Source organism: Aspergillus fumigatus, chromosome 7 (genome assembly GCF_000002655.1).
Source record: "Aspergillus fumigatus Af293 chromosome 7, whole genome shotgun sequence".
NCBI lineage: Eukaryota > Fungi > Ascomycota > Eurotiomycetes > Eurotiales > Aspergillaceae > Aspergillus > Aspergillus fumigatus.
This window is the reverse complement of record NC_007200.1, coordinates 1,783,351-1,905,246: the sequence shown is the minus strand read 5'-3', so window position 1 is coordinate 1,905,246 and position 121,896 is coordinate 1,783,351. Positions and strand designations below refer to the sequence as shown.

The following is a 121,896-nucleotide window of genomic DNA, read 5'->3' as shown; positions in this document are numbered from 1 at the left end:
CCTCCCGGTTTCCTCCCTTCCCCTCCTAGAGCATCTCCACTGCACCAATCAATCGAGGCATAGGGATGGCTTAGGCACTTCTGCTTCAGACTTGTGCCCTAAACGCAACAAGAGGCAACAAAATAAGCTTCGCAACAGGTACACCGCAGTATTAGACCGAGCCTGCCTCTTCCTGGTGCATCTATTTTTATGGAGCGTGTTGCCCACCGTTGTCTCCATTACGCTCCCTGTTAGAGGAGGCCAATTTGAATTCATATTTATTAACACACGTCGCAATCTCCCCTTGGTTTACTCTGTCCAAATCTTACATTATGGGCACCTGTTTGCTCTCATGAAACATTGTCTTTCCGCCCATGTCTTGAATGTCTTGAACCCATTCTGTGTCTCCCCTTTGAATTATACGTATTGCGTTGTTAAGTAAGGCGGTTTTCACTAGCATGTATATACGTCGAACAATATCTGTTCTATTGTGAAATTAGGCATAGAGGCTTAATTTCACTCTACAAACAAATCGCCACTCAATCGGTACCTGTCGAGGTGTTGTTAGACTAAGGTAATGGCAAACGATTTGGGAGAGCGTAGACTGTCCACCGGCAGACAAATCTATGATGATCCAACCCGTCAGCAATTACTGTAGCTAAAAACGGTGCTGCTCGAAATTTTAAGGGTGGTATACTATCAGTAAGCAAATAGCTAAGCGTCTAGAAGCTGCATAATAATAGTGTCACCATAATGAAACTAACTGTACAAGCACATCACGCCTGGCAGGTACATTTTGGTGCCTGGGCCGGGGATACTAGCCAACGCTGCAAAAATAACCTCAGTAATACAGGGGAATTCTGCAGTGACCGGCACAACGTTATTAATGAATCGTCTTCAAAATCCTCGCGCCTGGTTTCGAGTTGCTGGACAACGAGTTGCGCGATTCTGTCTTCTCATAGCCGATCTAGGTCTAACCGATCACTGGTTATAATAGACATTCCGTGTCTGTGGACCGTACCGCTCTCCCCTAGAAGACTGAAAATTATGTTAACAGACTCCAGAAAGGCGAGAGGCTGCCAGGTATTCTCGACTGTATTCTTATAATTTTGAAAGATAATCTCTTGAAGGTTGTTCGGTAATCCCCAGGACACTGCCAGGTTGTATACCGACCCATGCAGCGCAAGCTCATTTGCTTCGTCTATGGTATTTGTTAGTATGGTTAGCGACATAGAGGAGAACAGGAACCTACTAGAAAGGTAAGATAAGGGACAGAGCTCATTTGAGTATGTTCCGAGATACATAAGTTCCAACGTTCGCCACACAGTATTGACATTTTTAATATTGAAATGCAACTCTGGTCTGCCTCTCTTCTGGAAACTCCAGCGAAATTAGCACTGAAAATATCGGCTCTCTTCCTCCAAGATCGAAGAGTGGACCGGAATTCTGAAGCCGCCAATGATAATAAATGCATCGGCACCCTCGCCTGTCTTCCAGAGCCTTTGCCTATAGCACCTTTTGGCCTGGTGGAAAGGAAGTGGCTCATCAGACATTCTGGTTTGTTCTACCAGGGTTTCCTAGGGTAACGGTGCAGATGATAGTCTCACTCTATTTAATTCTACATTCGAAAATGGTTTCGAGAAATATTATTATCTTACGAACATTGCCCACAAAGTAGGCTGACATTGTCATTGATGATATATTGACCAGATGCTACTATAGCTCCAGCATGAAATAACAACTCTAGTCAAGGAGGGCGAGCAAATGGCACATGCAAGTGTGTCGTACTATTGGGCACAGCATTCTTGAGCTTACACAAATAGCTAGGGATATCCCGAGGTCAATTGGATATCCACACGGTTGAACATCCTCGCGCGATCTTAAATAGTCCCCCGGAGTTGATCATCGGAGTAGCAGAGCGGGAGAGTTCATGTATGACAAGATTTGAGAAGACGGGCTTCCCAGCTACTGGTGCATATGTAGAGGATGGAGTTCTTTCTCTTCCCACTGAGCCTTGTAAAGACGGGTCATATACAGCGTTGACTCTTAAGGCGTAATCTTCGGAATCAAGTGCTGCTGTAACTATACATATTTTGAACTGTTTCGCCCTTTGTGGTAACATGGGTTCATTGAAACATCAGTACTAAATGCCATCTATATTCCACCTCGTAGGCTGAAACTACTTTGTGTAACAAGAAGACTATACGGATATGATGTCAAGCCGATATAAAGACACCAGGCCGTTCCGCAGTTGTGTTGGGCTAGTGCTCGTATAAATCGATAGTTATAGGATAGAAGAACATCACAATGGGAATTGCCTCCCACGAAGAGGACAAACATATCACTCAGATTGCGGGCCTGCTCTACTGCTTGTAAAGTTTCATTTGATTCTACATTTACAATGTCTCGTACAGCGTTCGGCCAAATTTCACCCAGACGAGTTCTGAGGAGGAAGAACAGGATAATACCCCGTAGTAAAAAGGAGAACGGGATAGTGGCCAGTCCATTCGCATCAGATAAATACAGAGTTCAGTGAGGATCTAATACCTCTAGCCTTTCCCTCCGTCGTGTATATTTGCTATGACTTTGACCTTTAACGGTGCAATTTCGCAGAGCTAGCTTCTGCAGGCCTTGTGATAAGCCCCAGCGCTGAGCCAAAAAGTATACTGATGCATGAAGAGATTCACCTCGCAATGTGTCTTAGATTATTTGTTAGTATAGCACTGTGGGACAAGGATATGAACGCACCTGACGTAGCAACTTTTGGGCATGGGCTTGTGGAGTAGTACCCGAGGTATATGAGCATCAGAGTTCTCCACACCGTGTGTATATCCGCTTCTTCGATGATAATCTCCCATAGCCCTGATTTGCGAAGGCTTGCCTGAAAGCGCGATTGTAGTATAGGACTTTCCGCCCCGAGAATCATGCTATGAACCCCAAACTTCACATCGGCCACAATGAGGGTGGCGTCCACCCCCTCTCTCTTCTCCCAGAGTAGTCTGCGTTTATTCTGGATCAGACGTCCGAATAATCCAGGGGGCGGCATGGCGATAATTTTTTCTCCTTCCTGTTCGAGAGCACTCTCAACGCGCGATGAAAGAGGATTTGACGCTGGAAAACGCTCCCTGATGGCAAATTGAAACCTAAATATCTGCAACCCTAATCTGTCCAGGAGTATATGTAACGGAGGAGCGCGACCTACGGAATAGAACATTTGACCACAAGTATATGGTTTTTGCGCGATCAATATTGGTAGCATATCCAGGCAGTGGTGACCCAGAAAGGGCCCTGCTCAACAGAGATGAGAAGAACTGCCCTAATCAGTGTGCCATGTGACCCACCAGTATAGGCGTCACACCACATGGCCACCACGGGTCCGTACGTGAGGCTCAGGTTCAACGTAAAAAATGAGTTTTGTACTCACCAGCTCTATTAGGATGTCTCAGGTTGTTGCATACCCAGTCAGTACTGGATTATTCGTAGCCACTATGAAGTCAGAAGGTAGTATATTCAACAGAGCCTACAGGATGCTGCCCAAGAAACAGCAGACGGCTGTAGGTAACAGCTCAGTAGGCAAGCCCCATCCCTCCAGCTATATTTGTCGTCAACATACATGATAGATTGTTACACTTGTACCTCAATTCGGCTAACCAATCAAAAGGGGTGATCAAAATCTGTAGTACCAGCGCGCATCACTAATTCAAACGTCGAGTGGAATTTCGCGACGGCTCAACTCTACTAAGGTTAGTTGCTAACGAATGTGACCTATCATAGTAATGATTTATGGATCCAGGAAAATGGAGCTGTCCAATCAGCGTCTCTGTGATCACGTGATAGACTTCCTTAATGGTTGGTCGCCGAGTTGAATCAACTAATTGGTCAAGAGTGAAGCAATAAGGCTGGAGTATGCAAATAGTACAAGGATAAATCTGCTCCAATGAAATAATATGGGTTATGAACTTCCCGAATCGTTCGGTCAGCATTGACATATGCGTGTTCCCAACGTACACCTAGCTTTTATTACTTTTTTGGTAATGTCCCTTAAAATAGTGTCTACAACCATATACTCGGGCGAAACAATGAGTATGGAAACATGGTAACTTCTTGTCAATGTGGATGAAGACTACTATGATTTTGGTGTGCATGCTTGATACCGACGTGTATGCTTCATCTTGATCACATCATTTATTGCCAGTCTGCAACAATCGAAGGACTGCATTAGTCCCGTGGGGCGCGTGGTTGAACAGGGTATATGGGCCCACCATCCTGAGGTAAGCTATAGTGGGTCGGTCATATGGTTGATCGGAGTTGATCACAGCGACTTAACGTTTTAGTCACCACTCGAAGTCATCACTTAGCCCCCCTTCAGTCGTCCGCCACCTCAGTTGTGCTTATTTGAAAATACCCACTAAGATAGTTCAACATGATTGAATGCTATAGATGAAGTTGATCAAATACTTACACCTGGCACCGCACTGCGGTTGATTGAGTTCGTCCTTCAGCTCTCAGGCCGCACCATCATTTCCGACCTCGTGGTTAAATTTGTGCGGGCGTGCCAAAGCCGCGGTACTTTTATCGCCGGTTATTCCAGAGCGGGCAGTGGACGAAGGCCCCTGGCAGATCTGGGATAGTGTGGCACCTAAACTCTGCCCTTGGGGTATGGTGTACCGTGATATTGTCCCCTTGACATTAGCCGTGTCCGCTTTTGGTCCAGAAGCCAAAAGAATTGTCTCATGACAGCCTTGGCAAAGCTTTGCATATGTTTGACTTCATACGAAAATGGCAATAACGATCCGGCTATGTTGTGTTACCGGTGGTTAAATCACATAATAACCTGTACTATGTGGGAACCCAATAAATTATACATTCTGCGAAGTAGCTTGCACTACCACGTGCGGACTTTCACAACCTATTGAGCGTTATGGTACAATGCAGTTTTTACACCATCTGTTCCCTTAAGATACCCGTCTCCGCTTTGGATATCTAGTGTATGAACCTCGGACACTCGCGCATGCGACATGATCTTCATCCATACTGGATTCTCTGCCAGAACGGGAAAACGGATCGGACACGGAAGACCGAGATACATGGTTTGAGGACTCCTTAGTCTTCTTCCTTCGTCCTTCAATACGCAAAAACCCAGCGTCATCGTCTCGTCGAAAATTAGGATTGCTGAATTCTCTGAACGGAGTCCTTTGCCATGACCTCCACGGAGAGGAGTGCTTCTTGAGATCCAACTTGTAGTACCATAGAAGGCGGCAAAATGCTCTGAAATTATCATGACTGCAAATTGTAGGGAGTAACGTCCGAGCAAATTTGTTCCTGTCTGGAATGATGAAAGAATCCCCCTTGTCGGACCATCTGATGAGATGCGAATTTCTGGGGTCGTCTATGATACTGCCGAGGATGAGCATGGGTCGCGTTTGTACAGTCAGAGTGTCCTGTAAATGATTCCTTACCGTCGTAGAGTTTGTAGGAAATACTTAGGGCGATCGCAGTCCCCAGTCCCCTCGCATTGTGGTGACGCCTGGCCCTGCAGCTCAAGGTGCGGCTGCCGGAGTCCGCTTGTTTCTTCGGCTGTACAGTACGACGCTGTCGAGCTCAGGGATGCTTGCTCGTCCGTCGCAGCAGTCAAATAAATGGCATCAGTATTCGGCGTACAGGCGGAAAATGGCGCATGGCTGACAGGTGGTGTGGATGGGCCCGTTGGACACTGACTTTGCTGCCGAGACGGGTTATCCACAGGTTCTAAGTCCTCGGACTGTACCACCGCGTTTAGTGATGCAGTGGCGTATGGTGCAGACTGGACGTGCTGGTTGGAGGAGATATTTATGAGATCTATGATCTTTAACTGCCTTGCCGCGTTTAGAGGGGATCCATAGGTGTCAGAAAGGGACTGAACATGCTGGCTTGATGAGTTATTGGGAAGCTCTATATTCTTGGATTGTTTGGTCTCATTCTGCCAGCCTGTTGACCGTATTGATGTTCCTATTGTCAGGTTGGTTGAGTACGGGTTCGCCCATCTCGGTATTCTCGTCATGTTTGCCGCAGTCTGGCATTGGTCACGAGCCCCTAACAACATTCCTACCAAGGTCTGCCATGCTGTCATCGCTGCGCTAGCATGTCTGGGCTTTCTGCACACTGTTGCCGACTTTTCCCCGGGGTTTTCACGCATCGTCAATGGCTTTTTCGATCAGCCCAGTTGTCGACGTATCACCGGCAGCTTCGATAATGTCAAGTGGTCATTCAATGCTACTGGCCAGTGCAATACGACGGCCCAGGAAAGTGCGATACAAGGTGCCGTCGCGGAGTACATTCGGATTGCGGAGAATGGGACAGTCTGCGAAATACAGTGTTTGCGTCTGGATCAAGGCGGCACTTGGAATGGGTGGTTGAAGCTGGGCAAGGTCAGCAACTTTAGCGAGGATGCTTACTGTGGTGTCGGCCTACCTTTCGATGGATGTATCTCTGATGGAAACAACGACATTTAATCGTGTCACGAAGGATTCCTGGCTACTGGGGACGTCTAAGTTGTCGGCGAGCTTTATGGCGTTTTGGGTGGTACACCTCTTGTGCCTGGTCGAGGACTAAACAAGGTGCTGCAGCACCGTCAATATCTGCATGTACGTCTGTGCTGGCTTTTGAGGATGAAGGTTGCACAAGATTGCTGGTAGCCCAATAGTTAAATAATTAAACGAGTGGAACTCATATGACTTCGACGATCCAGCACGTCCCTCCTAAAAGCATAATCTTTTGGAAAATTACGCCTGTGCTCTTCTCCTTTGGAGTAGACATTTGCTCTTGGGGAACACAGATTCCTGGTCCAAGCAAGTATGATCAGTCCGTGAGTGCCTTCAAGAATACACTGGATGTGTCGCAAGTCTGAGAACCGTCTACTGCTTGTAAGACCTCCTTCACATTGCATTAATTCTGAGCAGAGCACTGAATATATTTAGCAGCGCCTAATCTCCTGGCCATTCTCTCACCCACCTGAACGCACCGGTCCTATGCAGTCTTTTTTTGAGCTAGACATCCCTAGGTGGGAATAATGCCGCAATTGCGTTCGCCCTCTTTAACCTCTGGGGAGAGTCCTCCTGATCCGTAGTATATTGATCACGAGCGCCGTACGCCAGCTCAACTAGTGAGCAGACTGCATCGCACATGCCGCGCCCAGTTCTGGGTGAGACCTTGACAAAGAGACAGTCCCGCTGGGCTGCAAACGCCTTAGCTTCCGCGTCCATGAGGGCTTCACCTTCACCCATAGCGGCAATCATTATTGTAAGAAAGGGGTGGACCCCATCTTTGCAGCGGCTGCGCATCCCCTCATACTCGGTGACCATTTCGTCCCATGATTCCCTTGATGAAGCATCATATGTGAAGATGAGGGGGATATGCTGATAGAGGGAGAGCATCGCTGAATAAGACCCCCGACCGCTGGCCGAGGTGAAGTGGACAGTGAAGAGGTAACCATTACAAACGAAATCTGTGCCAGAGTCGTCCAATGTAACGTCGAACTCGCGCCAAGGATCCTTCTCTCTCCCCAGTAGCTAATGAACCACGTAGGGTAAGCTCAGCTGGGGGTTCTCAGAGCTTATTACACTGGGCACTTACTTCGTCAAGACGAGAGCCATCGGCGGAGCCTTTGGCATTCACGACAATAATTTCCATGCGCTGTTGACCGTGGTAGCGTTGCTCGGGGGCTGACCGCCTCCAGTCGCTGATATGGAGGGCGCGAGGGGGTGGGTCGTCCGTTTCACTCTCTGCTGTCATGGCCGGCGCTGATGGCGCGGGCTCGCTGCCACGGCTGCCACTACCACGGAGCTTGCGGAAAATGATTCTGGCGCGAGACAGCATGGGTGACGGGTGGGTAAGGTGGGCAAGGTGAGTGGATACGAGCAATACTCGGAATATATCTGGAACCGAGGCAAAACTTGTCAGAATTGACTGACCGAGATGCTCCATGATAGTCAATATTAATGGTTGAAGGGGGGCCAGGTGTCCTGCGTATCCGTGCCTCAGGCTCGCACCCACCCCGCCGGAGTGGATGCAGCCTAAGGCATGGATATCCCACGGCCCGCCGGGCCGGCAGCCTATCAGCAATCTCCACTCATTAATAATCACGTGATACCTGGCCATTAAAAAGCAAGGAAGTACACTAGCATGGTGGTGCCTTCCCAATCCAGCCTAGCGAGGAGTTGTTGCCTTACTGCCAAGAATCCAGACCCTCAGGAACACCAATCATAGATATTTCGATGATTTAGCGCTGGCCTGATCAAGGTCTTTGCATGTGCTTTTCCCTCGGTCCACCGTCCGAGGAAAACACAACAGTCAACATTATTTGGAATCTGAAACTAGTAGTTCCAGCGCGAAGGATGAATGGCGCCTTGGCCACTCACTAGTTGCGCGTGAGCTGTGAGCAGGCGAGTATCATGCGAGGTTCACAGCACCGGTCACCTACTACTACAACAAGTGAGCCCATTTGTCTAGGCCCTTTCTTGGTCCCTTTTCTTAGCGATACAACCTCACTAGTACTAATTAAACCTAGTGTGGAGGCTTAAAGAACGGTTACCTCGTAGCCTCTCATACTAGATTATATCTAGTTAGACTGCTTGGTGGTACCTGCCTGGACTTCTAGTTCAGTCCCCATCACAACTACTCAGTCCTCTTCCTCATTTTTCTCAGGACTTTCTCTAGTCTAGTCTCCAGACATCGCTAGTTACCTCTCCTTCTTCTCTAGTTTGTTTTTACTACGGTAAACAGGCCGCTCAACGTTGCACTGGGGATGTGACAACGGGGGACCATCTGCAGTAGCCTCATTTAGAGCGGCCGGGGCAGCCGCCCTCGTCGCCAATGCCATTTGCTCCCACACCGAGTCTGTTTGAAATTGCCTCGATAGTTCCTGACCAGCAGCTAAGCATCGCTTAGACACGTTTTGATAGCGTCCCACGGGTTCGACCGTTCGAGGGAACGGCCGAACGGCTCCGAATGGCTCCGAATGAGTCATGCAGAGGCTGCCAGTGCCTGGGTGTACCAACGAGGAAGGTCGCTAAACTATTGATGCCCTTCATAAGTGCCCTTCATAGCGAATGGTCAGTTTTCACAATCGGCCGGCCGGCAAGAAGCTGTGCTTTCTGTTCGTTCTAGAAAGTTACTAAATAAACTAAGTTGCGGCGCAGGAGGTGTCAGAATTCCAAATTGCCGCCACTATTTTGCCGATATTAGTTCTGTGGAAGAGGACTACTCTGTAGTCATAAGCACTGAGGAAATTGGGCTGTGGACGCCCCGGCCACTTGCGCTCTATGGTTTAGATAATCTCCGGGCGGAGCACCTCAGGCCGGAGTGTGCCCCCTGCCATGTGGGCTTTCGGGTGATGGGTAGGTAGCTTCAGGTATAAGAAGGAGGTAGGAGGTCGTTCTTTTCCCGCAGGCTCGGTTCATATGCTTGCACATCCTTCCAGCCCGGCTGCTTCCCACAGTCAGACCAAGTCACCATGAAGCTGCTGGCTGCCCTCGCTTCGGCGTTGGCATGGGGCGTGAGCCTTGTCGAAGCCAAGGCCGTGTTTGCTCACTATATGGTAAGTCACATCTCACTCCCTGTCCGCCCCAGGGGTTGACTAACGACACCGGACGCCGCGCAGGTGGGCAACACCAAGTCCCTTGGCTTGATCGACTGGAGACATGAGATGCAGGCCGCCCAAGCTGCAGGCATAGATGCCTTTGTGCTGAACATGGCCAACAAGGACCCCACCAACGACATTGCCCTGCCCATGGCCTTCACCGCGGCCGATGACATTGGCTTTCAGCTCCTCTTTTCATTCGACTACGCCGGCAATGGCCCCTGGGACAAGTCTGTCGTCATCGACATGATCAAGGGATACGGCGCCAAAGACACCTACTTCAAGACGGCCGGGAAGCCATTCGTCTCAACCTTCGAGGGTCCCAATAATGCCGACGACTGGAAGGATATCAAGAAGGAGACCAACTGTTTCTTCATGCCCGACTGGTCATCTGTCGGTGCCCAGCCAGCCGTCCACCTGGGCGACGGCATTGCCGACGGTCTCTTCAGCTGGGACGCCTGGCCGAAGGGGCCGGCCAACATGACAACCTATCCCGACGCCTCGTACTACGACTTTTTGGGTTCGAAGCCGTACATGATGCCTATCTCCCCGTGGTTCTACACCAACCTGCCCGGCTACGAGAAGAATTGGCTATGGCGCGGCGACGACATGTGGTTCCAGCGCTGGCAGCAGGCCATCTCCCTCGACCGCCAGCCCGACTTCATCGAGATCATTTCGTGGAATGACTACGGCGAGTCGCACTATATCGGCCCCCTGGACGACCGCCAGTACGAGGCTTTCGACATTGGCCGTGCTCCTTTCAACTACGTCAAGGACATGCCCCACGACGGCTGGCGCGAGACGCTCCCGTACTACATCTCCATGTACAAGTCCGGAACCGCCACCGTCACGGAAGAGCGCCTCGTGGCATGGTACCGAGTCAACAAGAACGGGGCCTGTTCCGACGGCGGCACCACCGGCAACACGGCGAACCAGCTGCAGTTCGAGTACTCGCCCAACGCCATGATGGAGGACAGGGTCTTTTACGACGTGCTCCTCACAAGCAACGCCCAGGTCCAAGTCAGCATCGGCGGCGTGGTTCAGGCCGGCGGATGGGACCAGGAACCCCACGGGGGCGTTGGTGTTTACCACGGCAGCGTCCCGATCGGGACGGCAAGCGGTCAAGTCGTGGTGACGGTGAAGAGAGGGGGCGCGACCATTGCCACCATCACGGGGGCGTCCATCACCAGCAGCTGCAATGGAGGCCTCAACAATTACAACCCTTGGGTGGGGAGTGCCAGGGGTCCCCCTATCACCCCGGTCACGACCACTGGCGACCTTTCCAAGTTGGATTGCGTCAAGGGCTTCGGTGTGCTTGAATTCATCGGCGTCTGCGACTTCGCCTGTGCGAATGGCTAGTAAGTACATTAACATGACTGCCCCGATCCGACCCTACGATTTCCGGCCCGTTTGTGTATCAGTCAACATCACTGACATTCTGACCTACCCACCCCTATCTAGCTGCCCCAGCGCCGCCTGTACTTGCCTCAAGAAGGGCGTCGCCAATGCCCCTAACGACACGGGACTGGCGGGCTATCCGCTCCCCGGGAAGAGCGGCTCCTTCGCGGGGCTCTGCAGTTTCGACTGCAACCACGGGTACTGCCCGGACTCGGTTTGCGGTCAGACTCCCAACGACGGCGTCGTCCTGGGCTACTCGCCTTTCCTGCCGCCCGCATGCACGGGGGGCACCGGCGCCGGCGCCTTCCAGGGCCTCTGCGACTTTGGATGCCATCTTGGCTTCTGCCCCATCCACGCTTGCACCTGTACCTCGACCGGCATCTTGGTTCAGACACCGCCCAAGACGAACGTGACGGGATATTACCTCGACTCGTCCACGGACGACTACGGCCTCTGCAAGTTTGCCTGCGAACACGGCTACTGCCCCGATATCTGTGGCAGCCGACCCATTGGCGACGACGGGAATCAGGACAAGTATCCCACCGTCACCCTGGATCCCGCCGTCTGGACCGCGCCGACGGCCCAGTGTGCGCCCCCCTGTGTCCTTGTCCTCCCACCCTCTTCCCTCGCCAGTCCGACCACCATCTCCTTCGACCCCTGGCAAACATCTCTCGAGTTCGGGTGGATGACAACGGATACGGTCGACGGCACCGTGACGACCCACTACACTGCTGTCACCGTCTCCACTGAGATTTCCATCCCGCCGGTGACCACGGACCTCATCAGCTTCTCGGAGGTGATCCTAACCACGACAGTCGACGGTGGCGTCCCGTCCATCATCATCCCGACGGCGAGTGTCAGCCCGCCCCCCTTTGTCATCACGCCGACTCCCGTCGCCGGCATCACAGCGGCGCCCGTAGCCCGGACCATCCGTCCGCCTCCGTGGCCATGGAGTGGCCCTAGTGCGATGCCAGATCCAAGCGGAACTTCCACGACGACCTCTACTAGCGACCCTGTCGTCGTTCCTATTGTTACCGGGCCGTTCCCCGCCACCGTTTTCCCCACGGAAACAGCAAGTTGGGTCAGGGACTGGCTCCCAGAGCCCACTGCGATCCAGGTGGATGGTGGTGATCCTGTTCCTGTCATTCCCTGCTGGGTCTGGTTCATATGGTCGTGCCCCCCCAATGTTGGTGGCATCGTCTTGCCCGGCTTCAAAAATCCGGGCATCTACCCCGAGTATGTCACTCCCCCCGGCACAAGCCGATACCTTCCTTCTTTCGGCTGCCGCCGTGCTAAACTTTTCATATAGGGGAGGCCCGCCGCCAGTCGGACCCAACCCACCCCCAGGACTCACACTGAAAATTCCCTGGCCCCAAATCACGTAAGTCGGCCGGCAACATCCCCGAGCCATGCATGGTCTTCATCTCTCCTTCACCTCCACTTCGCTGTGTCGTTGCTGACGCTTCTATTTGATCTTCCCTCTAGCATCGGCCCCGATCGCAAGCCCACGTACCCGGACAAGCCAGACCCGGAGGAGGACAGCTGCGAGACAGCGACAGCCAGCGTGTGCACCACGACCCTCTCATATGGCATTGTGGCCAAGCGGGCCGCCGAAGGGGCCGCCCCGACACGGGCGCCTCGGATCCCCTTCGAAGAGTTCCGGAAGCTCACCAAGCGGGCCGTCACCACGACGACATCCACCATCTCCTTCTGCACCCAGGTGACGGGGTGCGGCGCAAGCGACATCACGACGACGACCGCAATCGCAACCACCGCCACGGCCATTCCTCGCGTGGTTATCCCTCGCGACCCGCGGAACGTCGACGGCATCAGGACCACCCTGCAGCAGCAGCTTGGGGGCTCCGCGTTGGATCTGTTCGAGTCCAGGACGGACCAGCTGGGCACCATGTTCTTCTTTGTCCCGGCCTTCACCAGCGACCAGACCGACGCCATCCGGGGCCACGCGCAGGTCGCGGACGCCTATATCCCCAAGGGCCAACTGATGGTCAGGTTTTGGGGCGTGGCCCGTAACCCGACCTCGGAAAGCGGACCACCTGCTGGGGACGATGATTGGTTTATGGACACTTTGAACAGCACTGAAAGTGAATTACAAGAGCGGTCCATTCTTGCCAAGCGCAGCGAGATTGTCGAGCGGAATTCGCCTGACAACATGGTCTCACTTTCCTGGCCTCCTGATATCGGTCCCGTCCCAGTCCAGGGAGATTACAGGTATGCTGTTCTTTTGTTTGTTCTTTCCCCTGCTGTGTTCCTCTCCTCCTGTGTGTGTGTGTGTGTGTGTGTGTGACCGTGACTGATACAGACTGTAATAGGTTCGACTCGTCGGCGGGCGAGGGCACTTATGTGTACCACGTCGACTTTGGCGCCCAGCCTTCGCACCCAGAATTCAGCGACGTGTCGTTCCTCCACCCGTTGCTTCCGGGGCCGTACCCCGTGAGCGGCTGGATGGAAAACGACCCCAAGCGGCACGGAAGCTTGTGTCTCTCCAAGGAGGTGGGGAAGACGGTTGGCATCGCGCGCAAGGCGACCGTGGTGGCGACCGCGTGGGACTTTCAAAAGTCCATTAACGAGCACTGGCTCGACGCGCTCGCCAAGGTGCACGCCGACATATCCACCGGGGCGAGGGGGGCCAAGAGCGTCGTCAACCTCTCCATCTCGATCCCCCAAGGCGATTTGACGGCGGCATTTCTGGAGAAGATGGGTAAGTCTCTTCTTGTCCATCCCCAAGTAGGACGCCGTGCTCTTTGACTGACCATTCTTGCCTCTTGCCTAGCCTTACTGATTCGAGAGATCATCAAACTCGGCGCCGTGTTCGTCACGGGCTCCGGAAACTCCCCTGGCTCTCCCAACGGCTATCCGGCGCTTTTCGGAGACCCCGCCAACCCCAACCATATCCCAGAGCTCATCGTCGTCGGGTCGGTTCTCGGACAAGGCATTTTGGGCCAGCACGCCAATGCGGACTGGGTTACCTGCTACGCGCCTGGTTACGGTCTGCGGATGGCCGACTCTGACCCCGAGTCCGCGACAGAGTACCGCACCACCCAGGGGACGTCTTTCGCCTCCGCAACGGTCGCCGGTCTGGCAGCATATTTCCGCGGCCTCGATTCCACCTTGACCACCGCCGCCAGCGTGAAGGAGAGGATTCTGCGCCTTGCATACCGCCGGCAGCCGCAGCCCAACCACCCCGAAGGGCCCTACCAGAGGTATATCGACAATGTGGTCTGGAACGGTCAGAAGTGGGGCCGATCCATTGTCCCCGAATGCAGCGACTTCTCCAAAGCAAAACGGCAGAGCAGCGGCGGGTCCTGCCCCGTCGCGTTCCCGCCCCAGCCGTCGCCCCTGACCTTCCGCACCGGCCCGCCCCAGCCGACTTGCGCCGGCGCCGGCTGTGGCAGCAGCTGCGCGGGCTTCTTCTGCCCTGGCACCCCGCTCAAGCAGAACCCGGACTTCCTGGACCCGCGCAACCCGGACAGCGTGCAGAACCCGGACAGCCGCTACTACGAGGACTGGGACGGCACCATCACTCGCACCACCACCACCCCTACCAAAACCATCCCCACCACCACTCCAACGCCTCCCAAAAGCTCGAGCGTCCCAATCGGAGGCCCCTGCCGTCTTACTGACGAATGCGAGGATAACTGCCCCAAGCCCGGGGCCGTTCAATGCGAATCCGGAGCGTGCACCTGCTTGACCCCTCCTCCCAAAACTACCCCGCCTCATGCGGCGATGTGCTATGACGTCCAGCAGTGCTTGAATGTTTATACCTGTGCGTCTGGGGACACGATGGTGTGTGAGCCAACGGACTATTCCAATGGGAATGGGCTCTGCCAATGTATAAAAGGGAATCCCAGTTGAGATAGGTAACGCGGTATGGCATGGCGCGGAGTGCGGTGTGCATGAATGTACCTGATAGTACTGGACAGTAGGGGTGAGGAGGGCAGTGGTTTGTAGAATCTAGAAAGGTTTGATGATAATATGATGATAGTCATTACTATATAAAAGCATATAGGAGCATGTAGAATCTATTATATATATAAGGAAGCTACTAAAATTTCTCCGGGTCGCTAAGACTATATTGCTGGCTGTGAAGCAGAACAAGCCGATTTTGGCGACGCAGTAACTCTTCTTTCAGGGTGTCTATTTCCCGGGCAGCTACAGGAAATGCTGAATTAGCAGGGGCCAAAGCACTTGGTTTGTGAGGCTAACCTTTGGTTACCCGTTCGCTGACAGCGCTGAGCTCTGCCACGGTGATTTCGATTGAGTCGATTTCTTTGGCAAGGTCATTCTCATCTGGCCCTGGCTCGAGAAATTGCCATGGCCTCCCAGTGAGCAAAAGCTTGCGATCGTCTTCTGGAAGCTGAACCACAATATCTTCAATTGACAAATCAGCGTCAGGTAGGTTCGCTCCAGGATATCCTACATGGCGAACTAGCTGTGCCCAGGTTAGTGGATGTGACGATGCTGAGGTCTGTGGTTCTGGGGTCGAGAATAAGCTTCCTAGTTGCGTACATAATCGCGGAGTGAGGAGAGTCGCGCCTCGATTGCGAGCAATACTACCATTGTCTCTTATAACCCCTTTGTACCTTCCCAGTTCGGTGAGCAGGTCGGATAAGCCGAACTTGTCCGAGATGAGAGGTTGTAGGTTCTCTGGTAGTTTGGGCTTTTCAAAATCGACTACCCGCCATGCATCTGCACACCCGGTTTCTCCCGTCGATACTCGACTGTCAATGGACATTCTCTATCGTTGCTTGCCATGTAGAATGAGTGGTTGTGAGATGCCTAAGAGTCTTCACTCTATTAAAGCAAAATGGCATCTTCCATGGGGTTTGCCAGTAAGACTATACTTTTTGTTGCTCTCGCGAGCATCTGGACACGGAAGCAATACAGACCCACTCGGTATAGCATACTGCTGCTCTCGTTTTCCAGGGTTTCCATGTCGCCGTCTGATCAGTTAGTTGAACCGATGGCGAACGGTCAGAGGCCGTGGTAATCTGGGCGGCATCCACTTCTCAAGCGTTGTGGGGCTGGTCATGTAGCCAATCCACAAAACGCCGATCGGAGTGGAGAGCAAAGTTGAGCAGTAGTTGATCACAGGATCCAAAGGGACTACATCTTAGTTACCAATGGAGGTCATCGCTTAGCTCCTACGAGAGTCGATTTAGCACAATGTACGCCTGATATTTCGAAAATCTGCTCAACTTTTGGGCCCCTTCAGTCGTCCGCCCGCCACCCAGTTGAGCGTATTTTGATACCCACCAAGATAGCTCAACATGATCGAATGCTAAATAAACCAAATTAATTGATCTCAGCGATACGTATACCTAACTTCGCACCGCGGTTGATGAGTTCGTCCTTCAGCTCTCATGCAGTGCCATCATTTCCGACCTCGTTCGTGCGGGCGTGTCAAAGCCGTCGGTGCTGTTATCGCCGGTTATTCCGGAGCGGACAGTGGACGCAAGCCCTTGCCATATCCGGGATAGTGTGGCACCCAAGCTCTGCCCTTGGAGATCGTCTACCGTTGGTATTTGTCCCCTTGACATTAGCTGTTTCCCCTTTTTGGTCGTGAAACTTAAAATAAATTGTCTCACGACAGCACCTTGGCAATGCCTTACATATGTTAACTTCAGAAGAAATGCCAATGACTATGCCGCTATGATGTGTTATCGGCGTTAAAGCCACAAATCATTCTGTACTATTGGGAGCCATTAAATTGTATATTTTGCAAAGTAGCTTGCACTACCACATGCGAACTTTCACAACCTATAGAGTGTTACGGTATAATGCAGTCCTTATATTATCTGTTCCCCTAAGTTATCTGTCGCCGCTTTGGATATCTAGAGTGTGACCCTGGGACACTCTCGCATGGCTTGTCGTCTCGCCACATGTCGCTTGCGACATGATCTTCATCCATGGTGGACTCTCCGCGTGCACGTGAACACCGAGCGAACAGGGAAGACCGAGATCCAGGGTCTGAGGGCGCTTTGGTCTTCTTCCTTCGACATTCCATATGCGAAGGCCCGGTTTCATCGTCTCGCCGAAAATTAGGATTGCTGTATTCTCTGAACGGAGTGCTTTGCCATGACCTCAACGGAGAGGATTGCTTCTTGAGATCCAACTTATAGTACCATAGAAGGCGGCAAAATGCTCTGAAATTACCATGACTGCAAATTGTAGGGAGTAACGTCCGAGCAAATTTGTTCCTGTCTGGAATGATGAAAGAATCCCCCTTGTCGGACCATCTGATGAGATGCGAATTTCTGGGGTCATCTATGATACTGCCGAGGATGAGCATGGGTCGCGTTTGTACAGTCAGAGTGTCCTGCAAATGATTCCTTACCGTCATAGAGTTTGTAGGAAATATGTAGGGCGATTGCAGTCCCCAGTGCCCTCGCATTGTGGTGACGCATGGCCCTGAAGCTTAAGGTGTGGCTGCCTGAGTCTGCTTGTTTCTTCGGCTGTACAGTATGATGCTGCCGAGCTCGGGGATGCTTGCTCCTCCGTCGTATTGGGCGAATACATGGCATCGGGTACGTACTTGCTCTTCCGTCTCAGTGGGCGAATACATAGCATCAGTATTCGATGTACAAGCGGAAGATGGCGTATGGCTGACAGGTTGTGTAGACGGGCCTGTTGCAGTGACGTATGGTGTGGACTGAGCGTGCTGGGTAGAGGAGATACTCATGAGATCGATGACCTTCAACCGCCTCGCCGCATTCTGAGGGGATCCATAGGTGTCGGAAAGGGACTGAGCATGCTGACTCGATGAGCCATTGGGGAGCTGCATATTCTTTGACTGTTTCGTCGCATCCTGCCAATCTGTTGACTTTATTGCTGTTCCTATCATCGGGTTGGTTGGGAACGGGTTCATCGGGCCGCTAAGGCCATATTGCTGGCTTTGAAGGAGGACAAGCCGATTTTTGCGACGCAATAACTCTTTTTTCAAGAGGTCTATTTCCCAGGCAGCTACCGGAAATGTTGAATTAGCAGAGACAGAAGCACTTGGTTTATGAGTCTACCGTGGTCTACCCGCTCGCTGACATCACTGAGCTCTGCCACGGTGCTTTCGATTGACATGAGTTCTACGCCAAGGTCATTCTCATCTGGCCCCAGTTCAAGGAATTGCCATGGCCTCCCATTGAGCAAAAGCTTGCGATCATCTTCTGGAAGCTGAACCACGATTTCTCCAATTATTAGAACAGCATCAGGTAGTTTCGCTCCTGGATGTCCCACATGGCGAACGAGCCATGCCCAAGTTAGTGGACATGATGTAGTAGAGGTCTGTGGTTCTGGGGTCGAGAATAACCTTCCTAGTTGCGCACATAGTCACGGTGTTTGGAGAGTCGCGCCTCGATTGCAAGCGATACTACCATTGTTTCTTATCACCTCTTTGTATCTTTCCGGTTTAATGAGCAGGTCAGATACAGTAACACGCACCTACTCACCCCTTTTAGAGTCTTGGATGAGAAAACAAACTATTGATGAGAAAATAAATAAAGGCAAGAGATGACGCTCCTCGCCCGAAGCCATGAGCAAAACAAACATGTGTGTGATCATGTTGCTTGCTAGATTCCGGTTTAACTCGCTTCCCGATGCTTAAAAGTTTCAATGATAAATCTTCCCCATACTGTATGACGAGGCCTGCTTAAAAGATTTAAGCAATAATTCTTATTTTCTGGTCTATCCTGCCAGTAAGCCTCAAATGAAAAGGCTTCAGTTCCGCAGCTCCTCGGACAGCATATTGGTTTTGATCGCATCTTTACGGCTTGAGTTCGCCGCGCTGTCCACAGCACATGATATGATCTCTTTCTCTATCACGGACCATCGCGATTTCTGCAACGGTGTATTGTGGTCCCCCCTGTAGGTAACGGAGTTTGCCACATACAGTAGGTCCTGGATGAAGTCTAGCATCCCATGCAAGTTTACGATATGGATGCTTTCATCGGCGACGCTGAATGAGAGGGCCATTGCATCTTCTCCTGGACCGTGATCCCAGCGCAAAATGCTGTTAGGGATCAAGAAAGCTCCTGTTGTGCACGGATGAAGGAGTTCATTCTGATCCAGAACGGCATTGCCAAAGTCCATGGCGACACTGGCATAGATGAAGCGGAACTCAGAGTCAAAAGCGGACATGACAACAAGTTCAGGGCGGTACGAAGACCCGGATTGGCAAAACTGAACGTGTGTTCGGGGAAATCCCACGAAGAATTGGTGTCCTGACTGGCCAGTGAGTGGCACCGGCACGAAATTCGTTCCCCCATGCATTTCCCCATGAGGGTCCTGATGTGGCAGTGACGGAAAGTCCGGGCTTGATGTTGCCCTGTAGAACCAGTCGCAACTCCCAGTGTCAACTTTGCATTTGAGCACTTGAAGAGGATTAAAACTGTAAACGAAATACAAGTGCTCGCTTAGTTTTCTTTCCGAATCAGCGCGATAGAAGAATGGAGCCCAGTTCTTCTTGGTTGGTTTTCTCTCCTCACCTCGAATCCTTAAGTAGGAGATGATACGGGAGAAAGGCTTGAAGATGCACATGACGCGGGGATAGCCCGTAGCGTTTAAGATCATATTGAAAACAATGATCGGCTCGGCACCTTGAACCCCTTCTTCTAAGACGATGCGTGGATCCTCAGGGCCAAAGAAGCTTCCATCCTTCCACCACACTGTCGGTATCTCGAATAGCAGTGGAAAGGTCATCGTTTTTCCATACCAGTCAATGGTGTAATTTTCCAAGTGTCTCCAATTTTTATCAAAGACTCTCCCTCTTAAGAAACTGATTGTCGGCCAGGAGGTTCTAGGAGCTGTGTACACCACGCGCGAGGCCACAATATACACATTCAGCTGGGATAGCCAGACTCCTGATCCTGCGAATTGAGACAAACGGCTCTCTATTAGATCATGAGGCTTGAAAATCTTTACACCATGCGCAGTTTGATCCAGTATCTCCTGGATCATTGGATGGGACGAAACGCTAAGGGCGATTTGGGTGATGTTGTCGTCCAACAGAATGCTTTGTTCGATATCCAGATAGCCAGTCTGTCTGAGGTCGTCGCATCCAATTTTTTCCACGTCTCCATCGGACGAAAATCCAGAAAGATATAATTTCTCGGTTAATGTCTGTTAATTATTAGCAGTGGCTCTGTCGTTGTGCATTATGGAAGCGAACGAACGACAAATTTCTGGCTGGCGGACTTAAACGGTTGGAAATATCCATGCTTCAGCCGCCATACCGTAATCGCGATAAACATAAGGGATAACATACCGAATTTGACTGGGAGAAAGTGGGTATGTCTAAGAAAAGGTTGAAAATGCATTCTTGCTAAAAATCATAGGATTTCATGAGCACTGTAAGTCAAACCGGTCATAGTGCGTATATATTCCCATACAACAAATGATGGCCTAGGCGCTGTGTGAAGACCTACGACGTATTCGAAGTAACGCCATGTGAAGGTTGACACAGTTCTGCGGAGAATTCAGATTGTTGCTAGAGGAATCGTTGAATGATCACTCAGTCATACTGCGGTATTCACCTCGCAATGTCCATTCGTTGCACATCAAGTTGGTCAGTCGTGGTGGTTGCTCCACAACATTTACGCAAACGACCAGCAAAAGTGATGTCTAGATGAACGTATAGGCGACAAGGCTTTTCTCTCTTCCGGTGTGATTGAAAGAAGGCAACACGCAAGTCAAGGTGCATACCGTGTATGTTTCCACACTGTCCGGAGTTCCGCATATGATGTCACAGTGTCGAATACTGCCAACGGTAGAATAACATCAGTGCGGCTTGCATTATTGGAAGGAACCGCCGATAGCAGTTTCTGGCTCAAGCCTCCGCTCTTCTGGCGATTTTATCGTTGTATCAGTCGGTTGAGCACGATCCTGCTCAACACGTATTGTGACCAAATCGACCGAACTAAACTAGTTCATGCGGGTCTAACTGCCTGTGAGTTCTTTCTGCCAAAGAAAATATCCATCTGTATGAATCAAAAAGGCATTATGACCGAAAGACCGCAAAAGGGTATAAGCTGGGAAAAGAAACCGAAAAACAGCGAGACATGGAGCTGCAACAAGACCCACAAAGTACGTCGTGCAGGTCTAGCACGGCGCACGGCTGGCAATATATTATGGATGATCTGCTTGTTCGCGGATGGAGTTATGTTCGGGCTTCAGTCACCTGCATCAATTCCTCACACCGTACGCCCAATTAACTAGAACTGGTAGGATCCGAACTATAACAGCAATACTGTGCTAGCGGGGATATCAATACGACCTAATAAAGTTAATCCTGTTGCTGTTTACCACATATGCTCCCGTTGGGAGTCATTTGTTTCCTTGTGATCATTGAACCCAGAAGCAATTGAGACCCGTGCATACTGCTGCTTTCGTTTTCTGGAACCTTCGTGTCTCCGTCGGGCCATTTAGTTGAACTGGGTGTGAATAGTCAGCGGGGATGGCAATCTGGGCGGCATCCAATTCTCAAGCACTGTGGGGCTATCCATAAACGCTGTGCATCAGCCGGATCACAATCTATAACGTACACTGGTACCTTTCTGCGTGATGCATTCATCGTTCATCTGTCTGGGCGGGTCCTTGGATTCGCTAAGCCCCCCACAAAGTTAAACGCTCTGGCACCAGCGATATTAGGGCGCCTATTTCTCAAAGCACCAAGAATTGTGCTCAAAGTGCGGATTATGTGTTCTGGCGCACAAAAACGCTTAACTATAGGTAAAGGCCTCGCGTTTGGTTTATTTCGATGATTTTGGGAGTTACTTGCACCTCTTGAAACATACAGCAGCCATGAGATCCCTCATCTGCTGTTCCACTCCCTCAGTAATGTTAGCCCGACAGATGGCAAACAATGCAAATATTTGTGAATATCACGTGACGTAAGCGAGACTGTAAGTGTGTAGACCATAATTCATCTTTTAACTCCAACTTCGGGTGGTAGATCGTCTTATGCCACCCAACGAACAATAACTATCCAGGTCACTCCCACCATTATAGTCATTCCTCATCACCATTGGCACGGGTGTATCGCATGATGAAATATCGGACGCTATAGAAGCTAGCGGATGACGCTCTGAGGACGTAAGTTTGATGGCCCGAAGGAACAGACGCCAGTTGGAAATGACAAAATCCGGTAGTATACTACCTCATATTTTCTTGGGGACAGGTCAATTATATACATTTGTTTCACTTCTATCTATTGGCATTTCTGGTCTACATCCGTTTGCGCACTCGGCTGAATTCTCCTTCCTCCGTGTAGGGATAGGCTATTCTCTGCTCTCTACCACCCTGATAGTCCTGCTCAAGCACTCTCCGAGTAACCCTACTTTACCCTTGCTGGTCTGGCATTTCAGGGTTTCCAATGGCGGGGTTTCTTCAATATCCCAGGATATAAAGTGCCGGGGTCAAATAAGCCTTTTTGCCTGCGGCCCTGATTCTTTCTGCGTCGGCTCCCAGTGTGAAGAAGGACTTTCTTTGTCAGCAGCCAACATGGCAAGGCTGTCATCTGTCGTTATCTGCGTTATATAAAGTGTCTGATTTGTATGACCTCCCTCCGTCGTTCTTCCTGCTTTATGCTTCCCCCTTTGTCGCATTTTTCGAACACTATGGAGATTTTGGCCATTTACGCGATTGCCTCTGGCGGCATACTTGCTAGCTTTTTCGTCACCCAAGCTCTCTCTATACGAAACCACCTGCCAGAGTTATTTTCTTCTCCCTGTTTTCAATATCTAGCACTTTTTCCCCTTGTTCACAGGCATCGATTCTGGGGCCTATGGACCGGAGCCAGTGTCTTCCTTCACGTATCATATGCTGCAATCAACATCTTTCTTGTTTTCTTCAGAATAGAGTCGTTCACTGATGCTGGCAGCTGGGCAGGAGAACTAGCCCTAATCAACCAGATTTTCCCTTTATCCACCATCAATCTAAGCCACCTAGCTGACTCTCTAGGTATCAGGTGGAGTACTTGTCGTAGGATCCATCGGGCTACCGGCTGGATGTCCGTTGCTCTGCTATCCTTTCACATCATTGTTGTTGTTCAAACAGAGAAATTCGTATTTCCGCTTCGTGAATTGCATAACCTTTTTACCTTGATTGTAAGCCTTATCCTTGCTATCATCCTAATTCAACTGACATACGACAGGCTGGGATCTCACTGGGGGCCCTTGCAGCGATTTCCATTCCGTGGTTTCGTCAATGGTCTTATGAGCTTTTTCTCAGAGGACATCAGCTCCTCGCCGTGCTCTTTGTCTACGGCACCTGGCAGCACCTTCAAGGCCGTAGCCGCCTGTCGAATATTTATTTCTTCGTCGGATTGGGCGTGTTTGGACTTAACTTTCTCTTCCAGCTGGGGCTACTGTTATATCGAAACGGGCTATTTGCGGGTCGCGGATTTCTAAGGGCTGAGATGTCGTTCAGCACAACGAAATCCAAAGAGGATATTGTTGTGACAGCTGCCCATGTTCACGTTTCCTTGCCTCGACCTGTGCAACTCGAAGCTGGGCAGTATATCAACCTGTGGATGCCATCAGTTAGTCTATGGTCGTGGGCACAAACACACCCTTTCACAGTCACATCGTGGTCGAAAGGTCCACGGAATACCATAGAGCTTCTTGTGCAACCATGCCGTGGGATATCTGCGGATCTTGCTCGTTACGCCACCGTGGATGGAGAAACCCCGGTTTCTTTCTGTGCCCTGTTCACTGGCCCTCATGGAAGGAGTGAAGATGTTAGACACTATGAAAGTATTTTGGTGATTGCAAGTGGATTTGGGATCGCAGCAGCAATTCCATACATGAAGTCGATGATCTATGGTTATTACACCCGGACCATAAAGGCTCGCCGGTTGCATCTGGTATGGCAGGTAGGGTCGAGGGCCGAAATTACCGCCGCTGAGCATTTGTTAAACAACCTTCTCGAGGATGATCACAAGGATTATGGCTATGTTCGTATTACCATGTTGCGGGACAGCCTCTGGATAGCTGACAATGACCGTGGCTTTAGATCTTGAATATCTCCATTTACATGGGGGACCTGGCAATGGAAAGATTACTTTCCGGTCAGCACAAACGAGTCTGTTTTTACCAGGGGGCGCCTGACTATCGAAGCATAATATCCGTCGAGGCATCGGGTGCCCTAATCAAGAGGCAACCTGGGGATCCACTCAAGAGGTTAACCAACGTCCGAGATGAGCAACGGCGGACACTGGTGATGGGTAAGTGACTGTCTCATCGGGTTCTGGAGCTTGATCACTTGACGAGTTTCTTGTCTAGCTTCCACAACCGGCAAAAATCGAGACTGTATACGAGAGACGGTACGGAGCTATCTCCGTCAGCGTGTAAAACTTGCAGAACTTGAGTATCAGCCTACTGAGAGTACCCCCTGGGGGAGTAGCTAGAGCGGCTGCTTTACGTTACTATATCTCACAAACTCAAAGTACCGAAAAACTAAGCGAATGTTTGGTGGTGATAAAAGCTCTGGAGATATAGTCAGTTCTTGTCTGTCTACATAATGAGGATAGGAGATCCCCAAGCCGAGGTGCAATTCATCCAAGGCTTGGCTCGAGGCAGTTTCTTGCGTTTGCCCACTGTCGTAAGAGCTGGAGTGAACGTATGATGCTGGGTTATTCTGAAGCAGCCGCATTCTCTTGGGCAACGTCACTTTCTGTGGCGGCTGCTTTCATACTCTGGAGACGGTTTCTTTCTCTTTCCAAGATGAGTCCACCAAACCTGCACTTTAATCATCTGCTACTGAGTCCTGTCTGCCAAGCGACTCAACCCACTTTTGTCCTGCTGTAATTTGGAAAGACGTCATGCCTCAATGCTCACATGTCTTGCTGCCAGTTCCAGCGGTATGCGGTGCCTTTCGATGTATCTTGCGGAAGTTGCTCGGTGACTGGGTGCAGGGTTGTAGAGTGCTTGGCATTTGGCGTACTTTGGTATGTGGCACAGAATATCTGTGAGTCCCAAACCACTCACTGTGGCCCGGCTAAAGCAGTCGTATAGTGATAATGCCAGCTTTAGCCGTAACTGAATTGATCTGTTTACCATATTTCCCCTGTACTCTCGCCCAGTGACTGTCCCATTTCTCGTTTCTTAGATCCAGATGCAAAACGTCCTTGAGAAGATAGCTCCTACCAGCCAATGTCGGAGCATAGCTGTTAGCACAGCTGGATAAAACGCACAAAGTTGCCCGTGAATAGGCTAAAGATGCCTCTCGGAGGCTTGAGATCACGTATTCGTCGACAGCGGATGATACGAGACCAATCGCGGAGAAAATAATAATACCATTGCCTGCTTTCCTTGACTCGTATACGTAGAGATGAATCGTCTCCTCTGATAAGTTTTGGCTGTGCTGACCCAACCTCCTGTGCTTATATTTCTTACGCCCATAACTTATCTTAGGGAGTGGTCTTGAGACATTCTGGCAGCCAGCTGCTGCTGCTTTGGGAAGACTCTGCAGGCAACAATATGTGTCTTGGGTGATGTATTGGGAAACTTACTTAAGGGGATTTAGCCCGTCAAATGTGCGAAAACATTCCCAGACCGAGACCGCATTTTATACAGGGGGTGAAGTGATGAACTTCCACAATTTCTGTGGAAAACCCTTGTGGGGTACTGGCGGCCGGACGCACGGGTGATGGCTCAGCGGTTCTTTTGTCCAAGCACCCATTTGGTAGGACGTCCTGGCTGCGCATAAGGTCTGGTGATGATGCCACTGCTTGCTTGAGTATCAGGCTGAGGTTGCTTGGCAACAGGGCCTGCCGCTTATCACCAACCGGCAGCATGGTACAATACGATGATATGAGGCCTAAAAGGTGCATACATAAAAGGTACAGTAGTAGTTGCATACAATCGCACTATATTTCAACAGCTTCGGGTTCTATTCAATACCCTATTTGCTTTGACATGACAAACAAACTAATGTCCAACCCGCGAATAAAGCGACTTGAAATTGTGAAGCGGGATTGATCTCGCAAGTACGTAATTCTTGAATCCCATCCGTGATCATTTACTTGTCTGGGACCAGGGTTTTGTTATAAAAGTGCGCGTGGTGATGAGGCAGAGACAGGCAAGCCCAATCAACGTCCCTGCAGAGCAGCGGTGTTTGGTAATTAGGGGTTGCTGTAGATCTGTAAGGTACTGAGACTATTCTTAACGTGCGTAGAATGCCTGGCTGACCTTTTTTAACTCCTGGACGGTCGAGACGGACTGAGTTGCTGACAGGAACAATATGGGGTCCGCTTGCCAGCGAGTATTGTCGATTCCAACGACACCATCTGGCTTCAGATACTTCTGCATGAGAAGCATTGTTATATTAGCCAGGGCACGGCGAGTCTTTTCCTGTGATTGATTCGGTTGGCGTTTAACGCAGTGCTCCAAAGCCGCTGTCCGGACTCGTGAGTAATGAGAGGTAAGGGCGTCGCGTTGATCTGTTCACATACCGATTTGAATAACCCCATCCTGTCCCAGGAGGGTATTGGAACACGTCAATGATTCATGTTCAAAGCCACTCTCCAATAAGTGTAATATTCCGTCCAGCACCTTTCACAATTAGTGACATTCCCTGCCGTTATTTCGCACGCGTCTCCGTACCTGTACAAGTATAGAAGCCAACTGAAGCTCAGATGGAAAGACATCGCAGGCGACCAGGTGTTCTAAAGTCAGAGGTAGGTCATCAACAGTAAAGTATGTCATTCCATGGTCCTTGAAAATTTGCCTTGCAGAGATGACGTTGGGGTGTTGAGTCCGTTCCAGTACCTGCAACCATGTATCTGCCTTTTTCTTGGAGAATGCGCGGACCGCGATCACTTTGGACGGGTTCTTGTCATCAACAGCGACAGAGACGGGGCCTGCAAGATCGCAGGTGAATAGATCTTTCAGCGTTCGCCAAGGAGACTCTCTCTTAATAGAGAGCGGTTGAGCTGCCAGACACTCGCTTCGGACGCTGCTCTGATGAAGATCTTGTGCATGGTCGCGCAGGACATTCCTAGATATTTCTTGCCCTACGTCCTCTTTCGCCTTCTTAGTCGGCCTAGCGTTGATCGGTCTTGGAGACTCCTTAGGCTCGACCTTTGGCGTGGGTGCAGAAGGAGCAGATTGCTTAACCGGGAGAGAAGCGGCGAAGATCTGGGTCACAGGTCTATCCATGGTGCATGACGGTTGGAAGACTGCAACAGATGGACTGCTTATGAGCGCGACGGGAAGGCAGTGTATATATGTCGAGGGCCTCAGCTTTAGGGCGGATGTCTCATATATAAGAGGGCCCGTAGAAGGGTGCAGAGAATGGCACCTAGCTGTGCCCAGCAAACTAGCGTTGAATTTGAATTAAGTTCAACGTAAATTATAAATACCTCTATTTTCCCAAATGTAGGTTTGTCAAAGCCAAAGAAAACTTGGCAACGTCCTGGCCAGATTACGATGGACTTCATGTTGACAGATACCGAGCGGCAACTAGCCACAGAACGGCAACTAAAATACCAAGGTACAGCCAAAATCAATCTCACTGAAATCTCTCTCCACCCATCGGTTGATCGGACGATCGATCAAAAGAACGTGGAGCGACTGTGTCATATATTTCTTAAGGATGGATGTCAGCGACTAGATATCCGAAACCACGTCACCGCAATAGTCTCAAGGCGACACCTCACGAGAGCCTGCCACGACGCAGGACTAACCCCTGAAGAGTTGAAATCTCATCAACGACAGTACCCCCACCTCCGTTTCTCTGGACACCCTGTACAGTGCCTCCATGGGCAACACAGACTCAAGGCTGGCGAGGAAACTCTAGCCCCCTCAGACCAGTGGTGGATTGTCGACTTATATCTGGACGGTCTGACTCGCCCACACCTGATTTCTACTCTGACCGTAGAGTGCAGATATTAGCCAGGACCTACAGCATGCTCTCGTGGACGAATACGCGAATGAAAGACACCCGACCGACGGAGAAGTGTACCGAAAAATCCGACAGTATCAGCATGAGAGCAATGCCCTCTTTCAAAACCGCTGGTGGTCGCGGCTATCACCGAACAAAGCCAAGCGGCTACGACAGCTCTTTTCCCAAGAAAATACCTTCATTTGTGCAGGCTTCGACGCATTACTGCCCATCCCCGGGCTCTGGAAGGGAATGAGCTTGGGCTCCTTGAATAGCGTATTCGCGCTGAAGTGCGATGAAGTGCGTCTCTCCTCACAGCTAGGTCTAACTGTGTCTGCTTACCGCTCTTACTAGGAGATCGTTCACTATCTGCGAGTTATTTGGACATTCTGGGCGGCCCTTGCCAATCATGACCGCACCTGGATGGCCCGTATTGACACCCATACGGTGGACGAGCTGCAGCTATACGCCCCTCGAGCGTCCAAAGTTGATTGGACGACCGTGAAGGGTAAAATCCTCAGCGGAGAGGTCTTTTCGAACTTTAGTCGATCCGAACGCGCCTCAATATGGGAGAATCTACGGTCAAAAGAAGCTTGCGATGGCATCATCCCCTCCCTTCATACCTTTTTCCGCGACATCTCATACCTTGAACTCTGCGCCAATGCCGTGAAGCGCTTGGTCGTTCTGAACAAGCAGCGTCCAACAGTCCGGAGTGCACTAGTCCACAGCTTTCGGCCCCGTCACGGTGACGGTGACTATCTGGTCCAGACGTCGGAAACTACTTTTCGCCGACAACGGGGATCTACTACTGAATGTATAACGTCCGGATACCGTCAAATCTGGATGTATGCAATGCGACACTACCCGGACATGGCCAAAGACGTCCAGTGCGGCCATCCGAAGGCTAACCCTGCCAGAGCGAAGGCACGAGCAAAAGCAGACGAGAGCGTTATTCATGACATGGCCGCCCTTGCACAGAAGCTGGGATTTCGGACTCCGCAAATCAAGGAAATTTTGAAACAATCACCCGACCGGCAGATCGCGCGGGCCACCCTGCTCAAAGCTCGAAAGCCGGATCGCTATCATTACGATAGTGAAACGTTTGAATCCCTTGTTGACCGTATAGTCGAATGTTTTGTACTCGCGATCCCGAATGAGAGCCAACCAACCATGGCGCTCGTGACTGGCCAGGCGCCAAAGTTACACGACCGCTGTGGGACTCCGCAGGAACAAGCCCAGAAGCTGGACCGTCCACACCTCTTCATGGACCGGTTACACGCCGAAACAGTACGCCAAAAGAACCTGTCATCGCTTGAGGTGAGACGGTGCGTTTACTATGCCTTCTTCGGCAAACCAACTTCAGCAACAAGCACACAAAGCACCACGTTAGGGCATTCAACCGGAAGCGAGCCTCTCTCACCTTTGTTCCTGCCAAATGATGACTCAGCTATCGAATCTGAGTCTGGCGAAGAAATTACATCACGGCGCAGCTTGGACAGGGGCTCAGTTTACGGCCGTCGTGACCGACCGGAGCGCCACAGAGAGCGACTACGCAACCGAGAAGAGAGACGACACCGACAGCATGGATGTGAACAACGTAGTCAACAATCGGTAGTGCACACGCCATCTCCGCCCGGGGATCCTTTGCCCCGAACCTCCACCGGCGAAGGATCTGATGTGAGCGAGCCTATACGTATGGACATTTCTGAGAGCTCTGATTCGGAAGACCTCGAGCCAGAGCCAGGAATACACACGTCATCTCCACCCGGGGAGCCTTTGCCCCGAACCTCCATCTGCGAAGGGTCTGATGTGAGCGAGCCTGCAACTATAGACATTTCAGAGAGCTCTGACTCGGGAGATCCTGAACCACAGCCAGGGGCGCGCACGTCATCTCCACCCGGGGATCCTTTGCCCCGAAACTCCACCGGCGAAGGATCTGATGTGAGCGAGCCTACATGTATGGACATTTCTGAGAGCTCTGATTTGGAAGACCTTGAGCCACAACCAGGGGTACACACGTCATCTGCACCCAGGGAGCCTTCGCCCCGAACCTCCATCGGCGAAGGGTGTGATGTGAGTGAGCGTGCAACTATAGACATTTCAGAGAGCTCTGACTCGAGAGATCCTGAACCACAGCCAGGGGCACACACGTCATCTCCAACCAGGGAGCCTTCGTCCCCAGCCTCCACCGGCGAAAGATCTGACGTGAACGAGCCTATACGTATGGACATTTTTGGGAGCTCTGACTCGGAAGATCTTGGACCACAACCAGGGGTGCAGTCTGATGTTGGAATGAAAGAACGGGAGCGTACAGAGTCAGATGAAGATGAGCTGGGTCGCGAAGAGCAGAAGAGAAGAGAACGAGAACCCCTTCTGAGAGGGGCGGAGGAGCAAGTTGAAAATGAGCGGTTTGAGTGCAAAGTTGTGGAAACTGAGCAGGGGCTTTTGGTTCGCGAAGAGCTATCAGATGGAGAACGTCAAAGGGACGATGCCAAAGATGACGCTCATGTAACGCAGCAAGAAGGGAACGAAAGAGCTACTGTCGCAAAGGCATTATTGGCCGATCATGAAGGACTTAGGACAGAAGAGGACCTAATGGTGCCTGCAGCTACTGCAAAAGAGGTTGAGGAACTTCTTAATGAGATGCTCCAAGGAAAGTCAGGGTTGCGTGCTGCCAACGAAGACGCAAGTGTCCCAGAAGAACAAGTAAGTCTGGAAAGAGCCGACGCTCTCGCTCGGCTAGAAAGCAAGGCCGAATCTATCCCCTCTTCAGCTGGGTCCGGGGCAGATCATACGGCCTCTCGGCATATAACTGAACTCCCAGTCAACTTACTGAGCATGGTTGCACAATTGCGTGAGCGGAGTAGCCAGCATGATGATGAGAGTGCACCACTGTCCCGCTCTGGCTATCTGGAAACCAGTCAGCGACTGTCTAAACCAGCAGGAGTCCGAAAATCTCGGATAAAGGACAAGCCAACTCACCAAGACATCCATCGGCTTGGGGCTCGTGATGGGGCTCTTACTGTCGAATTAGAAGATATGGTTGAGGGCAGCAATGAGATCGTCTCTTCGGTCGGAGGACGTCTTAGCCCAGTACATAGTGAAGGCACGACTGAGACAGCAGGCGCTGCTGAGCTAGGACCTTCTCGACAAGTCCAAGAAAGACATGTGGCATCCCTACTGGGTCCAGAACAGGCCCACAAGGAGGCAGTTGAAAGGCGGGCAGCCGAAGAGTCACTGTTTGACGGCCCACTAACAGAAGATCAGACGATGGAAGAAGCTCAGGAGAACGAGCCTATCAGAACGGCCGCTGTCCCGTCAAAACGTAAAAAGTCTTCGTCATTAGGGCATGAGCAAGACGCACAGATCCGAGTACGGGAGATCAAAGCAGTCAGGGAATCGAAGAGAGTGAAACAAAGTCAGGTCGGAGAAAGCGGTACGCCCGGCGCATCACAAGTCGAGTTAGCTTTCCCACTCAGAGCAGTCAATCTGGAGGAACGGGTGTCGGAGGGACTAGAGTCGACCGCTTCGGGCCCTGGGAGCCACGAGCAGCCAGACAACAGGCCTGAGGTTCCCGCTCCCCTGGCCCCGGAAAGCAGGGATGGAGAACTTCCTCACGATGTGCCCCCTGGCCAGAGAGTTACGTTAACCTTCCATGCTTACGACTCAGGGAGGTGGACGAGGACAGACACCGTATCTGTGAGCCTTGATAATCCGACTGAAGCACAGATCATCGCGGACCGCTATGCGCGAGATCGGAGCAAGAACGCGCGCTTCTATGATGAGGGGTTGCGGAAGGTTGCCGCCGATGAGTGCGTCCGCGCCGCAATCGTTGATGGTAGCTTCAAAATTCTCATGAGTTTTGGCAAAGACTTAGTGGTGACCCGCTTCCTTGTTGCATCAGTGAAGCAACTGCTCCAGAAATGATGGGTAAGCCATCGAGGATGATGTGTTGTAGTTCCCTCGAGTACTAACGGTGTTCTGGAAGACCAAGGGGGGCGCAACAATGCAGCTATACGACCATCAGGGTTGTGCACCTCGTGTGGACGATAGTCGGGGGTCCTCCGCCTGTGCTGGTCGTACGACCTCCATTCTTCGACCACCTAGGTCGGACACGAAAGGGCTGAGATCTCTGATCCTTTTCCACAAGGCAGACGCACCTTGTCTTACTGCCTGGGCCGTCAGCATCTGGACATAGCGCCGTAACCCTGCGCTCTAGCCCCTTTGACCCAGGTCCTTTTTCACGAGGCATGCGCCCCCCGTCTTACTCTCGGGGTCGTCAACACCTGAACCTAGCGCCATAGCCCTGCGCTCTAGTTCGTCCGACCCTTAAGGTGTTTCGACCCTAAGCCTAAGTCCGTCCTCGACCTAGATCCTCAGATGGATCTCTGGAGGGGCCTACAGACCTTACTGATCGTTTGCCTGGCGACGTCCGTCCTATTTGCGCTTAGGATCCGGTCTATACATCCCCAGAATGCTACTTCACGGTGGTTCAGACACGAGAATGTCCACACCCATCGTAGACGGCGGCTTAGGTATGGATTTACTGCGCTTCATCAAGCCGCGTACGACGGATGTCTCTCGACAGTAAGCATACTACTTGCGCAGCCAGATATTGATATGTAACAATGCCAAAGATGACAAAACTCCATTTCCGCGGGAAAATAAGAACAGCCATTACTTCATTGTTGAACGACTTCTAGCGAAGAACAGTCTAGAGGTCGATGAAATCGTTGAAGCCAATCGCCTCTTCACTACGTCGTTGATCGCGGGAACCGGTTCACTGTGTAGTTGCTCCTGGCCGTGCATGCTCCCGACCTAAATGCTACGAATAAAGATCGATTCACATCGCTTAACTGCGCGGTACAGATCGGTGATAGGTGGATGGTGGAACTAATACTACATGGGATGACATATAGATCAACGCTGGCGGTCATAAACTGCACTTATCACCCGGCATTTCGTTTACTATATTTAATCCACATTTTGTTTCCTTACATAAGCAGAGAGATAGCGATGGATTGAGTAAGGGCATTTATTGCGGAGCAGAATCGATTTTTTTTGTAGGGAGTAAAAAGAATTGACAGTAACATGACAAGTATGACATTTGGCCCTATGCTGTACAGGAGATGATGTAGATAAGCAGGGAAACGAAGATGGATATGGCTTAGTCCTTCAATGAATCGCAACTGTAATGGTACTGTACGGAAGTTGCTGTGGTCCCCAAGCTCGCCGTTACCTTCCGTGCAAGTCCCAGTCCGCTCTCTTCCTCTTTGGTCGTTGTCCTTCAATCTCGGCGTCGGATTCTGAACCAGTATCCTCTATCCCACGCTTTTTCAGTCGTAGGTGCCTTGCTATCTGCTCTCCCAGATCAAGGATACCGTCAGTTGTCTTATAGTCACTGTTTGATCTGTCGGGTTCTCTGCGGGCAAGTAAAGCATAGAGACTCTCAAGTAAAGCGGTTTGCTTGTCGATACTTCTTGCGAGCTTTGAATAGTCGTCTCGTCGTTTCCGGAGGGATTCCACCTCCTCAATTAACCATGGTATCCGCTCTCGGAACCAAATTATAAAATCTTCCGGTGTGGCGCTGCCGCTTCTAATCTGCTCTAACCAAAGAGAACATTTCTGACGGAGTACGCTGAGCGATTGACTGTTCTTCGTCTCATCCTGAGGGAAAATACTTATATTCTCCATCACTACTGCCGAAGTCGATCTGGCGTTGTAGAGGACCAAGCTTTGTTTGCTTATAGTTCTCCAGCCGTATTATATCTCAAAGCTGAGCCATGGAAGGGTGGTGATGCCACTACTTTCCCTGCCGGTGTCCCCATCAATTTTTAACTGCCCGCTGTTCAGTCCTCGTCATAGTTCAGAGAACTCAGGGTAGCCAAGCTTCTATCACCACATATGATCTGGTGGCCATTTTATGGGAGACATGCCAAAAGGGATGGTGAGCCTACCCAAATGCATCAGTCCTGGGGGAGGCGAAAATCCTTCAGACAGGATATTGTTCCTCGCTTCTAAGTCCCTTCTTGTGATGTCCCCTATCGTATAATAATATGCCACAGCTTTTTTCCAGACTAGCTTATGCCACAAGCCTAAGTTGTCATACTCCAGTCCAGGGTAAGTCTGGTTAACCCGTCCTTAATAAAGGACAGATGTAGTATTCCCCCCGTAGAGTTGCTACCAAACCCATCATGTCCGCTAAGCTTTCTCCTTTGTGTCTGGGATTCTTCTGTTTTTTTCCTCTGGATTCTCCAGGCCGCTTGGAGAAGGCTCTACTTTCACTAACTCAGTAGCCTGCGCCTCTTGATATAAAAGCTATCAGCGCTGCTTCCGGAACAGCTTACAAAAGTCGTCTCCTGGCACGTAGGCACATCGCCTCTTTTTTCTTCTCATTTGCAATATGGCCGCCAAGCTCCAGTTTCTGAATAACCTGCCACGAGAAATCTGGCTCTCTATTAGAGATCTTGTTCTTCCATCAGCTTCTGCAAACGAACTTAAAATAGCTCCGGCATTATGGAGTAGCATATTCAAAAGCGACCGCTGGCTTAACATGGCAACGAGAGAATTCAAATGTAGCCCGATTCTTATCGGCTGTGACCTGAGTGCTTTTCGACCTCACAGGGTTTCAAATCGAATTTACCTTGCTCTTATTGCAAATGACTATTCTGGAGATCTGAGGTTTCACAAGGATGAGCTTCTGGAGAGTTTTCAAGATGGCGCCAAGTTTGACGCTGATACCTACGAGGTGAAGCTTCCGTCAGGGATTGTGGTTAATATCTACGAGGTCATTACTGGATCTGAGACCGCTGAACTACCATTAGAAAAGTTATTCTCTCGCGAGAAATCGGGTGTGCACACCGAGTATTGCTTCTATACCAAAAAGGTTATAGGATCACTTGGGCCTGCAGACATTATTGGACTTCATGGGCCCTCTCACAAATGGCGGGATTTTAAATATGGCGGTGCTATCAGGGTGCCATATGGCGGCAAGGTCAAGCAATATTTCATACAGGCAAAAGGAAAGAGGGAACTGTGGGTAGTGAAACGGGACGATGAGTCGAAATTAGTTTCGTCTTTCTCAAAAGAGCCCAGGAATGAGCAGGGATTACTGTATTAAATTATATTGTATGATACCATTAAAGTGGGTCTATCTCCTTCACGGAGCCATTGAGCAGTTGTCAATACATCCTGTAGAGCAATCTGTTGTTTGTGTGGTTCAAGATTTAATTAGTATCACTCGTACGATATTATGTCTTGATGTATATATATGGGAATAATCATAAGTTGCGCGCTTGAGCAGCCGTTCTACCTCAGAAGTCCATGTGAAATAGTGCCGTCCAAGAATCACTATCCTCCAATTTTCTCAAAACCTTCTTTGGCTTCTGCGCCGCATGTGTTCATGGCCGGCTCTAAGGACCTGATAAACCGTTATTTGATATTTTCAATTTGAAGGAAGGATAACTCTTACATCCATGAGGGCTCTCACCAAGTCTGTGATGCTAGCACTTTCATTCTTTTCCCTTGTTGCCTGAATCTCTTGGATGATGCTGTTACGGACCGCCAACATGCGATCGCATCGTAGCCCCTTGGAATTGGTTCGAATCTCTCTCAACACTATTTCAATTTGGGAGATGTTCAACGGCGGGCTGCAATGTAGCGACCTGGCAAGATATTGCGCAAATTGGTAGCGCTGGCCATCGTCGCGAAGAAGGGTTTTCTCGCGTTTAAGCCATTCTTGGAAAAGATCATCCCAGCCAACAATAGCTGCGTTGATGATGGCGTCCCGAAATGATAATCCTTCCATCCCATGGATCTGGACGATCGCTTTGCTGAGTTGCCTGAATTTGTGTTTCACGGAAAGTGTGAGCCATTCACTCGCCGCGCAGCAAAACTGATGTCGGGATTTTTCATCGCCATCTCTGGGGTTGTGCTTTTCACATAAGACATTAAACAGTTGGAGGGCGGTTTCCTGGCTAGGGGTTTCGACATTGAAGACAAGTGCCTGGAAATTACTAATGCTAACACTGTCAAGTCCAGCCATTTTTAAGAGAACCGTCTGCTTCAACGCAAAGGTGTCCGTAAGGGCAGAAAAAAGCGGTTATTATTTATAATATTTTTAGGAATCAATTTCCGTCTTTATAAAGAAAAAAGGATTCTGGGGCAAAGGAATGTCGGCATACCTTTTACAGTAATCGCGATGAGATTGTACGATTAGGCCCCATTGCTTTATTTTTTATCTCTAAATCCAAGTTCAACCAGGTATCTGGTTTTGGATTGGTGATGCTTGGCGATCGCTTGGGTAAGAAGCACCAATCAGATTTGACACATATCATGCTTAGCCTTAGCGTTGCTAGCGCGTTGAACAGAGCGTTGATCATTAAGCCCCATTCTTTTTGAGGGAGACGGAATTAATGATCTTCCAAAGCGGCCGAAAGAAGGCCAGAAAGTCTTGCATGAAGGGTGTAGAGGAAGCAACGAAGACTTGCTACTTCGCCCTGCTTGTGGATGGTGTCAACTCCACTCACGGAGCATGACCATTCTCCATCATGACAGGGATTGATTGCTCTGCTTTCCCAATCTCTACAGGCCGTGGCAGGGAAGCCCCTGTCAACAATGCCATGCGTTACCCAGCCTGGAACCTTGTATGTCCCATCGATAAGCGATTCCATATCTAACTGAACGTCATGCGAAACTACTCCTATGCCAAGCATCTTTGGCAATGATCATGTTTAGGTGCAGGAAAATATGACAGAGGATAACTCGCAGTTGCCCCACAGAGCGTCTTGAGAAAACGGCCAGGTTTTCGGCTTTCTTGCCCGCGTAAATGAACCCGAAGGACTCTGCCCCGTCCAAGCCTTGGCGTTGGCTACTGTACAATAACAACCCGGACTACACTAGCAAGCCATTGATGCCACAACTGGGTTCATACGCTTAGATATAGTATACTCTTATATTACTTAGAACAGATCGTCATAGTAGCCTCGTAAGCAATCTTTTTTCTTTTGACCAGTTTGCCATTTTTCGCAAGCAAAGACTTTTCGTTTCTAGTTATATCCAATTATTTATTATGCTTGGTTCTGCAGAAATTATCTTCAACATGCGGTCCCTTCCCAGAGCAACTGGCTAGTAGAGCAAACAATTAACAATCTAGTAATAATGGCTGTTCCGCGTTTTATTGTTGCAGCCATAGTGTGGCATTTTGTGGCTGACCCATGATTCAGTCCCGAGCGACTGGAGCACTTTTCCAAAGATTCACTAGGCACCAGGATAAATGAGGCATACCAACCAAATCTTGGATCAACTCCCCGCTGGGAGCGAAATCGACAGGGTCATGCTGCTTGACTATTTTCAGAAAATCATTGGTGTGGTTATTCTTCGTGCTGCTCCGTCCTCATTGAAGGCTCTTGCAGATCTTCTTCAAATACCAGAAGGCAATATCAGCCGCCACCTGGACTTATTTCATTCAGTTTTGACCGTACCAGTGAATCCTATCTACCCAAGCAGGCTCTGCAGTTTTCCTTTCGTAGTTACCTGGTGGACAACCCTACAAAAATCAAAGAGTTCAACATCCCAATAATAGCTTAATAGACGGGAGAAGCATGAATCCGCAGCAAGGAAGTGACTTACTATTATGGGTCGTCATGTCCAAAAGAATATTTGCGGCCTACCAATTCATGGCATAAACCGAACTAAGATTGACGACGATTGCATAGCAAGAAGTCTACCTCCTGCCCTTCAGTACGCCGCTCCGTATTTGGTATACCATCTCGACTAAAGCTCAGCACTAGTCAGGAGTCTTGACCAAGTGTCCCCCTTGCTGAAAGGGCAATTCCTTCATTGACTGGACTCGATGAGTATTCTAGGCTAATTCCCGAGACATTGCTTAAATTTTCGAAGGTGACCTCTTTAGTTTGTTGCAGCTGCCTACTAAGCTTGCTTGAAATACAAGATGCATCCAATAATGCCGTAGCTTGGATTCTCTCAGACGCTCGCAGATTTATTTCAAAAGTTGAGAACATTATTGACATGGCGCTGCTCCAGCTGTACAGCTCCGGGCTGATTTTCACACCACAAAAAGCATTGAATAGAGGGAATTTCGTGAGAAATCCTCCTGGTTGGTTATCCAAAGGCCCAAAAGTGGAAGAGAATTGGAGTCCAGAATTGCAAACCTTGGGGGGCCTTTCTCATTGGGTTTGGTCTGTTGCTTTTTCACAAGACGGCCAGCTTCTAGCATCTGGCTCCGATGACAAAACTATCAAACTCTGGGATCCCACCACTGGCGCCCTTAAGCATACTCTGGTGGGCCATTCTGATTCAATTCTATCAGTCGCCTTCTCACAAGATGGCCAGTTTCTTGCATCTGGCTCTGATGACGAAACTATCAAGCTCTGGGATCCTACCACTGGCAACCTCAAGCATACTTTGGAAGGCCATTCTGATTGGGTCCGATCAGTCGCCTTCTGGAAAGATAGCCAGCTTCTAGCATCTGGCTCCGATGACAAAACTATCAAACTCTGGGATCCCACCACTGGCGCCCTCAAGCATACTCTAGAGGGCCATTCTGATTCAATTCTGTCAGTCGCCTTCTCGCAAGATGGCCAGTTTCTAGCATCCGGCTCTCACGACAAAACTATTAAGCTCTGGGATCCCACCACTGGCAACCTCAAGCATACTTTGGAAGGCCATTCTGATTGGGTCCGATCAGTCGCCTTCTGGAAAGATAGCCAGCTTCTAGCATCTGGCTCTGATGACAAAACTACCAGGCTCTGGGATCCCACCACTGGCGCCCTCAAGCATACTCTAGAGGGCCATTCTGATTCAATTCGGTCAGTCGCCTTCTCACAAGACGGCCAGCTTCTAGCATCTGGCTCCGACGACGAAACTGTCAAGCTCTGGGATCCCACCACTAGCTTCCTCATGCAGACTCTAGAGGGCCATTCTGATTCAGTTTGGACAGTCGCCTTCTCACAAGATGGCCAGCTTCTAGCATCCGGCTCTCGTGATAGAACTATCAAGCTCTGGGATCCTGCCATTGGGGCTGTCAAGCATACTCTGGAAGGTCATTCTGATTGGGTTCGGTCAGTCGCTTTCTCGCAAAATAGCCGGTTTCTTGCATCCGGCTCTTACGACAAAACTATTAAGCTCTGGGATCCCACCACTGGCAACCTCAAGCATACTTTGGAAGGCCATTCTGATTGGGTCCAATCAGTCGCGTTCTCTCAAAATAGTTCTGGGATCTCACCACTGGCGCCTTCAACGTACTCTGGGTGTTGGCGGTATTAACACCAACATTGAATTTTCCAAGCATCTGCCGCAGCAGATTACCTACCTGGGATATTATTCTGGGTCAAAGTGAGCTATGGCTCCCTCCAGATTATCAGTCTAGCTCTTCAACAGCAGGCTGGACGCACAAATGGCAGAGTCATTGTAATAAGCCTTTAACTGTATATTTTATACTACGCGGATTATACTCTAACTCTCTCATATTTTCAAATCTCGTTTCAAGACCAGGGCTAGGGAGCACGGAGCTTTATAAAGGTATCTATAGTATTGATATAAACTTTCCCGATGTTTCGGCTTTGAGTAATAATTGGTGATAGCGCATCAATATTCCTGGTACTGTAAAAGTCACACGAAGAGCTCTGGATTTATCCCAGTGATTTTTCATGTACGGTCATTTGACCGTTCTCTACGACCAAAGACTGGCCTTTTATCAATCCATAAGGAGTGCCTTACTCTAGGTTTCGAAGACTGTGTCCGGTACGGATGATATTGAAAATAGCTCAATAGTCGACTCGCGCTAGGCCCTTGGCAGTGGGACTGGAAAACATCATCAAATGTTTGAAGGTCAGACGGATTTTGAGACCACGCTGGGCAAACGAAAGATTGATCATATGCCCATTCTCTGCAACGAGTGCCCGAGCTGCAGGAAGGTAAGCGCGAAGACTATGAGGAAATTCAAACACATGGTCAGGCACTTAGGCGCTAAGTTCATTTGCAAGCCGTGGTCACCACGGATCTGGCGCCGCCAGCCTTCCATCCACGTCTGTAACAACAACCACTGGGAGTGCTGAGTTTGTCTGCGACGCCTCCAGATACAGCTCATTTCTACTAATCTCATCCCGCCGCGTGATTGCTGGACTGGCACTTCCGTGTTTTCGGTCTTTAGTATGTCTACTTGCGGCCGACAATCTCTTCAGTCTCTGCCTCCAAGAAATCAATCTCTTAAGCAGCCGGAGAATATTCATTGACAGAGAATTTTAGATCGTATATGGAGCGACAGCTGCAGCACCCATGATGGAGGCGAGGACGGACCTTTTTCTAGGTTCGCATCCAGTTAATTTTATTAAGGGAATCGTACCAAGAGTAGGAGCCGCTACCAACTATGTTGGAAGTTCAGTGGACATATCAAACTTTAGGGCCATCAAATCTACCCCAGAAAATTGATGGCATCAACTCTATATTTATTTTCTAAAAACGGACCATGATTAGTTTGCTGCTCTGACCATTTCGATGGCTCCCACACCCTCTTAATCTCACTGGCTCGTTCAAGGGACCAAAAAATGACCGTGCCCCAAAATTGTCGCCACAGCAAAGGTAAATCATACTGCCATATACCTTGTGATTATCCATAATGCAATTCCTATGCTTAAGATGCTTAGCGTTGCTTAGAGGTGTTGAGACGTGATGAGAAATGCCGGCGCTCCATTTTAGCGTAAGATGACATCCAATTGACAGCATAAGTCTAATGCCAGGAGACCCAGGAAAACTCGATGCCCAGGTGGTGACAGAAACATATTTTTTCTAGAATCCTTTGACCTACAAACACATCATTATTGTCTTTGGGACCATCGTCACGGCCCTGAATATGCTCAGATGACGCTTTCAGGCCATCCCTAAGAGTATGATTGCGTGTCAGTCAGTTGCTCTCATTGTTTCAACGGTAAGGATTAGATATCCATTCCAGCCATTGTTGATAGAATTCCTGGTAAACTGTTATATAACGGCAGAAATAGGATAGCTAATAAAGAAAGATAAAGTCATGCTTTCAAACGACTGTTCGTGCCTATGTCCTATTTAGCAACCCTATGCTGACCGGAAATTTTACCCTTTTCCCTTTTTGCCCTTTTTCCGTTTCCCCCCTTCTCCCGTCTTTTAACCCCCCTTGCAGTCAAATTCAGGTCCTTGGCGCAGTGATGGCAGGCTGGATTACCATATTCCCGGAACACCTTCTTGACCTCCATATGGCCTCTTTGTATGGCTGCGGACAAAGAGTCATGGAAGACCGATGAGTGATGCCCCAGTGAATTCTTCAACATCACTGAGACAACATCTGCATGTCCCTTCTCGGCTGCTTCAAATAAGGCAAGGCCTGTGTGATGGATAGTCCTCACAGTCAGAATGAGCTCAACAACCTTTGCATGGCCCTTTCCTGCCGCGATGACCAAAGCACTTGGCGGACAAATTCCATGTAGTATCACCGTGCTTGATCTGTTTATTGTCGCTCCAGGGTATTGAGCCAGAACTCTCTCCAGTAGCTTAGAAGCTCCGGTCTCTGCCGCCCATAAGATGAGGAGCTGAGGTTCACGTTCAATGAGGTAGAAAACAACGGATGAGCGGAAGGTAGTAGAAGTATTGTATAGAGAGAAAAGAGTGTCCTGGTCCATGTTAAGCCAACCCAGGATTTTTAGGCGTAATTCTTCAGGTAATTTTGAGTTCCCTGCCATTGAACCGTAGACTCCGGGATGTTTAGAAACGTTGAAGTGTGAAATACTGTATCTGATGGGAAAGAAGAGAATGGAGGGATGTTCTCAAGTTAAGGAACTATCGAAGGCTGGGAATGCTGGCCCTTATAAGCACTTGTGAGGAGGCCGCACGATGCTTAAAAGGGGATAAGTCCATCACAAGATGACTTACACTCAATCATCCTATTGGCAAAACCCGGTACAGGATAATTAAGGACAATACGCCCCAGTAGGCTGGAGCGCTCCAATCAGACATGTCAACGTTAACGCACCTTTTCTGTCTCCGATTTCATAGCAAGAGGCGTAACCTCGTGATTTGCACTAGACTGTTGATGTGACAACTATCGGAGTCTTTGACCAGGAGGCTAGTGTCCAACAACAGCTATTGCATGGTAACGTGAATTCCGAGCAGGATAACGTGATCTGGCAACCCCTGAGCCACCTCTACACACTTGTGAGAAACTGCTCGTTATTTTACTCCTGCTAATACATGTTAGCTCATTTCCAGAGAGGCATACTTACTGGACTCCATAAACGTTCGAGAAGTTAGTCATTGTAGCCCAGGCTGTCTTATTTGGGTATCCACATGAGAACATAACTCCTCATAGTAGCTTAAATATGTGTATCTCTGGGCCGAGCAGCATGTTAGCGCTATCGTCTGACCGCACAGTGGGCTGAGCGATGTGAGAGAAGGGTTTTCCACTATCCAGCCCTATATCCTATTTATTTTGCTTGGAACACGTTCATTGGTTTTATAGCAGACGACATAACTGCTCGGCTCGAAGACGCCTCCTGCCCCGGTAAGACAGGTTCATTCCCAATCCTAACGCCAAGATGCTGATACGCAAAAGAACAGTTAATATTATCGGTGTATATCGTGCTGGTCTCTGAATAATGTTGTAACTTAGCGGTCGTATTAGGGATAAATATAGGTCCGCAGGCTCTTTGGTATGGACTGCTGTCAAAGCTCATTAGCTCCGAGGATAGTAAGCATGGAACTCAATCTGCCTTACGGTTCGCCTCGCATTTTTACGTAAGCAAGCCAAGGGGCGAGGATATATATCCACCTCGGCCACCTTGGGGAAATTGTCCTACCCTGCCCCTGCACTTCACGTCTTCTTTAAGCTACACCATCTTACCATATTCTTCATCACTTGCCCTTCAACATGACAGATTCTCCTGTGCAGCCGGACTTGGTGCCCGTTTGTCCATGTGAAGTATCTGTACGGGATTGCCTTGACACGCTCGCAGAGTTGAACAAAGTTGAGAATGCGAATGAGTCGACTGCTCGGGATATTTGTCACCTTCAACTACTCGGTGCGAGGCTGCATTGGTGGGCAGTGAGATGGGACACACTGGGAGCCAATCGGACCGCTTCGGTGGCTCCAGACGCCCAAATCCAGTGCTCACTAGGCATTATTTCTGATTTGGTGAATTATCTAACGCCATCCTATGAGGACAAGTACGATGAGACCGGAGCTATCATGGAACGGCAGGAGATGGCTTTGTCAGCTGAAGCAGTTCAAGAGCGTTTTACAAGACTCCGTCATCAAATAAGGGAATTAGAGGGCTTTCTTCCATCCGACTCTGCTCTGAAGGGTGCAGTCATTTTCAACCACGCTCTATCTGCTAGTTTCGAAAAACTCATCGCGTTGAGTCGCCAAGAGGGCATTGATGACTTTACCATGTCGCTTGCCCGCCTGAAGGTCGCCAGTCTATGTCACGTCAGCGAGGTCGTGGACTATTGGGGGGAAGCATCGGGGAAACTCGATGCTAATCCCGAGTATCTACGCGACAATGAAAGTAGACGGTCTTACTTCGCCAATTACAACAAAGGCTTGGTTCTTGTGAGCAGCAAATATGTCCCAAGTAGCCACATCACTCATGAGCGTACCCTCAAGAGGCTCTTCTGGCAGTTGAAAATTTCGGAGGACATCAAAGAACTACGAATCCTCCCTTGTCTGGGGTATTTCTATAAATACCATCCATCTTTGGTATACGATCATATTCGTCATAAGCTCATATATTCTATCCATGGGAAGGACGCTGTATCACTGCGAGACATGTTACGCTCGAAAAATATCAATGATTTCTGATCATTACTTTCGCCTACTGTGCGATTTGAGATTGCTCAATCTCTCGCCCGATCGATCCTTTACCTACATATAGCTGGGTGGCTTCACAAAGGAATTCGCAGCAGCCATATACTATTCTGTTCAGAAAAGCGGTTCTCTGATACTGAGCAACTTGATCTTCCGTATCTAGTTGGCTTCGATTACACTTTTATACCGCCTTACGACGCGGGAGATAGGAAGATGCAAATCGGAATTAGGGAACGCCAGCTTTACCGACACCCTGATCTCCATGGTGATCCCACCACTACATATGATGCTAGCCTCGGTGATAATGATCCATCTTTTACAAAAAACCACGATATCTATAGCTACGGAGTGATTCTTGTTGAGCTGGGTCTTCTCAAGTCAGCTGCCCGAATATGGTCAGAACGTTGCCGAGAAAAATGCAATGGCTCCGGAGAGTTCCAAGGGTATCTCATTACTGAGCTTCTTCCTACAGTCAGATCTACAATGGGCTCGATATATGCGGATGTGGCCTTATATTGTCTCAGGTCAAACAGCTATGTTCCCGGTGAGCTCGACCGTGTGGGTGCTGTAGCATTTTATAAGAATGTCATAGCTCAACTTGAGAGAGGCAAGATATCATTTTGAGATTCCACTTACTTTGCCTCTCAAATGCAAATAATTTTCCTTTGAATGTCCCCTTGCCTCTCAGCCAGACTTTCTATGCAAAAGACTACACGATACATAAGTTCAATAGAGACTCGTCCAACAAAGATTGATCGTCAATATGACAAATTTAGTTGGCTATCCTCTTTATTTGGAAATGCTAGAGTGTTGCCAAGCACATCAAAGTCAATGTTTGTTGTTTTTCCAGCACTAGATTTCGCTAACAGTGGTTAGTACATAGAATATTGTAGCAACACATCTCGTACGAAGGGGTAAAGAGTCAGGAAGATTTCACTGCATTGGCATACTATTATACGATCAAACGAATTGCGATTTGCTATTTCGCTGCCTTTTTCGGCAGCAGGTGACGCCGAAAATGGCCATCTTTCAGCAACTTTCTTCTGCCACGCTCCCGCACTTTCTGCCGACGCACCGTCTAGCGTAGTGCTTCCTGCCTGAGGCTGTCAACCTGTCTCTGTTAGCATGTCATTTGACCTTGCGGGCAGGGAATGAGACACTTGATCGATAAACTCGGGTTGGACAAACAGCCGCGGGCGAACACACCTGTCTATATCGAAGACATGGTACCATTCAACGAGACGATTCTCCAAACCCGGGAAAAACGGTTCCACTTGGGGTTTCAGCGAATTGTTCTATGTCTGTACAACAGCATCGGACTTTTCACTGTCAATCGGAAACAGGCAATCCTACACCTCCAGTTCAAGCATTTACAGATAAGTCTCCAACGGGATCCGCATGGAGGACCTCCGGTGCCGATGATCGAAATTGAACCACAGTTTGTGAAAAGTGTCCTCGGAATGTACAAGGTGTACGTGCGCCTCAGCGACATGCTTTCACCCAACCTGGTGTGTGTGGCTCGCTCATTATACTGATAAATGAGACAGCAATACCTTCGCACTACCAGAGATTATCTACGGGATATCACTTGTTTTCAGCCCACAAGTATTGCTCTTTATCGTACTATTCTTTGCAAATGCATTTGAGGCGGAAAACGGATGAGCCGTTGGATTGACACGAGGCGGCCTCGGTACCTAACCGACGCGAAAAAAGCGTCAGTGGAGAAGGATCCGGAGTTGCAATCCGCAATACGATGGCAAGTTGAACTGGAGGACCGTTGTGCTCAATCCAATGATCCGACACTGCGGGCCTTGCTGGAACAACAGGAACGCAGTGTCCACAACACGCGTCGCCGTCTCCAGGAGAGACGACGGAAAGAGATCCGCTAGGTGTTTAGCCGGAAACAAGCGGTCATTGATATTGAGAGGCAATTGACAGGCGGTGCCGTTAATGACGAGCCTGCCTGGGAGGTGTTACGACAAGACTTTGCAATGCCACCGGAGCATATCCTCCTTGTCGAGTCATTTTTTACGTGGCCCACTTCAAACTCGTTGGAGGACGAGTGGGCGAGGCGCAATAAGGCCGTGATGGCAGGGGTACAGTATTGTGGTTTCCAGGAGGGAGGCCCTCTCCGCGGGCGGCCGAAACGTCCTGCATCAGAGGATGAAGAATTGATTGCGGATCCAGCGGCTAAGAAGCAAAAGGGACCTAAGCGGCCAACTGTATCAGCATCGGAGAAGAAACTTGATACCATCAAGGAAAAGGTGGTAGCGGTCAAGCCATCTGCGTGTTTTCAATGCTAAAGGAATACTCTGATGTTTATGGTGTGAAGAGACACTCTAAGGCATCCCGTCTGCAGGATCGCAAGTGCAATTTCTGTGATCTATCGCTCCGGCATGAAATGCATCTACGCTTACACGCGGAGGAGGTACACCGGCTTCATACCTGAACATTAAGGCACTCGAAAACTATTTTCTTGTCTACTACTTCCCCTGCTAAGGCATAGATGAAATAGTTAAATTGTCTTCATTATTCACGATCTCCTTTGCAAAGCCTTGGAGAAAAGCTTCCGTACTGAGCATTCTGTACGGCTCAACTGAGTAAGGAAGGTACCCTGTTCCGGAGAGAATACCTCGAGGGCCGAAATGGTAAGAGTAAGTTCTTGAATTTCCCCAGCCCTGAATGTGCCCTACGCACTTCATCCACTGTTCATCTGGCACGATGGACCTGGGCCTTGAGAAAATTCATGGTGAAGCAAGAGAGCTCAGCAGGAACTAAGCCGCAAAGAGCGTGCCTCAGGCGGGCGTGCGGCGCTGTAGTGTCTGTGGGTGTGGCCGACAGCACAAGCGGGGCAAGGCGCCCTTGCCATCAGCCTTGCTCTTGAACTCATAAATAGAAGTCACCACCCGCTGGCAAGACAAAATGCTTTCTACTGCTACAAGCCAACCAGCTTGACTCACATGCCCCAATGGCAACTCTAAGCGACCTACCGCACGAGGTGCTGACGATTATTTTTCAGTCTCTGTCTCCCTCAGCAATTATATCTACCTGTCTTGTTTCTAAACGCCTCTATGAAGCCTGCCTTCCAGTCCTCTACGCTTCATTTAAAGCGAGCAGCAACCCAAAGCAAACTTGGAGAAGATTCCAGTCGTTCTTAAACATCATCACAAGAGACCGTTCTCTTGGTCAACGCGTCAAATCAGTTCTTATCAATGACATCAACGATGATGATATTGCAGCCTTACGAAATTCAATTGATTCATTGCTATCTCAGGCATCAAATATACAGCAATTTGCAATACGTGGACACCCAGATCTACTGCCCGCGCTGAAGCGACCGCTCTTTTCAGGCAATCTTCCCCTCCAACGCCTACGAGCCTTTCAATGCGTGAACTGTGGGCCTGAGATATGGGAAATCATACCACATTTTCCGCGGTTGTCTCGACTATCTCTAAAAAATCATTCATGCGACCCGTCTACACTGCAGCTACTGGCATCCAGTCTACCTATTGAGCATATCTTGCTTGAGGGATGTGACCTTGGTTCACAAGCTATATGTGTGATGATCCGAAGCTGCAAACGCCTAGTGAGCTTCCGATACCTTCGTCCTCTTCTTGGCCAAGGAGCTTTCATAGGCCAAATTTCCCTCAATGCTCACGATATATATGGAGCTCTGCTTCTACACAAAGGTCACCTAGAGGAACTTGTCGTGCAAGATCATGACTACTTCTTCGTACAATATGCTGAGACCCCAAAGTTTGGCTCCTTCGGCGACTTTCCTGCTCTGCAGAGGCTGGGTGTGGAGTGTAACACTCTATCTGTGCAAGCCTCATTACCGCCGTCACTTCGTTCAGTAGCAATCCGGCACTGCACATCATCCGAATCCGCAGATGTGCTGCTCTACCTAGGAAGCCATCCGGTACTGGAAGCAATCCAATTCGATGAGGCCGATGGGGGTGCTGCGACTGTCTTTCAACGGTGGCAAGCATCGGGACTTATACGGAAGGAAATAAAAGTCCATCTTGTATCTGCTTTTGCTGCCTTCGCCCAACAGCGCAACCTCCAAAACCTGGTCGACTATCCCTTACACTGGATTGATCTCCCAGTACTCAGCTAAGGCTCTCCGACAACCACTTAAGATTTATGAGTTAGATGTTCAGTTTATACGGTGTCTGTTGTCGGCCCACCACTATCTAGCCTACGCTGACACTGGCGACGCCGTTTCTTGGAATATGGGCCGACTGCTATGGAGGGCTAGGCGAGATTGTATTCAATCACACAGTTATATCTGAAAGGGCGCTTTCAGTGCGAACGTGGTTATCCACCACCGCCAGCGATTACATGATAGTTCATTAGCAGATTTGTGCGGACGTCAATTACAGCTTGAATTAAGCCAAAACCAAGGGGTTAGAGGATACGTATTGTAGAACAGGGGAAATCCTCGAGCACTACCTCGTGTGTAAAGTTCGAAAACGCAACGACATTCATACCAGAGGGAGCGTCTACCGTGGAGAGAGGTCTACGGAGGAGGGACGACTCCTGACGAGGGAAGTGTACTAGAGAGGGCGGAGGAGTATGGAGGGCAGACCCGTATGGGGGGCAGACGAGTATGGGGGGCATACCAGTACGGGGGCAGGCGACTAAGGAGGGAAGACTGCTGAAGAGGGAAGTTCACTGAGGGTCGACTCAGTATAGTCGCTTTGAACAATGAAGAGGGGTTGGAATCAACTGCAATTCACATGATTGGATACTTCCAGGTTCTTTAGTTCAAGCAAGTCTGAAACTGTCGGAGGTAACAGGAATGAGCCATCATTTCGCATCTGACCAGTCACTGTTGTTGAAAGATCACGGTCATTACCGGGCTTGAGGCCTCATCACCAGCCCTCCTCATCAGGAGGGTGACGCCCATCATAGCTGTGCTGACATAGCGGAGGATGCCAAGACCATAGGAACAGAGCTAAAAGGAGCATAAGCTGGAAGGTGTATAGCGGTAATTCTCCTGAGGCGGTAAATCCTTAAAAGTTAAGGGCATGAATATTATCACGTGACCTAATACAGCCCTCATCACCAGGTGGTGATGAAGAAGCTGAAGCTGAGCTCATCACTTAAAGAGCACAAGGACATCCATACTCAGCATGGTGCTTTTCTCTTGCCTCACATCCTCTGCTCTCAGGGAAAATCTCAGTCAATGGCGTCAAAAAACAGGACTATTAGGAAGCGGAATCTGAACACACCGCGAACAAAATGCAAACAGCGAAGCCGACGAAGAGACAGTCTGTTTCGGAAGGCGTTTGAGGACTGCTGTGAATGCGATGCGGACATCTTTCTAATGATTCGGCTGAAGCATAATGGTCAAATATTTATGTTCAACTCGGATAGCGGCTGGCCTCCGATGCAAGAAGATATGGTAGGTATCTGCTATGGAAACAAGGAAACGCAGTTCCTAATAATTCATCAGTTCTTCCATTATCCAAGACCGAAGACTATATCCTGGCAAGAACTTGCTGCAAGGTATACAAATGGAACAAATGAACCCAGGCAGCAAAAATAGACCACGCCAACAGCGGGACCAGACGTTCTGTTCCCCAACAGGGGACCAAACGTCAATACAATCTCAAATAGGTTCCTTGCGTGGTAAAATGTAGCCTGCTTTTATCCAGGTAGCCTTTCACAATGGTCGATTCGAATGTATTCATGTTGTTTTGTTTCTTACCTTCGTAGAAAGCTGTCTGCTCGTGGAAAAATACGGAAAATATTCGACTGTGCGGATAAGTAGCCCGAAGGTCAGCATACGTGTGCTAACTACTTGTGCTTAGTGCGGCCAACAGTGTTAGCTTTGTTAATGGTACATGTCAAGGCTAGGCCTAGCATAAATACACAAATCCTGGACTACACTATGGTAATCATTCCATTTCTGGCGCAGTGAATAAATTGAAAGTCACTCAAACAGTGCAATTATTTGTCAATCAGCATCTCGCCCAACCTGAACCCTCATGACAACATTTCCCATAGTGGTCTGTGAGGTCTTGCTATGGAGGTGTTAATCCCAATGAGACTTTCCCTTTAAGATCAGCGGGTGAATTTGTGATGTACCTTGCAATAGTAGCCTGGCATGCACCAACCCAGGCTTCCATCACTTGCACATTTTTCCTTGTATCCCAAGCGATACTCCACATTAGTTTCGGCCATCGGAGAGGATAAAACAGCAACAAACAGTGTCGTCGCACATGTAAGAAATACATGAAAGCGCATTTTGCCCAATTCTTTCTTCACAGGACTTCGTAGACAGAAGATGTATAAGCGTACCGTGGGACTACTCCCTGACGACTTTCCGTCGGGGACAGGCGAAGGAAGGAATGACAAGTATTTATCATTCTTAAAATCGATCTGATACATTATCCCATTATTCCCTTTCTCCTTCCAACCATCAACAATAGAAGGCGTGACGCCTAGCAGTATAAACCAACACTAGGATATGTATGTATCATCCAAAAAGTGAGGGTAAAAAGAAAAAGGGGGGGGGGGGAGGATGATAAAGCCTATTTCGCCCCTCACATAGGCACATATTTGCTCAACAAGGCCTCCAAAACCACCTAAGCATGTCTTAAACGGCCAGATTAACCAACTTCTGGTGGGTTCAGGAATGAAAACGATGAGCAGGCAAAAGATGGAAAAACATCATCATCCTTTCAGGCTTTATCAAAGCCAGATGTTAGATGCTCCCATGGCCATCTGAGATGAGCGGATGTTGCACCAACCATGGGGCTAGTTTGCCCAGTGATAAAAGACCTCTGAAGTCACTGGAGGCCTATCTCATCTATAGTCCACCAATTTCGACTAACTTCAGTTCTCCAATTTGTGGTAGACTCTGGTCTTGAAACCACCCTTCAAGTTTAACTCTCCCCTTGAAGACTATACAAGGAAGAAGCACTTGCACGTTTGTACTAATTCATTTGATTGCTGTAGCACTTTCTCAACTGCCATGCTGAATTATATGAGGCTTCCCATGCATAGAACTCAAAGAACCAGATGGAACAGACCCAGCTTACAGCGTCCCGACGCAGCCCATTTGATCATTGCGTTTGTCGGGTCAACGGCGTGCCCTGTGTTTTACACGGCCAGGTGAGAAGGTTGGCACTGAATATGAGGTCTATGATGGTTGTCTCCCTCGGCCGATAAGTGCCAATAGCTACCCACCAGCATTTGGCCGCGCCAGACGCAGCGTGACAGTGGTCCATTAAAAGGGGCTTTTTTCTCTACCACCACATATACATTACTGCACTGTGCACCAGTACTATGAAGAAGACCTGTACTCAATAGTTATCCATTCAAGTTTCAAAGACCGAAAATGAGACTAGATCGCAACCGTTCTATCTTGCGTTCCGGCGATGGCTCGTCTAGCCCGGCGAAGAGACTCTTATCCGGTACGCCATATTTATTCATTATGGCCAACTACATCTTAGAGCTTGGACCGAAAGCAACTGCCAAGGGAAAATAGCTTTCACCACCTTCAACAACATTAGTTTTGCGTATCTATCCCGCAGTTTTAAGCTATGTCGACCACTCCAAGGCCAAAAGCAGCTGGATATCTCCGTGACAGGCGAATTTGAAACCTGGTTCTCAGATAAGGATCAACTATTCTACATGTCAGTTCCAACAAAGCTATTCTGCTTTCAACGGGAGCACTGATTACCATAACACACCCGACTTTACTTGCTATCGGTTATGGATCAATCCTGGCCTCTGAACGACGCCAATCCTCTCCCACGTGGAGCACACAATTTGCAGAGTTGGGACTTGAAAAGACAAGTTTATCTTCAAACCCTAAAGCCCAGAACGCAGATGTGCAAGAGCTACTCATATACTGTACAGACCATTAGTGTCATGTAATATCATCTGTCATGCTGGTCTTTGTATAATCCTTACATTAGTAATTGTACTAATGGATAACTAGTTTAAGTAATAAGGAATTAAGGTGAGCTTAACACAGAAGAATTCCCTAACTATAAGGATGGTATAAGAGAGGGCTGATCGGATCCCCGAGGATAGCAGTATAGGAGCTTGCTTTCCTTCAACATTTGCACATTTCCTTTTACTCCTGCATCGGTCATTCCAGCCCGAACGAGGACAAAGACAGTTATGCTCTTACGGAATACTCCTTTAGAGCCTTGAGTGGTCCCCGAGCTCCATCTACTATGGTAAGACCGCTAATTGATAACAAGCTTTCATCCAAAGCACCATCGCCATCCTGGCACAGCTATATGCAACCGTGCAAGGCGTCAGGAGATGTCGGGGCTGGGGTTACTCTCAGCTAATCACTGCCACAATCAGTCTCCTAACCTTCAGTCGGGCCGCGGACTGAACCACAAACGCACAAGTCCTATCGGTATTTCCTCATAGCATTTCCCTGGATGGAGGCTTCCATGCCCTCCACTATTTCCAAAAGCATTGGTTCCGGGTTCAGTCGTTCCTCCCGTGATCCGATCGGAATCCCATAACACAATTGTCTGAAATTCCAAATAACCCTGATACCGCAACTCCAGCCGTCTTGTTGTTGCGGAGTTTCCTACAACATTTCAGTTCGTTGCAACTGAAACCGACGTTTTCAGAATACTTACGGCCTCCTCGTAGCGAAATCCAAAGCTACCGAATTCTTTCTTGACCAACCTTGATATCACCGTCTTCTTGATACCACCGACCGCCAGGGAATCATAATGGCGTATCACTCCCTCTCGCGTGTTAATTTCGAGTAGGGTAAAGTGGTTTCTATAGTTAATAGGGCGGAAGTATACCAATTTTTCTTGGACGCTTTGCTGGTCCTCCGCAATCTTCTTGGCCCATTCCGCCAGCGGCGTTGTTTTTCTGACTTCTACCAGTTCGCAGTCCGATGACTCATTGGTAACCTTTTCGATCTTTCTGTTTTTCTTGATTTTGTCCGGTTGGTACTCCAATAAGATGCTGGTGTCAAAACGAACATATGGTGGTCTGTCCGAAATCTTCATAGCCAAGTAGATAGTCCACTCATCTAGCCATTCAGTCGGACGAAGCCGATCGAATATGTCGCAGGTCAGCTCCTTGCTTCCATCCACTGCGATACTGTCGGTTGTGTCTAGCGTATCTTTCCCCAAGACCTTCGAACTGACGAGCATCTTCAGGTGCATGACCGCATCCTCCATTTTGCCCTCGGGCAATGCATCCTAATTACCAGGATAAGTTTGTGGTAGGACAATTGATTGATTACTTACACTGTCTAGGGGATAACACATCTTCATCTCGTTGATCTCCTGCTCAGTTACGAGCTGCTTCTTCCTAAGATCCTCGTAAAATGCGTGGAGATCAGGTGACCCTCTCTCCACCAGCCGGTCTAACTGTGGAGTAAGAATGTCCCATAACTCTTGCTGCTTGAAATCTTCCCTAGTCTTTTTGATCCAGTCGTCCAGTTTTTCTTCGCTCATTTTTATATAATCCCTGTCAATCATTATCAGTAGATATCAAGAGAAGGGGAATATCGAGAGCCGAGCACCCTTACCAAATCTTAGGGTGGAGCAGAATTCCCCTTCCGAGTTGTTTAACGAGCTTCGTGCTTAGCTGCTTCCCCCGATGAAGCAGCGTGCTGATGCGGCGCCTCTGCTGGCTCTTCGCCATCTCGATCACGCTGGGTGGGCCATCCTTTGGAAGAACATTGGAAGCATCCTCCTCTAGCGTCACCGTTCCAACTCTGCTGAACCACTTTTCTTGCGCTGCAGGCTGGGGTCCGGTGTCCTGTAGGCGGTTCTGCATCTCATTTAAAACTTGCGTCTTTGCCTTTTTTTCACCCATTGATCCATTTCCCCCGACGCCGAAACTTTTTTCTTTGACCTGGTGATAGAACCATTCCCAGACCCCGATATAGATCAACATGTTGGAAACAGTTACTTTATTTTGCTGGGATGAACCCATGCCGAGCATCCGCATCCATGTTGCGCCATCCGACCACTCACTGCTATGTGAACGGCCCTCCTGGAGTGACTGTAGGATGCTCCGACAGGCGGCCTCCGGGGGCCCGCCCACACAATTGCAGAGCTCGTAGATGGTCTTGACAAGCGAAAGGATTAGTTCCTTGAAGGCGGCCTCCGAGGTGGGTGAGCTGGAATTTGCAATCTCTGGTGCCCTTTTCACCTCTTCTGTCCGGAGTAAAAAACTTTCGCCCCCAAGCTTACCCGAAGTGACTTTATCGGGCTTCGCCATTGCAGTTGATGGCGAGCTTCGTCCTGGGCTCGATGCAGGTATTTCTCGAGGAGTCAAAGTTACACTGCCACTGGAGGCTGACATGGCTCCAAGTGGCTCAGTGGCTGCATTCACATTTTCAAGCGATGTAGACTCCCGGTGAACAGCCTTTCTGCCGTCCCGGGTATCATTCTGAAGGGAACTATGGTAGCTGGCTGGTGCCCACCGTACAACACGTATCTGATTACCTTCATCAAGCGGTTCCTGATCCCCTTGGCCTTGTTCCTTCGCATGTGAAGTGGCTTTCTTCTGCTCTGGGTCCAAGTCGGGCTGATGGTCGCTTCCATCTGCTGTTCCTGAACAGCAATTCTTGCGCTTGCCAACTTTCGATGGCCGATACGAAGGGTCGATCCCCAGGCTCCTCTTCCGTTTTGAGGGATAGGGAGCCTCTCTCAACTTTGGAACCTGCATTCTTGAGGAACTGGTCGTCTGCTCTTGGATTGTTCCTGCAATAGCTTGAGCAACATGAGGGGCTTCCTTGCAAAGCAGCTGCATAATCCTATTGAACTATGGTTTGTCAGTAGCATCCTTTTTAAAAAATGGTGGTACTCTACCTCTGGCGCATCTTGAAGATTGATGGCTGCGCAAGTAACAACCTTAAGGACAAAGACCCTCAACAGTTCTATCACCTCGTCCACGGTTGTCGCCAGCTTTTCGGTTGGATGGATGCTATTAGACAGCATTTCAGGTCTATCAGACAGAGTGGCACGGAAACCTGCAGGACAGGATGTACGCAACGGCGTTGGACTGATAACAACGAAGGGAATGGTGAGTGGGGGAGTGGTCGGAGTATATATAGCCACTTGAGCGCCAGCGTCTTGATATCCTGGGTGATCCAAATGTGTTTCCGTTTGGACCCCTGCAATACGCTAACCAAGAATGGCAAGACCCTTCTCTGCCCGTCAAAAAGAGTACTTCAGCGGCAAAGTATGCAGGGGTAAGAGTAGCCTATGGTTTGGCTTACTAGTCTTTTATCGGGTAAAGACCTACCTAAGCAGACTTCGACTAGCTGTTGCCATCTGAAGCTCTACAATGGCACCGACGGCGCTAGGAATTAACCGTCTCTGCCGCTCGAACTCGCTGACGCTATCCCAAAGGCTGTCCTGTCTTTATTGTACTCCGTTGATATAGAACGGCCGAGCTTATTGACTCAACTACTCAGGCGAGGGCATCTATTTTTGAATAACTGGATTTTTTCGAACGAACTTAGTGGGAATTTTGGTCTTTCCGCAGGCCATGACGAAGTAAATATATTTCGTACAGAAGCAGATTGGTTCTCAATATGGTTGTTGTTCACTCCGTATTTGAAACCCCCATTTTCAGATGACAATAATAACAATCAACATTCGTCTGAACACACCAATATTAGAGTATTGACGTCTAAACCCCGTTTAGTCGCCGGCACAGTCCCAGGTGAGACGTCGTAGCCTTCCTTGAGTCTGTTTGCGGCTTCGTAGCGGCTCGGCTATTGTTAATTTCCCGAACCTGGGGCGTTGAATCACTCTGTCCTTCATCTCCATCCCGTTGTGGAATCACTGAAGCAGCAATTTCCTGGCGTTTATTAAATAGAATGCCCTCCGCCCCCCTGGAAATGCTGATACAGCCCGTGGCTTCTCCACAGGCAACTGGCTTGCAATGTACTTTGGAGTCCCTATTATGAGGGCCAGTCATAGTGCGGTTATCCTGATGAATCTTGTCTGTTGCTCTTCGAGCCCATTGACTCGCAGGTATCGATGGCATGAGCACTAGGTTGTTACCCAGCATTCTTACGTCTTCGCCTTCTATGATCCTCGATCCCGAGGACCCATTGTTGCTTGCGGATACGAAGATTAGTCGACTTTGCTAACTCAAGCAAAAGCTACCATTCGCGCTCGCGTGCAGAAGACTAGACCCCAGTAGGGTCGGGCATCATACTTTAGCCAGGATGGCACATTTGGAATGAGGTTGCTCTGGAGTCTTCGTGGTAAATAAATATGCAGCTGGGATGGCTGATTTCTCGGTGTCCGGCTGTGCATTGCGAGCTCTGCCACTGGGTGCAGTCAAGATCGGCTGAATAACCTGGCCCACGAGAGACTGGCTCCGATTCAGGGAGTCAGTGTGATGCCCGGCTCTAATACTTTGATCGTCACGCCGCAGAGCTCTGGGATACCTGCAACTTCTATAACTCGATTCAAACATAGGGCCGTCGACGAAATCTGTGTACTGTTGACAAATTCCAAAACTATCTATCGCCATCCCGTAATTACATGGATCATATACATATACCTCGTCCTCTACTGGAGGCAGCCGATCCGGAGGACTCCAGAATGGGTCGTTTGTTGCTGTTATCTATTAGAGCTGGGCGGTGCGCCCGGATAGCCTCTAGCCGTCCCAGATCCCAGTACAATCGTGTAAAACCCGCTGTGAGGGCAGAAATAGTCTCGGGAAGGGATAGGCGCAATCCATCCATGGAACTGAGACTCACAGATATGAGCAATGCATTTGTGCGCTCCAATCATCTACGAACTTTTCTATGACTAAAAGTTGTCCGCTCGACCGCCGACGGTGTGTAAAGAGAGATGAGTATCGCCAAGAGGCAAACTGTGCAGAAATTGGCTATATATTGTTGACCAGCCTTTGGGTCGGCACCCCATCAATTAAGAAACTCGGTTCATCCACTACATATGGATGGTGAAAGCTCATTTTGGGTGACGAGATATATCTATCAGGCGACCTCGCGGAGATCTTCGCTGGGAGGATACAAAATGATTGCCCTTTGAACGCCTAGGGATGGACAGCGAGACGGGAAGGTGTATGAATCTAGCTATAGGCGGATGTAAAACTCGTGGCGGGCTCTCCGAAAATCTTCTCATAGATTTCGGTGAGTATCCGTGCATCGGCTCGAAGACTAGGGGAGATATATCGGCTCTGTAACAGGAATTTAATTGTTCGCTTAAGAAGTTTCTCAAGGACATTTCGGTCCACCAGCTCTGAGAGACAAGACATATAAGTCGCAGACAACACGAGCATGTTACCGAATTGCGCATGCGCAGTTCCGAAGATATTTGTCACGATCGGACGACCTTCGATTCCATCAAAGGCCTCTGTGCTCAGGATTGCAGAGTCGATGCATACTTTACAGGCTCGCCGTAGCTTAGGAGGTAGATCTCGGTATGCAATGATGCCCGTCGAGCTTCCTTGGACATAAGTGGAGGCTGTATGGACTGGTACGCCTATATTGCTTGACAGATGCGCCATGCTTGAAGCCTGTTGACTGTGGGGTAATAGGGACGAAACCTGCTCAGATTTCGTGCTAGGGAGAACAGACCCAGCGGGTGACCCGACTAACGCGGAGGTCGGATTAGGATAGGGGAGTCCAGCAAAATGCAGAGCCTGATACAGAAGTGGACGATGGATGATGTATCGCGCGCCGTAATATTTGGCCCGCATGCGAGCAACGTTTATGTCGTTCGAAGGCGGATCGGCGTCTTTCCATTTCATGATCTCTGGAAGACTATTTCGCCACAGTTCGAGATTCATGCTAAAAATTTCCTGCACGTCTGAGGTCCACCGGTTGTTGCTGGAGCTGGTCGTCGTCGTAGTATTACTGGAAGGATTAGCTGTGATTGCGGCGATTGCAGCCTTGACAGCGCTCGCAGAACCAGCGGCGTTGGTGGCCTTATTAGGGCCTCGGTTTCCTACAGAGGTATAATTAGTGGTTTTCCTGGTCATACTGTATAGTCTCGGTTGTCTTACTGTCTACTTTGTACAGATCGGTGTGGACGCGGTTAAGGAATTTCCGGAGGTAGATTTGGGCAGAATAGAAAAACATCATCATGGTACTGGGCGCGGAGATCTCAATTTGCAAAGGAAGTGTGAAGCGTCCCTTTGGTAGGCTTATACGTGACTCTGCACGAGAAATGCCACTCGCGGGGAGATCAAGTTCTGCAAGAATATCACTATGTTATGAGTTAGTTGGATCCACTTGGCAGTGACAATCATTACAAGCATACCTCTCAAGCTGAAGACAAGTCCAATATGCGAAATCGTAGAGTTCTTTCAGAGGGCCGTCCTTCATTTGGTCATATCGTTTCCTGGTACTGTGGTCAGCAAACAACCCTGAGGGTTCAGTTCAGCTTTGGACAAAAGCTTACGATCGAACGAGCACTTGGCAAGCGCGAGCGGCTTGGTATATCCATCCATGACTCTGGAAAGGATGTGCTAGTTGGCCAGCGTAGAGTCCTGCGAGCAAAGCCGCTTGAACATGAGGCAAACCATTAGCGCCCTGAAGTTCTCCAAGGATCTGCGTCGCATATGCATAATAAGATAAACCGGGAATGACATCGACGTTTCTGAGATGTTGATTGGCAGGTACGTCTCCGCCTAATGATGCTGACGGCCCTCTGACACTTCTCCGATCGTCAACAGGTGAGGGATACGGGATAGTGTGGGGTGCATAGAAGCCCCCGTGCACTGGAAAAATTATGTCAGATTCAGCAGGGGATAGGACGCTACGTGTGGGCGGGCCAGGGATCCACTGTTTGCGAAAATCCGGAGAATTATCAGTGACAGGACCGGGGACCGGTGCTCCCACTTCGCAGATACTTCCCAGCGCAAGAACGAGAAGGAGGACAGCATTATCGATTGACCTTTCGATGCGACGGCTCGTCGCTTCCGTCCTACCACCAGTGGGAATTGGAAAATCGCACGCTGCGCCTTGCAAAGTATCACGTGGCCTTTTTCTTTCTGCGCCTCGTAGCATGTCGCCAGTCCCTGTAGGCGTCGATCCGGCAGTCTTCGGTAAGCAATGGAGCTTAATGAACATTTCGATCTTCTTGTCCAGGTCGCCCTGGTCGAGGAAGGGATGAAGCTTGTGTATGTGCTCCAGGTAACTGCGATGATAGCGACGGATGGTGTCCGGGTCAGCACACAGAGTACCAAACTCGTCAACCCCCTTGTCTCGAAGCTTCTGCGGGAAACCGCTGGGATGAGCGCTCTGAGCCCAAGGGCTACTAGGCGCTGCTCGGTGAGCGTGACTGTCTTCCCATCCGCTGCTGGAATTTGGGTTTGATAACGGGGTTGGCGACATGCGATCCTCACCCATGTCGTCGCCCTCACCACGACCATAGATGCGAATCAAGCCACGTTGCTCTTCAAGTTTCATCACATAATCCTCGTCGTACTCGCGGGGATACAGTAAGTTCCTAATCGACGGCCAGGAGAGCAACTTGTGGGCAGCCGTTGTATGTTCCACGGGCATGGACAGCTCGCCATCCTCCCTCTCCAAATAACTCTGCCCTGGGGGTTCATCCGAATCCAACTGCTGCATTCCCGCTCCGTTCTTTGATTTTGACTCAAGCAAAAAGACAGCAGCATTTGATTCCACCAATCCATCAAGTGTCTGCTTGGGTGGCAGTGATCGGGCGGCATCTTTGACAGCCAACATTTTCGTTTCTTTCATCCCGACCTCGTTAGAAATCATACTTAGCTGCGTCCCTTGTTCCGTCTGTACTGTTTGAAAATGCGTCAGACGCTCGTCGAGCTTATCTTCCAGACATTGTATCTTGTCCAAGATCTGCTGGGTGGCCTTTTCCTGTCTAGCTTGAGGGTCAGTATCCGACAACTAACCAACTGAAGGACAGAGTCAGGCAGGTCACGCACTTATGGGGGAGGACTTCTTTGTAGACACATATCAAATTGTTCTCCTTGCAGTGGCCGCAGGAGGGCCGCCCTTTATCACACTTTGCTTTTCTTGCTCTACACCGGTCGCACGCCTTTTTATATTGTGGAAGAATGTAAAGTTAGTCCAGTTCCTTTGTGTTCAGCGCAGCTTGTTTTATGCGCCGTGGAAAAGGAGTCATTACCTGCTGAGCGCGATGTGCCTTGCTCTGATGTATACCAAAGGTTAGATGCTGGTGAGCAGGCGTGCGGGAAATATGCGAGATCGTTGTCGAAGACTGAGCTGGAGGAGAAGGAGGATTGCCATTGCTGCTGTGGTCTTGAGAGGGATATATAGTCTGAGGACGAAACTCGGGGGCCGTCAGTTGAGGAAGCGGATGAGGAGCCGGATGAGGGGGTGCCGAAGGGGGTATGGAATAATGCGGAGCTCTGTTTATATGAGGAAAAGTCGGCGGATGCGACTCTGTCAGGATGTGACTGGGACCAGGCAAATTATTTGGCCGATCGTACGGCCCTTCGTGAGGTAGCTGAGGCAACTGTCGATTGGGTATTGCAGGGTACTTGAGAGGGGGCAATGAAGGTTGGTATGGGCACCATGACTGATTGTATGCTCCCGGCGCGTTGGGTAGGCCATGCGCCGCTTCAGGGGGAACGCCATGATGCGCTTGAGAAGGAGGCAGGGGGGTGGAGTAAGGAGGAAGTGGATTTAGCTTATCATCTGTCCCCTCCATCGCGACAGTTGTAGGTCCGCAGTTTCAGCTGCTAACTCCAGCGTGCTATAGATCCAGAATAATACCATCAGTCCAATGCGACGGACATGGTTATGAAGTTTGAAGCGGGAACGTGCGCGGGGGGAGTACCTAGAGTCAGAAAAAGCTCAAGTGCTTCCTGAAAGACGATCAATTCTTGTAGCACTCAATCATCAGTGCTTCGGGCTTTGCTATCGTTCTCTCGTCCTCTTTTGTTTTCGATAACTGTTGTGACCAGCAGCCCCGAATCATCCAATAGAACAGTTAGACGAGCAGTTTCGAAAGGAGTATTGATTGCCGATGATAAGATGGTAACGAACGCGCAAACGCGGTGACGGCTTCTCAAGTGCCAGCAATCTGGTAGGTAGCTGTGAGAGAATGAAAGAAAGAGTTGAGAAACGGACAAGTGAATGATAAGAGCAAGAGAAGTAAACAATCAGAGGACGAAGGGAGGCTGATGCATGGATATCTAAGGAGCGACCGAACGAACGGTCAGCAAACTTAAAGTAGACACAGTAGCGGACTGCCCAGGGGAGCCAGAGGTGTGGGTCCATCTCAATCGTAGTACTCGACCCTTGTAAGCTGTTGTCAGGGAAAGCGTAGCATAAGATAGACCCAAACACTGTTCGGAGGCAGATAGACCAGTCAACTTGTTCAACGGCTTGTATGACCATTTTGACAAGGAGATTTCAAGTCCATAGCGAGTTCCTTTCCCACTACAAGACTTGTTTACTGAGGATGAAAAGGACAGTGGACTGCCAGCGTCAATATGCCTTGCGTGTGTGAGAAGGCCAGTACAAAGAGCATGACTAGTGGCGCCATGTTCTGGAGGTATGGATGGATATATCACTCGATCCGACACGTAGTCTGACCATTAACATTGCGCATCAAGCGGCTGGCTATCGTAGATGCATGTCCCGAAACTAGAAAGAGGAGAGTTTTGAGTTCCTGTTCATGTATGGTACAACAGGGTTCGCACTGGCTCTTGGCGGTTATTTGGGTATTACCCAAATGCTCTCACCGGCCAATGAGAGATGCCTAAGACCCACATAAAGCTTTGGCCTCTGGGCATTCCCAGTCTCATCCATACCTCACATGGTTCAGTATCTCCTGGAGCATCCTATGCACTCCATCATCACGAAGGAAATAGCGTGACATATTGTGCTTTTGTCTGAAGTGGATTAAGTACCGGCCAGAAGACTTAACTAAGTGTCTACTAGCCTAGTTAAATCAGGTCATATTATTTGAGGGGTTATCTTACGTACTTAGTATGACAACTCCGGGCAAAACATTAGCTTGGACATAACAATTTACGATGCAAGTCAGTGACTGACATAGGAAAAAGGTATTAATTAACTTAATGGTACTACTTCTGTTATTGTTGATGGTAAAGTATACTACTCTAAGGCCAAGCGGTACATAAAAGTTCAAGCTAGACTGCAACGATGATAGCCGACCTAAGCCCTGGACTAGTATAACGAGGCAATGGCTCCGTTCTTTATGATGTTGAACGGGAAGAGTAATGCTTCACTGGGTAAGCCCATTCTCGACTTAGTTCTGTTGCGCTATTAAGAGGTGAGGGAGGCCGATCTGCTGAAGCATGCTAGACACTGTATACTGGTCCTATAATCCTTTTGAGCGGAAGAAAAATTTCCCACGGCTGGGCAAGATAATGGCTATTAAGCCTGGCTGAAGGGCGGGTTGGTTGACGGGTGGTTGGCACCTTATCACTGGAAAATGTTGCTAGGGAGATGAAATATACTGATAGACAGCAAATTGCTTGTTGCAGGAGGCAATCAGTGGATGAATGGGTGCAGTAGTTAGGCTTTGATTCGGCCACTTTTTGCTACACTGTTATGGACAGTTTGTTAAGGCACCTGGAAACACCGATACTGTGAGTCTCAAAAATTCACTGCGATGGACCAAAATATTTTATACTATCGAGGACAGAGCTTGGATGGACTTGCCGACTCCTGGCAGCAGCATTCGGACGGAGGTTAACGAATATGATCAAGCTCAAAGCGAGGAAATACGTGAGATCTGCGCTTATTTATGATCGTAATGGGGTCTGTGATGCCTTGGGCGATGACGTTGTCCCTGTGGTCCTTGACCGTGAAGATCACTCCGAAACCCTTCTTCTCATCGTGGTGGTGGCAACAGCATGCGATGCGCATAGAGAAGTCCACGTGACTCGACGACACTGGGCTGTCAACATCAGCTGTGGAAACGTCCTTATGGAATTCCGACCATGACTTTGTCTTCCTTGTACTAAGCAGAACCAATCGTTTATCCTTGTTCGCTCGGAAGTAGCGGTTCCCAAATTCCGTCAGGTTTTTTCGCTTATAGCGCTTCTCTTCTCGACGTAGGCATCTTGGGCAAATTTTAACTTCTCCCCCGCCTAAAGCCTCGGCCTCTTGCAAGCGCTGTGCCCTTACAAAGGCCTTCGTCAATTGCTCTTTGTTCTGAATTTTGCTCCAGCACACAACAGAGACATATAGCTGCAGTGTATGGGCCGAAGGTATGGAAGGTGGCGGAGGTTTTACTGGTAGTTTTGCCATACAGAGGCTCGGTAATCGTATTGTCGAGCCATCCTGCGGCATCAGAAATAAGACCAGCCTGGTAGGTATTCCGGAATCCACGCGGGATTTCTTTTTCGCCATAACAATCCTAAGCGTGTACTGCTGCACCGTTTGAGTCGCCATACTGCTTCTGGGGAAGGCCAAATTGAGACCGGATGAAGAGGCGAGGCTGACATTAGTAGTGGAGGCGCCGTTCATGGAATGCTCTCCTTGTCCTTGGCTAGACAACGGCCGGCATAGACTGGATGTTCTTCCAAAAGATGATACGGACTGGTCGAACAGAAAATGTTAACAAAAGCTCCACAAGCATTTGAGCGCCAAAACACCTACTGGTAAATTACAATGCTGTCTCTGTCTCAATAATGAGCTGTGCCAGTTCGACCGTATACATTTGTCAACAGGGTGCGCTTGCTGAGGATTACCCTGGTGAAGCCTTGAGTAACTGTGAGCTCAACTCCTTAGGTCCAGTATCTTGTTGTTTTGACCTACTTGGGCATCGACTGAAGCGGCCCATGACGCGCAGTAGAGCACGCATGAATGCCGCAGTGGAACGTTCCTTCGCAAACCGCAGGGTTTTGGAGAGTCTCCTCTGGTGGCTGCCAACCTCCGTCATGAATGTAGTCATGTTTGCTTATTGTTGATATCTGGGCTGTGTATTCCGAGCTCTTTTGATTGGGCGCAATATCAAGATCAGCTAATGTGGCACGGTGCCAACCGCTTTGCTTCGTGGTTACGGAGTCCGCTGGCAGGATGTTGAAAGTGTACTGAACATGAGCAGTGCAGTCCCAAACCGGGTAGTCTCCTAACATCAGGGCACATCAGCAGATGTTTGGTTTCAAGGAAGCAAGTTAACATAATTCAAATTTCCCTTACTTCCACGCAAAAGAGTCCCTAATGATGGTAAGCTCTGTCGTGAGTGAGCTGGAAATCCCAGAGGTGGAAGCCGAATGAGGCTGCGTTCGGTGTTGTCATTAGGGGAGGCTGGTTGATGTGCAGATACTCGTCCACTCTGGGGTAATGGCAAACTTGCACGAGGACACGCATGGTTGACTCCTGGATGAATCGAAGTGGTGACTGTGTTTTGACTTGCAATGAACGGTACGGATGTAAGAGCCTCACAAACTCGCTGTACGCTCCCTTCTCGCATGCATTTGTGTTTCCCGCTTGAGTTGTGCGACTGGGCCTGGTCTCTTGTTTTGTAGATGACTGGTTCTTCTCCAAATGATTCGGAAACCGCAACTACCGAAGGTTGAATGGTGATGTCTGCTTTTACTCATTTCGAGTGTCAGTAGCACCTTAACAGTTCCGGAGAAGGAATAGCTACTTACCAGGTCCATAATTGGTATTCCTGGGATAATGGACAAGCCGTTGTCGTGAAAATGCTGGCTTACCGAGTAGATGTTCATGTATGGTGTATGGGAATAGCTTAACAGAGGACGTATATATACTGTCATGCGTGTTGCAAGATTTAATAGTTCCCTGGTGCCATTGAGGAGTCTCCTCGTCAGGAGATTGCTGACAGTTTGGCATCCTTAGCTGAGTCGTCACTGGATTGAAGGTCAGCTAGCACAGAAGGACAAATACAGGGAACGAAAGCAGACATAACGAAGTTTACTGGGGTATGGACGCTTTTAAATTTCGGATAGGGGCGCGCATTGGCACTGATTCAGTACCTATAAGCCAGCTTCGTGATATGGGCATATGACTCGCGCTGTTTGGTGATGGCTCCGCCTCTCAAATCGGGGTCATGCTGCGTGCACTCCACCCCCACGAACTAATGTAACTGTTGTACTTTTGCCCGAAGCGGCTTCTGCTGCCGTCCAGGAGACTCAGCTCTGCAAACTTTGCGTACCGCCCACGGACCAGTTAGATTTACTTCCAGCTCGCTTGGTAAGAATTTTTGCCCGCGGGAAAAAAGTCCGTAGGCAATGGATTTCCATGCTGGACGTCGCTTTTAAAAGCGATTTGATCCGGTATATAGTGCACTAGTAACGAAGTTGCAAAGGAAGCCTGCTCTGCAGCTTCAATGTTATTTTTCACAACCAGTCCTCAGAGTCCAACTCTAGAATCTAGTGTATGGGCCCAAAATTCCTTGCCCCATGATCCATCAGTGGAAAGACAGGTCAGTGAAATATTGGCGGCAACCAGAACTACCTACTGGTGTCAGTTATTTCCAGGGAAGAGAAAGGACTTCACAAGTTCTTTTTTTCATTATATAATAAAATAAGCTGGAACAACTTCCATAAATAGTACCATGGTTCCAGATTGAGCGGCCCCAGATTGACTTTCAAATGTTGATACTGTACATCTCTCCTAACATGTAGCACACAGAACGTTTCGAGGCTCGACGACCATGGTCAAGCTAGGGGGAAAGGAGAAGGGCAACAAACATGCTGCTTTGTAATGCAGCTAAGGCTTACGTCCGCACACAACGTGACTTGAGTATTCTTGTCAGCCTGTAAGTTTCTAATGGAGTAGTAAACTTAACTTACATTAGCAAATGGCCATTGACTCCCCCCAATAGACTCTTCCGAGCGGCGGCACATTCCTGTGAGATCTCATTTTTATCCATTCCGAGGTGTCTGTGCATCAACTCTAGAGCAGACGCCTCAAGTCCAGCGCTCCAATTTTCAATAATATCTTCTTGTATAGTGTCAGGGTGTGCTCGGTGGAGTGAAATAGAGTAGACATGGTGGTTGACATGGACAAAACCACGCCTTTTAAGCTCATTCCGGTATGTATACACAAGGTCAAGGTCACGGCCGTCGCGTCGGTAAGATTCCCTCAGCTTGTTGACATATCTGTGGAGTCCACTAATTCCCTGAGAATCCTGGAGGTGCGGAGTGCAGTCCCAGAGTTCGATGACTCCGCCTTGTGCACAACAGCTGCCAAATGTAAGTCGGCCGCTTCCTTAATGCTTGCGGCGGTACGTACGCGAATGCTCCATCTAGAACAGCTTGCAATAATTTCGGATCACCGCCTATTTCTCCCACGTGTATAAGGTCTTGGTTTGGGTAGTCGTTCTTCCAGGCGAGTTCTATGATATTTTCGAAGAAAAATTGGCAGTTAGGCGGCACCCTGCTCGCAACGTAAGCTTCTGAAGCATTAGGCAAATGCTTGTCATACCAGTGCGGTTGCATGAGGATCATATCAATTCCGTAAACCTAAGAAGTCAGGGATCTTGTGGAAGAATACAACCAGAATTAGGTACCTTGGCCGAAGGGTATGCATCAGCTAGAAACTATATCGTCAGAGGCAATATCTTAAAGGTGACCCAAGATGATTCAGCTGCTCTCACCACATGCAATTGCCCAACTGCCGGTGCCAGTTCGGATGTCAAGCACATACTGTGGTGAACGGACTGGGACATGGAACAGCCTGTCATTGAAAAGCATCTTGTATAATTCAAAACGAGCCACTGTAACGGTAGTCAGGTATTGGAAAGCACAGATTCCGGTGTATGGAAGGTACCTTGTCTGTTTTGCTCATCCTATACAGTTTCAGCAAAGTTCATCAGGGGAGGAAATATGCATACCTTATCAATAGGCCAGGGGTGTAGCCTCTGATACATCGCGGAATAGACCCTCCCGTATCTGTCCTCTGTTTCGCGGGATGCATCATCAAGGGAAGCAGTGGACCTGCGCCATTAATAAGCTGCATACAGCAGATAACCGCCAAGCATCACGTACTCATCATCATCGTCATCATCATCACCACCACCATTATGAAAGTCAACCTCGATAGCAGAATCATACCACTCAGGATCTTGCTCCATTGTCTGTCTAGAAATCAAGAGTGGAAACGAAGCTTCGGGGACAAAGTCGTTCAAGGCGACTGGGTGCCATTGGCTGTTGGGGAAGCCAACCATGGGAGTCGTTAAAGTAATATGTTCTGGCAGGATCCATCTAGGGATCAAAAGAACAAAAGTACTGGACCCCATTTCGTAGAATCCAAATAAGCGCACTAAAGGCTTGGCGGTTATTTGGGTATTACCCAAATATATTCGCCCGCCAATGAGGAGATGCAGAAAGACCCATAAAAAACTTGGGCCTCTGTGTTCCCGTCTCATCCAGTTTCTCACAAAAGTTCAATTTCTCCTGAAGCATAATATCGCACCTGTGCCAGAATGGCTCACTGCACAATTCCACATGATTTTATCTCCTGGGCTACGGCTACTTTGATCCACCTGACGGATGACGACATACTACGCCATGAAGAGGAGTTCCAGCGACTAGTTACGAGGATCACTCGAGTCATCGCATGTCCGTCTGGAAGTGCTGAGACTATTCTTGAAATTGCAAGAGCAAACATCGGAGCCTTCATAGAATTTTATCGCGAAGACCATACCAAGACAATACTTGAGTTCCGCTACACTGCCGGTAGTGATCCTCGGACAGCTGTCCTTTCAGGATGGGACCCCAATAAGAATCGCTTATGCAACTTGCTTCTACGCTTACTTGCCTATCGGTATCTTGCGCTCGGTCACAGACAACTAGAATCGGGGGAAGAAAGTGATGGGCCTAGTCGAAAACGCTCCAGGCCTAAACGGCATGGAAAGGGTCGATTAATGCTAAGAAGCAAAGGCATAACTACGACTCACCAGACAGTAGATGCGCTCAAGCGCGGTAAAAAGGCGCTGGCTATTGAAGATAGTCTGGGTGTGCCTGAAGTTTCGCTGCTGCTTCTCCACTCGCTGTCAAGGCTTCACCACTTGCATTCGAGAGAAGTAACAAGGGTGGGCGAGATTTTCTCCAATGGTCAATATCAAGAACTTGGAAATGCATGTCGCAGCCTCAACGGCAGCAGGCTTCTAAGCGAATACCAATCTCTTTACAATCATCATGTTGGTAAGTGCACGGAGAGACAGGAGTGTTCTTGACAGGCAAAGGCTGACGGTGACCCTAGATACATTATTCCTGGCTAGCCAGAAGGGCTCTGCTGTGGTAACCGAAAACGCCAGCGAGCCATCACACTAGTACACCGGATTCGCCTTTCACATCCTCGTCATCTGCGTCCCCTACATGGATTTTCAAGAAGGGTAGAAATAGCTCGCTGAAATTGTGTAACCCAACAATCCCAGTCGAACAACCCTTCCACATAACCAAACCCCCGCCATTCGTTGACAACTCCACCCAAAGCGAACCAAATACAATAAGGACCTGGTCTGCTGCAAGACGAACTTCTGTCGGACGGCAAGTGTCCAAGACTTCTTCTTTTGTCTGTAACGGATGGGAGCATGGATATATCCGGAACATTCCATTCTCGTAGCCCACATCGCCTCCGAAGGCCCTGAAGATAGACACGGAATTTGGATGGGGGTGGGCTTTCTTTGGGCCTAGATCCGCGCTGTTTCGTAGGAAACGGACAAGGCGCAGTGGCTGGTGGAGCACCTCGTCCTCGCCTTTCCGTAGGCAGCTCCGTAGGATACCCTCCATCTGTGCCACGCGTTAGCTTACTTCAAGAATGGGGACTTTTGCCACCCACGTTAAGCCCTTCCTCCATGAAGTTTTTGAAAATACGTTGATGATCATCTCCTCCCTCCCAGTAAATAGCGGATCTTGTGCTGGACTCTCCGATTGGCCCATAGAGCTTGTCCCGCCCGATTGCCTTCTCGATAACTTCAGTAGGACTAACTTCAAGGTGATTCCGATCAGCTGTTGGGAGAATTGACTGGATAGAGTATCCCATTATCTCCATGTTGTTGTCCGTCCAGAGAAGTTGTTGGAAAGTTACTTCTTCCATGATGGAGTGTGGTGGGGTATGCGTCAGGTGACTAGGGGAATAGACCCGGAATTGATTGAGCAGGCAACGGCAGCAACCTTCATTTCAATCGTACCCAATATGCTATATATCCTTAGGTGACGGACGGATTTTCAAGAATAAATGTCGTGTAGGTTACGTTGGAATACAGTTTGTTCGAATTCTACGCATCTTCTTAAGAGCTTATCCTAGGCTTCATCCCTTAACGGATGGGGCGCTAAAACAGCAACTTCATCGATCCTTCATTAGCTTCCTCTTCCCGGACAGAAAAATGACGAGCCAAAAAGCTGGTGCGCATACAGGCATCGATCAATAAATTACGTACGAGAAGGGAATGTCAATGTATGGTCAAATTAGTGGCTACGGAAGTGGTGCTTTACGGACTTCTCACAGCTTCAGGAAGAGCTGTACCTAACGTCCTTTCCTGGCAGCTCATACATAAGCATGTCTCGTACAGTAGTCTGTAGTCTAGCCAGCTTCGTAGACCAGGTACGGGACGACTCACAGCAGCAACCCTCGTAGACTGGACTAGCCTTGCGTGGAGCCCCTTCATTGTTGACGCAGAAGACATTATGGCTTTTGACCCCTCTACAAACGTCGTTGATCAGTCAAATTGCCAACTGGAATTCAACTGTAAAAGTAGGATACGTGTCTAATGGTTGGGTCGTCTAGCACTGACGGTGAGAATTAAGATGCAAAGCGGATATGTTCGACCGTACATGGGAATACGCTGTCCAGCATCTCTCGGGCTCGTAAACATGCAGGTTACTTTGTCCCCAACCTTCGGGTGATTCCGCCGCCTTCAGAGAGGACAATTTCTTGACCGAAGCCACCTGGGACAAAATTGGACTATCAGATACAAAAAACAACTGTACAGGGCGAGTGTCCGAGTGCCAGAACGGGAGAACCACCGCGATAGGGCTCCATTTGTGCTCTAGAGTCATCTGACTATCTGTAGCTGCGTGTGGAGCCGGTCATTCTTCGGTATCTTCCTCGATACTGACCTGAACTGACTTCTTCGGAGTCGCGTGGTCTTGCCCTGTTTTTCGTTTCCAGTCTTCCAACAGAAGCCTTCCACAGCTGGTTTGTCCCAAATCTCCTTTCGAGATCATGTATTTCTCAAACTTCATACAGGTGATTTCCTGTTCATTCTCCTCCTTCTTGTATGTCACATGTCTGGAAAGAATCACATTTTGCCCTTCTTCTCTCAATACGCAAACATCATTCTGCCGCGTGTCAATACATGAGGAACGGTTCAGGGTTTGGTTACTCACACGCATAATTTCGTATTCTTCGATTGATATCGCACGAGGCTGCAGATGGTTGCGTGAGCCGGATTTGCAAGGCGCCATAGCTTCGTTTGCCTCGGGGCCCTGAATGAGGCAGCATAAGAAATTTGAGGCCAGTGACATGGCACTATTTAGAAGGCTAATCATGTCCATCAAATTCCAATATTATTCAGAAGATAATGGTTAAGAATAGGAACTCTACACAGCTACAAATCTGGTTGTCCCATCATCTATAACTGCAAGATCAGACGTCAGTTGGTCACTCCAGCGGGATACTCCGGTCTAGTAACAGCCACTATCGTACACGGTACTTTGGTGAAGCAAACCATGCTTGACGAAGATCTGCAGGTTACTGATGAGTGAAGTTGGTATTTAGCGCAGTTGGTACAATTAGGCGCGTTGGCAGTAGTTGGAGCAGTGGCAGTAGCCAGGAGTAGTTGGTAGAAATCGGCTGTAGCGCCAATAATTCTCAATGTTTAACAGCAATTGCCAAGGTAAAATATCCGTGGCGCTCTTGCCTTCCCTCAGCTTCCCATTACACAGAGAAAATCTGATGTGCTTTTGCCAACCACTATATCCGGAAATCAGAGACAGGTTCTTCGCGCTAGCGGTGTCATGTGGTATTTTCACGATTTTTACTCTGTATTTTACCAGCACACTGAGATGCAATGATTCAATAGATCTAGAGTATAGCAAGAAGAGGGTTTTCGATAACATGACCTCTGTAACACCGATTACCGTTGTGAACGATTATTCGTACAAAGGGCACATTCTTTAGCGGGAATCCAGAATAAAAAGGTCGAACCCAAACCCAAGGAAGAGCAGGAAACTGTCTAGCTTCTTCACGAACTCTCGCTGTGGCATCTCCTGCTCCAAGAGAATATTGTAACGATCGCAGGGAGTTCCACAAAGTTGCTTAAGATTGTCTTTTTCTCGGCGGAAGAACTGTAGAAGTCCCCGAGGAGGGGGTGATGACTTTGGAGAAAATTAGAGGGATGCTTCAAAGTGCCAGGTCAGGAGAGACAACACGAGCAGACAGTTACATTTGAGCTTTTCCAAGAAAACTTCGCTGTAGCCATCGAGAACCCTGTTGTGAGCTAGGCGAATGATTTAGAAGCAATCGAGAAGGGCACATACAGAGTAAAATAATGATGCTTTAAGGAGTCACATGTCACTATGGGCTGTATAGTTCTGAGAGCCTGCTTAGCCTTAGCTTGCTAGGACTCTTAAATCATCCGCGACCAATCATGAACTGTCCAGGTTGCTGTTGGACCATGCCTAGCACAACTTTGGGTATTGTTTACGCTGGCTCTGGCGGGGGCTTTTTTCTAAAGACACTACAATCTTCTACCGCGCGGACGACTTCTGGTCCGTTTAGGAATAGCCCGCCTGACAAACGGGCCCTGTGGGGCATTCTCTGTAAGCAGTTTCCTACTTGTGGGTCCAATCAATCAGCTTACTACCCAGGCATTGTCCTCAAAACGACCAGCGAATTGCTTTTCAGGTCCTCTGGCAACATTTCCTTCAATCCTCAAAGTAGCATACGCACCTAACATATATAAGAGCACTACAGTGCCCTTCCATTGTCATTCTTGCCTTCAAACCACTCAGTCTACCAACCTCACAACCCTATAATTTTATCGCTCCCACCCCAAATGTCTGTCTTTTCCGATACGAAGTGCCACAAGATACTGATGTTAATGGTAGATGTGTCGTTGGAGGCAGATCTCGTATCAGGGAGGCAAGTGTAGAGGATGCCTTGGGCCTCCTCAAAGGGTGGAGCCTTGTACAGAAAACAACGGCAACTGCACCGTTTATACGCGGAATCCCCAACAAGAATTCGACCCCCCCGAACGACAGCTAATTCCCTGTCCCGAGCATGCGTATCTCTCGCCATCCAGCAGCGACAACTCGTTTCCAGGAGCGTAGCGACGTGCAGTTCCGGTTGACTTGAGTAAGTATACCCGCTTTGCCCCTGGACAAGGTCTGATTTCCATGATAGGTCTTTGGCTTCTCGATGACTACTTGAAGGACGGTGGATACTGTAGGGTTGTCGCAGCACGAGCTAGTTGGTATTCGTATATAACAATGTAACTGCTGGTTGAATTGTTTATTGATTGTTTTTGCAAAATCTCGTAGCTTATCCTCCATATACCGGTGGGCTGGAAGCAGATATTTCGACAGCAAGCAATTGTGGCACTTATGCTTGCTGGAAGCAGCTGCAGACAGCACTTGATCACCAGCTAACCGGTAAATCGATTATAGGGGGGTATACCACAGACAATCTAATGATTGCAGTCTGAGCGTCGGTATGAGCAATGTCATGAATAAGTGAAAGTGGGGTCTTTCTCTAATGTGGATCCCCCCTTTGACAATAAAATACGGACCCTCCTTTTTTTCCTTTTTTTTTCCAAAGACTTTTTTAACTGCACTTAGCCTTTATCCGCCACTTTGCTGGTACAGAAGGCCCCAGATAGCTGCCTCTTGTTTGCCTTCTTTTAGTTGTTGCCCCTCTACCAGATATCGTAAAGTTGCTTTTGGAGCTAGGGGACCCACTTTGGTTACTTGATGACCTGATCCTTATACTTTCTTGGCTATGTCATGTTCTCAGGTGCTATCCTTTTAGCTTTGTTTAGTGTAGTGTGTGCCTATTTTTAAGTCTTCGGCAAGTCTACTTTGTACGCTTTCTGCTTAACAGTGCCTAGCTCGCTGGTTCAGCAGCGACTGGTAACTAACTAGTTGGCTTGGGTTAACGTACGCAGTCATCTATGCCACGTACGGGGTTCCGTCCCCTAGCCGTAATACTAGACCGGCTCTATGCCCTCCTCAAGTCTTCACTACGAGCCATCACGTGATGCGCCTGCCTCTCTTCTCAACGGTCGTTCTCAGTAAGGAGAGCGAGGGGTTCCGACTTACTAATCATCATTCACCGCCGCGCTCGAAATGCCACTTCCGTTGCTACAGGGATGAACAAACAATGCAATCATTCGAACTCTTTGGAGCCTTGCCAAGTTATAAAAGACCCTATACAGTCCGCAGTTAGGGGACAACCTCATCAACTTTCTTTGCATGGTTGCATCGTGTGGTCACTATACCAGGCTTCTGATTTGGTTCGTATCCTCCCAATGCCCCTTGATGTCGTCAAGAACAATCAGGGGTCAAAGCGGCCGCGACCTACTATCAATGGACTGACTCCGGTTTTTCTTTGTCCCAGCTCCCAGCACAATGCAAAATGCTGGACGATGAGAAAAACAGTTTGCGGGATTTTCTCCTAGACCAGATCCCCAGTATATTGAAAAGTTTCCTTCAATCATCCCAGGAAGTTGATCATAACGCACCAATTCGTATCGTCGGCCATACGCCTACAGTGATCTTAGATTCTGCGGACTATCTGGCGTCAATTCAACCGTTCGTCGAGAAGGTACAGGATGCTGTGAGTAAATATCGCCGAGCCGCAGAAACTTGCTTTCCGGCTGCAGAAATACACTCGAAGCACACCTTTTTTGTGGTCGACATCAACAATCACAATTATGACTATGAAAACACTCAACGAGTCGCAACAATAATCCCTGTCTACATTCTTCGACTGTCCAAACGACCCACAATTAGCAGAAACCCGGGTTGGGATGAATACCTGGCTCGAAGACTCGCCAACATACGTCGCGGACACCAGAACGAACCATTGCCTTTACTTGAGGACTTGACAAAGCATGATGAACATCATTTTCCTGGAGGTCTCCAGTCCTAATTTCTGTGCCGTGTTTTCTCTGTAGTTATGGTTGCTTTAGCACAAGAATATGTTATAGTCTTGTTTGGCATATGAGGAGCTTCGGGCCATATTCCCAACCGCCTACGGGTGAGGATCACCTACGCAGGATAGGCCTTGATAGCACCATACTCGTGGAGGCTCAGAGATCAAAACCACTTCATCCGGTTAGTTCTCTTGGCAGAAAGGGTAATGACTCGCCGAGAAGCATGAGTAATCCTTACGGGCGAACACCTGGTGTGCCCGCCACCTTTACCTACGTATTTGAGTCCTCGTCCAACTTGACGCGTCGCTGGGTTCCGGGCAGGATCAGTCGGACTCTCAGGCAACTTGCAGCTGGCCCAAAAGTACGGCCAATATCAATTCATTCGATTTAACGAAACATATGTCTCTTTCTCGATTAGTAAACCCAAGGCTGACTAATAAGTGGGTAGGAAATAGACGGCGACCTTCTAGTCCTTCATGACTTTTCTCTTCATGACGAGCCAGAACCAAGGATCATCAACGGCTGCGTGAGCACTGAGCTAAATAGGCGATGACGGTGAAGCGAGGCTAACTTCTAGGGCAGGCGGTCCCCAAAGGCAGTATGCTCCGGTGTACAATGGCACGTGATTAGTACCCGAACGTGGCATCGCTCATTTTCCGAGCCTTAGCTCTTGCCCCTCTTGCCCCTCCTGTGAACGACACAACCATGATTTCCGGTATTTACAGTCCTCATTCGACCCTTAAAACGGTTTGTCCTTATGGAGATATTATCTGTTCATAAATAACTGTTTTACAGTTAACTAAGTTCCTACGGACGAAATTTGCCCACCGTCTCGTGTTTTGCGATGAGCCTTCCTCTAGGTGCCAAAGCCGAGAAACTTCGGAAAGAGATCAAGCAAATGATACCAGAAACAGCCATGGAAGGGAAAGCTATGTTAGAAGATACAGATCGTCTGACTAGTGCGGACGGAAGAGTACTGTACTCAGGAGCGGTGCTCCATAACAAGGTTGCTGAGTTGCGTAAGGAGTTACGGATCAGTGATGTACGATTCTCTCCCTCCATATTTAATATTACTTTCCGCTGAGACTTGTTCATCGGTAGGACGTGGGATTTTCTGTCTGGCATTTTACGGTGGGGAGACCGATTTTCAACGGACCTTCTTCGATGTACATTGTCCCACTTTCCGACAAATGCAGAATAATTCCAGGAGACCCATTAACTGAGGGAACTTGTCTGCATATCACTGATGAACCCCTGCTGTCTCCGGATTCAACATTTATTTTATTCATGAAATAGGGCAGCGGCAAACCACCTTTTATTCTCCAATACTGTCTGAATACAATGCCTGGGGCAAAGTGTGGACAATGTTTGTATCATCATATTGATCCCGATAGCGCGACGGTCCAATAACAGCTTCGCCTGGTCTATGCTTCCATCATGACCAGCTGGTGGGCAGCTGGATAAGTTTCAAGCCGATGAGGATCGTTCATTCCACTCTGTAGCGTTCTGTGATCCATTTGGTCCTGTGACTGGTTCACCCAAACTCGAATTTGGTCTTCAGGGCGATGTTGGACCTCGTTCTGGTATCCGTTACGCTCAGCCTGCCCATCGTGGATATCCTCTAACTGCCGATGAAGTACCATGTACGCCCCGCTTTCGCCTGCCGGCTTTTGGTGATTGGATAGTGCAGAAGGCTGAGCAGCTGGAATGTATGTGAGGTATGGCTGCGGGTTGAAACGATCAAATGTTATGTTCATCTGGCTCTGGCCGCATTGAGTGTCCGAAGAGGCTGATGTCATATGCAGCTGTTGGAAAGGTAGATCCCTTGTAATTCCAAAATGAGTGGGATCAGACACATCAGGAGGCCTTGAAGCTGGCGTGTATGTGAGGTATGGCTGCGGGTTGAAGCGATCAAATGTTACGTTCATCTGGCTCTGGTCGGATTGAGTGTCCGAAGAGGCTGATGTCATATGCAGCTGTTGGAAAGGTAGATCCCTTGTAATTCCAAACTGAGCGGAACCAGACATATCAGGAGGTCTGGGAGCTGGCGTGTATGTGAGGTACGGCTGCGGGTTGAAGCGATCAAATGTTATGTTCATCTGGCTCTGGTCGGACTGAGTGTCTGAACGGGCTGATGCCATATGCAGCTGTTGGAAAGGCGGATTTCCTGTAATTCTAAGCTGAGTGGGGTCAGACATATGAGGCCCGGGAACTGGCATGTACGTGGAGTGAGGTTGCAGGTTGAAGTCACCAGATACCATGCCAGCCTGACTTGGATCAGACTGGTTGCTCATAGGGGGCAGCGTCGCGTTTTCCTCAATGAGGGAGTTTCGAGTTGCTGAAGGAATACGCCGGGAGCCACCATTCTGATCTGCCATATTGACTGCAGCGACTTGCAGGTAGTCGAGAGTAAACGCTTCAGTATCTCTTTGTGACTCACACGAACCCTCAAAATCCATACCATGTGGGGTCAGTGGGTGAACGTGCTGTTGGGACCGCATGCCTCTACTTGGAAGCACAACTTCTGAGGCGCCTGACTGACCACAAACCTGCGATGCGGCCTGGCGCTGGTGTAATGGTCCCTCTGCCGGATTAGGTGAGTTAACTGTCGTCTCCGTGTCGTTCTGGGTTTGCTGCGATGGGGCTGGTAACCACTCTTGGGCACCAGGTTCGTCCATCGGAACAGCGTCGTTGGAGGTGCCATGCGCCATAGGCGGTTCTCGGATGACATTTTCATAGTGCCTTTCAGCACTGGAAACATCGGTCGGGCCCTCGTGTATGAACCTTTCACTGTTCATTGATATCTGAATAGGCTCCCATAGAGATTTGAAAATTTTGTTTGCTATATCGTCCAGATCGTTGTATTCTGCGCCGGTCCGAATGCAGTCGGACTGAATACGTCTGACTCTAGCCGTACGTTTCGAGCCGTCCAAAGGGATATCTTTCCTCAAACTACCGGCTGTCAGCCAAAATTCCGAAATACGTTGGAACTCGTAACTCACTGACGGTCCGTCACATATTCAGGGAGGCGAAATAAGAAGCCGAGGTGCATGTCTTCCCCCAGGTTATTCTCATTGTTCTCGTTTAGGTCTTTGCAGAGTGTGTCCAGTCTTCGTCCTATATCAGCCCAACTCATAAGGTTTTCTTCAATAACAGTCGCGCAGTCGCCCTTCTCAGATGAACCTTTGATAATACCCACTGCCCTTTTCACATTGGCTGATTTTAACTGCGGACTAGACACCTTCATTAATAGTCTGGCGAATAAGACGTTCAAGAATCGCATTCGGTATATATCTCTTTCTGTGCGTCCTGCCAACATCGATCGAAGCTTATACGAGTAGGGAAATGAAAATCCTGTTGACTCGAAAGAACTAACTGGTTCATTTAGAAACTTTCCAATATCTGAACCCCATTCCCTTATATCCTCGATCGAAATCTTGGAGGTCGAGGGCTTTGTCGAAACTGACGAAGTCATAGAGGGTTTAGGGTCTCTCTTTTTCCTCCTTTTAGACCTTTTTATTATTTTTCGCTGATTTTGAGGCACTTGGTTCCAGATTATATTCAAGAGTTCCACAAACTTCGAACTCGTCAGCAACTAAGCGCGCCATGAACATAGGAACTTACATGATCATCTGAGAGTAGACATCTTATATCAGAAGAACCTTTGGTAGCTGCTCTCTGGCATTCATCGGATAATCTCTGAGATATCATCTTGCTTTCGTTGACCCCCATATTGAATGTTGCTGGGCATATGAAGAGGAAGACACACTGAGATGGATTGGATGAGAAAAACAGCAACCCCGCACAAGCACGGCAAGTCACAACGATCCAATCTGTAGTTACGGGCGCACGGACCTGGTAGGTGCCGCGAACCGACCCTCGCGCCGCGTCGTGGCCAAAGCCACAAGAAGATCGGCCTGGCCAATAAACATATGATAATTATTTCCCGACCCACTGCTGACCCTTTACTCCGTAGTATTCAGTATAGCCACCGAAGGCAGCTGTGCCGCCAACTGGCGTTATATTACCGCGCAACGCCGTAACCTTCAGTTCCGCCAGCAGAAAAGTCCCCTGACCAATAAGATTGCTTTGTCTGAGGTTCGATTTGGCTTATTGTCGCTCAAGGCATATATTGCGTTCTCGAGGTGGATAGACTTTCTCCCGCTCAACGTCCCAGTATCCGCCAACTTAGATTCCGACCTCTTGGTGTCCTAGCACAGCGCACGCCAAATGCCCAACCTTCTATCTGTTCCCGTTGAGTTGCTGCTATTGATTTTTGAGAACCTTTCTGATCTCCATGACCCGGTATGCCTTGCAAAGACATGTACTGCTACGCGCAATGTGTAATCGTAACTACATTTTCCTCCACACACATATTATCCAATTGCTAATTCTATGCAGCGCAATTCTGATCATCACAAATATGATCCTGCCCTTTGTTGATTGCATGATACAATGCAGGGTACAGAACATGATACTACCTTGAAATGTCCAGCTGAGCCACTTCTGCCACCACCCTGGTTGTTTGGAGATCATTCCAAGGCTCCATTCGATGAGCAACCCCAAGCCAATAGCAAAGATAACAGGGGTAAGCACCTCAGAAATACACTTACTTGGTGGCAACAGGCTGGTTGTCTTCGGAGTATATACATGAATAACATCGACCTGTATTTGTCTTTTGTGTCTTTTGTCGACCCGGAATCCCTGGTAACGCCACAAATAGGGCAACAGTACGACCTGGCATTGTATTTCGATCGGATATTCGCAATTTCCGGCAAAATATGCCATCCTCCATGCTCGAATGGGATAGTTCGTCCGCCTTCAAAGAGAAGACTTTATCGAGCTGTCATTGGCCTCTTCATTAAGCACTCCAATTTGTCAAATTCTGCTAAGAGCACGAAAAGCGCGATACGTTAATTGCACATGTTCCGTATATGTGGTCTCAGAACCCAAACCGCACTTTAGAAGAGTCGTTCGATACGCTGGAGGCTTCTGATTTCATACCAACTTTTATGCTCCTACATATCCTCAACACACCTGATACTGTCCTGAAATGGATGTGTAATCTCAGGGATGCTGGCCTTGGAGAGGCAGCAGAACAGTTTGTGGAGAATACCGATGACACAGTACTCCTCAATTGGACGTCTTTTTTATCACGTCTCCGGTCATACCTAACGCCGTTTGGTATTCTTTCCTATTCACAAAGGATGAGCTTGACCATGATATCTTACGCTACTTCGCTGCGCTGCTTGCCTTTTTGGAGCATGAGGACGAGCCCCCAGGGATGAACGAGAGAGAAAATGACGTATCACGCAAATTGGAACGAGATTTTGATGTTGACAGTCATGGCTGGAAACTGTATCGGCATCATGGCTGGAGATGTGGCATCAGAGGCGGAATATTCAGCAAGCGTCATAATTTTGAGAATATTGCAATCCATATTGTACAGTTCAAGCACGATGGCCGCTACTGGTGGGAGTCTATGATCGAAGCAGAAAATGACCTGCTGGCAAAAATTTCCAGGCCACGATTCCGCATATCTACCTGATGGATTTGTTCACGGCCGCTGAAGATATTGACAACGACCGCAAAATTTCATTTACCATTCCTGCGGAGCATCTTACAAAAATCAACAGGCAAAGACATTGTGACTAAAAGGAGCTTGTGGCATGCATGTCGCCTTTGTCCTTGAAGCAGCGCAGATGAGCTTTACAAGAAAAAATTAGTGTTTCGCTTGGATGGTTTTGATAAGACATCAACCGCGCTATTTTTGAGCCTCTCACAGCTTTGGATTTCTCCATACCTCTGAGACTGTACACGCTGGCATCATCCGCTCGCCTATGAATCGCTTTTGTCGCCCTTCTGGTGTTCTGCAGACGTACATCCCGGCTATATTCTTCTTGGAGTATACCACAACAAGCTGTTCCATAATTTTTTAAAAAGAAAGTTGTAGTCGCGCCCGAAATTCCCTTCCATGCCATGTACGTAGAATGATGCTCCGAAGCCCTGATCATATGAGAGGCTAAACCAAATACGGATAGTGGATATACTACCTTACGACTTGCTTCAGTAAATAAACTGTTCTCTATCCAGCTGGTAACGGAGCCAGGCTTTGAATAATACCAGTATGGAAGATACAATGTTTCTTCAAGATGCGGTACAAACTTATCAAACAAGTTGATAACCCGTAGATTTGGCAATCTATCGACAGGGTACCTCTCTCGTAGCTGGTTACTACTGAGCGTCAGAGCATTCCTGAGGCTATCTGGTGTCAAGCAGGAAAGATAGGGCTCTCTAAGCGCATTTTTGCAAGGAAGATAAGAAGGCTAAGTCCATTGCTGATGGCTCTACAAGTCACGGGTATGTTGACGGTACGGGAAACGACATGCCAGATCAGTGGCTTACTCCTGCTCCTCCTGTTTGGATAGTTTGCATTTTATGGAAAGCTCATCTTCCTTAGGGTCGGTTACTATATAATGTCGCTTCATTCCATTGATCATGAGTAATATCAGAAGATTATTGATACTTGGAGCCTATTTTCGGCAAAGATTGGTGGTCTTGGCATAGGGTTCAAGAAGCAATCGAGGACGATCGTAGATTGATTCAAAGAATGCAACTAGCCCTATGGTAGTCGGCCCGACTACTAACCCGATGGTCCTTTGGGAAGGATGTGGGACCTTGATAATCACGGCATCTGACCCCACCAACTTTTGTTTTCTTCCCCCGGTGTCGCGAGTCCAATATTATACATTGCATGGATATGTTTGAGACACTAACCTGATTGCAAAGTTCGAGGTGCTTTGAATTGCATTTAATACTGTTATTTGCATCGCACATCGAGCTCTTCCTTAATTGCGGTTCGGCTCGCTGTTGTTACATACAATAGTGCAGATGGCTGAGTATTGTCGGGAGGTGTCAATGTCAAAGGAAATCGGAGACATCGAAAGCATCGAGGCTGTTTTACGTCAACCAATAATAGTCGATTCTATCGAACGCAAGGCGTATGATTTTGTACGTCTACCCAATACACTTGACGATTATCTATTAACTGGACAGCTCCATGAACACCTAAAACTGGACACTGCACCCACGATCGGAAAACCTTTTAGTTCTATCGACTCCTCAGTACGCGCAGTTCTGGTTGGAAGGAAACAAGATACAGAAGGCGCAGTTTGGGTTTTCCATCCTGATGCGAAGCCAATCACCATACAAATAGGTCCCAATCAGGAAGGTTGGAGCATGATCCCTATAAGAGCAGAAAAGGGAGAGAGCGGTCGAATACTAGAGAAGCCTCGGTTGCTCTACCTCTACAGCCGACGCGATTCTGCTGCGACTGATTGTGCCTGAGAGGATCGGAAGATGGCTTCACACAATTCCAGGGAGAATTCTAATGACCCTATCAGACCGAGAGTTTGCTGCATGTCAAAATTGATATGTGGTAAGGGTGTGCCGCTCAAAGTACAACGTAGTTGAACCATAGTGTTGCTTTCCGGCCTCGATTGAAGGAAACATAGGACATCGCGGAGGCTTATATCAAACACACCTTTTCACGTCGATTAGTCTCGATTTCCATGAAAACCGGGAGCGTTTAATGAACCCACTCTCAGTCTTCTTCGAGTTGAGCAACCTATCAAAAAAGCAGTCGCATATTTTGCGGGCCTCATTCCTCAAGCGGTCCGGAATTGTCACACTCTCCATCCAGTTTCTCAAAGCTGGTACGGTAGACTTCTCTTCCAGGAGATGCCATTGATATGTCGGTATAGAAATTATGAAAAGAACGAAAAGCACAGGAGACACATTATAAATCTTTGATAATAGGATCTTGGCCTTCTTGCGCTCGGAACGTCGCCGCTTTTCGAGAGAGTCGTCCTCTAGAAGCTGCTTCCGGCAAGTTTCCACACCGTCATTTTGTGCTAAATCTAGCTCAAGTCCATCGATTCCGTTGAGTGTATTAAGCTCTTTCTGCAAACGGTGAATCACTCTTTCAATTTTCATTGCGCTGGGCATTGTGACGCTGGCTGGAATAATGTGATGCTGGGGCAGAATGATCAGATCTTCCGGACCTCCCGGACCTAGCAGTCACCTGACTTCGTTGATTAGTAACGTACGGAATATAATCTTTCCGCTTCCGGAAATCAATCTGAGACATGAGGAGCTACATGAGCTCGCAAGGACTCCTTGCTCCGGCGATCTGATTACTAGGCTACTAAGAGATGACAAACGTTGTTGATAGTGGAGTATCTGTCTAGTGTTTAACTCCAATCGAGACATCATACATGCTACCTACACGAGTAAACATGACCCTGACCATCCACGACTGACCTCGCTAACATTTCATTAACCGACAAGACTATGGATCCATCCGTATAAGAGCCGCTCAAGGTCCACGAAGTTCAGGACATAGTTGGAGTATCTCCTTCATTACTAGCTTTAGTGCTCCGCCGGGTAGTTCCGAAGGGATACAATTGGTCGGTGTAGTAACGAGTCCGTCTGATCAGATTCTCTCGTTCTTCCACATTCTTGTACGGACTTATCGCACTGAGTAAAAAACGAACATAGATTAGCGACGCGATAGAAAGTGGGCATATTTTCACTAACATCGAGTCTTTCCTGTGGACACGGTAGATTTCATGTTCCACGGAATTGTCTATTGGTCCCTTGAACTGATCTTTGTTAAGGTCCACAATGACATGAAACCGTGTTTGGGGCTTCGACGTTTGTTGCTGGAGTGGTTCGGCGCGGTAATAATGCCTCTCGTCTCCTAATTCTTCCACTGGTCGCCCAAGGTACCTGAACAGTGACTGCACAACTTCGAATAAAAGGGGCTCAGACCAATCCCCGAACTCTCTCACACTGAGTCGCAGGATAACACGCTTTGGCGCCATATGGAAGGTGATTTTTTGGGGTTCTTGATTGTTCACTGTCGCAAACGGATGCAACGTCAAGTTCTCTACCTATATAGCTAATAGCTTTCTGAGCTCTCTAAACCATTGCGCGCTCACCGCTAAATCTTCCGGACTTTCTGGACCTCCCGGACTTTCTGGACTTTCCGGACTTTCTGGACCTCCCGGACTTTCTGGACTTTCTGGACTTTCTGGACCTCCCGGACTTTCTGGACTTTCTGGACTTTTTGGACTCGTCTACATAGAATTCAAGGTATAAATCCACACTGAGGTACAGTAGGCCATTTCCATTGCTAAGGGGGGGAAAAGAAAAATCTTCCATTACACATTAGGAACATATCTACTTTGAACAACTGAAGGTCCCTCGTACCAATGTGTGAACAACTCTGCCAACGCTACACTGGCCGTGGGGGTTGTGGCTGCACCTATGCCTTCGATTATCAAAAGTGCAATGCAGCACTAGCTCGACCTCATAAAGCTCTGTGCGTGCCTCCTACCGGGAACATTCGCGACTTGCCACGTGTTATCGATGTTCAAGATGACAATCTGCCTGGTAACTGTCCAGTGCATGGGGGCCAAACTCCTCCAAGTTCCCAGCAATCCCATCTCGGATAATATGATAAAGTATGTCTGAAGATCCAGTCCTCTTGAGTCTCATTAATATCTTTCAGTAACGTATCCTCTATAATCTCTTCAGCCATTGAGAGTATCAATTTTCCAGAATCTAAGAGACATTCGTTAGACATTTTTGTTGGGACAATCTTGAGTTGCGTCCTATACGTATCCGGTGTGACTGAAGAGGCTCAACACTTGCGAATTGACGGGTCCTTGATTATCTGAGAAGTTGACTTTGATTGATTTATATTGTACGGAGAAATGATTCTCCCTGGTTATGTAGTTCGGATGAGCAAAGCTTCTAGCCTTTCGGAATATGTAACTACACGATTTCTGCTCTCTAGATTGAATAATTGGATGCTATGGTTTACATTGACATGTCAGACAAATGCCAAGACAAACAACGGGAACGTGACCAAACACTGCCAGGACATCGAATGTTTCCCCAGTTCACAGGCCCAGAATTTTAAGGTCTTACAAAAGGTTCGTACATCACTACCGACTATATTAACTCAATCCATCCCCTAATGATTTATTCCGCTCAGCACAAGCGCTTAGTGAATTGGTAGCCGGCAGGTTTGCGCCATCAACTTAAATACTCTTAGGAGAAACGCAATGGTGACGGAAGATCATTGGTCCGACTCCGATGGGCGGAGCCGCTTGTATGCATGGGAAAGAGGCGCCTTTGGGTTGAGATGCGTGGGGTTACTTAGAAGATTTGACGTAGAATCCCGTTCTTTGGTAGAAGTTCAAATTACGTTGTACTTGAGGCACATTCTGAACGATACTTACGAGTGAGAAGCCGATTTTAAATCCTGAACAGAGGAGAAGATGTTGTCCCTTTGCCATCTATGAAGCGCGGTTAACAAGGTCTACCAATCACCAGTCAACGGATTGAATCAGCTGAAGCGACTTAGCATGCGAAACCCTGCTTCTTAGGCATCTTAAAGGATGGCGTTCAACTAGGTGTAGTTGCTTAAGAGCAGCTCCATACACAAGCGCATCCTGTTAACTTCTATTCAAATCCATTCATGGTGCCATGTATGGAGAGAGAGAGAGAGGATGAATAGATACAAAGGGCTACAATTTTGTCTAGCAATCTCTAACCTGAAGGTGTTTCCACTATAATGAGTCGATCGCTCTGTTGGTCACTCTGTTGGATGGGTACGCTGTTGAATTTTGGTTGATCATATCTGGTTATGAGCGGTGGGGGAGCGGACCCCTGCGGCGGCCCATAATGAACTGTGCCTAGCAATGTGTGCGCTCGGGGCGGCGGGTTAATTTTGGACCGGTGTAGACACTGAACTAGGTCTGTAGGTGCTAAACCAGAAGGAGCAAGTTCCGGGAGCTTCTAAACCCAAATAAGCGGGGTGGCCGAAAGCGGCAAGTTGAACTTCGTTGATCAGGTCAGGTTATGAATCATTCCTAATTCATACAATGAGAGGGAAGATGGCCTACCTATAGCGCCGTCTCCACACTAATGTGTTGATTAGTCTCTTGGCGAGCACAGGTTGAACTTCGTTGGTCAGGTCAGGTTAGGAGCTAATCCGAATTCATACTGCCAATGGACAGATGCCGGTTTCACGTGCCACATGCTAAAGCTGCCCAGGTGTAGAGATTCCGCGTCTTAGGCTAGCCCCTAGTCTTTGTTCGGCCCTTCTATCACAAAGATGACGTCAAATGAATACGCCTTAGCACTACTCCCTAACAAACAATGAAAAAGTGAGAGGTGACGTAACACAAGTGGTTAGAAGCTCATCCGTGGAGTAGACTAAGAGCAGGATGGCTTTTGGAATGGAATTGTAGGCTTTCTGTAGCCATTGTCGCCAGACAGTTCCCGAAATGACCTTATGCAGAGACACTCTAAATCTTCCTGAGTTGTCCATGGATTGCTCATGGATTGTTCATGGATTGCTCATGGATTGCTCATGGATTGCTCATGGATTGCTCATGGATTGCTCATGGATTGCTCATGGATTGCTCATGGATTGATTGATTGATTGATTTGTTCATAGACTGTCCCAGCCGCCCTTGTGGCAGCTATGCAGCGTACAACTATAAATACAGAGGTCCCATCCCTTACTTTCAGAAAATAAGCCATTCCTTCCACGAATCGCTTCCTCCTTCCGCTCCGGCTAGGTACCCCCATACTAATAGTCTCCCTAGTTGTTCCATATCTCTGTACTTGTCAGATCTTTCCTGGCCCTCCTCTACTTCTGTATACCTGTAATTACTCGTCTGCACTATGAATATTTGAGTACTGTAGATGGGACTGCCCGGAATTGTTGCAGGAGTCCCGTCCTTAGGATCATCTTGGCTGCCTGCACTGCCATTGACGAGCTACACAAGACTTGCTTGATGTCCATGCATGGTTGCTTGCCTGCCCACATTCGATGTCGTTCGTCCATCCAGTTTCTGCATTCGAGTATTATGTGTTGAACTGTCTGGCGCCCATAGCCGCATTGGCAGGCGTCAGTGTCGGCCTTGTTGATGGACTGGAGATAAGCGCGGAGGCCAATCTTGCCCGTGCGCATCTGGGTGATGGCCGAACTGATTGCCCTGTGTGTGCCGGTGTGTGCCGTGAGAACGTCCTTTCCCGGCCTGATCCCGAGCTTGTAGAGGTCTCTGCCTTGCTTGTCCTTTTCCCACGATAGCTCCCATTCGTTTCTCATTGTCCGGCGGATAATGTTCTTAGTGGTCGTCACCAGAGTTCGCGGGGGATCTAGCCTTTGGTGCGGTTCCTGGATTCTCTGGCTTCTGATCAATGTCTATTAGCCTCTCCAGTAGAGTGCCCTCATCTGAGCGAATCGTCTCTTATCTACTTACAAATGTGAAGAAGCGAAGCAGTGAGCGAGATGCCGATTCCTCAGTTGTATCCCAGAACGTAGGTGGGCACACTACTTGAACTAGCAAGTGGCACGATGGGTCGTTGTAATCATGGAGCATATAATCATAAATTTTACACTGTACCCTAAACTTAGCTCCAGGCGTTGTTCTTAATTTATCTCTTGCGTCTTGCCTTCTTCACCTAGCTGTCCTGTGCTTTGCGCTGAAGTTCATCTGCATTAATCTTTGTTCTGATCGAAGAAGATTTATACAGTACTGTCCCTGAAGATCTCAATGTAACACATGGAGAAAGAGTCGGCAGGAGGGCTGCCTCTCCACAGATTTTCTGGTCTTGCTAGCAGAAGCATACCTGAAGGGCCAGAGGGCGGCCCAGCTTCTCCTGAGAGCGGATTGCAATGACTGTTTGTCAACCTGATTGGGCGCAGGTGGAGTGAATGAGAAGAAATAAAACCCGTCTGACCCGCGAGACTCTGGCGCGCCCGAAATGTCTCGAGAATGACAGAGATGTCGACCTTTGTGTCGAGCTAATTGGCGACTCCTGGTAATGCCAGAACATGCGTGGTCACTGGCCTCTATCATGGACCGCTTACACCTTTTCTTCTTTTTGAGTGATGTTGGCACTCCGCGGAGTCTGACTACCAAGTTGGCAATTGTATCGAGTGGCTTTCCATCCTGGGAGTCATCGCCATTGCGGGGTTGTTGGGTTGTTGTCTTTCTAGACTATGAAATTTGTGGTTTGGGCCACCGCAAATGACTTCCCTTCGAGGCAGTGGCGGGACCACCACAGCCATCATGGGCAGACGTTCACGAGTAAGGTGCGCCACTTGAGTCATATTACTATCGGTAGCCTACGACGTCCTGCTTGGACAGCCACAATCTATGACCCAGTCGATCATCGAGTACCATTGATCTCTTAATATCACCCTGGTCTCCCTCACAGCCTTGTTCTTGGACGGTAGTATCGGTTATATAGAACTAAGGCGTAACATCTCACAGTTAATATGATGCAAGGAATCTCCATCCGAATGGACTCGGTCGTCGATGCTGGGGCCTTCCTGTCACATGAAAGGCTTGGAGCCATGAGTATCATCGGAGATGACATTTTTGAGAGCGTCAAGGCTGAGACACTGGTTGTTAATCTTACAGTGGGCCGGGCGTAGAGCTGCCAAACCGAATCAGGAAAGACGTACAACAACAGGAAAGCGTATATATTGTAACAAGCGCTTACTGAGTGACGGACTTGCTCTCTTGAAAGAGGAGTGATTAGAGTGGACACAACACTCTTGACCTCTGTAGGGCTTCAATGCTTGGCCGGATCACTGTATCTTTGAGGGGGTTGGCTAGGTCGATTTCCTCCCAGAAGCGAAGCGAGTTATGAATGGGGCTGGAATTTGACATTAATAAAAAGCATCTACCAACATAACACTGGGAGTGTGCAACATACAAGGAGTGACAGCCTTAGTAATCAAACAGATATCGCCAGTTCCCTCCTGTGCAAGGGCGCTGTGCGTCTCTGAGGGCTCATCTCGGCGGAGTTGGCTTCGTGAACTTGGCTGTCTCGATATCGAACACATTTGGCCCCGCCGGAGCAGTTTCAGGAGTTTGTTCGCGTGGAGGGTGAGAGATGGTGCTCTCGCGCTTCCAGGAGCGATTTCGCCGGAAGTCAGATAAGGTTACAGGAAGCAGTAGAACAGGCCGGAAAATACCTGGCGTTTCCTTTCGCAGTAGACAGTTCAGGCCGCAACGGTTTGAGAGCCGAGGCTGGTAGAACTCCATATTATCAAGATCATATAAACTTCTCCGCGCTGGTGGTCACGTTACCATGAAGGCTTGAGCAGTGGGATAACAGTGCAATCAACCGTGGTATATGAATGAGGGCCTAAAGTCTCTTCCCGAAGTAGGGGACGCAAGGACCAGCTTTACAAGAGGACCGTAGGAATACATCCAACCTAGTCTTGAGGCACCAAGCCGACAAGAGGAGTGTCTTTTTTCAGTGGATGCCTCCTTAATTAGCTATTCTAAAAGAGAATCCAACAAACTAGTGACTGCTCATACTAGAATGCCTGCCACCCGCTGGCCAATAACCCTTCCCAGCACAAGTGCTGCAAATCCGGTCTGCGCCCCGACGGACTTGGCCGGAACCAACAGTCCCACAGCCATGACGTGTGGTGCATTTGCAGCCAGTGGATGTCGCCAGAGGCAGTGTCGCATCATCAGCCTGCCAGAAATCTCGGTTGGTGGCCGGTTGGCGGGCACGATCTGAAGGGAGACAGCTCTCGCACCTATGCGCCAGCAACCACCAGGCCGATTGTAGGTATCAGATGCAAATGAGGTATTTTTGTGATTGGCCACGATAGGTGCACCAAGTGGATGCATGCCTTGGGGTCCTGACTCCGTAATAACTGCATGAATGCCCATCAGCGAAATGGCAGGCTTGACAGGATTAAGGGACGCCCTTTGTTCCTCCAGTCATGTCCAGAATGTAGAGAGCCAAACCACTGGCAAAGGAGCAGCTCGATCGAAGGACGGAATAAAGGAGTGCAAGAAATAAGTGCATGGGAGAGGCTTCAAGCCACCTAGATGAGAACCACAGATTTACTGTGTTAAGTTAGTCTGCGACAGCTGTAGCCTTTCTTGTCCTTCGTCCTCCTTTTGCATGCGTCATAGTTTAGGCAGAAATACTCCTCATGTAACATCGTTTTGTCCATGGTGCGCTGCGCACTGAGATTGGATGTTTGGAATATAGGACGGCCCGTTAGAGGACCTCCATCATGGCCGTCAGTGGAGACCTTGGGTCGGGTGATGAGAAGTATTTTCAGCTCAGACGAGGTTGGGGAGATCACTGTTAGCTAGGGAGTTAGAGCTGACTGATGTATAGCGAAAGGAGGCCGAAAAGAGGCCGGAGCGAAGGAAGAAGCGAGAAGTTGTCGTTGAGTGACGCACTGATGTTTTGTTATATAGTTCGGGCGGTCCTGGACAGCAGTTCAAATTCAGGAATAGCGTAAAGCACTAAACTAGATATGGACGCACCATATCAAAGGGAGCAGTTCTGGGCGGCAGCTAAGCCCAACAAGAAACCGGCGGCAGGCGGCGTCCCAAATAGAAACTACGCACAGCCTTCAAAAAGAACTGGTTCCCGGATAAACCGAGCCCATTCAAAATGGACAGTTTTGTTACACGATAGCCCACTCCTCGTCACTTTGCGTCTGCGCATTGGCAAATCTCATCTGCATCTGGGAGGAGAGGTGAGCGCTGTCGTGGACGTGGCTTTGGTGTTTCCTATCTAAGTATAGCATGAACTGGTCACCTGCACACCTTGACAGGGAGCCAGAATATAAATTAAACTGGTTTTCCTCCTGCCCAGCACCAGATGCTTCGCGCCTACATATTATAAAACGGCTCTGAGTGCGTTATCCGCATCGCCTAAAACGACCATGCCATCTGAGTCCAGCTTTCATAATGCAGGCATTGAGTAAGCAGGTTCAAACTCTTAGCTTTTTATTAGGCACGCCGCTGATCAAAACTAGTATTGTCATTATCCCGGACACCAGCGGGAGCGAAAGCGCCTCTCTGTACCCAACAGCTGAGCTCCAACGCGACTTTCCTACTGCTAGAATTATACGCTTTGGCTGTGTGGACAGCCAGGTATGTGCTGAAGAACTCATTCAGCTGAGGGCCGAAAATCAATCTCGGCCTATTGTTTTTCTAGCCTGCAGTTCCAACTTATATCGGTTTGAAACGATGATCCCAGTCCCAAGTCTTTGCAAACAGTGGGAAACTATACTCAAACACACTATTGGCATAGTTCTCATTTGTACGGCAAGTGATCATAACCTTACTGGATTACTGTCGGCTCTTAAAGATACGAATACTCAGCTACAAGCATTTCGCCTGCTTCCAAAGCTGCGATACGAGTCTGTCAACATGGTCTTTGGGCCATCGGGTGTAGACCTGACTGTCGATGGAGAGCCTACACGGCATCTCCTCAACGTTATTACTACCTACGACGCATACTCTGGCACCATTCGCGGAATTCTTCAACAATGGCTCAGAAACCATGAAACCCAACCATTGTGTTCAAGAGGAAATGCTCAGCGGCCTTTTCGATCAAGGCAAAATGGAAAGATGGTTTTTAACGGGACAGTATCTGGTCAAAATGTAGTTAGGGGCCTGAATGCTGAGAACATCAGTCTGGTCTTCAAATAAAAGCAAAGTCTCCGCGGTTTAGCCTAACCTGACACAGGGAACTAGCTGAGGACTGCTTGCTTAAATCCCAGAAATCGTGCTTTTTTCTCCTTCCAAAATATACCGATAATGAAAGGAACGTAATAAATGATGCTGTACATGCTAACATCGAGAGGGGCGAAAAAAATGCAGCGGTGCATCACCTTTTCAGCCTAAAGCTGTCAGCTGTAAGTAATTGAAATATAGCTGGCCATTAGTGTGAGTGACGAGTGGAATTAGTAAAGGCCACATTTATTCGAATGTGGCTGGCCCGCATTAAAGTTCTTGGCAGTAACTAATTAAAAGCCAAAGTGATTTTCATAATGAAAATACTTGTATATGCTAAGCTCGTGCAGGAAGGCACTATCGCTGCAGTCCTGGACTTTGCGGAGGCACCTCAAAACATTTCGGAGCCGCGCGCCACAAGGACCGCAGAACACAAATACTGGGAGTTAGGACAGCATAGGCTCAGCGAGGCTCCAAATTTGTCGGGATGTAATGGTACTCTGTATTGGTATTTAGAAGGATTGTTCTAGCTGTATTAGCCTGCATATCCTTCGGGAGGGGTCAGGGTATAGTTGTTTGCAATAATGGCGCCCGGGTCTTAATATTCTTTTAACTGTTTTCTGACCTGCTATTGTAGTTTTTCCGGAGACCCATGTTCCGCGACTTGGTATTGTATTCATGGTTGTATCTATAACCAATATGTTTTACAACAGCTTATATCAGGTAGACAGCTGCCCTCTCCTCTGCTCAGTTGTCCCAATCTCATCAGGTGATCCACCGGAAAGGGCCGGTTGATCATCCTCATGCAGTGACAAAGAGGGCGTTCTGTGGCCGGGGCCTCCGCTACGCGATAGAGAAACCGCAAACATCTCCCCGACCAAATAATTCTTGAGTCAGACGAGTCAGGCTCTTTTTTATTCTCCTTTACGTTATATTATTTTATAACTAAACAGTGCAGTATGAGTATGGTTGGGCTCTTATTAACGTAGATAGCATGTTGTGTACCCGGTCCTTTGGGATTCCGTATCAGCAACACAATGTACATGTTTATCCTGCAAAAGGATAGCATGGAAGATATCCCTTGAATGATGCTCGACAGATAGGACACCTCTTGGGTGTTTGAAGGCGTCCTGCGCATGATTCACAGACCATGTGCCCACACGCTGGAATCATCACCCATAGATCTGGCTGCATGTAACAGATCTTGCAGTCTAAAACATGCTTTTCTTTTTGTTGGGAAAGTTCCTCTTGCGTCTTTTTGTGACTCTCCCTCTCCTGGTGAAGTTCATCCCTAAGCCTGAGATATTCCTCTTCTAGCCATTTCAGTCTATGGCTAGTGCGGCTAACTTCCCTTCCGAGCTCCTCAAAAGCGTTATTCTAGTCCATTGTTAGTTAAGGATGAATAAGGTCTTATGAGGAACCAGTACCAAAGCTGACGACTCTGTTTCAGTTCTTTTGCGTTTGCGTGATAGTATTGCATCCACCTCATTATCAACTGCTTTAAGGACCATGCTTTCAAACTCCCGGTAACTAGGTCGTGGGCTGACTGCCTCGAGGCTTGGTAATTCCTCGTCATCGGTTATTATAATCGTGTCGGAAGGGCTTGACATCGTTATTTTGGTCGCCAGGCTCAGGGGAAGAAAGTCGATACAAGCCAGCCTTGTGAGAAGAAAAGAGAATATCAGATCATGCAACCAGCCGGGCGAAGGATGCCCTTTATATACCCGAGACCAACAGGGACGGAGTCAGCCCCTCCAGGTTATTGGACACTGCTGCGAGAGCAATAATTCCAAGCCGCATTGCATGATTGGACGTCAAGCCGTGATAGTGTGAGACAAGGACATAGCATTGCATTCGCTGCCCCGCGAGGCAGACAGTACTATGCCTATTTCTACCCGGAGAGAATAATCTCCCCGTTATCGTTCTCGTCCTGAAGTTCCTACACCGGGTCCGGGCAACGCCAGTGACTACGCACATGATGCACATCAAACGGACATGATGGCGTTTGGGCACATCCTCTGCCCCGATGCGGTGTCAGCGGGAGGCTATCGCGCCAAGTGTGAGGACAGAGGACTTCTATACCATCCAGTAACGCAGTGCCGGCAGCCGTTGTTCTCACTCATGGTGACCACCGCCTCTTCTTCCAGCAATTCATACGCCAAGTCACCCGCATCTTCTTCGTTGAAATGGGCTTACCGAGTGGGCGTGCTCACAAAAGCCCACAGACGATGACCAGAGCATGATATCCGGTAGAGACAGTAAGGAGACTTGGCTTAGCGAGATGGATGAGAAGAGTTCAGCAATAGGGAGGACTCAGGAGATACCAGTGTCATCTCAGGAGGGCAAGGTGTATTGAGTGAGAGTTGCGAATCCAGTGACCACATAGCAATAAAAGCATGTGCATGTCTGTAAGTAGTTTGCCTCCTCCGAAGCGCGACGAACGAAACACAAATTCTCGAGCGTGAAAGAAGTCCGTGCTGGGCTTAGGAGATCGAGGCATTTGATCAAAAGATCTGGCCACTGACAGTGGCTTTTCGTCACCGTGGATCCCATCTCGGTTGTCAAAAGCCCCAGTCGATGCAGGTACGCAGGCCGGCCGACCTTCCATGTATGTTCCAATGACCAGGTCGAGAGAATTAAAAGCTCAAGGATATGAGGCGGTTGTAAGGATTCCAGGACACAGTAACAAAATATTGCCAGTCTACTGTCTCGTGAAGTAAAGCCCGATTATCTCTTCTCCTTGACCTTGCAGCCTTGTAGAAAAAGAAGGCGGACGGAAATTCCTTCGAGCCAGAAAGCCCTACACGAAGTTAACGGCCTCAATGATATCTATCTTCTCCTGTAGCTCAATGTCATTTTGACTGGTTTACATAGAAGCTTCTAGTCACCTGTAATTGTCAATGTAAGCATTATATAATATTATACAGAAGCTCTATACAGCTCCATGAATTTTACACTTCAATACAGATGTTAGAATGTTTCTGGAGTGTTATTACCCCGGTGCCTTACTAAATGGAGCTTACACAGGGTACAGAAACCGGTTAAAGAGTATCAGATCCGGGCGCCATTTTTGCTGCGACAGTAAATGAATCACTCACACACACATTCTCTCTCTAACAAACTATATAGACTTGCATTTGTCTATCGCACTCCCCTTGGGCGCAGACTGTATCGCGAATATCCTACTTCATTCTCTGTTTGACACACTGTACTGACACCAGTACCAATAGTGTTCCCGCGTGTGCGAGAGAGGCCTTGGGAGCTTCGAGCGGCTGATTTTGGCCGCCCGGTATAGCGCTGGTCTCGTGAAGTAGGATTGCGGAGGTTCTTCACCTTTGCATAATAAATGGCCTGCAGCGTTCCTTTCTTTCTTCCGGGAAATTTAGCAACGATGTCATTCCATGTATGACCTTGATCCCTTAGCTCCAGCAGGTACTGCTTTTGTTCAGAGGACAGAGGAGCTGCTGCAGCTGCTGCAGCTGCAGGACGGCTAAATTTCCGCTTCTTCTTGTTGACCTTGGTGCTTGGAGCTGTCTTCTGAGAGAGAAAAGCTTCCACTGGTCCATGAACGACCGTAAGTATCTGAATAACTTGGTTTTCGAACACGTGGAAGGAGGACTTTCCAAGGCCGATAGGAAAGTCTGCATTCTGGATGTCAATGGAAAGAATTGACCCATCCAAGCACCACGTTCTACTGGTTTCCTTGGAATGACAACAACTGGAACTCGGACTGGTGACGTTTTCCAAGGTTTCAATAGAAGATGTGGTGTTCTCCAAGGGACGATGGTTTCGAATCTCAACATGAGAGAACTCAAGGTAGCCTTCAGGGCAAGGCCGAAAGCCGAGGGAATTGGGAGAATTCGGTGCGACATGGGGATCCTTTGACCGTACTCCTGTGGCATGTACGGGAACAACACTGTTGCCGTCACGATTTACCCCGAGCTCTTGCCTAGTTTGGAATTGAACATCAGGACCAAGCCCATCTGAAGGCACAGCAGCTAACAGCACTTCAAGATCTTTCGGCTCCACGCCGGGGTGCTGCAGGGGATCTTGTACGTCCATGTTAAACTCCGGCGGTGAAGATACGGGGGGACAAGACTCGAGCTCGTCGAGGTTGATGACGCAATCCATGGGCACTGTATCCGGTCCAAGAGCACCGACGCAGTCCGGTGTCTCCGGGTAATGAATGTCTGGATGACGTGGATTGTCAAGGTGCTCTTCGGCTAGGTCATGAAGAGAATGCAAAAGATGAGTTGAGCCGACCCTAGCCGGTGACGCTGCTCTAGTGCACGTATCAGGTTGCAGGTCGTGCCCTTCATTAAATGGAGGGGCAGCAGCACTTCCCAAGCACGTCGGAGTATCTGGGACAAATGATGTGCAACACGGTACGTCTGTCTTGTCATCTGTAGGGGAAGTTGATCGTTAGCTATGGACGGACCACATAGCCTGCCGCCTTAGGACTTGACTTACCTGAGTGAAAAGAGCTAAACTGCGCGTCTGGATTGCCCTTCCCCGAAAGCACCTTACCATAGCTAGAGGTATGCTTAGATGGCTTGACACCGTCCTGTGTCTTTAGGACGCTAGAGCTTCTCCCCTTTTCAAGAATAGTCGGCTGAGAAGGCGATTGGAATGGGGCACAAAATGTGGCGGAGCCTTCTAAAGGAGTATCCATTGGCTGAGGACTTGAAAAATGTGCGACATTGTCGAAGTAGACTGACTCGCATGTAAGTTCGGAAGCGTCGAAGTTTGCGCCAGGAGAGCTATCACCCTTGCTGTGCTGATGATAGCGATTCAAGTTCGGAGAGGAACGGTTTGAGCGAATTTCCTGGGAGGTGTTTTCCATGGAAGGTCTCTCGTCATCGCAAGGACCAGCTGGAGATACATCTTCAATGGAGCGTGTGAGAACTCCGGCAGAGGCCACTCCATCTGCCTCGCTGAAATCACTCTGAGAGCCTGTAGCCGGTTCGGAAAAGAGGCCGTGCAACGACTCTATGTCATCCTGAATGGATTCCCCGCAGGAGTCACTCATACCCGAGCTGAGGATTGAATCTGCTCGCATATATACTGACCGGTCTGCCGCCAACGTCAGCGAATGAATGTGCTGCACCCAGGAGATGCCTCTAGCTATGCAAACGAACCTGTGGCTGCCTGGTGAGTGTTCAGGCAATGCCTATTGTCGTCATTGGAATGCACATCTTCAGGGAGAGCCGACTCCTTCGGCGAGGGACTTCGTCGTCGATGGTTCAACGAATTGTCCGAATTTAAAACGATATGACTCTTACTAAAACGCTCGCTTCTGGAATAGCGATTAGGATTTGAATTTGGCTTATAGAAGAGAAATGTGCTCATGTTGAAATAAATATTCGTACGGGTATCAGGATGCGAACGCGAAGCAACAAGATGATGGAAAACAACAGGAGGAAGGTCCGCGGTCAAACACTTTATAGCTCCCATCAACACAGCAAGCAAAATCAGAAACACCCCCAATTGTCCGCCAATAAAGCGAAATAGTCCAAGTCTAGTGGACTCGTATAAAGGAAGACGACTAAGTTTCCAGGGAAAAATAGCAGTTGCCTTGAAATTCGATGGGCGATACCGGCTACCCTGCTTCACCCAATCGAGATCAGCTCCCTGAACGATCTCCTGGACGCCTGATCCGGCGAACAGGATGTCACAGTGACTTGGAGCCCTTCTGGCACTGAAGAGGGTAATCGCAGACTCCGTGAGCCACTGCCGGCAAAAAGTATAGTCACAAGTCTCGCCGACCATGGAACGCCGCCTGAAAGGCACTCAGCGTCACTGCCTTACCAGAAGTGGGCCTCTCGCTGGAATCGCCGTAAATGGAAAATGCTCAGCAAAATCATGACCCGGTGTAGGAGTGGCGCTGATTCGGCTTTCAACGGAATCCACAAAATGTGAAGCGGTCGCCGAAGACGGAAGGAGGAAGCGAAGGTGTCAGTTGGTCTCAAGGATCGCCAAAGTCCATCTCAAGAGTCGGAAATGGCCTTGTCTGTACGCTTGCTTCAACAATCTCAACGTTAGGCATAGTACTGACTCGCCTGAATCGCCCAATATGGAAGCTCTGGCCGCGTGCGTCTCGCATAGATTGCGATTGCCAGGTAAGCATCATGGGAGAACCGACAAAAAGGGAGAATGCAAGCAAAGAGCGCGGCCAGACCTTGGCCACTCGGGAATTAACTTTTGCTGGCTTGCCGTGCAAGTCGTCACATGCTGGCGTTCATAGACCCCTCAGCTAGCTGAGAAGGAGAGATGCAGAAAATACCGCACCGGGGGCTGAGAGCTGCAATTTCACCAAAATGGATGAAATTCAAGGGGTCGAAGCCCATCAGCGCGCCTCCTCCGTTCCACACTTCCGGTTTCTCCGGCCAATCTGCGACGTGATACGGAGGAATCGCAGCAACACGGGCAGGAGTAATGGGCCAATGTGCGTCATCGTCATCACGGAGATCACCGACGACGTCGTATCCTCTGGTCAGAGAAGTGGATACGTTTCCAGTGGGATTATCACGAGACAGGCACATTCTACCGGACAGATCTTGTGTTCCTGGGCCGAGAAAGCCCCATGGATGAAGCCAGTCAGGTAACGTTTGCCAATCATGGATTCCGGATGAGCGTGCCGAAGGCAACAACAATCCAGGCCACCCGTCCCCGGCCCCCAAATTGTCCTTTCAGCTGAATCCACGTAGCCCTCTCCAAGCCTCCCACGATTATAGTCCGCCCCTTGGCGGCAAGGCAGGCGTAGCCAGGCTCGCCACGGTATCAGAACTTGTCGTTATGCTATGATTCCAAGTGTACCGCAGACGGCACCGTACATAGCTTTTTTGTAGACATGTAGGGTGAGCGACAAGTACACCGAGAAGTCGGACGAGGATGACGGAGACGGAAGGGTTGGCCAAAGCGAGCCTGTATGGCGCGACAACAGCAGCAGCTATCTTTCGTTTAGTCGATAGTGGCGATACACGGGAGAAGCACTAGGCACAATAGTGGGCTGGACGCCATGGGAGTCCACAAGGAATGTCGCAGCGAGCGTTGGGGAGACGGGCGTAAAATTGAGGGTGATAACAGGACGTGACGGTTACGACGGCGGGAGGGGAGGCCTATATAGCGGCAAGAGATGAGGCGGTGAGGGACGGCATTTCCGCATCCGGGGAGGCAGTTTCCCGAAGCGGCGGCCCCTAAAGGCAAATTACTAAAAGTTTAATTCATGCATTTAACATGGCTAAGCACATCATTACGCACGAAGAGTCCATTGCTATCTGAGTAAATAATAGAATAAGCACTATAGTGCACTTATATAGAGATTTAAAGGCTGCAATATTCTGCTGTAAGTGATTCCTGCGTTATATCACATATTATTCACCTATTAAAATGTTCCTCTCAAGGCATCAAAGTATCTCTGCAGTCACAGCAGGGACAGACCTCACAGAGCTAACAAGACATCTACATCACGCCATATAGGTTATACTAACTGTGGGTATAATAGTAAGTACAGCCAGCTTAATACTATATTTATAGGCTAAGTATCATGCATGCAAAAAGCTCTACATTAAGGACTGTACATTTCCCATGCTTAATATATACATTACCATGCAGAGACTCTGTGGGATATACACTAAAGGGACAGTAATTTTAGTGTGCTTATTAACAGCTTAGGTACGCGACTGTCAGGCTGAGTAGAGGAACTAAAGCTAACTTCCTGATAGGTCTTATGCACTGCTACATAAACATTAATTCTATATATATTATAGAAGGCCTAAGCTTTGGTTTTATACGCAGGAAGCTAAACAGACAGATACTCTTAATTATGCTAGGCTAGGAAAACACATACGGTACCTAGCAGAAAGTACCATAAATACATACAAAAAGGTATGGTTTCCACCCCTTATCTGTGCTTAAAGCCAATGCTAAAGCAGACTAATAATCAGCTCTTTCTTGCCGCCGCATGTCTGTTTATAATAGGCCTATATCTAGCTAGGGTCAGCTACTTAATTTTCCTTAATCACCTAATGACTACAAAGAAATGGCTCCGCCATGCTCTATTTAGGGTTACCGCTCTCACTATTATTAGGTTAACTATAATAGTATGTTATTTTATTTTTGCTTACTGACTGATCTTAAAGTCATGGAATGTTACTTTAGTAGGTAAATGTATTGATTAAACAGCTATATTCATAGCAGTAGCAGTTCAAAACATTATTTTAGATATTCTTCTAATCATATTACCTGCCCTGATTATCTATAAGTTACACCTTCCTTAAGCTAAGAAGTTTAGGTTTACTATTCTTTTGGTCCTCATCTGCATGTAAGTCCCTGTTAAAGCCCTCCTAGTAAATCATGCACCCCTATTTATATAACACGCAGCACATTTATTACAAGCACCATTTGGCTCTAAGTAACTATGCCTATGCTAGGGTCTATTAACTTAATATACAAAATTGCACCTGTTGCTTTATTAGTATAAGCATATATAGGATCTCTCACTATAAGGTTACTAATAGATACTTACTATTAGCTTATAGAGGGATTGAATGCAGTCTTATTATCCTTGCTGCCAACCTTCCTACATTAAGGTAATATTACCATTTGCTGACGGTGAGTCTCAAGTCATCCCCCCACCACAGCACCAGCATTGCTTATCCTCTGGGGGTTCCTAACAGACTGATTTAGACTGAAAACCTATATCTCCCTTCGCGGCCGTGTGAAATGCTGAGGCTAAGTATACTATCACATGTTGCTTTAGGCTGAGAGGAAGTAAGACTGCTAATTAGCTATAGATGATAGTATTACTCCTAGGCACCCCACAAGGGATGGGGTACTGAACTGTATTCATACCTATCACTCTAGCATTCTAACAAACCAAGGTATCCATTGCACATACGCCTGCAGAGGTAGCCAGAAGTATAGCAACTTACCATACCCAGGGCCTACATTAAGCCTGCGCTTAACCTCTTAATCCTTTTAGGTTAGTATTAAGGATGCTTATACCATTAGAGGGGTTCAGCAAGTAAGCAGGATACCTATTCAGAATACCACCTCTGTCTTCTACCCATTAAAATAACTATAATTCAAGTTTATTATAAGCCCAACATAATTAGTGCCTAGGAAGCTGCAGCTGTCTTTTCTAATCTAAATAGTAGTTACCCTATCTAGCTAATAGCTGTGATTGTAATTCATGTTAAAGAGAGACTAATCTAATTTAGTCTTGGATGGTATCGGCACTGTTAAGTGGAGTATATTTTATAATGCGCACCTAGTGCACCTATGAGTATGTGGAATCTGCATAAGAGCTCCAATAGCAATGACAAAGAATGTCACTCTTCCTTCTCTGTTCACATTTTCTTTTGGCTGTTTATTTTTAAGCCGGTCAAAAAGCATACAGTGCTTGATTCTTGCTCACGCAGGGAAACTTAGAGATCACTACAGAATCCACTTTAGTCGCTAAGCCAAACGTAAGCTGTAGAATAGCACGCTTACTCTTGTCATGTGTTGTTGCCCAGAAGTCCAACTTTGGAAGATACATCCCAGCCAGAATCCAGCTATGCTGAGAAATATTCTTGTATATAGTAGAAATTCTATAGCCTGCACACTATTAACCAGTGTAGGAGACTTCAGCACTGTATTATGTATTTTATTTTAGAGCATACTCATTATATGTATGGTAGGCGCAGCCAGGGTGCTGGATATAGGTATAGGTTAAGACACCTGAGTGGATCCAGGACGTTGAACCGCGCTATACTAGTGTTAATGTTCAACTTACCTTCATCACATTGTGGACCCCTTACTATTTTAAAAAGGGTCTGGCTTAGCAAGCCATATTGTGCTGGCCTTAGTCCCAGTTGAATAGTTGTAAGAGCTGCGTATTTTGCATACTACTATGGTAATTGGGAGCAGAGTATAAAAGAAACGAACAGAGCGCAATTCCAAGACCTATTTCACTGAATAGTTGCTCCTTCTTTACTACAGCAAAGTTTTTATCCTTATTAATCTTTGAGATACTCTTTCAGACATTCACTAATTTCGCCTACTTATCTGCTATCCACTACCCACAAGAGTCATGTGGAGAGCCCCTTCCTGGAGTAGAGACAAAATCGCCGCCTTAGTATCATTCATAGAGGCAGAAATGGAAGGTCTTTTATAGGCCCAGAAAGCTTACCTTTAGAAGGAAAGGTTCAGTATCAGTCACTCCACAGTGAACCTATAAGCCTAATACTTGCATTTCAGAGATAGCCTATAATCACTAAGGGAGGATGATGAGGTTTGAGGGCTTACTGTTGCCCTAATAAATATTAGAGTTAGTAAGGGCAGTAAGTTCCCTACATCATATATGTAAGTCTCTATATTTATACTAATTATATATAATTTACTAAATAAATAGTAGTATTTTATAAGTGGCAAGGACTAATGTAATAGAACAGCACTGTAATGTTCCTACACAACTATTATAATCACAAAGTAGCCATGAGTATAGTACTATACATTATTGGGAATGGAGTGGGAAATTTCATAGTCAGGATCATAACAGGTGTACATTGCCTACAGGAAAATCAGCTTTATATATATTAGAATACACGATAGAAATCTTGTTATTAATTAATCAAGTTTAAACATCATGCCCTCTTATGTTTGACATCAAATTCACCCTTTATTATCCAGAGATTATTCCAAGCATTGAGAGCTTCTGATTCTTAGTTACTTAGAGTTCTTAGGATCTCCTGCATCCTAAAAGCAATGTTAGTTATAGGGCTATAATTAATCTAGGCAAAGGGTGATGGGGTGAAGTAATAGAGACTAAGAAGAATATCTGTGACTTCGCTAATAACCTCTTATAACTCTTTAAGTAGTTAGTAGTAAGCTTAGTAGAAATAATTTCTGCTACAGTGCCAGCTGATTTCTTATATCAAGTCTATCTCACACTCACTGGTAGTATATGCTTTTTGCTTATGTCTTATTATATATATATATGTTTCAGACTGCAATCTCTTTAGAAGACTGGTCCTTTCCTTCCTTAAATGCTACTTAACTCTTGGCTAGTGATGCATTCACTATTATACCTAATGTGTAGCTTTCTTGCATCTTGCCCGCTAGTATTTAATAGCATACCACTTTAAAACCCCCTAGGATTATTAAAGCTAGTCTATATTTAAAAAAGCATCGCAGGTCACTGGCATCATAGTGGTGTCATGCTCTTAGATTGTTATACATGTATTATAGTAGTCCTAGCCAGACACAAGCCGTGGGTTAGGTGCTTAAAATCGCGGTATCCAAGGGGGCAGAGGGTTAAGGGTTGGTTTTCTTAAACAGCAAATTTTAATAATAAGACCTGCTGGATTAGTAAGGTTTGGTAGTTAGTTAGTTAGAAAAATAAGATAGCAGACAGTATTATCTTGGGTAGCTAATTTATAAGGGCTATTAACAAGGCTAAATCAACAGAATAGGCTAATTAGTAACATTGGGGCTGTAATAGAAATACTAGGAGCTTACACTAGCAAACTCTTATAGATCTAGTCTATACTCTGTAGTCATTTGTCCATGCTTAAGTAGTTTATTATACTAGGTAAGCTTTGCTTAGTGATCTACCTGAGTTTTAAGACCCCTAGGAGTGATATTACAGACACTATTGCACTTTCATAGTCTGTCTAAAGAAATAATAATCTATCTATAGATAATTTTTATAGATTAGGGAATGCTGATGGGTCATGCAAATAGCTTATCTATGCAGAATTAACTTAAGCGTGCTCTGCAAACCCAAGTTCCAGGGTCTCTAGGTGTATAGTATTCTGCTTAACACATGCACTAAGTACTCTAAGCTATCTTAGGCTGTGGATGCCAGTCTAGCTTAGAGACTTTAAGTGCTTTAATCTTATAAGCCCATTAACATTCCCTTCCAGAAACATGCTATGTCTTCCCTTTTCATAAAAACCCTAACCAGGCGCTAATAATTTTAAGTTCCGTATGCCTGATTAGTAGTTTGGGATATATCTATGAATGCCTAGTATACCCCTAGGAATTTTGGCAAAACACTAACTATAAAGTTAGCTTAAATGCTATAGCCTCTAGTGAAGAATACATAAATATACACAAAGGACTCTAATTTTCCCATGCAAAGTCTGTCTAAAATAGGCTTTATGCTGAGCTCCAGGCTTTTAGAATAAAGGTATAACTTATAAGATACCATCTGAAGTTGTAAATAATAGCATTCTCCTAAGAGGCTGCTGGTAAATTCAAGCTGCTTAACTAGCTTAAGTCACTCCCCCACATTTCCCTCTACATGGTAGTAGAGAAAACTATGAATACTAAAAAGAGGATCCTATAGGGGCATTTGGATCTGCAAGTTAAAATAAAGGATTGGCAGCATAGAAGAATTCACAGCCCTTGAGACTCACGCGAGCGCCCACTAGTCTTAAATATCAAGCTAGGTCTGCATTAGCCAGGTAATAAAGCATATTATTATATACAAGGTATCTCACTTGAGTCAGTACAGTTTCAAGTATAGGAAGAGGAAGAGCCTCTAACATGGTCATTATCTGATAGTATTCTAGCAGTCTGTTACTAAAATAAAGTATAACTAGCAGGGTATTAATAGAAGAAGATCATAGCCTAAGGTCTTTTTAAAAAAGCTAGGGAAAGCACTATCTAACTATAAGGGGTTAATCAAAGATTGCATTGACTATGTTTAAAATAAATACATTGCCATCAGGAGAGTTCTAGTTGCTGTAATAGGCACACTATAGCACAGCGCCATACCCACTAGTGGTTTCCTGTTGAGCTGGTAAGCTACCTTAACAGTGTTGATTAAACAGGTGTCTGTTGAAAAAAGAGCACAGACCGTATGCTAGTAGCAATACTTTCGTTAATGGAGAAGGAACCTCTCGATATATAAAGGAAGGAAATCCTTGTTAACTTCCTGTTTAGTTTAGCTACTTATCAACTTTCCTACTTTCACCTCTTCATTCCTTCACTCCTAAGGCGAGCTAGAACCTATAAGTTTAAGTTACTGTGTTATTAAATAAGCTATGTCTCACAGAAGCAAATCAGATCTTCCATCCCCTAGAACTATGAACTTTAATTTTATGAAGAAACCTAAATTGCAAAATCTATGGAAACCTGCTTAGATCTCTATTTTCCCTGCTCCCAGCACTTCACTGGACTTTATATTTAAACCTCTAGAGCCTTATAATGCTATAGACTCTTACTTCAGAACCAAAGTCTGGTTTCCTACCACTAGGGATTCCACTGGGGACTGGGCTTTCCTTAATATGCTCCTTAGCAAAGCCATATAGTAAATTAGTTTTAGTAGCCCTATTTGTAATATAAATACCTACTACTACAAAGACGAGAGCGCCTTAACTCCTAGTGTATTAGTGCTTTTGACTACTCACTGGGTGAGAGAAGGATAGCTATAAGTTAATATATCTTCCTCTGGTGGTTCCCTTATTGCTATTATATACACATTATGCGATTTAATCCATTCATCTAAAGGCATTATGAGACCTTTAGGGTCTCTAATTACATTATATACCTAAATGAACCAAGCAGCTACAGAAAAATTTTAGGACCCTTTCAGTAATTAACTATAAGAGCATAGTATAGTATACAGCTCAGATTCTGCTCCTCTGACCTTATTATTTTAATGGATAATTTTAAGGGAGGTTTTATTACCTCCAAGAAGTCCTGTATATGTCTGCTAATGCTCCCTATCAGGTGCTGTCACCCTCTTAGAGGAAGTAAATCTGTTACTATTTATCTAGTTGGCTGATTAGTGAACTTGATTCCACATTAGTCACTCTTCATGATATTATCTGTATTTCTGTTTCTATGAACTTTGCTTATATCTATAGTGTATATTCTATATTTTGAATAAAATATTCTGCCTTTGAAGGCTTGACAGTAGTGTGGGAATAGCATTATATTAGTTCATATACTGTTGTATTGTGCGCGACAGACTTAGTAAAGACTAGAATCTTAGTTTACTATAGGTGGTGGGCGTGCAGTGGGAACATATTACTATAACTACAGGACTAATAGCTAGTGAGCTAGTGATCCTAGAAACCTTATTAAGCTGTAGATTAATTAAGATATACATAGTATATTTTAAATATAGCTAAGTATAATCAGAGCCCTCCAATCCAAGTCCCCTTTATTTTCAGAGGGATAGAATAAATGGGAAGAGGGTTAGTCAAGACAAAGCCGTACTAAATCATAGATTAGCATGGGCTTGCTGTATATTATTATTTAAATTTATTTCTCTATAATTTTTCTTTATTCTTATCTACACAGTACGCTTTCTAGCAAACCTTTATTTTCTTCCCTTAGAATATGTGCTAAAATGTCCTCGTAACCGCTGGACAGCCATTTTATGATATAATTGTTGACCTCAGGTGCTGAGAAATGCGTGGGCATTATAAAGAATAACTGCACTATTACTAGCAGCCCTAATATAATATTCTGATAGATTTTGCTTCTTTCCTTCCCACTGCAGTTAAAACAAATTATAAATCCTCTTATGCCTGTAAAAACTAGATATATAATAAGCAGTATTAAGACTGATCTAAATCTCTATAACTATTATAAATATATACTATGTCCCCCTGTATACTCACAACTTTAATAACAGAAAAAGTATCGTCCTATTATTAGCTACAACTTACCAAGTAGTATTATATCATAGCGCCTCACAAATATCCCCTTACTGCTGCTTATGCGAAGTTTGTAAATACTAGTCTAATTAAATATATTAGGCAGGGTGGGAAGCTAGCAAATCTGCCTGCTAGGGTATAAAATGTAACCTAAGACCTAACTAAAAACCAAAACAACAGGATCAAAAAGCATCTAGAGAATAAAGTTAACTAAATACTTAAAGGGCAATCTGCAGTCCTGGATATAGGGCCTAAATATAAAGGTATAAGCAAAGATGTAAAGAAATTTCTGCAGGAGATTCTTGAGCTAGCAGAGAAAGTAAATATTAATAATATACATGCAGTGCTTAAAAGTAAGGCTCTGACTTTCATCCTGAATATCTTATATACTAAAAGTATTTAGAGGTAAATTTATTCAGTCCTGCTGCGCTTGAAACAGAGGATATTAAGATTAGTGACACACTGTAACTAGGGATATTAGAGCTAGCAGCACCTATAGGCACAGCAGTGTGTGTGTGTGTGTGTGTGTATGTATTTTACGGCCGTGGCTCGTGACTTGCACGTTTTCCACTATCCCCAATCGGGGCAAAGGCCGCCAGGGGGTGAGCCCTGGGTGTCTCTAACTATTGCTAGTTCTATGTACAAACAAGAGACTTTGGCGCGTTCGCATAGCTGCCTCAGTCATGGGGAAGGTCTGCTATAGTAGGTTAAATTGCGATGCCAGCTGCATGGATCCATCTCCGCACTATGATCCGCCAATTCTCCGCGTCTCTGCTTTCCCCCCTCCTCTTTTTTTTTTTTTTTTTTTTTTTTTTTTTTTTTTTTTTAAAGAAGGATTGTATTGTCTCAGGCGTGCTCAGGCAGGGGCCGTCTTGGACAGATATCATCAAAGAACCGAGTCTGTGATAGCCAGGCAGCCAGCTTTGCTGCACCTTTTGCAGTTCCCAGAAGGAAGGGAATCATCTCGGAGGGGGGCCCTAGGGGTTGGGGTAGGCGTCTCTTAACTATTCGGCAGAAGAAGAAGTGCACTGGAGACTTCCTGGCTCCGCACCGGCAATGAAGATGGGCGTCTTCATGGTTGAACCGCTCATGATAGTCTGCAAAATCACCATGCCCTGTACGAGCTGCTAGGATCCGCCCGAGAAGGTGGCGCGGGAGGCGTAGCTCATCAGGGCACCTGGGGGAGGAGGTGATGCAAAGATCTTGGTAGGGCTGCGGGGCCACGGCTTGCCAGTGCTTCTGTAGGCCAGAGATCATGGCAGCCTTTGTTTGACGCTTAAGCGAGGCAAAAGAATGTTTTTGGGAGATAGGGGGTTCTAAGGCAGCTCCCTCTTTCGCGGCTTGATCAGCTGCTTCATTCCCAGGGACTTTCGCATGCCCAGGGACCCAGCAGATACGTACGGAGCCCCCGTCAGTGTAGGGGAACCTCTCCCGCTCAAGCCAGGTCGAGGCCAGGGTTCGGACGGTCTCGAAAATATAGGCACAGCAGTACCATAAGTAAAGGAAATAAAACCTAAAGAGGAATCACGTGAAGATAAAGCACCTGGCGCGGCTTTACCTAAAGAGGAAATACCAGAAGAGGAATCACCACATATTTCTATAGCTAGAATTCATAGCTCCCTTGATACAGTTGTCAAAGAATAGGGATTCACTGTCATCACTAACCTCCGAGGCTAAATATATTATATATACTCAAGGATATAATAAACTAGTGTTCTTAGTCACGTCATAATTCAAATAAGCACACGGTGTTGGCAATAAGAAGGGAAAGTTGCTCATTAGCTGGGTCTGTGTAAGGGATGGACAGGCAATACCCACTAAGACTAAAGTAAAAAGGATCTAGTATATAAACTAAGCATGTCCTAATAATACTAAAGAATTAGAGTTACTAGATAACAGTAGAACCTTAATGGCATTACCCTATAGGCAACAGGGGTAGCAGGGGATTGATAAAGATGCTTTATTTAGAAGAGTCTAGACCTATATAGACAGGAGATTTGCAGACTTTTCTACAGAACTATCAGCAGCAGTAGCCTCTAGTATTACTAATGAGATAGCAAAATTAATAATAAATATAGGGTTAATAATTAAAGCTTAAATCCAAACTTACATGTTATGAGGTGGAAATAGAGAAACACCCTTATCCACTAACACAGACCTTCACTATAATACTATAAGAAGAGAGGTAATTAGATATACACCGCAAAGCACAGTAACTACCCTGCGAATTAGGGAAAGAACTCTGCCTCCTAGTTTCCTCCCTTCCCCTCCTAGAGCAACTCCACTACACTAATTAATTAAGGTATAGGGATGGCTTAGGCACTTCTGCTTTAGACTTATACCCTAAATATAATAAGAGGCAGCAAAATAAGCTTCTTAACTAGGTACACCGCGGTGTTAGACCGAGCCTGCCTCTTCTTAGTGCATCTATTTTTATGGAGCGTGTTACCCACTATTATCTCTATTACACTCCCTGTTAGAGGAGGCTAATTTAAATTTATATCTATTAACACACATCACAATCTCCCCTTAGTTTTTTGGGATTACCCTGTCTAATCTTATACATTATAGGCACCTGTTTACTCTTATGAAATATTATCTTTCCACCTATGTCTTGAATGTCTTGAACCTATTCTGTGTCTCCCCTTTAAATTATATATATTATATTATTAAGTAAGGTGGTTTTCACTAGCATGTATATACATTGAACAATATCTGTTCTATTGTTAAATTAGGCATAAAGGCTTAATTTCACTCTATAAATAAATTACTACTTAATTAGTACCTGTCGCAGTGTTATTAGACTAAGGTAATAGCAAATAATTTAGGAGAGTGTAGACTGTCCACCAGCAGATAAATCTATAATAATCTAACCTAATAGCAATTACTATAGCTAAAAATGGTGCTGCTTAAAATTTTAAAGATGGTATACTATCAGTAAGTAAATAGCTAAGTATCTGGAAGCTATATAACCCTAGTGTCACTATAATAAAACTAACTAGTATAAGCACATCACGCCTAGCAGGTACATTTTAGTGCCTAGGCTGGGGATACTAGCTAATACTGTAAAAATAACCTCAGTAATACAGGGGAATTCTGCAGTGACTAGCATAATGTTATTAATGAATCATCTTTAAAAGACTCGCGCCTAGTTTTGAGTTGCTAGACAACGAGTTACGTAATTCTGTCTTCTTATAGCTAATCTAGGTCTGACCAATCACTAGTTATAATAGATATTCTGTATCTGTGGACCGTACCACTCTCCCCTAGAAGACTAAAAATTATATTAACAGACTTCAGAAAGGCGAGAGGCTGCTAGATATTCTCAACTATATTCTTATAATTTTGAAAAATAATCTCTTAAAGGTTATTTAGTAATCCCTAGGATACTACTAGGTTATATACTAACCTATGCAGCGCAAGCTTATTTACTTTATCTATGATATTTATTAGTATGGTTAGCGACATGGAGGAGAATAGGAACCTACTAGAAAGGTAAGATAAGGGACAGAGCTTATTTAAGTATGTTCTGAGATACATAAGTTCTAAAGTTCACCACACTATATTAATATTTTTAATATTAAAATGCAACTCTGGTCTGCCTCTCTTCTGGAAACTCTAGCAAAATTAGCTCTGAAAATATCAGCTCTCTTCCTCTAAGATTAAAGAGTGGACTAGAATTCTGAAGCCACTAATAATAATAGATGTATTAGCACCCTCACCTATCTTCCAGAGCCTTTGCCTATAGCACCTTTTAGCCTAATGGAAAGGAAGTAGCTTATTAGATATTCTGGTTTATTCTACTAGGGTTTCCTAGGGTAACAGTGCAGATGATAGTCTCACTCTATTTAATTCTACATTTAAAAATAGTTTTAAGAAATATTATTATCTTACAAACATTGCCCACAAAGTAGGCTGACATTATCATTAATAATATATTAACTAGATGCTACTATAGCTCTAGTATAAAATAATAACTCTAGTCAAGGAGGGTAAGTAAATGGTATATGCAAGTGTGTTATACTATTAGGCATAGCATTCTTAAGCTTACATAAATAGCTAGGGATATCCCAAGGTTAATTAGATATCCACATGGTTAAACATCCTCGCGCGATCTTAAATAGTCCCTAGGAGTTGATTATCAGAGTAGCAGAGCAGGTAAGTTTATATATAATAAGATTTAAGAAGACAGGCTTCCCAGCTACTGGTGTATATGTAGAGGATAGAGTTCTTTCTCTTCCTACTAAGCCTTATAAAGATGGGTTATATATAGCATTAACTCTTAAGGCGTAATCTTCAGAATTAATTGCTGCTGTAACTATATATATTTTAAACTATTTCACCCTTTGTAGTAATATAGGTTTATTAAAATATTAGTACTAAATGCTATTTATATTCCACCTCATAGGCTGAAACTACTTTATGTAATAAGAAGACTATATAGATATGATATTAAGCTAATATAAAGATACCAGGCCATTCCACAGTTGTGTTGGTCTAGTGCTTATATAAATTAATAGTTATAGGATAGAAGGACATCATAACAGGAATTGCCTCCTATAAAGAGGATGAATATATCACTTAGATTACAGGCCTGCTCTACTGCCTGTAAAGTTTTATTTAATTCTATATTTATAATGTCTTATACAGCATTCAGCTAAATTTCACCTAGATAAGTTCTGTGGAGGAAGAACAGGATAATACCCTGTAGTAAAAAGGAGAATGTGATAGTGAATAGTCTATTTATATTAGATAAATATAGAGTTCAGTGAGGATCTAATACCTCTAACCTTTCCCTCTATCATATATATCTGCTATAACTTTGACCTTTAACAGTGTAATTTCACAGAGCTAGCTTCTGCAGGCCTTATAATAAGCCCCAGCACTAAGCTAAAAAGTATACTAATGCATAAAGAGATTCACCTTGCAGTGTGTCTTATATTATTTGTTAGTATAGCACTATGGGATGAGGATATAAACACACCTGATGTAGTAACTTTTAGGCATAGGCTTGTGGAGTAGTACCCAAGGTACATAAGCATCAGAGTTCTCTACACCATGTGTATATCCACTTCTTTAATGATAATCTCCCATAGCCCTGATTTATAAAGGCTTGCCTAAAAGTGTAATTATAGTATAGGACTTTCTGCCCTGAGAATCATGCTATAAACCCTAAACTTTATATTAGCCATAATGAGGGTGGCATCCACCCCCTCTCTCTTCTCCCAGAGTAGTCTGTGTTTATTCTAGATTAGATATCTGAATAATCCAGGGGGCAGTATAGTGATAATTTTTTCTCCTTCCTGTTCAAGAGCATACTAAATATGTAATGAATGTCAAGGTGCTGGATCACAGGTAAACAGAAGTCAGTTAATAAGGAAGTTGACACTCAGACTGGCTATAGTAATCTATATCTTATCTGTTCTAATTGTAGGGTAGACTGGTACAGGCAGGCTCTATAGATAGGATGTAGCTTAAGGACCTTTAAATAGGTTGCTGAGTTGTGTGGTGAAGATATTCCTAGAGTCATGTGATTCCTTCCTAGCAATGCTAACTCCTATCCATGGCAGCACTATGACAGTACTCCCCTCCTCAGTGTTAAGCTCTGCTGAGACCATCCACTAGTTTAGGTTTGCTTAGGTAGCGGCGGTGGAAGTTAGTAATAATCTCTTATACATTCTGCAGGTAATGGGCGGGTTCCTTAGTAGGGTTATCATAGCCTAACCATTTGATAGTATACTTCAGACGGGGGCCCCATTAGCCCTGGTATTCCTAGTGGGAATCCAAGATGTCCTTAATAATCTATTCTTCTAGGCCATTAACTTCTACTAGTGGTAGCAGCAGTTATCTTTATCTAGGAACAGGGTCTTTAGTAACAGGGTGTAGTAAGCTAATATTAAATACAGTGTAAATCTTTATAGAAGCTGGCAGATCTAGCTTATAGGCATATAGGCTGATAATCTTCTTAATATAGAACAGCCCTAGATATTTCTAGTTAAGCTTCTTCTAGGGGCGCAGGGTCTTGATATTCTGGGCGTCTAACTAAACTAGTTGTCCTATATAGTAACAGTAGGCAGGTCTCTAGTGGTGATTCATCTATTCCTTATAACAGGCCTAGGCAATACAGATCTGGGCGCGGATATAGTTAATAATATCTTACATTTTCTTTACAAAGGCCTCAGCATCTCTAGCAGCAGGGTGATTCATAGGCTAGATAGGTTCAAACCCTATACATAGGTGAAATCCATAATTTACAAAGAAGGGTGAGATTCTAGTGGCCTTAGATCAGACAGAGTTTAAGGCAAACTTAGCTAATAGTAACCAGTCAGCCTAATTATCTTATAGATAGGTAATATAGGTGCGTAGGTATTATTCTAGAATAGTATTTATTCTTTTAGTTTAGCTATTAGTCTTAGGGTAATAAGTAGTAGACAGTAGGTTCTTGATATCTAGGCATTAAGTTAGGTGCTTCCAGAATACAGTAACAAACTAAGGGCTATAGTCTAATACTATTATCCTTGGTAAGCCATATAGCTTCTATATGTAATGGATATATAATTAGGCTACGCCCTTAGCATCACAGGTAGTCTGATAAGGGATAAAGTGCCTTATCTTTGTAAGTTAATCAACAATAACTAGTATAGTATTGTAGCCTTGACTAGGTACTAGACTAGTGATAAAGTCCATTGAGATATCTTACTATAATTATTTAGGTACTAGGAGCGGGCGCAACACTCCTTAGCAGGCTTTATAAGATAGGGTGGATCAGCAGCAGGTATGGCAGTTTTAGGTCTAGTAGTTAATATATTAGTACATGCCTGGCCAGTAATATTCCTATGCTATTAACTTATATAACTTATGCTTTCTAGGGTGTCTAGTAGCAGGCTTATTATAGCATTCCCATAATAACTAGGCTCTCAGCTCATTATAGTCAGGGATGTATAAGCATTTATAGTAGTATAGATAGCTTCCTTATCATCTACAATCAGCCAGGGTGATCTTTGGGTGTTGACTAGCATTCCTATCTAGTGCTTGTAGGATGGACTGTACAGTATTGTCTGACTAGTAGGCAGTATCTAGTAGTTCTTTGATACTGGGAGGGGGCTCTGGTTGGTCTGGTTGGTCTGGTTAGTCTGGTTGGTCTGGCTAGTCTGGTTGGTCTGGCTGGTCTATCTATACTGGTTGAGCAGGCACTCTGGTAGGTTCCTTAGGTATTTTAGTAACTTAGGCCACTGGGTCTGTAAAGCAAACTCTTCTTATAGCTAACTAGCTCCTTGTAATGGCTTCTAGTTTCACTAAGTTCTAAATCTCAGGGTTAAGGTTCTCTTTCTTCAGAATTATCTAGCTCTGGTGTTGTAGCTGTTTATCCCCCTCTTTAGGGAGATCTTCTAACCTCCTGGTTAGAGTATCAGGCTTAACTCCCTGCTTCCTAGGTTAATATATAATTTTAAAGTTAAAGTAGGATAGGAATTTAGACTAGTAAGCTTGTTATCTATTAAGCAGCTTAGTAGATATGAAATATTCCAGGTTATAATAATTAGTTATAACGTTAATTAGTAATGGTGTACCCTCTAGTTCAGGGCGCTATTCCTTAAAATAGTAAAAAATGGTGAGCAACTCTTTATTATAGATCTTGTAGTTACACTTAGTAACTAAGAGCTTCTTAGAGAAGAATATAACAGGGTACAGGACTCCTTTATTATTATACTAAGACATTATACTAGTAGATATATAATCAGAAGAGTTAGTCTTAACCACAATATCTTTTATCTAGTTAAATAGTTTTAAGATTAGGGTGTTTATAAACACCTTCTTCAGGGCTTTAAAGCCTAATTTACAGGCTATAGTCCACATAAATAGGACATCCTTCCTAGTCAGGTTCACCAAGGGAGCAATAATTTTGGAGAAATCCTTAATAAATCACTAGTAAAAGTTACTAAAGCTAATAAAGGCCTGAATATTAGTAACGCAGGTTAGAACTTGCTAGTTAATAATTATTTTCACCTTATCAGGATCCATGCAAATGCTATCCTGGCTAATAATAATACCTAGGAACTTGGTTTTAGGGACAATGAACTTGTACTTTTGGATTTTTATATATAGGCTGGCTTCCCTTAGTTTCTGTAGGATAGAGTGGATATATATTATATATTTAGTGCAGGTCTTGCTATAAATAAGGATATCATTAAGGTAGGCAGTGCAGAAGACATTAAGGTAATCTTGTAAGGTATTATTAATAAATTACTAAAAGGTTACAGGTGCTCCTATTAGCCTAAAGGGTATTACTAGGGACTTAAACAGGTCTAGTCAGGTATAGAAAGCTGTCAGGTATTCTTATCCTTTCTTAATATATATATTATTAAATGCTAAAATAATATTAATCTTTATAAAATATTTCATCCCTTTTAGGTTATTCAGGGTTTCCTTTGTTAGGGGCAGTAGGTATTAGTCTTTAATAGCTATAGTATTTAGGGCTTAGTAATCAACACAGATTTATATGCCTCCACCTGGCTTTTTAATAAATAGGATAGGCGACACAGTGGGTGATGAACTAGGGCGGATAAAGCCCTTCCTCAGGTTCTCTTTAATCCATTCCTTCAGGACTTTTAATTCTTCTTAGGACATAGCATATAGAGGGCTGAATAGAGGGGTCTTTCCCTCTAACAGCTTAATATTATGGTTATAGAGGCAGTGTGGTGGCAGGTGCTTAGCCTCCTTAGGGGAGAAAATATTAGTGTAGTCTTTGAATTTATCAGGTAATAGGTTGGTGGGATCTTCCTTCTAAGCTTTCCTAATCCTTAGGGCGGCTTTAAGATCTTCTAGGGTGATTGGAATATCGGGCGTTTCTCTAGGCATAAGCTAAGCAGGTAGCTAAGGAGATAAAAGCTATATCTCTGTTCTCTAGTCCCTTTAGTCTTAGAGGTAGGTATCTAGGTTAGGTCTTTAGGGGGATGTTGTATAGGGCTTATATCTTAGTTAGCCTCTAGGGAGTATTGCAGTATTTCTGGCAGTAGTTACTATTAAATATAATACTATAGGCTGTGAATTATATTAGGGGGTTATATACCTTTATCTAAGGTATTCCTAGTATAATAGGGTAGTATGCTAATTAGATAATGTAAAACCTCACATCTTTCTTAAAGTAGTTCTTAATTCTCATATCCATCTGAATGTAATGGGTTATCTTCCTATTCTCTGGTTCTCTCCTATTAAATATATACAAGGTTATCGGGTCTGCTAGGGGGATGGGCTCTAGCTTCTAGTCTTTAGCCTATCCTTTATTAATAAATCCTTGTCCTTTGGCTCTGGTATCTAATAGGGTATAAGTAGGTAGTTTTATTTCCTTCTCTTCCCTCTCTAGGGTCACAGGTAATATTATAGCTTTTAATTATTATATTTGTTTCTTAAGGTTAAGTCTATAAATAGCAGCAGTAGAAATTTAAATAATATATAGTTTCTAAGCCTGGTTATGGCTTACTCTAGGCTTACTCCTTTTACTGAGGAGGTCTGGCTGGGTAATAGGCTTCTAGGTTCTGGAATCTATCCCCTCTGGGGGCTCTCTAGGCATGGTTTATAAGACACCATGATTTATACTCTCTAATAGGTATTAGGATGGGGGCAGTCCCTAATCTAGTGTTCTAGGGAGCCATATTAGAAGCAGGTGCCTGTCTCGCGGTGGGAGGGGCTATACCCCTTTCTTATTAGGTATTAGGTAGTACCTAGGTCTATAGGGTTATATTATTGTGCTGGTGTATGCTTGTTCCTTTAAATAATAGGGTGCTAGGGTTACTTAGTAGACTTAGTGGTAATAGGGCTAGAGCTTTGGGGTGACTGGGAATGTGGGGTAGGTTTAGTAGTAGTAGCATAGGTCTTAATAACAGGGGGCTAGTTAGTAGTGTATTGCTAGTAGTGGTTCTTAAGCTTCTGCAGGAATCTAGTGAACTAACAGTACTCCTAGCTTAGAGGCTGGTTATGCATAAGCATGCCCTGGAGTTTATAACTAATAGCCTATTTAAGCAGGGTGGATAGGGTTTCCTTAGGCATCTTACCCTCCAGGGCTAGGCATTAAAATTCTGCAAAGAAGGTGCTAAACTCCTTATTAGTCTGGCGCAGGCTGAATAGCTTGTTTTGGGCATTATTCATGCGGTTAGGGTCACTAAAGGTACGCTCTAGGATGTCTAGGATGTCTTGGTAGTTATTAAGGGTGTAAATTCCCTTCTTAATATAGGGGAGAATCTGGGTGTACAGCACACCCTTTAGGTGGTTATTTATATAAGCCATCTGGCTCTGCGGCGTCAGGAAGTGGTTAAGGTTAATATTTATTTTCTCTTAAATCTGCGCTATAAAATGCTAAAGGTCCTTTTAGTCACCTTTAAACTTATTAAGGTTAGGGAGTTATTCTGATAATCTGGTAGCTTTGGAAGATAAGGTAGTAGTTAATATAGGTATTCCTACTAGAGCAACTACAGGCTTCTTAGTAATAGGGTTATGTATAGGTGCAGGTATAGGTATATTTATAGTAGGGGTAGCTAAGTGATAGGCTTAATCCCTTTCTACAGTAGCCTATATATACTACTATTCCTTCTCTTATAGCTATTCCTTCTAGTACTGCAGGATAGCCCTTAGTTTAGTAGTCTCTTATTTGTGTCTCTGCTCTAAGATAGTGAGTTTATACTAGAGTTCTAGGAGTCAGGCCTTGGATTATTCAGCTTGTTGGTTTGCTTTATTAATAGTTGATTTAGCCTTCTAGATATACTCATATGCTAGGCAGCAGTATTCATACTATTTAGTACTATAGCTAGTAATATGCTTAGAGAACTCTTCAGGGTTGCAAGGCAGGAATAGGGGTAGAGGGACAGGCATTCTGATAGTGTCAACTCCAAGGGGGGAGCTATATAATGTCAAGGTGCTGGATCATAGGTAAATAGAAGTTAGTTAATAAGGAAGTTAACACTCAGACTGGCTACAGCAATCTATATCTTATCTATTCTAGTTATAGGGCAGACTAGTACAGGCAGGCTCTATAGACAGGATGTAGCTTAAGGACCTTCAAACAGGTTGCTGAGTTATGTGGTGAAGATATTCCTAGAGTCATGTGATTCCTTCCTGGCGATGCTAACTCCTATCCACGGCAGCACCATGACAATGAAAGAGGATTTAATGCTGGAAAACACTCCCTGATAGTAAATTAAACCTAAATATCTATAACTCTAATCTGTCTAGGAGTATATGTAATAGAGGAGCGCGACCTACAGAATAGAGCATTTAACCATAAGTATATAGTTTTTACGCGATTAATATTAGTAGCATATCCAGGCAGTGGTGGCCTAGAAAGGGCCCTGCTTAACAGAGATGAGTAGAACTGCCCTAATCAGTGTGCTATGTGACCCACTAGTATAGGCATCACACTACATAGCCACTATGGGTCCGTACGTGAGGCTTAGGTTCAACGAAAAAAATGAGTTTTGTACTCACTAGCTCTACTAGGATATCTTAGGTTGTTGCATACCTAGTTAGTACTAGATTATTCATAGCTACTATGAAGCCAGAAGGTAGGATATTTAACAGAGCCTATAAGATGCTGCCTAAGAAATAGTAGATAGCTGTAGGTTAACAGCTTAGTAGGCAAGCCCTATGCCTCTAGCTATATTTATTATTAATATACATAATAGATTGTTATACTTGTACCTTAATTTAGCTAACTAATTAAAAGGGGTGATTAAAATCTGTAGTACCAGCGCGCATCACTAATTTAAATATTAAGTGGAATTTCGCGACGGCTCAACTCTACTAAGGTTAGTTGCTAATGAATGTGACTGTCACGGTGCTGCCGCAGATAGGAGTTAGCATCGCTAGGAAGGAATCATGTGACCTTGGGAATATCTTCACCGCACAATCCCGCAACTTACTTGGAAGCCTCTGAGCTACGTGACGGACGCACAGCCTTCTCACCCAGGAAGGCCATACTCTATTGAATTCTCAGATCAGGCTCTCAATCCAGGCGCCCTGCCTAGGATAAGGGACAGCTCCCCCTCCGCTCACTGCCTGACACCCGCCCAGCAACCACCACGCGTCTCGACGCGTCAATAACATGGCACGACATAACAACCAACCTGGTGGCCCTCTACAGGCTGCACTACAGGAAACAACCACCTCAGCCACTGCTAGAGCTCTCGAGGGACAGAAAATCTTTAGTCCCATAGCAGCCTTCCTTGATGATCACCGACGCCAGAATGCTGGCCTCACGCCCCGCCAGCTAGGAGCGCTCACGGCCCTTAGCAATGACCTGGCTAATATAGCCCAACAACACTTCAATGCCTACATCAGCGGCGTGCCCTTGACCAATGCCCCCCTCCCCCTCACCCCTGCCCCTGCCCCTGCCCATGGCCCTGCTTCCTTCCCCCCCTCACCTCCCCCTTCTCGTCCCCCCTCCGGTCTTGCCCAGTCCACATACGCGACTGTCACCAGAAGTCCCCCAGCTAGGAACAATGCTGCCACAAAGAAAACATACAGTAATACTAAGACTGATAGGTTAGCTACAAAGCTGCCACCTCCTGACAACCGACTCTTTGTGCGCCTTCCGGAGAACCATCTTGCCAAGAGCATGGATGCATTTGCTATACATACTAGCCTGCGATCCCATCTGGGCACTAATGGAAAGCTTCTCAAGGGCGTCCAATCTATCAAAACTGGACTCGCTCTTCTGCCAGTCTCTACTGAAGCCCTCCCAGCCCTAGAGGCCCAAAAGGAAGCCATAGCCGCCTTCTTTAAAGACTGCCAGATCGAACGGAGTTCCCGCTGGATCTCTTATCGAGTGACCAATGTACCCAGGAAGGTTGGCCGACTTACTGGCAGCCAATACTCCATGATCCCCGTTAACCCTGAAATCTTGTCTTCAGAGATCACTGAAGCTATAGGCCTTAACCCAGTCTCTATTACTGAGACTGCTACAAGTGCCGCTAACCCCAACACTATCTCGTCCAGCTGGTTTATCAACTTCCCGGAGGACAGCAAGGCCAACCTTCCAGTACGACTCTCCTTGTTTGGCATGATCACCAATGCTCAGCTGCTAGTAAGAAAGACAAAGATTGTACAGTGCAACCGCTGCTGGAAGTGGCATAACGCTAGATCCTGCGCTCGCCAGCCCCGGTGTCGACTTTGCGGCTCTACCCAGCATACTGAGGAGGGCCATAGCAATAGATGCAGTACCCAACCTCCCCACACCTGCCCTCCAAGGTGCCTACACTGCCATGGCCCCCACCCGGCTGACTATGAGCAATGCCTCCTGCGACCTAGCAAGGCAGGCACTCGATGCACAAAGGCCCAGCAAGCCGAGATTCGCAAGACTAGCTCCCTAGAGCTTGCCAAGGCACGCCTAGAGAGACAGTGCTGCATGCAAGTCCCAGAGCCTTCCCAGGACCAAATCATGGCTATGAACAGCCGCCCTTCACCCTTCCCCTTCCGCACGGCTACCCCCCCGCCACAGGAGCCTTTAGACTCTCCCCCGGTCACAGCCAGAGCAGTCCGCTTCGTATCTCCTAAGCCACAAAACAGCTTTGAAGTTCTGATGAACGAACAAATATGAAGTACCAAAATCACCCAAGGAAGGAGTCTATCGCTATACTCCAGCTGAACGTTGGCCGTATACCAGAAGCCCATGAAATTGCCCTCTCCCAGGCATACTCCAACCACATCGACATTATCCTTATACAGGAGCCCTACATTTACAGAGACCTGACTCGAAAGATCACAAAAAGGCACCCATCTTACGAGTGCTTCTCCCCAACTGATTCTTGGGAGATAAGTGGCATCCCTCGAGTTCTTACCTACATTCGTCGGAAAAATGGCATCCGAGCCTCCCAACTCCGCCCTGACTCAATAAGCCAAGAGACCCTCTCAGACCTTCTTCTACTCCAGATCTCCTCGTGCTCAGGACAATCTGCCTTGATATTTAATATATATAATGCTCCTGCTGGCGCAAAACGGGCGGGTGAAGCAGCGAGAACTCTTACTTCCTTGCTGGAGTCCTACTTCTCTCTGCCTACCCTGCTTGCTGGTGACTTCAACCTACACCACCACAGATGGCAGCCCTCACTCCAGCACGCACCCACTACCTTCGCAGAATCATTCACAGAATGGCTTGACAGGCTTGGACTACTGCTTACCTCTGAGATTGATATCCCTACACATGACAAAGGCAACGTCCTGGACCTTGCCTTTGTCTCTAGCTCCCCAACCCTCATAGGAGCCAGTACCAGGGTTGCACATCATCTAGACGCCACCTCGGATCATCGCCCACTTCTTACGAACCTGCCGTGGGAACAGGGACCTGTGGAAACTCCGCAAAGACTAAGATTTGACACACTAGACCACACCCGCTTCCTCACACTTCTCGCCTCTAATATAGCCAACGTCAGGAGCTCAGCAGAGAATGAAGATGAACTAGACTATCTTGCAAATGGAATTACTGCAGCCATCCACAGCTCATACACAGCCTCTGCAAACAAGTCAATACCCCAAGGGGGAGGCCAACGATGGTGGAATACCACGTGCAAGGAGGCATTACAAGACTACCGGGCAGGACTCTGCACACAGAAAGACTTCCGGCGGGTAACGCGGCGAGCCCGAGAACAGTATTGGAGAGACAAGATCAGCGCGGTAACCGAGAGCAAGGAGGTGTTTGATATATCAAGATGGCATAAGTCAACAGGCTCCTACCGCAGCCCCCCACTTAAGGACCCTTTGAGACCGGACAGCCCCCCAGCGGTAGCCTTACAAGAGAAGCGGGATATCATATCCCGGAACCTTCTTCAAAATACCGCTGAAGCAGGAGACATCCCGCTGGATACGCCAGCAGTCCCATCTAGCTCACTGCCATTCCCTGATGTAACCATGGCCCAAGTCGAGAAGTCAGTCCTACAAGCAGGGAATACAACCCCTGGGGCTGACGAGCTACCCACTGGTATAATCAAGGTGGCATGGCCCCTGATCAAAGACAGAGTCCTTGCACTCTATCAGGGTTGCCTTCGAACTGGCTATCATCCAAAGTGCTTTCGACACGCAGTTCTAGCAATAATCCAAAAACCAAATAAGTCTAACTGGTCTAGCCCTAGGTCATATAGGCCTATTGCCCTCCTGTCAGTACTGGGCAAAGGCCTCGAGAGACTAATTGCCCGGAACATGGCATGGATTGCTATCCAGTACAGAGTCCTGGCTAGTCAACAGTTTGGGGCCCTGCCTCTCCGCTCAGCAACTGATCTGACTACATCCTTGCTCCATGATGCAGAACAGGCCCTTAACCAAAGGCTAACAGCCTCACTCCTCACCTTTGATGTAAAGGGAGCCTTTGATGGAGTCCTTCCTGGGAGACTTATCCATCGACTGCGCTCACAGGGCTGGCCTGATAACCTAGCTCGCTGGGTAGCCTCCTTTGTCACAGGGCGAGTGGTACAAATCCGCATTGACGGTGAAATAGGACCAGCAACAGAAATACTCTGCGGCCTGCCACAAGGTTCACCAGTATCCCCTATTCTATTTATGCTCTATCTAGCCCCCTTATTCTGGCTTGGAGTTCCAAAGTCCAGGTTTGGATACGCGGACGATGGAGCTATCCTGGCAATCTCACCGTCTATTGAGGCGAACTGCCAAAGCCTATCCAACTCCCTACAAGAAGCCCTTGACTGGGCCGCTACGGAGGGGATCACCTTCGCGCCAGATAAATATGAACTGATCCATTTCTCACGCCGCAAGGCTGACCAGGATCCAAGCCACACACCAAGCATCGTAGCAGGCCCGGTCACAGTCTCCGAGAATACAACTCGCCCTTACCTGCGTTGGCTGGGGGTCCTCTTTGACAAGAAGCTCAGCTTCAAGTACCATGTCAGGGAGACAACCTCAAAGGCTCTGACAGTTGCAAATGCCCTCCGTGGCCTCGGGAACACAGTCCGGGGAATCAAGCCCTATCTCATGCGACAGGCGGTGATAGCCTGTGTGCTCCGGAAAGCCTACTTTGGCGCAGAAACCTGGTGGCCAGGTCGCTCGCGCCCCTGCCCCCGTGCAGGCTCTATCTCAAACCAGGTCCAGGGGCAACTTGATAAGATAGCTAAGGTTATACAGACAGGTGCTAGAGCAATTCTCCCTATCTACCGCACAACTCCCTTGCCTGCTTTATACCGGGAATCAGGGCTCCTACCAGCAGAAATTGAGCTTGATCATATAGCTACATCGGCCGCGATCCGTGTTCGTCGCCTAGACCCTTACCATCCCCTGCGCAGGAGGGCAGCAAAAATTGCACAGACTGGCTGGGCAACTAGCCGTTTTGCACGCCGAGTACTAGCCCTACCAGAATCAGAGCAGATAAACCCGCTGCAATATCCCCCTTGGCTCCCAAGGGAGGCACGGGCGGATGCTCAACTGCGAATAAAGGCACCTAACGGACTATCCAAGGAGCAGGCAGCTACCAACTTCCAAGACTTTTACTCCTCTCTCCCAAACACTGATATGAAAGTCTTTACAGACGGGTCTAAATTGCCTAACGGAATGGCAGGTGCTGGCTTTGCTCTATACCAGACAGGAAGACTATGTCTCCAATCATCGTTTTCTCTCGGGCTAAATAAAGAGCTTTTTGATGCCGAAGCAGAAGCAGCTCTCGCTGGTATAAAAGCAGCCATGCAGTATCATACTGCACGCTTTGCTACTAACCTCTGGGTCTGCCTAGATAACCTGGAAGTGGCCACTCGCCTGCTCTCGCCCTTTGCAGGCTCATCCCAAGAAATTTTCGAGACCGTCCGAACCCTGGCCTCGACCTGGCTTGAGCGGGAGAGGTTCCCCTACACTGACGGGGGCTCCGTACGTATCT

The 121,896-nt window shown here is 47.3% G+C and overlaps 20 protein-coding genes across 20 annotated transcripts in view; 11 read left to right on the top strand and 9 right to left on the bottom strand.

Annotated features, from left to right (window-relative positions):
- Window positions 1-5,426: 5,426 nt before the first annotated feature.
- AFUA_7G08370 (uncharacterized protein) lies at window positions 5,427-6,470 on the top strand (the record flags this gene model as incomplete). Its single annotated transcript, XM_743685.1, has 2 exons — window positions 5,427-5,524; window positions 5,978-6,470. 2 exons carry the CDS (start codon window positions 5,427-5,429, stop codon window positions 6,468-6,470), a joined length of 591 nt encoding a protein of 196 aa, XP_748778.1.
- A 534-nt stretch (window positions 6,471-7,004) lies between these two features.
- Window positions 7,005-7,941, bottom strand: AFUA_7G08360 (uncharacterized protein; the record flags this gene model as incomplete). The annotated part of the gene is made up of 2 exons (XM_743686.1): window positions 7,005-7,526; window positions 7,591-7,941. The coding sequence occupies 2 exons, from the start codon at window positions 7,939-7,941 to the stop codon at window positions 7,005-7,007; spliced, it is 873 nt and encodes a 290-aa protein (XP_748779.1).
- Window positions 7,942-9,469: 1,528 nt separating this feature from the next.
- AFUA_7G08350 (glycoside hydrolase family 71 protein) lies at window positions 9,470-12,302 on the top strand (the record flags this gene model as incomplete). Its single annotated transcript, XM_743687.1, has 3 exons — window positions 9,470-9,553; window positions 9,617-10,953; window positions 11,066-12,302. The coding sequence occupies 3 exons, from the start codon at window positions 9,470-9,472 to the stop codon at window positions 12,300-12,302; spliced, it is 2,658 nt and encodes an 885-aa protein (XP_748780.1).
- A 597-nt stretch (window positions 12,303-12,899) lies between these two features.
- AFUA_7G08340 (putative subtilisin-like alkaline protease) lies at window positions 12,900-14,866 on the top strand (the record flags this gene model as incomplete). The annotated part of the gene is made up of 3 exons (XM_743688.1): window positions 12,900-13,222; window positions 13,324-13,712; window positions 13,785-14,866. The coding sequence occupies 3 exons, from the start codon at window positions 12,900-12,902 to the stop codon at window positions 14,864-14,866; spliced, it is 1,794 nt and encodes a 597-aa protein (XP_748781.1).
- Window positions 14,867-16,817: 1,951 nt separating this feature from the next.
- Window positions 16,818-17,879, bottom strand: AFUA_7G08320 (heat shock factor family protein; the record flags this gene model as incomplete). The annotated part of the gene is made up of 3 exons (XM_743690.1): window positions 16,818-17,286; window positions 17,415-17,440; window positions 17,547-17,879. 3 exons carry the CDS (start codon window positions 17,877-17,879, stop codon window positions 16,818-16,820), a joined length of 828 nt encoding a protein of 275 aa, XP_748783.1.
- Window positions 17,880-27,429: 9,550 nt separating this feature from the next.
- AFUA_7G08310 (uncharacterized protein) lies at window positions 27,430-31,810 on the top strand (the record flags this gene model as incomplete). Its single annotated transcript, XM_743691.1, has 3 exons — window positions 27,430-27,841; window positions 27,888-28,183; window positions 28,238-31,810. 3 exons carry the CDS (start codon window positions 27,430-27,432, stop codon window positions 31,808-31,810), a joined length of 4,281 nt encoding a protein of 1,426 aa, XP_748784.1.
- A 2,476-nt stretch (window positions 31,811-34,286) lies between these two features.
- On the top strand, window positions 34,287-35,003 carry AFUA_7G08300 (uncharacterized protein; the record flags this gene model as incomplete). Its single annotated transcript, XM_743692.1, has 1 exon — window positions 34,287-35,003. One exon carries the CDS (start codon window positions 34,287-34,289, stop codon window positions 35,001-35,003), a length of 717 nt encoding a protein of 238 aa, XP_748785.1.
- A 2,909-nt stretch (window positions 35,004-37,912) lies between these two features.
- On the top strand, window positions 37,913-39,656 carry AFUA_7G08290 (WD40 repeat domain-containing protein; the record flags this gene model as incomplete). The annotated part of the gene is made up of 3 exons (XM_743693.1): window positions 37,913-39,094; window positions 39,115-39,424; window positions 39,487-39,656. The coding sequence occupies 3 exons, from the start codon at window positions 37,913-37,915 to the stop codon at window positions 39,654-39,656; spliced, it is 1,662 nt and encodes a 553-aa protein (XP_748786.1).
- A 3,141-nt stretch (window positions 39,657-42,797) lies between these two features.
- AFUA_7G08280 (uncharacterized protein) lies at window positions 42,798-43,727 on the top strand (the record flags this gene model as incomplete). The annotated part of the gene is made up of 1 exon (XM_743694.1): window positions 42,798-43,727. One exon carries the CDS (start codon window positions 42,798-42,800, stop codon window positions 43,725-43,727), a length of 930 nt encoding a protein of 309 aa, XP_748787.1.
- Window positions 43,728-45,724: 1,997 nt separating this feature from the next.
- On the top strand, window positions 45,725-46,036 carry AFUA_7G08270 (uncharacterized protein; the record flags this gene model as incomplete). The annotated part of the gene is made up of 1 exon (XM_743695.1): window positions 45,725-46,036. One exon carries the CDS (start codon window positions 45,725-45,727, stop codon window positions 46,034-46,036), a length of 312 nt encoding a protein of 103 aa, XP_748788.1.
- A 7,222-nt stretch (window positions 46,037-53,258) lies between these two features.
- AFUA_7G08260 (uncharacterized protein) lies at window positions 53,259-54,494 on the bottom strand (the record flags this gene model as incomplete). The annotated part of the gene is made up of 1 exon (XM_743696.1): window positions 53,259-54,494. One exon carries the CDS (start codon window positions 54,492-54,494, stop codon window positions 53,259-53,261), a length of 1,236 nt encoding a protein of 411 aa, XP_748789.1.
- Window positions 54,495-56,798: 2,304 nt separating this feature from the next.
- Window positions 56,799-60,388, bottom strand: AFUA_7G08250 (putative C6 finger domain protein; the record flags this gene model as incomplete). Its single annotated transcript, XM_743697.2, has 6 exons — window positions 56,799-57,676; window positions 57,735-57,937; window positions 57,992-58,072; window positions 58,133-59,575; window positions 59,640-59,752; window positions 59,843-60,388. The coding sequence occupies 6 exons, from the start codon at window positions 60,386-60,388 to the stop codon at window positions 56,799-56,801; spliced, it is 3,264 nt and encodes a 1,087-aa protein (XP_748790.2).
- A 4,703-nt stretch (window positions 60,389-65,091) lies between these two features.
- AFUA_7G08245 (uncharacterized protein) lies at window positions 65,092-69,090 on the bottom strand. Its single transcript, XM_077805234.1, has 10 exons — window positions 68,470-69,090; window positions 66,675-68,420; window positions 66,521-66,623; window positions 66,457-66,475; window positions 66,284-66,403; window positions 66,197-66,219; window positions 66,112-66,149; window positions 65,920-66,063; window positions 65,478-65,870; window positions 65,092-65,422 (listed from the first exon to the last, which is right to left on the bottom strand). The coding sequence occupies exons 2-10, from the start codon at window positions 67,052-67,054 to the stop codon at window positions 65,395-65,397; spliced, it is 1,248 nt and encodes a 415-aa protein (XP_077661362.1). The 5' UTR covers window positions 67,055-68,420; window positions 68,470-69,090; the 3' UTR covers window positions 65,092-65,394.
- Window positions 69,091-75,210: 6,120 nt separating this feature from the next.
- AFUA_7G08240 (uncharacterized protein) lies at window positions 75,211-77,611 on the bottom strand (the record flags this gene model as incomplete). Its single annotated transcript, XM_743698.3, has 3 exons — window positions 77,411-77,611; window positions 76,789-77,363; window positions 75,211-76,738 (listed from the first exon to the last, which is right to left on the bottom strand). Exons 1-3 carry the CDS (start codon window positions 77,516-77,518, stop codon window positions 75,211-75,213), a joined length of 2,211 nt encoding a protein of 736 aa, XP_748791.3. The 5' UTR covers window positions 77,519-77,611.
- A 743-nt stretch (window positions 77,612-78,354) lies between these two features.
- Window positions 78,355-79,798, top strand: AFUA_7G08237 (uncharacterized protein). Its single transcript, XM_077805233.1, has 2 exons — window positions 78,355-78,374; window positions 78,510-79,798. Exon 2 carries the CDS (start codon window positions 78,721-78,723, stop codon window positions 79,072-79,074), a length of 354 nt encoding a protein of 117 aa, XP_077661361.1. The 5' UTR covers window positions 78,355-78,374; window positions 78,510-78,720; the 3' UTR covers window positions 79,075-79,798.
- Window positions 79,799-80,507: 709 nt separating this feature from the next.
- Window positions 80,508-81,873, bottom strand: AFUA_7G08235 (uncharacterized protein). Its single transcript, XM_077805232.1, has 2 exons — window positions 81,388-81,873; window positions 80,508-81,329 (listed from the first exon to the last, which is right to left on the bottom strand). Exons 1-2 carry the CDS (start codon window positions 81,791-81,793, stop codon window positions 81,094-81,096), a joined length of 642 nt encoding a protein of 213 aa, XP_077661360.1. The 5' UTR covers window positions 81,794-81,873; the 3' UTR covers window positions 80,508-81,093.
- Window positions 81,874-89,610: 7,737 nt separating this feature from the next.
- On the top strand, window positions 89,611-90,911 carry AFUA_7G08231 (uncharacterized protein; the record flags this gene model as incomplete). The annotated part of the gene is made up of 3 exons (XM_743699.2): window positions 89,611-90,309; window positions 90,429-90,563; window positions 90,732-90,911. 3 exons carry the CDS (start codon window positions 89,611-89,613, stop codon window positions 90,909-90,911), a joined length of 1,014 nt encoding a protein of 337 aa, XP_748792.2.
- Window positions 90,912-93,262: 2,351 nt separating this feature from the next.
- AFUA_7G08220 (uncharacterized protein) lies at window positions 93,263-97,465 on the bottom strand. Its single transcript, XM_743700.2, has 3 exons — window positions 95,520-97,465; window positions 94,852-95,454; window positions 93,263-94,784 (listed from the first exon to the last, which is right to left on the bottom strand). Exons 1-3 carry the CDS (start codon window positions 96,148-96,150, stop codon window positions 93,523-93,525), a joined length of 2,496 nt encoding a protein of 831 aa, XP_748793.2. The 5' UTR covers window positions 96,151-97,465; the 3' UTR covers window positions 93,263-93,522.
- An 8,419-nt stretch (window positions 97,466-105,884) lies between these two features.
- AFUA_7G08210 (uncharacterized protein) lies at window positions 105,885-106,295 on the bottom strand (the record flags this gene model as incomplete). The annotated part of the gene is made up of 3 exons (XM_077805231.1): window positions 105,885-106,001; window positions 106,044-106,202; window positions 106,263-106,295. The coding sequence occupies 3 exons, from the start codon at window positions 106,293-106,295 to the stop codon at window positions 105,885-105,887; spliced, it is 309 nt and encodes a 102-aa protein (XP_077661359.1).
- Window positions 106,296-118,619: 12,324 nt separating this feature from the next.
- The window catches only part of AFUA_7G08200 (uncharacterized protein), a gene marked incomplete at both ends in the record, with an annotated part of 3,822 nt that continues 545 nt past the window's right edge, over window positions 118,620-121,896 (top strand). Inside the window, one exon of the mRNA XM_077805230.1 lies at window positions 118,620-121,896. This exon is cut by the window's right edge and continues 545 nt beyond it. Coding sequence (XP_077661358.1) covers window positions 118,620-121,896 — 3,277 coding nt within the window.

Excerpts from the sequence above, each read along its gene's own strand:
- AFUA_7G08245 (XM_077805234.1), bottom strand. The coding sequence starts at position 67,054 with ATGAGACGGGAACACAGAGGCCCAAGTTTTTTATGGGTCTTTCTGCAT. Across the intron at positions 66,150-66,196 it reads ATGCATACCCTTCGGCCAAG|GTTTACGGAATTGATATGAT; the intron begins GTACCTAATTCT and ends CTGACTTCTTAG. Across the intron at positions 65,871-65,919 it reads GTTCTAGATGGAGCATTCGC|CTGTTGTGCACAAGGCGGAG; the intron begins GTACGTACCGCC and ends TACATTTGGCAG.
- AFUA_7G08237 (XM_077805233.1), top strand. The coding sequence starts at position 78,721 with ATGTGGTCTCAGAACCCAAACCGCACTTTAGAAGAGTCGTTCGATACG.
- AFUA_7G08235 (XM_077805232.1), bottom strand. The coding sequence starts at position 81,793 with ATGCCCAGCGCAATGAAAATTGAAAGAGTGATTCACCGTTTGCAGAAA. Across the intron at positions 81,330-81,387 it reads CAACTCGAAGAAGACTGAGA|GTGTGTTTGATATAAGCCTC; the intron begins GTGGGTTCATTA and ends CGACGTGAAAAG.
- AFUA_7G08220 (XM_743700.2), bottom strand. The coding sequence starts at position 96,150 with ATGGTCGGCGAGACTTGTGACTATACTTTTTGCCGGCAGTGGCTCACG. Across the intron at positions 95,455-95,519 it reads CACTCACCAGGCAGCCACAG|ACCGGTCAGTATATATGCGA; the intron begins GTTCGTTTGCAT and ends CGTTGGCGGCAG. Across the intron at positions 94,785-94,851 it reads GTTTAGCTCTTTTCACTCAG|ATGACAAGACAGACGTACCG; the intron begins GTAAGTCAAGTC and ends CTTCCCCTACAG.